This window comes from Triplophysa rosa, linkage group LG1 (genome assembly GCF_024868665.1).
Source record: "Triplophysa rosa linkage group LG1, Trosa_1v2, whole genome shotgun sequence".
Classification (NCBI taxonomy): Eukaryota; Metazoa; Chordata; class Actinopteri; order Cypriniformes; family Nemacheilidae; genus Triplophysa; species Triplophysa rosa.
Genome location: NC_079890.1, coordinates 2,263,226 through 2,407,404, shown reverse-complemented (window position 1 = coordinate 2,407,404; position 144,179 = coordinate 2,263,226). Strand labels below are relative to the sequence as shown.

The window sequence follows — 144,179 nt, the reverse complement described above, 5'->3', positions numbered from 1 at the left end:
TTAGATCTCAAGGCATTTTGAAATTTTGAATCTATCGATTCATGTTTATGGACACAAATTTCCATTTTTTTCGTGTCACTCAGCACGACTTTCAATACACAGACCTCGTGTGTATGTACATTTATATAACACCTGATATCAAAAGAAGTCGTACATATTTAAGGAGGTGGCAACCAACACCTTACCTCACCCCAGACCGTAAAATCACAGCCGCGAAGTTAATTTTGCTAAAATCGTGAGTTTCACAAGGTGGCAAAGCAATGAGAAATGCCTCCCCTAACTCCGCCCCTAAACCTAACGTTACGGGGGGCAAAGTCAAATCATAACAAAACATATGAATAAGATTGTAGGAAAAGGGATTTCACACGAATAAGCCACCTTGTGAAATGAGTATGAATTCCCATCAGATTGCTTTGATATATATTTATACATATGAAAGATACCGCATTAAAATAGGTTAGATTGAAAGTCGTGCTGAGTGACACGAAAAAAGCAGGAAATTCGTGTCCGTGAACGCGAATGATTAGAATACAGTTCGTGACAATGTCACAAATTCCCGTGAGACTGTTTTGGAGTGTGACGAAAAAATACGGAGAAAGATAAAGACTTAGATCATGACTACACACAAACCAATCCGAGCAGGAGGCGGAGCTTATTAAAAGATTATTGCAAAAGAATCACAAAGTATTACCGATTTCTCGTACCGTGAAACAGGTTTTTGGTCATCCCGCCCACCCCTAACACCTACTTTGACTTAATCGTCTTGTTGTTTGACTCTAATCCACTCAAAGTTCACCGGAGGTTTTGTGATTTATTTAATGTCATTACATTAACATTTGAGAAAGAGCTGCGGTGTTTCTTGACACTGCGAGCTAAAGAGATTTCTCTTCAACTTGCCCAAATGTATAATTTTCAATGCACAAGAAAGATGCCTTTTTCAAACGCTTCTTTTATTCTTGCATCTCCTTGTTTAATATTAAAGAATATTATATGCAATGCCTGCAGCCAGTGAAGAAACATCACAATCTTATTTTAGAATCTTAGAATTGATTCAGCACGTAAATAATTAAGAATAAGGATGTCAACTTCAAGTTTGTCCTTCACTGTTGAAGATAAAAGCATCTGCCTGAATGTAACTGACTTTTTCCGAAAGGAGCAAACACACTCTGAAAAGAAAAGAAAACAGCAAACACCTACGTCAGAGCTCTCACACAGGTCTCCTGAAAGGCGCCAGACATCAAGCTTCATCTTTTGGTATTTGTTATCTTTGTACTCTTTTTAACAGTAACACTCATAGGTAAAATTGATTCTCATGGATAAATACAGTACATTCAGATGTAGCCGTGTGTGTGTGTGTGTGTGTGTGTGCGTGCGTGTGTGTGTGTGTGCGCGCGTGTGTGTGTGTGTGCGCGCGAGCGCAAAAAACCACATCCCATATGGATTTAACGGGTTCAGTTAAATACAAGATGATTTCATAATGTTCATGACAGTTGGCAACTCTTTACAGTATAGTACAGTATCTGTTGCTGATTGTAAATCTAAAATAATTCTTTATTTTTGTTTTAAGAAAAAACAGCCATGCAGAAAGCAATAATGAATGTCCACAAATGCAAATCCACGCTGTGAAAACTGTCAGTGAAATTAACAGTGAAATTCTGTCGTTTTTACCTAAAAACCCTGCCACACATTGTAAAACTGTCAGTGAAATTAACAGTGAAATTCTGTAGTTTTCATGGGAAAAAAACTGTTGTCAGAAAACGTCCTTAAACATTTTGGAAAAGCACTGTACTGTAATTAACAGTGAAATTCGAAGTTTTCTGGCAACCATTTTTTTCAACTCCACAAACACTATTGCCTCCTTCACTTACAGACACCACTGCCACTTTATTTCTGTTGTACGTCTACAAAAGTTCTTATTGAGAATTAACACAAGTTTACATGTTGATGGTTTTTGTTGAGTCACCATAATGGTGATGAGCGTTTGCTTTAGTTGGGCTCTTTTTGTGTTAAGACTTTCCTTAGTTTTTATAAATATGTTTATATGTCATTTTTTGTTGGGAGCGTCATTGCCTGTCAGCCAGTTTTAGAGTTTAGGCACTGATTTAAAGTGATTTTGTCATTCTCACTTATACTGTATGAAATTAAGTTATATTCTTAAAGCATTCACAACACATCGTGCACAAGAAAAATGGACTAGCAGACATCAAGAATAAACCTGTTCGTTTCAACAATGGTGACAACCAAAACAATTCTCAAGATAAACGCAATGCATTCTGTGTTCCATCAAAGTACAAAACTCACCCATGACTCCCAGCATGCATTGCGGCATGAAGCTTTTCATTTGTTGGTCACCATGCACTGTTGAGATTCGTACACTGATTCTTGATGTCTGAGTCAAAAATCAAATGCAGGGTTTTTTTGACTGTTCAAAAACTCTTTATATGGATTGTTGCAGCAAATGTGAGTTTCCAACGTAAGCGTATTCTGACTGTTATAACAAAACCCAATGAGAAACTACGCAACATCAGATAAAATGTCTGAAAACCAAACAAAACATTCTTTGCTATAATAACTATGTTTTATAAAAACACATAATGCCACGGCAGCTTAAAGAAAATGCTGTTTAGCAAATGAAGGATGAAAGAGCCCAACTAAAGCAAACACTGGTGCCTTTAAACAACAATAAAACATCAAGTCACGGATGCTACGCTGCAGTCCCTGTGAAGCAGAAGTGGTGATCGTCTTCAGTATTCTGACAGATTTCCAAGATGATTAGTGTGTGTGGCTCATGTTTTCTGCTGTTAATTGATTGGACGAATAAAAACAGGATGTTCCTGTATTTTTACGGTAGTTTACTGGCAACCACAGCTGCCGGTATTTTTCTTTTCTTTTCTGACATTAAACGTTTTGTGGGTCACCACCACTATGCTGAAGAGTGGAGTCTGTGTTGAAGTCAAGCTCAGGCAATGATTTACTGACGTCATGCTGCATGTTGCTTGTTTAAAAGGGACTTTGATGTTCATTAATGATGAATTGCAAAGAAATAAAATAAGTGTAATGTTTTCACTTTTATGCATTAGGTCCATGTTTTCATTTTATGTAAAGTAATGCTCTTTATTTAAAAGACTCAAATGTAATAAGTTCATACACAGCTTGAAGTTTTTGCCCTGAAGTTTTATTCTGCAAAGCTGTTTACGTGCTTTTCCCGTATTTTTTACGGAATTTTGCTGGCAACCACAGCTGCCGGTATTTTTTCTTAAAAACTGCGAACGTTTTTCACAGTGAATATTTCTGCTGTTCATACAGGTTTCGGTTTATGTGCAGTGTTGAGTCGTGCACGAGAAGTGATGTAAACATTTATTTCATGTAAAGAATCATTCAAACCCTGTCTCTGTACTAACTTTAAATCTGATCTGCGTTATTATAAACAGACTCTGTCCAGTATGTTTGACAGTATGCTCATTTGCTATTTAAGTATATGATTTACAGTCCACGAGTTAGCAATTCCTTAATGACATATTGCGTGTCCTATTAATTATATCCATGTGATTCATTAATTTAATATTATCACTGTGTGGCTGTGATTCAAAGAGCAGCTCGCGGCATCAGAAAAGCGCAAAGAATATGACAGATGTCATAGAAGTTGCCCGGGCAACAGGGATTTTTCTTCCGTGATTGATTCGCTACAGTCACCAGCCAGACATTACAAATGAGTCACAGGAATCCAGGAATTATTAATACTGACAAATCTATTGACTGCTGCTCAACTGAGAGGAATGTAGATGAGAGACTGTATATAGTGCAGATGGACTGAAACAAACGGAACTGTCTTAATTCTGCCTGTTAAATATCATCATTGCTGAACACATTTTTACTATCGAATTGATTTATTTCATCGAAGTGCAGCTTGCACCAAAACATTTCATCAAGATCATTTCCTATCCGCTCTCTGGCCCTTAAAATGAAACACGTTATATCTAATACTGCACCTTGAAGTCATCTATATGTAAAAGACCACTGTTATGATTGACACACACCAAAATTCACATTTTCACACAAAACTATTTTGGTTAGGGCTGCGATCCATCACTTTTGCCTCTCTATCGCCATCTGTCTGTACAATGTAACATTGCAGGTTGCCTTATGTACCTATCAGTATGTGTATTCCAGTAAAATGGCATTAAACTGAGATTGAAATGGTACCTGGCAACTTTAATTTCAATCATTATTGGGTGATTCCCACGAAATCTTGGTTTTCAAGAAATCAAAATATTTTTTTTATTTCCCTATTAGGCATTCAAAACAATGTCTGACATGTTGAAAAACATTTATTTCAATACAAATTGTTTTTGATGCAAGACCCTAAACATCTCATTACCGTAACAATAAAAAAATGTCAATTCCATAGCACGTTTTGCTAAAAAAAGAGAAGCCATGATGCATAGGCAGGTTTATATTCATCATACATATTTAGACATTTATAAAGTATATATATTATGGAAAATGAAAAATGTACATTTTTAAATGTGAAAAAATCTACATGTTACGGTAATGATGCAATATGTACACAAGAGAATATTTAAGTTTTAACCTGGTAGTCACATGGAAGGTACTTGCAGATGTGTTAGTTCACAAAACAAAAATCAAATTTAATGTGAAGATCTCTGTGTGGGAACAGTCTTTTGAAAATGTTACGGAGGATTAGAACATTAGTCATGGACACTTCTTTTTTTAGACTATTTCTCCATTTTTATTATACATTGATATGTCCTTTGGGAACATCTAGTGAAACATCCGTCATTTTTCAGAATATTTCAATTCAACTCACATGATATGCATAGCTGGATGTGTTACGGTAATGAGATTTTCATCAGAAAATGCAATGAAATGCAACAATAATATATGTTAAACTTCTTCTTGTGTAAGGTAGAAAACACAATTTTTGTATTTATTTATTCATTGTTTAACTGAATTATGGCCCGGTTTCACAGACACAGTTTATCTTAAGTCAGGACTATGCCTTAGTTAAATTAAGTTATTTAGATCGCATATATAAAAATGCCTTAGAAGAATATGTGCATCTCGTGCAGAAGGTGTGCATCTTGAGACAAAACAATGGCACTGACATATTTTAGGATATTTCAGGGCAAGTTATATTCAGTTAAGACACATTCCTGTTAGTCTGGGACTAGCCTTAAGCCTTGTCTGTGAAACCGGGCCTAAATGTTTTCTTTTTAAAATCCTTACTGCCATGACGTTTCAATGGTTTCGTAAGAATGACTTTGTTATAAGCTTACAGAATCAGGGTAAGGTAAAGACACAAATAAGAGTTAGGCAAATTGATGAATACTGAATTGCTAAAAGACAAACGCTGAGTATCAGATGCATCATGGGATACCAACCTCTCGTTATATAATACCCCCAAACAAATTCTTAAAAGACGAATGAACATCATTCTGCTGTTTGCCGAGGCTTTCTGTCGAGACAGTCAAAGCAGTGTTGTGATAAATGGTTTGCATTGATCAAACAGAGAATAATCAGTTGCTCACGTAAACCAGTCTTTCTGTTAGACCGTAAACTCGATGAGCAACACAAGTCATCAATTTCGCTCCCAACACATGTCGACATACGATACATCTTCTTAGCCCCATAACAGAAATAAACTGAATTCCACTATTTAATGGGAAGTAAAGTGAAAGCTTTTTGTTGCCAGTGGGAAGCAGAGAAATTGAGTTTGGCGGTAATGAGAGACTTACTAAATGATTCAGCATACTGGCAGCGGAGGAAAAGATTTCATAGAGCTAAAAGTAGATTGAGTGAAATAGTTTCAGGACACTTTCACTTAATACGGTGTGCCGGGGTTCAGCCAAGACACGTACTTAACACTGCGTACATAAAAGTAATTGCTTGCTCAATTGGTTTAGTTACACTATTGTGCAAAGGTTTTGACAGGGTTGGTACAGCCCTGTAAACATCGTCGCATTTAAGGGAATGTTTCACCCCAAAAGTGGTTTATCCAAACCTGTGTGACTTTCTTTCCTGTGCAGAACACAAACGATGAAGAACGCTGGTAACCAAGCAACATTGGACCTCATTGACTTTCATTGTATGGACACATACCACATTTCTTTAAATATCTTCTAAACATCGCTTATCCATGTAAGAGAGTGCAAACATGACGTGATGACATCGTGAATATGCTAATCACTATGATATGATCATATAGCATAGCATATACTTACCACCTAACACGAATTCTTCTTTTTACTGTTTTCCATTGGAAATAGTGGGGACGTCTTTAGTTTCTACTAAATGACAAGCTTACAACCACATGTACAGAAAAATGACTGCTGTGATCTACTGATAAAAAAGTTTGTGTCATCATAATCTTCATAGTAAGACATAAGACATATGCTCCATTAACCTGGGTCAAATACTACAAGAGCGCATGCATTGACTCCCTAGAGGGGATCACCAAAATGCTATATTAATATACCTTTTTCAGTACAAGGTCTACTACTATCTAATAACGTTTATATGACGTATGCTGATGAATATGCACATCGGTTTAACGTAACAGCGTGCAGTTACTTCATCATGGTGACCCAGATTCCCTCGTTCCTCCATATCTAATGCGGAAAGTGATGGAAACCATCACAGGAATGTCCTACAGTATACCATGTGAGCGTTGTATGGCACATATTGTTGAGTCATTTTTGCCTTCCAAGTCCAAGTTAAGGTCATACATATAGAGAATAAGAGCATGACTTGAATTTTGAGGAACGCTTAAACTCTTCCCACCCACTGCGAAGTCAATTAAATCACGCTTTTGTTTATGCAGATAAGACCTGGAAAGTTGTAATAAATGCAGGTTGGTGCGAGCGACGTTGCCCCAAGGACACTTGTGTAAAGGCCACAAAGGAGGAGAGATGCATCCGCAATTCATTCAAGTACACCCCACTGTATTAAGAAAATATATATGTTCATCATACCGTAAACTGTGTTTTAATAAAGCAACCGGAATGAAAAAATCGGTTTGTTGTGTAAGAAATGAAACGAGTGTAGCGAGCAGGGCATGTACAGTATTTATTAAGAAACGAAATGGGAACGTTTCAGCCTTATGATTTGTGTTTATTTTTTTATTCTTGCCGTAACTGAATCACGGGGGAAATATAGTTTCACTAATGATAAACAAATGACTTTCTGAGAAGGAACAGAATCCATTTAGACTTCTCAAGTCCAGCTCTGCTTTTATCTCATTACGATATTATCTGCGTACTGATATGATCAATATCTCCGAATCCAATTTGACCGCTTTAGGTCATGTTTACTGTCAGCTGGGCGAAGAGAAAAGTTTTCCGTACGCCGAAATGTGGAGATGAATCTGCGTTATTATTTGTGTTTTAGAGAAGATGGTTTCCTGATGTGTAATAGACCACATCCCGTACGGTCAGATAAAAGACCCAAAGAAAATCTTTCCTATCTGTGATGTAATATTCATATTACAGGAAATGTGGCTTGCAAACATGTATTCAATTAACTACAAATGGGATTCTCCTCTTTTTGGCTCAGGGTTAGTATCCCACATAATCTAAAGTGTAACATTTTTGAGAAATCTTTTAAAAATTCTTCTAAATGGGACAGCAACAAAGTCTAAGCAATTTTCTAATACTTTAGATGTCAGATACACTCCAAAAAGTGTATTTGATACCCGCACAGTTTTGTGCTCAAGTTGTAAAGTAAAGATGAATAAAAATAGAAATATGAAAGTGTAAAGTGCGAAAACAGAAGAATGGAATCAATGTTTGGTGTGATCATTTGTTGCCTTCAGCATCTTTGCCAAAACAGCATTGATTCTCCAAAGACCCGGCACACAGCACCTTGCGAATACAAGTAGGTTCTTCTCAACGATCTCGAAAAACTAACAACAGTTTTATGATATTGAGATCGGGGCTCTCTGGAGGCCACACAATCTCTTATTCTGATTTGTATGACTGCACGTTAATACGACTTTCGCTGTGAATCATACACAAACGTATTAGAAAAAGCAATACCGAAGCCCCTCCCCTAAACCTAACGTCACTGGCGCGAGAGCAAATCCGAACGAATGACATTGCACAAATTCAATGGAATTAGCCACCTCGTTGTTTCTGTTGGGTTTATTATATTCTTGATCATAAGCACCTGTTTGGTATAATTGTAATATAATTATATGTTATTATATAATTGTGCACTGGAGTATACAACATCTTTGACTGTGAGAACTGATGCTGTTTCAGGCAAATGGTGTTCAAAACAAATGTTTATTTGACTCGGTTTTCACACACATTGTATTGATAAATACATAAAATCTTTCCAATATAGCCTACATGTTTGAACGCATGCTCACTTTACACTACTAGTATGTATGGATAAACTCTAAACCAAACGTATGTATGTATATTCAACCTACATTACAAGTACACTCACAAGTTTACCGTATTTCAAAAATATGTTAAAAACAGTAAAACTACAGGTTTATTTTTTACAGTGTACAGTATACACTAAAGAGTATATTTAAGATCACCCAACGTATGTTCATATAGATTCAACGTAAATTGTGTTATATTTACATTAAATCACAGTAAGATTTCACGACTGACCGTAGGTCAACCATTAAATGAACTCTCCACAGAAATGCAGACGCAAAGGCAAACAAAAGATGAAAAGAAATATGTTTGGAAAAGATGACCTGAACTTGTTTACTGTAAAACATCATTGATAATAATAAAAGAAGTAAAACATATCTATGACCTTTTATAAACAGTTATTGAAATGCTTAGAAAAGAATGAATATTATTCATTGTATTTGGAACGGATAATTGTAAGTTCATTGTCTTTAAGTATCCACCTGTAGAACGAATAATATACACCTACAAATTAAAGCTCAAAGGCATTTGTGAGGTTATCTGCTCCTCTCCTGTCACTGAACACCAGGTCACACTTCTTTACCAGACTGTGGCGTGTTTGTTCAACTTTAACTCCTCTTTGTTACGTCCTGCACTACACATTTGTTCAAAACTTACAAAAGCCTCCCGCTGCCTCAAGCTGATCTGAAGCAATCTGAGCGAAATAAATTACTCGAACCCCGACTGAGCCAATTGCATAAATACAGAAAAGCCAGTTTCCTTACAACCAACTCGTGTTATAGCACACAGACGAGCACCACTCATTCAACAATCGTTCTCATAATATGTAATGATCCCCGCAAGCGCGCGCTCTCTCCCTGCAGTCTACTTGGCCTGTTACCTTAGCAACAGGTTTCACGGCATCGCAACCAACAGTTGGCAACCAGCATCACTGCCATAGCTAATGGCTGGAGAGAAAGCGACGAGGGGCTGGTGGAGTCACATCCACTTGGAATGTGCAATTGATCCGAAGTTTCTCTAAGTGCTCTGCACGAGGACAGATAAAAAAATTTTTTTTTTTTTTTTTTTTATTTTTTTTATTTTTTTTATTTTAATTTATTTCTTTTTTTGTAATTTTGTTTTTATTTTTTTTTTTTATGTTTGGTCATATAACTGAATCCTTTCATGTTGGGACAACATAAAGGAGTTGTGTTGTGTTAACATAAAATAGTTACAATTGGCCAGAGGACTTATATTTCCCAGCATGCTTTGCGTATAACTGCATTTTTAGAGTTATTTTCTTAAATAAGTGTTATTTTATGCCTTTTTCAGTAAAAAGAAACACTTGTTAGTGTTTAATGTTCATTTATTTTGAAGGTTTTGAAGAGTTTGTTATATTTTTTTGCGTTGCCTTTGGTTAGGTATAGTGGGCGGTTACATTTCTAAATTTGACTTCCTGTCGAGTTCTCTTAAAGGGGTCATATGACACGGCTAAAACGAATATTATGGTTTGTTTTAGATGTAATGCAAGGTGCATACACGATTTAAGGATCAAAGACGCAGTATTTTCCACATACCGCGCATGTTTGCCCCGCCTCTCTGAAACGCGATGATTTGTAACAAAGCTCATCGCTCTGAAAAGCTATGATTAGCCAGTTAACCAGTGCGTAGTGATTGGTCATGCTGTGTGCTTCAAGTGTTTTCGGAAATGTAACGCCTCTCTTGCCATATTTGGAACATCAGGTTCCAAAGCAATTGTGCTGACAGGTACGCCCACTTTACTTGCGTATACATTTGGGCGGTTTTAGTAAACTCTTACCACGAACTGACGTAGATTTGTGGGGGTGTGGTTACACGAGGCGTTTCAGGCAGGTCTAGGTGAGCATTCGCCTTTAGATAGAATGCATCGTTTGTTCCGACGCTTTCATTTTACGTGTCTAGCACGCATGGGCAACTTATAACACACCAAAGACACAGAAAAACACGTTCGCGGCATTTGACCCCTTTAACTCAATATCTTCTTATTGAAGGAGTTATGTCTGATTAATGTTAAAAATGTATACAATTTAAAAAAATCGTGAGTGCCTTAATTAAATAACCTAATCGATAAAATTGTTTTTTATATTGGTTTTATGTAAAATATACATGTCAGCATAACTGAATTTCATCAAGTTAATGATATAAAAAATAAGACTCTTAATCTGATTCAACATTGCATTAACTTGATGTAAGTATCTTAAGTTTACGGAAATAGATAACGTTACTTAAATTCAACGTAATCCAGTTATGTGGAACCTGTTGACATAAAAGGTTAATGAAATTGAGCATATTTTTTTGAGTGATGTGTGTCTTCAAGTATTTATACAGCGGCGACTTCTTAAAATAATCTCAGCGGCTTTAATCTTTGTCCAGAATGCAGATCCCGCTGAATGAAACCTGCCGGGCGATGAAGAAATAATAGATGATTAAAAAAACAAGAGGAAGAGAAAATATGAGGCAAAAACTTGCAACAGCTTTTAATGTGAGGAAAATATTGTGTGCCTTAAGACATTAATGATAAATAAAGCGGTACTTCTCACAAAACACATCTTACAAAATTAACGTTCATAGTTTTACATTAAACATGTTACACAAACATTATTTACATACAATTAGAAGTGGTTTATTTAGCAAGAAAACACATGTTCCTTAATGTACAAATGAAACCTTACTTTCAAAACAAAGATGAATAAAATTTTACTCCTGAGAAAATGCCGGCTGATATTTTAGTGCATTTTAACGTTTCCTTAAGGCTAAGCAACTTTTCTGAACTTTTCTGTATGCGTCCTGCTTTTTCCTGAGGACTAAAGTGATACTGAGAGTTCTGTAAGGCCGTAGGCTTCCCTGAACGAGAAATTCCCTTTTACACACGTGAGGAAATAATCATTCTTGCACGTCATCGCTCGTGTGCCCCTCTTTGACGCCCTCACTTTGATGTTACGCAAATCCACAGGGTCTGCGAAATTCTCCGATCTCTGCTGCCCCCTCTTGGCAGAGTCGAGTCAGTGCAGGTTGCAATGCAAAACCGCAAGAGAGGGTTTTAAAAGCACGCATTGCTTTAAAAAATAAATGAAACAAAAAAATGGCTAAACAAACGAAAAACAAGTCAACCGACATTCTGTTTGCACAAAAGACTTGAAAAACACCAGCAGGACAAATGTTTATAGACGATGAAATAGGTGGACACTTCGAGTGAAAAGAATATTTGAGAACAGCGTGGTTAATGTATTATAAATTCGCATTTATAAGAGTGAGATGTACAGTATTCCGTGCGGATGTATCTGCTTTACCTGTCCAGCAGGTAGTTTGAAATATCCTCCCAATTGCATGCAGTATATCTTATCCTTTCCACCAAAGTCATTAAACAATGGATTCGAAAATGTCAAACTAACTTGAAATGTGTGGATAAGAAATACAATGGCACAAAAATCTTTTCACAAGCCGTCCGTAACGGCGTTGGAATGCTAACGGAAAACAGATTGTCGTTTTTGGGTAGAAGTAACATTTGAGCAGTGTTAAAGTGCTAAGTGGCATTTCAAAGCGAACGTCCTTTGACAACCTAAAGTAGAAAACACAGGGAAAAGGGTACGCCACCTATCTCCCCTACTCTGTTAACCCTTCATTTCATTTGAATCAGCTTTGTCCGCACACGCAGACGGTCAATAGGGGGCGCAGCGACGCCCATTTGTGCATCTTCTGAACCTTCTGTCTGCACAAAGGGGCATAATAGAAATCCATTCGTTTTTTCCTTCGAATTTAAATGCACGAATCGTTTTGTAAAAATCTTACAAAAACATATCCAGATTCCTAAATCAAAAGTAAAAAAGATATTCTCAACGTCAATGGTGATTTTCATTGCTACAAAACTATATTTTACCGTAAAATACATACACTGTTGTGTACAGAAACATGCTTCGCAGGTCTAAGATATATCGTTTTTGTATTACAGTAACGAGAAACACTTCTGTATGACTAAAATAACCATTTTGGAAGTTTAAGGGGGCTTCATTACTATTAGAAATGAGATCTGGATGGTTGTTAAAGTCATCTACGCTTTGGGGACTTGCAAAACAAATGTTTGTTCTGAAATATTTGTGATTGTAAAAAATGACTATTCGTGGAATTTCCGGGCAGTTTATTTTTAAATGAGGTTGGATTCAAATACATTCACACTAAATGAATGCGTTAAACCGAAAGCCCTACGCCTTGTTTTATTTATGCTTTTGACTTTGAGGTGGAACCTCAAATTCTGTCAAATTCACCGTTTATATCTTCGGCAGATCACAGGGCCAGCGTCCAGGGTTTGGCTATGAAGAGGCCGCTTCGGACCACTTCCAGCGTGATCTGATATGACACCCATGAGAGAGAAGGAATGATGGGTAAATCAGCAGAAAAATATCTCTCCGTCCATTGAAGGCTCGGTCAGGGGCAACAGGTGTGATTCTGTGGAAAGAAGGACAACATTGAGTCACTTTTTAAAACGTTCGTTTTGATTACTTTGTTTTTAAAGTAATAGTTATTCTCAGTTTGAACGTGGCTCTTGGTCGGGCCTTAATAGACGTTTTTACAATTTAAATGGAACTGTGGCACAGAGCGTCTGGTTTCATTCGGAGCACATATGTGCCTTCGTGGTTCACTTGCTCATTGAATAAATTCCAAGCATCATCTTTGATCCGCATTGAATGAGCGTGCGGGAGCCGTCGTTCCTCACCTGCTTCCTGAGGTGCCTGATTCTTGCTCTTCTTCTTCTTCTTGTCTTTCTTGTCCTTGGACGTGGCCAGCTGGAGCAGTCGGGAGGGAATCTGGTTCTGGCTGTCTGTGCTCTGAGTTTTGCCGCCCAGCGAGAAAAGGCTGCGACCCTTCTGTTTGGAGTCCATCCTGGAGAGGGAGTTTTTCCTGGGGCTGCAGGACAGCTCGCCCTCCCACATCTCTTTCTCCATGGAGCCGCTGCTCTGGAACTTTAAGGAGTCCTCGGAGGTGCTGGATGAGGTGCGCTGAATCCGTGCCTGCGGGTTGTATGAATTTGAGTTTTTCTAACAAAACTCAATCGAAAGAAAATGATTTCAGACTTAAATATTCGCTCTCACCTCCACCTGCCGCAGATGCTCCACTCTCTCCGCCTCCCTCTGCATATGCTCCTTCTCCCTCTCCAGCCTCCTCTGAGCGTCTCTCAGTCTCTCCAGATCCTTCTGATAATCCTCCTTTCTCCCCTGCAGCTCCCGCTGCACCTCCTCCAGCTCGGTGTGCCTCCTCCGCGCCTCCTCCTCACTCACGTGGAGCAGCACCTCCCGGTCGGTGAGCTCCCGCTCCCTTGCGTCCCATTCCCTCTCCCTGCGGCGTTTCTCCTCGACGTGGGCGGCCTGCTGGCGCTGCAGGGCGGTGGCCTCCTGCCGGTGGCGCTCCAGGCTGCGCTGTTTCTCCTGCTCCACCAGCGAGGGGGGGCGTGAGGAGGGACGGGAGGGGGCGCGCTCGTTCAGAGCCTGACGCTGGTCCTCGATGAAGGTGTCCTGCTGAAGGACCACAGCCTGCACGACAAACCCATATATGGAACATTCAGCATAGCACAACGTAGACTATATCACATCTGAATGTATATCACAAAAATATTCTTTTAAATGTATTACATTTATATTCATTTACATTTATGTACAAGACGTTTATTTTCTGATCTGTAGTTATATTATAGGGTTAATGTTAATGAGTTGTTTTTACAAATGTATTTTCTGGTTGGGTTATATATTTTTATTGTCAATGGATGGAAACCATTTATCTCCATATTTCATCATTTGTGTTTTTTATTCATCTTTACACGTGGTCAAGCGTTACGTCTGTCTGTGGGTTTTGCAAATATTTAACAAAAAAAAGTAATAAAAAGAGCTTAAAAATATAAACTTGTACTACTATAGATTCCAATCGAAACTATTAGTATGGAATAGTTTTGTATTCACATATATGTTGCATACTGTATATACTTTTTTATTTTTTATTTTGCGCAGCTGGTGGTGGGGGGATATGAACATGTAGCATATACTATATCATTTAAATATACATGATGTAACATTTAAATAAATACTATAGAATCATTTCAATATTTATTCAGATGTTTGTGTATAATTATTTCTATGTATTTACCAAAACAACATTGATGCTATAACACTGTGAAACTAATGAAACTCACCTGCAGTGAGGACAGGAGGTCGTGCAGGTGGGTGACACTTGACAGGACCTGCTGCCGAGAAACAGAGAACAGGATGTTAAGACCCAAAACAAATGAAAAAACATCAGCAAGTTTTCTTTCATATACCTAATACTGTACATACTATTGAAGGTATTGCATATATAATATAAATGATAAATAACATGAATACACAGTATTGTTCAAAAGTTTAGGGTCACTTACTATTTATACACATTTATAATAATTGGATAATATTCGATTTAATTGAATAATAGGCAATTCAACAAAAATATACAATAACATGCAGCTATAGGAATTATATTGTTACCAAATAAATCAAAGCGGTTACATTTGAGCATTTAGCATGTCAGTTCAGTGACCCTAAACGGTTCTGTCCTGTACATAAAAAAAGAAATGATTGACACTGAAGAGAGAGAATGCTCAAAAACCTATTACATAACAGAGGTAACCGATAAGATTATGCACACCCAAAGTATGCCGAGTCTTTCTTATCAGTTCAACCTAAGGTCTGTTGATGCATAAGACAGTGAGAACCCCCAGCCGTGTCTTACCTCACTGTTTCTCTTCAGCAGGAGGAGCAGGTTGGCATTTCCTCCCTGCGGAGAAGGCAAGCAGAGTGTTTAATCAGCCCAGCAGTTACCAGCGCCCAGCACACCAGCGTTCATTACACACATTACAGAGTCAGGCAACGCTGGGTACTGCTAATGGACCCTTATTCAGCCCCCGCTCCACTAATGACTCCCGTTAGCTATCCAACCTGACAGGAAATATTCAACACTAACTGTGTGTAATGAAGGCCGGCGGATGATAGGGGGCAGTGTGGGTTCGATTAGTTTTATGTTTTGCTATAAATCATTATTATAACTCACTCTTTATGTATGTCACTGGGTTTTGCAAATATCTTAAGTATTAAAAAGTGCTTGACAACACATCATTTCATCATTTAAAAAGTACAGTGTTTTTTATTCTATTTTTCGTAAAAAACTGTGAATTTGGACATCCGAGGTTTCAGAAGGACAGCGACGATATATGACATTTCAAAGAGGTAGATTGCCACAAAGTAGTTTGTTTTGTCAAATTTGCCTGTGTTCTGTAGCGAGCTGTTGAAAGCGGTACTTTAGTTAGTAAAAATAAACAAAACGCGTTGACCAAAATCCACTCCAATAGGCTAGTTCACATCAAGGTTAATGATAACTATGATAAGGATACCGTTTTAAATATTACTTTAAATAAAATAAAAAAACATCAGAAGTTATTATTTTAATAATATTTAGAATTAGCCTTTTTTATATTTAAAGTTTTCATGTTAATTTTAGTTTAGTTTTAGCTGTTTTTCTTATGTGCATTTGTCATTGTATTATTGTTTTATACAATGCTATACATGTTAAATTTATTCCGGTTTATTTTAGTTTAATACATTTTCAGTTTGAGTTGAGTTTTTTCCTTATTTCAGTTTATTGCAATGGAAACATTTCTTCTTATTATTTTTTTTAAAATATAACCACACAAAAGGTCATAAGTAGACCTCATACAACAGTATACAACAATAAACAAGCCCAGTTCAGGACACCTTTAATGAATTTATGTCAGAATTCACCTATTTCACAAAATGGCGACAGAGACCGGAAGTAGGGAAAAACTTTTTCCAGCCCTACTGCTGTCATACCCATTCATTCATTCATTCATTCATTCATTCATTCATTCATTCATTCATTCATTCATTCATTCAATCAGCTTGTTTTCTCACAGGCATTCATTTCATTTACCAAAAACAAAAGTAGCATATGTTGTCCGATTTATTCATGGTTTACTGGGAGATGTAAAAATAGGGCAAACGAACATTACAAAAACATTGTTTTTTGAGCGATTTATTTATTATCAAGGTCTGACATACAGTATGTTAGACCAATCAGCATAAAGGGAGCGCTATAGCCTAACTTCTTCTGGTCTCCGCAACTGTTCTGTGTAGTGAACGGAGCCAGAGCATTGACCGGACAAGCGTTTACCCTACTTCCGGTTAGTACACGTCACGCTGTGAAATAGGTCTATTGTGTTGAATTAAGAGGCTACAGTACCTTCTTCAAAACACTGTCAGATTCTGTTCTCCTCAGATCTTCACACTCTTCTTTTTCACTCTCTACAGACACGAAATAAAAAAGCTATTTAATAATTACACTCAATATATTTAAGATTAACAACGCTAACACACAATTGATCGCATTTAGATCAACTGTGGACCGCTGCCCCCGGTGGGCTATAGCTGTATTGCAGGTGGGCCGGGGCTTAGGCTCAATCGAAAATTAAAAAATGTTGCATTAAAAATATAGTTCTCACGTTAAGACATAAAATATATGTCTCACGTTTGCACGTGCTCATCTGGTGGCTATCAAATCCTCCGAAGGTCTCGGCTCTGCGCGGCAGACACACAGGCCCCACGATCCCCTGGGCACAGGCCACCTGCTGACCCACCGCCCCTCCCAGACTGCTGTTCACCAGCGCCTGCAACATCTCCACTGCCACACAAACACACACACACACGCACATCACTAACCGCATTACATAAAGTGAGTTACTAAAGACTCTGGAAATGACCCGTTGCCACAGCTGCCGCAAAACATAAATAACAGCTGGATTACTTGAGCTCAGATGAAGATGTCGGTGGCGTTTCTGACCTTCTTTAAGAGCGTCCATCATGATGGGTTCCCCTTTGGGCACTTCCTCATTGTTAGCCCTGAAAAGCATCTTAACAGGGTCGTCGGGCGAGCCGCACATGTCACGGAAAAGCTTCATCTTCTCCAGGAGGAGCGAGACGATCTGTTCGTCTTTCCTCTGCACCATATCTGAGAGAAACCTCGCTGTTTACATACAGTCTAGCGTAATGTTGTCTGATACAGTAAACGTCGTTTTCACTCAAGAAATTCAGATCGTTACATTTGCGACATCATTTTATGACTATAAAGTACATGACCTCACCAAATTCTCACTGCTGTCATAAACGAAATTAAACCAAAATATGGAATTTGTGCAGTTATTTATAACGGTAGTAATCGAGTACTGAGATTTGAGGGGCTAATTGTCTGTTTTGATCTAATTGTCTAGTTTTTGTGGCATGATTTGAGCCAAACTTGTTTTCCATATAAAAATAGATATTATTATAAATCCACATACATATATAATAGGGGTATTTTGCTCACCTCTCATTTCTTTGGTTTTGATTTCGAGCAGTTTCTTGTCTTCCTCCGTTTCGCTCGGGATGCCCTCATCCTCATCTTTTTCTCTGCGGAAAAAACACACACGTTCTTTCATTCCCTACACACATTTTTCATATATACATATACACCCGCCTTTACTTTTACACCCTTACAATAACACTTTTCATTATATTTTATATATATTTTTAATTCATTTACAACCTACAATCAAATTATATTCAATTATAAAACATATTCATATTAAATGATTATAGTGTAATATCACATTCGTTTAAATGATTCAATTATAATACAATACAATCATATTAAATATTTAAATATTTGATTTAACAGTCCAAGATCTTTTTTACATGATACTATTATATCTCTCGAGTTTGAGTTGCATTTTCAGAAACTTCCAATTCACTTCGAATGTACTGTGTGTGTATTTCTAAAGCACTTCTGCACTGTTGCAAAGCAGGTTTACTATAAATACAAACTAGTACAAAGATCAAATCTATATAATACGTCGTATTATTGGATTTTCTCCATAAACAAAAATCATACAATTACAATAACATTAACCTAAAATGTACAACAGCTTCACTAATTAAAGCATAAAATCTTACTGTATGTTAGTCTAATGTCAGCGGCCAATGAGACACTAGTGTGTGTGATGAAGACTCACATGGAGTGCATGGCGTCCTGTATGAGCCGCATCCAGGTGTTGCGCTCCTCACGGGAGCTGGTGCGCACCTCCACCATCTCCGGCTTCTCGATGCCGGCGGTGATGAGGAAGAGACCTCGCTCCTCGTGAGCCACCTCACGCACGATCAGCTTCTGCAGCGAGATCACGGTGGCTCGCTGGTCCTGATGAGGAGACGAGGGCGAGACAGAAACAGGAGGAGGAGTAAATGAGTGAGTGAGAGAGAGAGAGAGAGAGAAAGGCTGTTACTACGTGTTGACTTGAATCTTTCACTCTATCACCGTAAATAATATACCTACCAGAGAAGCAAAGACATATTTCTGGTCTTTTTCCTGGAGGAACACCAAGACGTCAGCCAGAAGAAGTGCGTGGACATCTAGAGGTGAAAACAACGAACTTTCAACTCTTATGATGCAATACTGATATTATGTAATACTGATTCTTATGCAGAAACATTCAAGCTTACAGTAAGATGGAGATCAAATATGATATTTACCCTTTAGTCGGCCAGCAGTGTTCTTCAGCTGTAACGGACCATCGTGGAGAAGCTTTCCACTGCGCTGTAGATCTTCTCGAGCGAACATCTGACCGCTCTTCATGCGTGTGATGGATTTGCTGTCCGTACGGCCGTAGATATCCTTCAGCCGTCTCTTCTTGTCATGTTCGTGGACTTTACTGTCAACTGAGGCTATAATGTCTTTCACCAGCTGTAACGCCCGGGTCAGGTCCTCAAAATCTCCCTCGTTCTCTGCAAGCACACATACAGAAAACCAAATATCAGGTTGCCCAAGTGATGCGTTTTGATTCTGAATTAGACTAAGGGGATAAAAGGCCAGTTAACATCAATAACGGCAAAGATAACTATGAAGTAAAAGTTGTTGATACTGCGAGTGCTTTTACCTCTCGTGTGCTGCAGGATCCTCTGTAACAGCACCGGGTACTTTGTTATCCGCTGAGTGACCAGTAAAATACACTCGGGGATGCCCAGACGCCGGACCACGCTGCTGCTCATTTTTTTCTATAAACCGGACCACATAACTGTGAGATGTTTTCATACACGGGGAAGAATGGCTCAGATACTGATGTAAATATTTACCCTGATAAAAGCCTGGAAGCGTTTGTCTCTGGCGTGCATCTCTTTGTAGACGTTCACTGCTTCGTTGTGTCGACTGCAAAATGTGCCATAGACTTTCCTCATGCTTTCTGTGTTAGACTCTGAGAACTAAAGAACATTGATGGGAATCATTTCGTGAGAAATGTGAGACATTTTTATCAGAATCAGAATCAGAAGAGCTTTATTGCCAAGTGTGCTTGCACACACAAGGAATTTTCTTTGGTGTTGGAAGCTTCTAGTACAGACATTCAACACAATGACAATACAATATAATACGATTTACAGTCTAAAAGATTCTAAATTGTGCATATATAAAATAAAGACTATTGTACAGAAAATGGGGGATAATAACATATAAGAGACATTGTACAGGGTAGTATATAGTAGAATAAACATATNTAGCCACCTCGTTGTTTCTGTTGGGTTTATTATATTCTTGATCATAAGCACCTGTTTGGTATAATTGTAATATAATTATATGTTATTATATAATTGTGCACTGGAGTATACAACATCTTTGACTGTGAGAACTGATGCTGTTTCAGTCAAATGGTGTTCAAAACAAATGTTTATTTGACTCGGTTTTCACACACATTGTATTGATAAATACATAAAATCTTTCCAATATAGCCTACATGTTTGAACGCATGCTCACTTTACACTACTAGTATGTATGGATAAACTCTAAACCAAACGTATGTATGTATATTCAACCTACATTACAAGTACACTCACAAGTTTACCGTATTTCAAAAATATGTTAAAAACAGTAAAACTACAGGTTTATTTTTTACAGTGTACAGTATACACTAAAGAGTATATTTAAGATCACCCAACGTATGTTCATATAGATTCAACGTAAATTGTGTTATATTTACATTAAATCACAGTAAGATTTCACGACTGACCGTAGGTCAACCATTAAATGAACTCTCCACAGAAATGCAGACGCAAAGGCAAACAAAAGATGAAAAGAAATATGTTTGGAAAAGATTACCTGAACTTGTTTACTGTAAAACATTATTGATAATAATAAAAGAAGTAAAACATATCTATGACCTTTTATAAACAGTTATTGAAATGCTTAGAAAAGAATGAATATTATTCATTGTATTTGGAACGGATAATTGTAAGTTCATTGTCTTTAAGTATCCACCTGTAGAACGAATAATATACACCTACAAATTAAAGCTCAAAGGCATTTGTGAGGTTATCTGCTCCTCTCCTGTCACTGAACACCAGGTCACACTTCTTTACCAGACTGTGGCGTGTTTGTTCAACTTTAACTCCTCTTTGTTACGTCCTGCACTACACATTTGTTCAAAACTTACAAAAGCCTCCCGCTGCCTCAAGCTGATCTGAAGCAATCTGAGCGAAATAAATTACTCGAACCCCGACTGAGCCAATTGCATAAATACAGAAAAGCCAGTTTCCTTACAACCAACTCGTGTTATAGCACACAGACGAGCACCACTCATTCAACAATCGTTCTCATAATATGTAATGATCCCCGCAAGCGCGCGCTCTCTCCCTGCAGTCTACTTGGCCTGTTACCTTAGCAACAGGTTTCACGGCATCGCAACCAACAGTTGGCAACCAGCATCACTGCCATAGCTAATGGCTGGAGAGAAAGCGACGAGGGGCTGGTGGAGTCACATCCACTTGGAATGTGCGATTGATCCGAAGTTTTCTCTGAGTGCTCTGCACGAGGACAGATAAAAAAACGATTTTTGCTGCTTGTTCAATTTACTTAACTTGCTTAAGTTAAATCAACACCACTTTTGGAAATTTGGTGACAACATGATTTTTTATGTTTGGTCATATAACTGAATCCTTTCATGTTGGGACAACATAAAGGAGTTGTGTTGTGTTAACATAAAATAGTTACAATTGGCCAGAGGACTTATATTTCCCAGCATGCTTTGCGTATAACTGCATTTTTAGAGTTATTTTCTTAAATAAGTGTTATTTTATGCCTTTTTCAGTAAAAAGAAACACTTGTTAGTGTTTAATGTTCATTTATTTTGAAGGTTTTGAAGAGTTTGTTATATTTTTTTGCGTTGCCTTTGGTTAGGTATAGTGGGCGGTTACATTTCTAAATTTGACTTCCTGTCGAGTTCTCTTAAAGGGGTCATATGACACGGCTAAAACGAATATTATGGTTTGTTTTAGATGTAATGCAAGGTGCATACACGATTTAAGGATCAAAGACGCAGTATTTTCCACATACCGCGCATGTTTGCCCCGCCTCTCTGAAACGCGATGATTTGTAACAAAGCTCATCGCTCTGAAAAGCTATGATTAGCCAGTTAACCAGTGCGTAGTGATTGGTCATGCTGTGTGCTTCAAGTGTTTTCGGAAATGTAACGCCTCTCTTGCCATATTTGGAACATCAGGTTCCAAAGCAATTGTGCTGACAGGTACGCCCACTTTACTTGCGTATACATTTGGGCGGTTTTAGTAAACTCTTACCACGAACTGACGTAGATTTGTGGGGGTGTGGTTACACGAGGCGTTTCAGGCAGGTCTAGGTGAGCATTCGCCTTTAGATAGAATGCATCGTTTGTTCCGACGCTTTCATTTTACGTGTCTAGCACGCATGGGCAACTTATAACACACCAAAGACACAGAAAAACACGTTCGCGGCATTTGACCCCTTTAACTCAATATCTTCTTATTGAAGGAGTTATGTCTGATTAATGTTAAAAATGTATACAATTTAAAAAAATCGTGAGTGCCTTAAATAACCTAATCGATAAAATTGTTTTTTATATTGGTTTTATGTAAAATATACATGTCAGCATAACTGAATTTCATCAAGTTAATGATATAAAAAATAAGACTCTTAATCTGATTCAACATTGCATTAACTTGATGTAAGTATCTTAAGTTTACGGAAATAGATAACGTTACTTAAATTCAACGTAATCCAGTTATGTGGAACCTGTTGACATAAAAGGTTAATGAAATTTAGCATATTTTTTTGAGTGATGTGTGTCTTCAAGTATTTATACAGCGGCGACTTCTTAAAATAATCTCAGCGGCTTTAATCTTTGTCCAGAATGCAGATCCCGCTGAATGAAACCTGCCGGGCTATGAAGAAATAATAGATTATTAAAAAAACAAGAGGAAGAGAAAATATGAGGCAAAAACTTGCAACAGCTTTTAATGTGAGGAAAATATTGTGTGCCTTAAGACATTAATGATAAATAAAGCGGTACTTCTCACAAAACACATCTTACAAAATTAACGTTCATAGTTTTACATTAAACATGTTACACAAACATTATTTACATACAATTAGAAGTGGTTTATTTAGCAAGAAAACACATGTTCCTTAATGTACAAATGAAACCTTACTTTCAAAACAAAGATGAATAAAATTTTACTCCTGAGAAAATGCCGGCTGATATTTTAGTGCATTTTAACGTTTCCTTAAGGCTAAGCAACTTTTCTGAACTTTTCTGTATGCGTCCTGCTTTTTCCTGAGGACTAAAGTGATACTGAGAGTTCTGTAAGGCCTTAGGCTTCCCTGAACGAGAAATTCCCTTTTACACACGTGAGGAAATAATCATTCTTGCACGTCATCGCTCGTGTGCCCCTCTTTGACGCCCTCACTTTGATGTTACGCAAATCCACAGGGTCTGCGAAATTCTCCGATCTCTGCTGCCCCCTCTTGGCAGAGTCGAGTCAGTGCAGGTTGCAATGCAAAACCGCAAGAGAGGGGTTTTAAAAGCACCCACTGCTTTAAAAAATAAATGAAACAAAAAAATGGCTAAACAAACGAAAAACAAGTCAACCGACATTCTGTTTGCACAAAAGACTTGAAAAACACCAGCAGGACAAATGTTTATAGACGATGAAATAGGTGGACACTTCGAGTGAAAAGAATATTTGAGAACAGCGTGGTTAATGTATTATAAATTCGCATTTATAAGAGTGAGATGTACAGTATTCCGTGCGGATGTATCTGCTTTACCTGTCCAGCAGGTAGTTTGAAATATCCTTCCAATTGCATTCAGTATATCTTATCCTTTCCACCAAAGTCATTAAACAATGGATTCGAAAATGTCAAACTAACTTGAAATGTGTGGATAAGAAATACAATGGCACAAAAATCTTTTCACAAGCCGTCCGTAACGGCGTTGGAATGCTAACGGAAAACAGATTGTCGTTTTTGGGTAGAAGTAACATTTGAGCAGTGTTAAAGTGCTAAGTGGCATTTCAAAGCGAACGTCCTTTGACAACCTAAAGTAGAAAACACAGGGAAAAGGGTACGCCACCTATCTCCCCTACTCTGTTAACCCTTCATTTCATTTGAATCAGCTTTGTCCGCACACGCAGACGGTCAATAGGGGGCGCAGCGACGCCCATTTGTGCATCTTCTGAACCTTCTGTCTGCACAAAGGGGCTTTATAGAAATCCATTCGTTTTTTCCTTCGAATTTAAATGCACGAATCGTTTTGTAAAAATCTTACAAAAACATATCCAGATTCCTAAATCAAAAGTAAAAAAGATATTCTCAACGTCAATGGTGATTTTCATTGCTACAAAACTATATTTTACCGTAAAATACATACACTGTTGTGTACAGAAACATGCTTCGCAGGTCTAAGATATATCGTTTTTGTATTACAGTAACGAGAAACACTTCTGTATGACTAAAATAACCATTTTGGAAGTTTAAGGGGGCTTCATTACTATTAGAAATGAGATCTGGATGGTTGTTAAAGTCATCTACGCTTTGGGGACTTGCAAAACAAATGTTTGTTCTGAAATATTTGTGATTGTAAAAAATGACTATTCGTGGAATTTCCGGGCAGTTTATTTTTAAATGAGGTTGGATTCAAATACATTCACACTAAATGAATGCGTTAAACCGAAAGCCCTACGCCTTGTTTTATTTATGCTTTTGACTTTGAGGTGGAACCTCAAATTCTGTCAAATTCACCGTTTATATCTTCGGCAGATCACAGGGCCAGCGTCCAGGGTTTGGCTATGAAGAGGCCGCTTCGGACCACTTCCAGCGTGATCTGATATGACACCCATGAGAGAGAAGGAATGATGGGTAAATCAGCAGAAAAATATCTCTCCGTCCATTGAAGGCTCGGTCAGGGGCAACAGGTGTGATTCTGTGGAAAGAAGGACAACATTGAGTCACTTTTTAAAACGTTCGTTTTGATTACTTTGTTTTTAAAGTAATAGTTATTCTCAGTTTGAACGTGGCTCTTGGTCGGGCCTTAATAGACGTTTTTACAATTTAAATGGAACTGTGGCACAGAGCGTCTGGTTTCATTCGGAGCACATATGTGCCTTCGTGGTTCACTTGCTCATTGAATAAATTCCAAGCATCATCTTTGATCCGCATTGAATGAGCGTGCGGGAGCCGTCGTTCCTCACCTGCTTCCTGAGGTGCCTGATTCTTGCTCTTCTTCTTCTTCTTGTCTTTCTTGTCCTTGGACGTGGCCAGCTGGAGCAGTCGGGAGGGAATCTGGTTCTGGCTGTCTGTGCTCTGAGTTTTGCCGCCCAGCGAGAAAAGGCTGCGACCCTTCTGTTTGGAGTCCATCCTGGAGAGGGAGTTTTTCCTGGGGCTGCAGGACAGCTCGCCCTCCCACATCTCTTTCTCCATGGAGCCGCTGCTCTGGAACTTTAAGGAGTCCTCGGAGGTGCTGGATGAGGTGCGCTGAATCCGTGCCTGCGGGTTGTATGAATTTGAGTTTTTCTAACAAAACTCAATCGAAAGAAAATGATTTCAGACTTAAATATTCGCTCTCACCTCCACCTGCCGCAGATGCTCCACTCTCTCCGCCTCCCTCTGCATATGCTCCTTCTCCCTCTCCAGCCTCCTCTGAGCGTCTCTCAGTCTCTCCAGATCCTTCTGATAATCCTCCTTTCTCCCCTGCAGCTCCCGCTGCACCTCCTCCAGCTCGGTGTGCCTCCTCCGCGCCTCCTCCTCACTCACGTGGAGCAGCACCTCCCGGTCGGTGAGCTCCCGCTCCCTTGCGTCCCATTCCCTCTCCCTGCGGCGTTTCTCCTCGACGTGGGCGGCCTGCTGGCGCTGCAGGGCGGTGGCCTCCTGCCGGTGGCGCTCCAGGCTGCGCTGTTTCTCCTGCTCCACCAGCGAGGGGGGGCGTGAGGAGGGACGGGAGGGGGCGCGCTCGTTCAGAGCCTGACGCTGGTCCTCGATGAAGGTGTCCTGCTGAAGGACCACAGCCTGCACGACAAACCCATATATGGAACATTCAGCATAGCACAACGTAGACTATATCACATCTGAATGTATATCACAAAAATATTCTTTTAAATGTATTACATTTATATTCATTTACATTTATGTACAAGACGTTTATTTTCTGATCTGTAGTTATATTATAGGGTTAATGTTAATGAGTTGTTTTTACAAATGTATTTTCTGGTTGGGTTATATATTTTTATTGTCAATGGATGGAAACCATTTATCTCCATATTTCATCATTTGTGTTTTTTATTCATCTTTACACGTGGTCAAGCGTTACGTCTGTCTGTGGGTTTTGCAAATATTTAACAAAAAAAAGTAATAAAAAGAGCTTAAAAATATAAACTTGTACTACTATAGATTCCAATCGAAACTATTAGTATGGAATAGTTTTGTATTCACATATATGTTGCATACTGTATATACTTTTTTATTTTTTATTTTGCGCAGCTGGTGGTGGGGGGATATGAACATGTAGCATATACTATATCATTTAAATATACATGATGTAACATTTAAATAAATACTATAGAATCATTTCAATATTTATTCAGATGTTTGTGTATAATTATTTCTATGTATTTACCAAAACAACATTGATGCTATAACACTGTGAAACTAATGAAACTCACCTGCAGTGAGGACAGGAGGTCGTGCAGGTGGGTGACACTTGACAGGACCTGCTGCCGAGAAACAGAGAACAGGATGTTAAGACCCAAAACAAATGAAAAAACATCAGCAAGTTTTCTTTCATATACCTAATACTGTACATACTATTGAAGGTATTGCATATATAATATAAATGATAAATAACATGAATACACAGTATTGTTCAAAAGTTTAGGGTCACTTACTATTTATACACATTTATAATAATTGGATAATATTCGATTTAATTGAATAATAGGCAATTCAACAAAAATATACAATAACATGCAGCTATAGGAATTATATTGTTACCAAATAAATCAAAGCGGTTACATTTGAGCATTTAGCATGTCAGTTCAGTGACCCTAAACGGTTCTGTCCTGTACATAAAAAAAGAAATGATTGACACTGAAGAGAGAGAATGCTCAAAAACCTATTACATAACAGAGGTAACCGATAAGATTATGCACACCCAAAGTATGCCGAGTCTTTCTTATCAGTTCAACCTAAGGTCTGTTGATGCATAAGACAGTGAGAACCCCCAGCCGTGTCTTACCTCACTGTTTCTCTTCAGCAGGAGGAGCAGGTTGGCATTTCCTCCCTGCGGAGAAGGCAAGCAGAGTGTTTAATCAGCCCAGCAGTTACCAGCGCCCAGCACACCAGCGTTCATTACACACATTACAGAGTCAGGCAACGCTGGGTACTGCTAATGGACCCTTATTCAGCCCCCGCTCCACTAATGACTCCCGTTAGCTATCCAACCTGACAGGAAATATTCAACACTAACTGTGTGTAATGAAGGCCGGCGGATGATAGGGGGCAGTGTGGGTTCGATTAGTTTTATGTTTTGCTATAAATCATTATTATAACTCACTCTTTATGTATGTCACTGGGTTTTGCAAATATCTTAAGTATTAAAAAGTGCTTGACAACACATCATTTCATCATTTAAAAAGTACAGTGTTTTTTATTCTATTTTTCGTAAAAAACTGTGAATTTGGACATCCGAGGTTTCAGAAGGACAGCGACGATATATGACATTTCAAAGAGGTAGATTGCCACAAAGTAGTTTGTTTTGTCAAATTTGCCTGTGTTCTGTAGCGAGCTGTTGAAAGCGGTACTTTAGTTAGTAAAAATAAACAAAACGCGTTGACCAAAATCCACTCCAATAGGCTAGTTCACATCAAGGTTAATGATAACTATGATAAGGATACCGTTTTAAATATTACTTTAAATAAAATAAAAAAACATCAGAAGTTATTATTTTAATAATATTTAGAATTAGCCTTTTTTATATTTAAAGTTTTCATGTTAATTTTAGTTTAGTTTTAGCTGTTTTTCTTATGTGCATTTGTCATTGTATTATTGTTTTATACAATGCTATACATGTTAAATTTATTCCGGTTTATTTTAGTTTAATACATTTTCAGTTTGAGTTGAGTTTTTTCCTTATTTCAGTTTATTGCAATGGAAACATTTCTTCTTATTATTTTTTTTAAAATATAACCACACAAAAGGTCATAAGTAGACCTCATACAACAGTATACAACAATAAACAAGCCCAGTTCAGGACACCTTTAATGAATTTATGTCAGAATTCACCTATTTCACAAAATGGCGACAGAGACCGGAAGTAGGGAAAAACTTTTTCCAGCCCTACTGCTGTCATACCCATTCATTCATTCATTCATTCATTCATTCATTCATTCATTCATTCATTCATTCATTCATTCAATCAGCTTGTTTTCTCACAGGCATTCATTTCATTTACCAAAAACAAAAGTAGCATATGTTGTCCGATTTATTCATGGTTTACTGGGAGATGTAAAAATAGGGCAAACGAACATTACAAAAACATTGTTTTTTGAGCGATTTATTTATTATCAAGGTCTGACATACAGTATGTTAGACCAATCAGCATAAAGGGAGCGCTATAGCCTAACTTCTTCTGGTCTCCGCAACTGTTCTGTGTAGTGAACGGAGCCAGAGCATTGACCGGACAAGCGTTTACCCTACTTCCGGTTAGTACACGTCACGCTGTGAAATAGGTCTATTGTGTTGAATTAAGAGGCTACAGTACCTTCTTCAAAACACTGTCAGATTCTGTTCTCCTCAGATCTTCACACTCTTCTTTTTCACTCTCTACAGACACGAAATAAAAAAGCTATTTAATAATTACACTCAATATATTTAAGATTAACAACGCTAACACACAATTGATCGCATTTAGATCAACTGTGGACCGCTGCCCCCGGTGGGCTATAGCTGTATTGCAGGTGGGCCGGGGCTTAGGCTCAATCGAAAATTAAAAAATGTTGCATTAAAAATATAGTTCTCACGTTAAGACATAAAATATATGTCTCACGTTTGCACGTGCTCATCTGGTGGCTATCAAATCCTCCGAAGGTCTCGGCTCTGCGCGGCAGACACACAGGCCCCACGATCCCCTGGGCACAGGCCACCTGCTGACCCACCGCCCCTCCCAGACTGCTGTTCACCAGCGCCTGCAACATCTCCACTGCCACACAAACACACACACACACGCACATCACTAACCGCATTACATAAAGTGAGTTACTAAAGACTCTGGAAATGACCCGTTGCCACAGCTGCCGCAAAACATAAATAACAGCTGGATTACTTGAGCTCAGATGAAGATGTCGGTGGCGTTTCTGACCTTCTTTAAGAGCGTCCATCATGATGGGTTCCCCTTTGGGCACTTCCTCATTGTTAGCCCTGAAAAGCATCTTAACAGGGTCGTCGGGCGAGCCGCACATGTCACGGAAAAGCTTCATCTTCTCCAGGAGGAGCGAGACGATCTGTTCGTCTTTCCTCTGCACCATATCTGAGAGAAACCTCGCTGTTTACATACAGTCTAGCGTAATGTTGTCTGATACAGTAAACGTCGTTTTCACTCAAGAAATTCAGATCGTTACATTTGCGACATCATTTTATGACTATAAAGTACATGACCTCACCAAATTCTCACTGCTGTCATAAACGAAATTAAACCAAAATATGGAATTTGTGCAGTTATTTATAACGGTAGTAATCGAGTACTGAGATTTGAGGGGCTAATTGTCTGTTTTGATCTAATTGTCTAGTTTTTGTGGCATGATTTGAGCCAAACTTGTTTTCCATATAAAAATAGATATTATTATAAATCCACATACATATATAATAGGGGTATTTTGCTCACCTCTCATTTCTTTGGTTTTGATTTCGAGCAGTTTCTTGTCTTCCTCCGTTTCGCTCGGGATGCCCTCATCCTCATCTTTTTCTCTGCGGAAAAAACACACACGTTCTTTCATTCCCTACACACATTTTTCATATATACATATACACCCGCCTTTACTTTTACACCCTTACAATAACACTTTTCATTATATTTTATATATATTTTTAATTCATTTACAACCTACAATCAAATTATATTCAATTATAAAACATATTCATATTAAATGATTATAGTGTAATATCACATTCGTTTAAATGATTCAATTATAATACAATACAATCATATTAAATATTTAAATATTTGATTTAACAGTCCAAGATCTTTTTTACATGATACTATTATATCTCTCGAGTTTGAGTTGCATTTTCAGAAACTTCCAATTCACTTCGAATGTACTGTGTGTGTATTTCTAAAGCACTTCTGCACTGTTGCAAAGCAGGTTTACTATAAATACAAACTAGTACAAAGATCAAATCTATATAATACGTCGTATTATTGGATTTTCTCCATAAACAAAAATCATACAATTACAATAACATTAACCTAAAATGTACAACAGCTTCACTAATTAAAGCATAAAATCTTACTGTATGTTAGTCTAATGTCAGCGGCCAATGAGACACTAGTGTGTGTGATGAAGACTCACATGGAGTGCATGGCGTCCTGTATGAGCCGCATCCAGGTGTTGCGCTCCTCACGGGAGCTGGTGCGCACCTCCACCATCTCCGGCTTCTCGATGCCGGCGGTGATGAGGAAGAGACCTCGCTCCTCGTGAGCCACCTCACGCACGATCAGCTTCTGCAGCGAGATCACGGTGGCTCGCTGGTCCTGATGAGGAGACGAGGGCGAGACAGAAACAGGAGGAGGAGTAAATGAGTGAGTGAGAGAGAGAGAGAGAGAGAAAGGCTGTTACTACGTGTTGACTTGAATCTTTCACTCTATCACCGTAAATAATATACCTACCAGAGAAGCAAAGACATATTTCTGGTCTTTTTCCTGGAGGAACACCAAGACGTCAGCCAGAAGAAGTGCGTGGACATCTAGAGGTGAAAACAACGAACTTTCAACTCTTATGATGCAATACTGATATTATGTAATACTGATTCTTATGCAGAAACATTCAAGCTTACAGTAAGATGGAGATCAAATATGATATTTACCCTTTAGTCGGCCAGCAGTGTTCTTCAGCTGTAACGGACCATCGTGGAGAAGCTTTCCACTGCGCTGTAGATCTTCTCGAGCGAACATCTGACCGCTCTTCATGCGTGTGATGGATTTGCTGTCCGTACGGCCGTAGATATCCTTCAGCCGTCTCTTCTTGTCATGTTCGTGGACTTTACTGTCAACTGAGGCTATAATGTCTTTCACCAGCTGTAACGCCCGGGTCAGGTCCTCAAAATCTCCCTCGTTCTCTGCAAGCACACATACAGAAAACCAAATATCAGGTTGCCCAAGTGATGCGTTTTGATTCTGAATTAGACTAAGGGGATAAAAGGCCAGTTAACATCAATAACGGCAAAGATAACTATGAAGTAAAAGTTGTTGATACTGCGAGTGCTTTTACCTCTCGTGTGCTGCAGGATCCTCTGTAACAGCACCGGGTACTTTGTTATCCGCTGAGTGACCAGTAAAATACACTCGGGGATGCCCAGACGCCGGACCACGCTGCTGCTCATTTTTTTCTATAAACCGGACCACATAACTGTGAGATGTTTTCATACACGGGGAAGAATGGCTCAGATACTGATGTAAATATTTACCCTGATAAAAGCCTGGAAGCGTTTGTCTCTGGCGTGCATCTCTTTGTAGACGTTCACTGCTTCGTTGTGTCGACTGCAAAATGTGCCATAGACTTTCCTCATGCTTTCTGTGTTAGACTCTGAGAACTAAAGAACATTGATGGGAATCATTTCGTGAGAAATGTGAGACATTTTTATTATGCAATACCTTTAAAAAATCCCAAAGAGGAGTGTGACGAGGGAGGCGTGGGAGGAGGAAGCGGGGCCGGTGGCGCGAGCGATAATGAGTGTCAGCTGGGCGCCACACCGGCCTCGTATCTCTCCTCCCACGGCTCTCGTCACGCCTCCCTCGTCACAAGGAGGAACTATAAAGAGCATAGGAACTACATTTTCTACCAGAAGGATTGTAATAAAAAAAGGTATTTATTTAATTACATTAAAGTGCATATTAATTTTTCAAAATGTATAATATATATAATAATATGTAATAATAAAGTAATATATATATTAATTATAATAAATTAATTATATATAATATAATAATACACACACATATACTGTATATATATATATATATATATAATTACAATAAATATAATTTCTTTTCTTTTCATTAGTTTGTGGTTATATTCATTTCATTATAATCTTTATTTATTTGATTTACATATATTCATTGCAATATTGTTTTTACTACTATTACTATTTCAGGCATTTATATCTGTTAATGCAATATGCATACATATTTGTGCATTTTTAGAGATTAATGCATACAGTGCTTATTCATTTTTCAAAATGTATAATATATATAATAATTATAATAATATGTAATAATAAAGTAATATATATATATATATTAATTATAATAAAATAATAATACATATATATATATATATAATAATTACAATAAATATAATTTCTTTTCTTTTCATTAGTTTGTGGTTATATTCATTTCATTAATTTGTTTTTTAAATATAATCGTTATTTGTTTGATTTACATACATTCATTGCAATATTGTTTTTACTACTATTACTATTTCAGGCATTTATATCTGTTAATGCAACATGCATACATATTTGTGTATTTTTAGAGATTAAAGCATACAGTGCTTATTAATTTTTCGAAGTGTATAATATATAACCATATTATATAATATCAATTATATAATCAATTCTTTTCTGCCTTTTAATTGAGATTGGTGGTTGTAATTATTTTCGTTAGTTTGTAGTTATATTCATTTTATTAATTTGTAGTTTGTAGTTTATATTAATTCCATTTTTTAAGCTTTTGTGTAAAGTTAAAAACAGTTGATTAGGTGGAGGTTTTCAATTTGACTCTTCCAACATTGTATATACTGTAAATTATATATTTTATTAGTTGAATTCATTTGAAACGGTGTTAAATAAAATAAAATACAATAATTCAAATATGCAACCCTTTATAAAGTCCATTTCGAGGCCATGCAATAGTGCAGAACACTAAAGCGCATAACGTTTCAGTATAGAATAATATTCAATATAATTCTAATAGAAAGTATACAGTGTCCTTACCTGGCTGACCAACACGTCCCCTATCCTGTTGATCACAATCCCCCCGTCCAAACCCTCCAGCCGGGACTCTCTCCTCCTCTCCAGCAGTGAGCTGAGGAACATCGTGTGCAGATCCAACAGATCGTCCAACACGGGGAACATCTTCTCTAAAATCTGAACATCCAGCTGCAGGTCAGTCAGGATACCCTTACTGTAGACATCAGACATGATCCGCAACGTCCGAACGTGATGAATCTCTGTCTGGATCAGCTCTGAAAGGACAAAGGATGTTAGCATGCAAACATCAACAAAACACATTAGATGTGTTTGTTGGCCTTAATTCATCCTACCATAGATGACATCTTGTCTTTTAATGATGTCCTTCTTGAGTTGCCTCAAACATGTTTTATCCACAGTGAGACTCCAGGAGTCTGCCTCGAATTCTTTAACGTCCGCCTCGAACTCTCCCATCAGATGCCCGTCAATGATCTCGGTTCCTATACAGACATACGGTACAAATGGTTATTTATATCGTCTACAAAAGATAAACAAAATTCAGCAGCTGTAGGAATACACATTTTTTATCATTACATGACCACCAGGTTGAAAGTACTGTAACAAATTTTGCCAAACAATTACATTTTTTGCATTTAGTTTAATTGTGCCGCTCACCTTCATCTAGAGACTCTGTAGATTCTGTGACTTTATTGGGTTTGTGCAGAGAGTCTGTGGATTGAGACAGATACCGCAAGCCTTTTAGAGGCATTTCATCAAACCTGCAGACAATAAAGGATAAAGTTGTGAGATCATCTCACCGCGTCTTACAGGAAGATGCAAAGCCTATGCACACTTGACCTTTCCGTTTTATTAGTAATAAACATGGTGAACAGTTACAAACGACATTTAGCTCTTGACTGGTTATTTGTGCGCTAAAATCTCAATTTGCACATTACCTGGATAATAATTCAATATGGATAAATACATTTAAATTATAGTGGATGTGATGTAGCGACTCAACGTAAAAATTGTAAAAAAAAAAAAAAATTAAAGGTTCTAGTTGTTGCATCTAATTTTTTCCGTTGGCTCAATTAAGTTTTCATAAATCTATCACCTCCGCAGAAAAAAGTCAATTTGAACAGCTTGTTCATTTTTCCAGAATTTCATTTTTTTCTGGATATACTATTTATATGTACGTCTTTAAGTAAAATGTTCATTTTTGTTTCATTCTGTGAACTAGTAACATTTCTTTCAAATTCGAAATAAAAATATTTGTTTTGTTTTCATACATTTGCAGCAAATTTAGGCTATGTTCACATTTGACTTCTTTTTTGATAAGAAAAAGTCGACAATGGCGCTTTTTTAGTTACAAAAAAAAGTGCGCAGCGTTGTGGTTACAAAAAGCACCCGGAAATGTATAGAGACAGAATTCGTGCACAGAGGCTTCATAGGCAGCGTAACTGAATTCTATTTGAATTATAAACAGAGAGCGTCTTTGCTAAAGCCAATCACATATTTAAAAACTACAATACTGATTTCTCAAAAGAAATGCAATCAAAAGTTAATGAAAGTGAAAATTACATTTATAAAAAACTATGCTCCAACTGGCGTTTTGGCCGCCATTCTATTTTTTCGAGCTTGATCCTGCCAATTACCTTCCTTGCATGTTGTTATGAAAACTACAGGTCGCGCTACTCGCTTGTCATTGGTTAGCTGTGAAAAAGGTGCTTGACGTAGGCCGTTTTTTTCCAGAAAAGTTGAACTTTTTTGTGCTGCAGAAAAAGCCGCCGGTGCTAGCGTTAAAAAAAGCGTTCAGGACTTTTTTGAAAACACTGTTTACTCCAAGGGATTATAATGTATAACAGACGCTAGCAGCTTCAAAAAAGAAGTCAAATGTGAACGTAGCCTTAATCGGGACAAACTGGCCAAAATAACAAAAAACATGCATTGTTTGCAGATCTTGGATAGTGCAAATCAAACAAGTTCATATTCATGTTTACAACGGAATACTAATGTTTTTACATGTATATTAGGATCAGTTCAAAAATGAATAAATGATGGAATAAGCCTGAATTTTTTTCACAACTTTCATGCGTCTTTGCATTCTGTCAGTCTTTCGCATTTCTGTTGGATTTCTTTTTCACTCCTAAGGTTTTTTTTTTAATTTAAAGATGCACATTTATTTTGATGCCAAGTGTTCTCCGCCGCTGGTGGAGCTGTATGTACTTACATGGCTATATTGTTAATGGACATGCTTTTGGACAGGTTGCTGCTGTGGAATGGCATAATACTGGTGGGTCTTCTGGATGGTGTGTTAAAATAGTGCTCTTCAGGAGACAAGATGGCAGACCAGGGCCGTTCCCGCATTGTCGACGCTACACGAAAAATCACAACATTAATGTCGGGTTGAGACTATCAGATTTTGCGCTATTAGAAGCAAACTTACATTTTGTTCGTAGGGTGACAACAGGCATAGTGGTCGACTCTGGTATTGCGAACTGCTGTTTCTGAAACTGAAAAGAGGGAAGAAAGTTGATTTTGAACAGAACGCAATGGAAACATTTTGGCCGATCTGTAACGCAGAATATGACGCATTTGAAATCGAAAGCAAACCTTCATTTTCCCTTTTGAACAAATGGGGAGATTTTCTCTGCAGCTCTTGTGGACTCTTACATTGCAAACTGCAACAACAAAAACGTGTTGAAATTTCAAACATGTTACATTAATGCTACATTAAGAAAGATTTCACAACAGCTAAACATAAGGGTTTGATACTGTATGTTAAAAACTGAGGTCGTTGATCAAACTTTTTTGCAATTTTGGCTGGTGGTCAAAGTGGTAAAGAAAGTTGACGTTGGGGTTAGAAATTCCTTCCAATGCGAGTCAGGAAACTCCACCAAGCACACAAATGAAAGCTCAGATTTAGACACGCAGCACGTGTCTGAGCACAACAACCATCGCTTCAGATTGTGACCACAGTATTATCAAACCTTAACGCTCGAGACAGCTCATATAAAGACTTCTCTCTGAATGAATAAGAGTTTCTCTTTAGCAGCTCTGTGAGGAAGTGAATGATGTTACCAGAAAAACTTCCCATTTTTGAGCAACGACTCTGTCTTTTGAAATACGTGACACAAGTTTGTCATTGACTTCACACTGTGTTTGTCTATTCTTTGGTGACACAATAACATGCAAGTTTTCATTGAAAGTTTTCGATTTGATGTTTTCTTCCGTCTGTACATCATGTGATGAGACAATGGCAGGTTCTGATTGGATGGTCTTACTTGTGCAGTTAACAGCATCTTTAGTGTTGAGCGTTTTGTTGCATTGCTGACATAAAGCCGGATGCAGCGTGTTCGATGTGCAGAACTGATGTCCGTTCACCGTTCTCTTATCTTTGGCTTCTTTCTCCCGACTTTTGTCTTTTTCCTGTGCCGGAAACGACAAACAATGACAACAACTATTAACATCGAAAGCATTCAAACGACCCGTTACACTTTTTAGATCTATTCTCCTCACTTTCTTCCAGACATTTGTACCAACAACAAAAACCTCGCCACAGACCCCTACTCACACCTGAAGATGTTCCCGAGATATTTTTTGAAAAACTACAAGTCATTTTCAAACCGGTTTCGGTGAACAAACATCCTCCCAATTGTTGTCAAGTTCTCCTGCAACAAAGTTCAGCTTCCCGCTCGTAAAAATAGATTTCAAGTTAAGCAACTGCATGGAAATTGCAACAGTTTTTGGTCATACGTTACAAGGGCGAGGAACACATACGGTACATGTTATAATGCTCAATAACATTAAAGCAAACAAACCAAAATATAAACAAAAGATGCTGCCGACATGCAAGACAGCCGGACAGAAATGAATCGACAAGAAAATCGATATAAATAAAGCAATCGAAGTGTTGAACCATACGCAGATTTCTCTCAAATTTTGAACGAACGACAACAAATCGTTAAGAGAAAAAAATCCTCGCTTTCGTAAAGCCTACCTCTTCTCCCTTCCAAGTCTTTATCTTCTGATATCGGCCCTGTACCTCGCAAAACTTTCTGTATAACATCACTGCGGGAGGCAGAGTCTCAGCGAGTCCCTCTGGATCCAGACGAGACGTTCAGCATCCCCTCTCGTTCAGGAGGAAGTGATGAACTCATGCTGGGAGGTGCTGGGCCATTTATTTCCTCTTTTTATTGTCCTGCCTTACTGGTCTCAGAACAGCGAAGTACTGGTCGAATGTAAACGTTCCGGTCAACCGTAAAACCACGATCTATAGGGTGACTGGTTACTAGCCGTATACATAGAGATTACAGTGCATTAAAGTCACATTAAAGAGGTCTTTTGTATGAGTTTTAGTTTTTCTGAGAGCATGAAATAAAATACATGTGAAACTAGGACCAGAACACCACGGAATCGGTTTCGAACGCCCCAAACGAAGTATTCATAAACCGGTTACACATATGTACAGTGGTAAGTATTTACAAGCCACAGGTAAAACCGGATAGAAATGTTAAATATGATATCAAACCAAGTCAAACACATAGATTTTTCTCAGAACTTTCCAAATATTTTCAAAAATGTCCTATCGTAGTCACGCCATGGGTGCAGTGTATTAAATGAACTACACAAAAAAATGATAAGGTCATTTTTCCTCCTGTGGGAGTCAATGGGGGGCACGATCTGTTTGGTTACAAACATTCTTCCAAATATATTTCTCGGTGTTCATCAGAACAAAGAAATGTATACAGATTTGGAAGGTGAGTAAATGATGACAGAATTTTCATTTTTGGGTGAACTGTTCCTTTAAGTACTCTATGTCACGCCTTTATTTCACTGACTGCGTGTACTTGAGCTGTTTTGTGCAAAAACCTGATGATCTGAGATCTGTTTAAAAGAGCATGTTGTGTGTTCTAACAGAAGCAAGAAAACCTTGCATTTTGTACAAATGAGTTCATATGGTCACATGGTCAAGCTCGCAGATTTGCTTACATTTGATTGGTGAGCTAGAAATGCCTGAGAGTCGTAAATATTTCTTCTTGATTTCAGCTTTCAGTTCATTTCCAGGGATACCAGATTTTGTGTTGTCAGATGTTGGACTCCACAGTGCATTATGTCTTTTCGGCATGTAAATAAAGCGCTGGCCCTTTAAGAGGGAAAAATGCTGAGCTAACAGTACAAGATGAAACGGCTTCCTGTTTAATTTCCTCTTGCATTCAGCAAGACCCAACCAACCTCTGACACGTTTTACTTCTTCATTCACTTAATAGTAAAATAGTACATTCCTGTGTTCAATTGAATTTTCAAGCATGAATATGAACCAATCTGAATTAGGAAATGTAATGTGAACCCATATGTTGACTCACTCTGGTTTTCTTGTACATTTTACTCTTCAGGTAGCTGAACGTACGGCTCACTTTGGTGGTGCTTTTTTCGAAATCCCCTCTTAAAGGTCCAGGTTCCTCTTCTGTGATGCTAAAATAAAGCCCAAAATTCCATTACTATGCTAAAAGACAAACGTTATGGCTGGAGTATTTACTGTAATATACTGTACTATAATGTACTATGTAATATAATGTCTTGGCACAATATAACACGATAGCAACAAATACTATATGAATTTTTCAATGTTATGTCTGTTTAATGCTATTGGTTGAGCTGGCAACACATATAAAACGATTTCTTTTTGTTTTTGTTTTGTGCTTTTACTGCTTTAAGAAGTTCGTTCTTAGTCTTTAGCTTTCATAATTCCTTTTAACAATTTATGTGTTGTGTTAAAATTCAGTTTTATTTTTGTGACAGACCTATTCATTTTTTATTAATTTACATACAGAGGGTTCAATTAACTGTTGAATGTTGTCAATTCTAAGTACAACCATTTTTTTTATTTCAGTTAATGTTTTTATCACGTTTATTAAAAATATTGTGATAATATTGTACTATGATTTCAGTATTGTGTTTTGTAATTTGCACCAGTATGTCCAAAATGTACAAGGTTCACACCATAATAAAATTATTTAAACCAGTGGTTCTTAAACTGGGGGCCGTGGACCCCTAGGGGACCCCAAGATGGATCCAGGGGGGGCACAGATTTTGTGGCATTTTATGCTATCAAACATCAGAAAAATGAGACCACCAACCAAAAGAATTGATGTTCCAGCACTGTATAACTGAATGTGTTTTGAGTTTAATTAAAATTCTAAGTTGAAGATTAAAAGTCTTTATTTGGGGGGCCACAAAGCCATGCACTCTACACAAAGGGGGCCTTACAACGAAAACGTTTGAGAACCACCGACCTAGACGATTAATACACTAACAATTTATATGTTCGTATTACTGTAGCTGTTCATTAAATATGGCTAGCTTGCAGACGGGGGTCTTACCTGTATCCCATTGACCTGGTTGTGCTGGTGAATGACCTCATACCTACAGAGATGGAGTCAAGTTAGAAATACCAACAACAAACAGCCTCCACGGCCTCATGTTAGAGCCTTATTTACACATGCAAAACGAGTGTGTGTGGTTGATAAATCCTTCCTGTTTACAGACTCATCATGCCATGGATGTGCTATTTGTAAGATTGTTTCACTTATATTATCAATACGGAAAAATGCGTCATCATACATTTCTCTTACAACGAACAGAATAAACACAGCGATGCGTTGCAATGCAAAGACTGACACTACTACAGGACAGGGACCAATAGAAAGAAACATGCCAGACATCAAGATGAAATGGAGAGCAAATGGAAACTTAAGATCCAAGAAACAAGCACACTATATATTTCTAAAATACGAGGTTGAGGTTTTAAAGGGTGACGAGCATCTTCTCTACACCTAATGTACGTAAATCACAGCGTGTCGTCTGGGGACGGCTACTGGAACGCACTACGCAGATGTTACTTCAACTTACTGATGCTGTCCTCCTCATCACTTGATGAAGAGCTTACAGTAATGACGCTTTTAGATTTAGGAATTATAGGTGAGAGGTTGAAGGAAAACGAGATCCGTCTCCTTCGCCGAATCCTTCCTACTCCTGGACGGTTGCATTACGAACAGAAAAGTCAAAGGAAGTGCTTATTAAAGCAGATCGTTTAGGTGCTGTGCTAGGCCTGAGAAACGTTAGGAGGGTGACTAACACAAACCAGATGAAATCATGACCTATCACCCTTTGAATGCTAAATTCAGTTGAAATGCTAAAAAAGAAATGCTCAAAAGTTGTTTCGAAGAATCGAGTAAAAGTCAAGAAGAATATCAGTACAGAAGAATCAATGATGGCATGGTGACCAAAAACACCATAAGTGAGCTTATAAACCAACTTACCATCTATATCTCTCTGGCTGATGGAAAACATAGAGATGGATTTGGTTAGGGGAAGAGCCACGGACGGACTGTTGTGCCTCAATGGATGATACCTCCTTGATTTCTGAAAGGGATCACAACCGTGATATTAGTACTATTGTAGAGTTTTATAGCACGCAATAAAGCTAAAAGGACCAAAGTGCATTATTTCTGTATATCATCGCTCTCGAATGGAAACCTCATATCTCCAAAACCGCTTCTTTTCTGGAAAAAAAAACACTGTGTGGTCAAAGTTGACAAGTTGTTTAACTACTTTTTGTTGGCTAATTATTTCTAAAACCCACAGAAGTGAAGGATGACCAATAGTGATCGTTTACGAAACGATTTCTCGAGTGCAGTGACGTCACCATCGATAGTCCGAATAGTAATTAAAAATGCTGTGGGAAATCGTTCAAAAGCTGTATTTTTATATCTCTTATGTTTGCAGTACCTGCTAATTCAACAATAGTTTTTCATTTTGCTGTTTCTACGGCTAACTGCATGATTCTAGAGCGGACTTTTATGCGTTATTTTACTGTTACTTTCGTTTGGTACTTTTACTATTACTGCGTCAGGCATGCGCACATACTTTAAACAAAACTGAGAGAAAACCGGTAAAAGCGTTTACATGCGATACGAAATCGGGGTAATGGGCAAAAAACTACCTCTGCCGAGCGTTTTTTGCTTTCGCCGTTGTATAATGAGTATACAACAAAATGTTAATATAAGTTAAATATAAAATAAATTATTATATTATAACCAAACACAGACAAGAAGTTAACTTCGAGCCAGGCGCGTGCATCACACCACACAAGTACCGCAATAGTACGTTTTTCGAACGCACGGGGAGCACCTAGTATCTAAGATAGTAAGTACACAGTATGTACAAAAAGAACATAAAGTGCTAGCGATATCTGACCACAATGTAGCAACAAAGTTTACTTTGACAAAAGTAAACCAGGCCTCACCTGACCCCTTGGACTGCTGTAGTCTCCCAGATCTGACTGTGGACCCTCCTCTGTGAGGGACACCAGCGAGCCCCTCTCTTCACTATCATGTCTCTGGACCCCTCGCTGATCCTTAGACGGACCTCCAGACTGCGGCATCCAGCGCTTTCCATCCTCCACCTCAGCTGACAGCCCCTCTAAACTATAACTAGAGCAAAACACAACACAGAGACCTCAGCGAATGAGCTACAGCCTGTTATTCATGACAAATTAAAAATAGTGTTAACATTTACTCTTTTTTTTTTTTACAATTCGTGTTACTAGACGAGACACTGGTTTCCTTTTCAGGCTGAAAACGTGTGCTGTGCACTACTGACCCACCTGATGCAAAGCATGCAAAGTGGATGTTCATATTACCATACACCCACATGTAAAAAAATAACATTTGCTCAAATAAGAACATTTGTATTTAATGTTTTAATAAACATATTAATAAATAATTTGGAAATAATAAAAAGCAACTAAAGATAAAGTGCCAAATAAAGCTGACTTTACACAAAGCAAAAGCGGTGCTATTTTTTAGGTTTCAAGGTCAATAGCTGTTTACACATTGAGTTTACACTTAAAAGCAGGCAAACTGTAAAAGATAAAAGCAGCATATTAGATGTCACAACGACAAACCTGACGTGTTCTACATTAAAAATGAATAAAAGCCGGTAAAATGAATTAAACTTAGGAAATAAATTAGACAACACAGATGAAGCTTCATTGTCCAAATATGATGTTTTTGCTTTTCTATTTATAACATGAATTCAAAATCACTTTTGGTTTTGTTACCTAATGTAGTCAAGTGAATTGGTTAAATCAGCGAATATTTTTGACATAAATAAACAGGTGATTTGAGCTGTTACTACATGAGGCAAATTTGTAGGTGACCCCATTTTGGTGCCACAATTTGAACAAGCTTCGTCTTACCTTACATTCGGCTCAGATGAGAGAATATCAATATTAGCCATCATGAAAGTAAAACAAACAAAACACTACATTGAGAAAATCTGACGCTACACTAACTTACTTCAAACATTATTTATTGAAGATGTGAGGCTGAATCAGCATCAAATAAAGCTAAACTGTCTCTCTGTCTCTCTGAGCTTCACTGTGCTCTCAGACAAACAGGCAATGCAAATGATGATGATGCAAAAGCTCTTTGTGCTAGTTAAAGGGGGCGGGCTCTTTGGCTGGGTTTGCAGGAAGCTTGCAGGTGGCGCGGCCACACACTTTCAGTACCTGATGAGCGCTCTAATGTCTTCCAGGTCTGGACGGATGGGGGGGTCACAGTGGCACCAACTCAAACTGGGTGGAATACAGGGGGCACCAATGGGCACAAACCAGTTAGAGGGGCAGTATAGTGGAAAAGTAGCATTTATTGAACAAAAATAAATATTTATATATAGGGCTACATATTCTGTGTAACCATGGACTTTTCAAAATAAAGGTTTTATTGCAGCGATTCCACAAAAGAACCATTTTTTCAAAATTTTCTTAAAGCGGCCGTGCAACAGTGTTTCATGCATTCTGACTTATTTACAAACGTGCGGTCTTCTCATGACTGACATGGTCAACTTGTCAAAAAACGAGTTGGACGTATTATGTATTATTTCTGTGCTCGATACACTCCCCCAAGGTTCGAAACTTTTTCCAACATGAATTAATAAATGTTTGTATATCATTTAAATTATATAAATATTATTATATACATTTGCATTTATAATTATTATATTTACATAATACATCAAATTAATATGCACAGTACACAAACAAATATTATGTAAACACAAAGTTTTATTCTGGATGCGATTAATCGTTGAACAGTCCTTTTCTCCAAGTAGAAATTGAGCAGATGATTCTATTTAAAACACTAACTAAACACTAACTCTAAAGTGAAAAAAGAAAAAATCCCCTACACTTCCACACTACTCATAAATAAGAAGCTTGTGCAAAATATTAAAACTATTTGTTCTCATAATGAAGTAAAAATGAATAAAGAAAATCCGGTGGTCGTTGTTACGCTCGATGGGGAAGTATGATACAAACTAAAAACACTTGAATTTGTCAGAATACAAAAGAAAACTAGATACCTTCTTCTGTAAAATACAGGCTTTTCCTCTCCCGAACGTCGTGCTGAGCTGGAAATGGACAGATGAGATGAAAAGAGATGAGAAACATGGAAACACAAAAAGTGAAAGAGAAGCGCCTCTAAGGGGGTTCAAATGAAACTTCTAATGTATGAAAGTCCTTCTAATGTTAGATCTGATACCTAAACATTGAAATGAAAAGAGCATGCAAAAGCTTGAGGGTGTCACACGTTCCTCGAGCATGTCATGTTGGTTAAGGTGCTAATACATTAGCATTCGGTGTGACTGACTAGGTGTGAATCTGAAGTACCCCAAATGCTTTTTAAAAAACAGAGCAAGTTCACATGAAAGCACTTGCTCAATACCAAACGTCCTAAATTATGCTGTATTTTCAGTTCTGTAATGGATCTTCAAAAGCATAAAAATGAATAGAAAAGAAATGCAGTGTAACTATGTTATAGAATTTTTTACTCTACGAGTAGATTATTCTGGAATGTTAAAAAATGAAGGAGAAAAGATCATGATCCTGTTTACCTGCGCCGGTTCATCTCGCCTCCCCCTCCCTGGTTCTTCCCCGGACCCCAGCTGTGTCTGCGGAAGGGAGAGAGCGAGCGTACGGTGGATCGGAGGAGAGAGGAGCGCAGAGGCACCTCCGTCAGCCTGTCTTTGGCCTCCTCCGCCGCCTCCCCTCTGTGCCGCACCTCCTCCGAACTCTCGGCCGATGAGCTGGGGTGTCCCACGCTGGCCGTGTCGTCTGTGGAGGAACAGGAGACGGAGACCTCGCTGGTGCTGTCGCCTCCACCTACTGCCTCCTGCGCAACAAACGCCGGACAAACCGCAATTCTTAAACACTTCCTCGAAGTATTATGACAACACCCTGTCAGTGATATACCGAATGGCAATGTAAAATATGACATGAAACTACATTTTGACAAAGAAAGTTTCAAAACATTTTCATTTTGGGTGAACTATCCCTTCAAGCAAGCCAAATATTTGAAGAAATCATTGGGTGTCACTTTAAGAAAACAAACCGTATGAATCACACCCACGATCGAATGAGTCTGCCGAGCCAGCTGACGCAGACACATCTACATTCAAACCCGACACACACTGTATTTTTATCGGTGTGAAGTACATCTGCTTTCATACCCACCCTACACCCCCAAGACTCCCTCACCCACCCGAACACCTTGTGAACACACTAACAGAGCTCACACACATCAGCTTCAAGTTTTGATGGGTCTATTGTGCTGGGTGTTGGCGCTGAGAGAGAAGAGGTGAAGAGGATTGGTTGGGATTGAATTGTGAGGGTAAACCCCTCTTTTAATGGGCCTTAGAGAGAGTTTTCATTGAGCATGTGCGTGAGGAATAACAGGGGGTGGTTCATAAGCGTCTGTGAGCGTATGTGGTTTGAATGAGTTCTAGGGAACTTCTAACCATCATGGCCACAGGATCTGTGGGGGGAAACCCATCAGGGTGCTTTAATACACAGGTGCCCTAAAAACGAATGAAACAGAATTGAGGTTACATGAAACGACATATTCTGAGATCAATAACGTTTAGTATTTCTTCTTAGTATCTGCTTCCCTCCTTATGGTTTATGGCAAGGATCAATTTTATTACTATAAGTAGTAAACTTCTTTGTGAACCTGACTAGAGACCACAATATCATACAGATTCTGATTCTGAATTTATTCTGATTTTTTGCTTATTGAAGTTTTAAAGTATTCATGTTAAAGTATTACATTGTTTTGGTCATGTGGCCATATCTAGAGACCAGAATAACATGAAAATATTACTCGGGTCAGTGAGCAGCTAGCTAGAAACCAATACACCCTAGCAACGCCCTCGCAACCACTCAGAACACCTTAGCAACAGCATAGCAATGCCCTAGCAACTACTCAGAACACCCTAACAACCACATAGAAACACCATAACAACCACCTAGAACACCCTAGCATTGTGTCAGCAGGTTGTACAACAACACTTGTAAACAACTCTTTTTCCTAGAAAAATGTGAATGAAATGCTATTATTAGGGTTACAAGATATATTTAAAGCAACACTGTGTAAGTTTTTCAACAATAAAATAATGTCTCTAAAATTAATTGAGTATTTGAACAACTGTTAACCGGACGAATTCTACTGACGCTGCTGCCTGAACAGCCTCCTAGCGGCTAAAACCACACTCTGTAAGATTTGTGTTTCTGGTCGGTACACAAAGTCCCGCTCATCCCCTGCCTGTGGAAGAGTGCGAAATGGTTTCCAAATGACGTTTCTGCATTCGCCGGTTCCATCAGCTTACTAAACAAATTCACGTGTATTGCGCTGCCCACAGGGAAGCTTATACATTGACATTATTTACAACACTGGTAACAGACAATTGCGCCTATCAACCTCATGGGGGAACCGTATAGCAAAAGTTGTCTAGTGTTGCTTTAAATGACATATCGCTAATATCGCGAATGTGCATATCGCAATGGTTTGCAATAACTTGACTGTAATCAGGGGTTAAATTGGGATCTGTTATGTGGCGGGGCTCTGTGGGGGATTTTGAGGGGTGCGTATACAAAGCTTATAATATTATCTCATTAACAGACAAACTGCATAATATAAGTTGAGAGAGCCCCCTGCTATGAACAATACAATTCTAATCAAATTCATTCTAGATGCCAGCAGTGTACAAGAAGCGCACCGCACAACACGTCTACAATAGGCAGTGTGCGGCTGGGCACTTCAGAAAGTAAACACAAACGCACGTAGAGTTAATGTGCGACTGCGAATTGGGTTAATACATGGCATATAGATCAATTTTTCCGCAATATCAATGTAAGTGTATACACTGACCAAAAAAAAGTCAATTGTTACTCAAACTAGAGATTTATACAGGGGCACGATAGAGTGCTGCTCCATAACACGAGAAAAGCCACATGCTGGCGGTGAGCAGAGTGAGACCACCAGCCAAATGCTGGCCCAATTTAACTCCCGACTGTAATATTTTAATACTTAAGGTGGATGCAGATAAGAGACTGGCACACCAGAGAGAGATGCTTTCTTTTCCCAGAAAGAATGCGATTGTGGTGTTGGTTGTATAATTTTCAGTTTGTAAATGTGTTTTAATGCAATTTAAATAGATTTTCAAGCATTCTTGTATCACATATTGTAAATGGCATTGTTTAGCAAGTTTTTCAAAATTGTAGAGCCCTAGTAGTTATTTTTCTCTCTCTCTCACCTTTCTGAAGACGTTGTCCTCACCAGCGTCTGGACTGAGAAATCCATCCGTGTCGCTGCTGGAGTCTCGAAATGTGAGCGATTCTGAAGTGCCGTGACAGTCTGGAAACTTCTCTGTGACAAATATACACAAGGACACGTTTATAAAAAGTCGCTTATCTGGTGAACCCGTTAACATTTACCAAAAAGTCTAGAAAAAAATATATACTCTTGATATGTCTTTTTTATCTCAAAACGTACGATTCCGCCTTCAGAAAAGATCCTTGTACACTGGCGTGTGCATTCACAAGAGTAATGCGTGTTAGACCTCAAGCTACCCGTTTGAAGCATCCTCCAACACCGCACCATCGCGTGGGTGACAAAACCACATCACGTCACGTGGGTGACAAAACTCTCATGTCAAACCTCAACAGGTTCCATCACTTACAAAAAGTACCGTCTCTCTTGCTTTCACTTAAACTCAAACACTACAAACTCATTCTGTGTGAGAGGTAGGAGAAGACTTCAGGACTGGAAATGTGTCACAAGAGTGCGAGCTTCGTCAGCTGTCACACACACCCCACAGGTGGCTTCATGGCTCGGGAAGAAAAGGAGGGGTCTCGCCTGGGTCACTACAGCTGCCCTTTCTCTTTGTGACCATATGTGTGTGTGTTTGTGTCAATGACTGAAAGCTGTAGTGAAAGTAAACATCATTATTTCAGCTGTAGGCAAGTGACAACATAACTGAGGACAGGGGTCATGACAGGGCTTTGAAAAGTCGAGCATGCATCACAAAATATAATAATCACGTACTATAGACAAAAAACAAGTCTCTTCACATCCGGACAGCAATCAATATGTAGTCTAAATACATATATTTTATAAAAACATATCTTCTGAGGAAGTCTGAGAAACATAAAATGTTTTCATTTGAAATCATTTCATTTGTTTACGCATAACTTTGAGAATCCTGTTCGCGCTTAAACCACGAACTTATAAAACCGCTATAAGTTTTTAAAAATAACCGCGAATAAGATTACTATTATTGTAATCTTATGTGCTTTGTACTTTTGTCTTCGAAATAAGTAGGCGTGGCTTTGGAGAAAGCTCTGAAGTGTAGGATCTTTTCCTTTAATGCTATCAAAGCTAGCTTGCTACTGCTATTCGTTACAAAACTGCCTACCCCATAGATATCGACGACTAGATGCCGCATTAGCGTTGTTTTGATTTCCTCCATTTTGGAACGGTCTAAGCCGGTTTGTAAAACAGGGGCGCCAAGCGTCATTTTCCCACACATCAGTAAATTTAACAATACCGGACAAGTAACCAAACTAAGAAGAGAACATAAATAATACAGATAACTAGGGGTAGACAGATGATGGGGATTAACTAATAATGTCCAAATGATAGGGATCAGGTGAGACGGGTGCAAAGGATTATGGGGGGTGTAGTCCGGTGGTGAAAGAGGGCAGACAGTGGATTGTGACACTTAGTTGATAACTTAATATACTTTATTTTTGACAAAACATCCCATATTTCGGTAGTGACACACACATTTTCGGTAGTGATGGTAATGTTTTGGTAGTGATCACAATATTTAATTTGCACAGCTGAATCAGACTTTCAACATTTTATGTAAATACAAATAATGAACTATGTTGCACATATAGCAGACACACATCTGACGGTAAATATCTAACAGAAAACCTACAGCTCACATACTATATCACTAACATAACATACTAAAATACTAATGGTTTGCAGAACTGTACGGAGTTTTGTTTATTTCCCCAAATAAAGGATTAATTTTTCCTTTTTGTCACTACCAAAACAATTTTTGTCACTACCGAAACAATGCTACCCAGTGATTCGTTTCGGTCGTGACTGTTTTGGTAGTGAATTTTTGAATACTTTTGAGCCTAGCTCAAAGATGCTAATCAGCACACTGTTAGCAAGCACAGTTCTGAACAGATGTACACACATAAAAATAAAATTATATGGAATAACCCAAAAAAGTTTGCTTAATTGCAAAAAAAAGATGTTTGGTAGTGACGTTCCCTAAAGTTACACACAGATTTTCAGACTTTTGGACACATTTACTTCAAAATGATAAGACCGATCCACTCACCATGTAGCTACTAGAGAGAGGGACACAGTAATGATTCTTGATCAAAAATGTAGGGGTGTGGCTAAAATCAGTCTCAGCCAATGGACTAAAACATACACCGTTTCGGTAGTGACATGAAAATCCGGGACACATTTTTTACATACGTTTAAATATTTAAGTTTAAATATTTTTGGAACTTCACTCTTTTAAAAATATCAACAATATATTTTTAAAAAACAACAATGGAAAAAATGCAAAAAAGTTGAAATTTAGGGGTTTGGTACCAACTGAAAACGTTTTTGTTGGATCCGCATAAAACAGGATATGTAAATATAAACTTATGAGCGCTTTAAATAACTGCATGCACGTATCACATGAGCTTACATTAGGATTACACCCTACAAAATAAATATACGTATTAAAAATGTGATGATATCATGCATAAGGGTCTTACCTGGGGATGCTATGCTGTGTCTCTTCTGGGGAACACTGGAACACAGCGCGTCTTTGTCTCTATGAATCTGCAGATAGAAAGAGGAAAATGTGGTCTCATACTTATGCATGTGACTCTGTCTAAATGGAAAGAATGAATTGACAAGCCAACAAGACATATAAAGGTCACATTACACATCATATTAAGACCTATCTGTGTGAAGCTCTAGATGTTTGACATTTTCTTTCTTTACAAGTCGAGGCCAATAAATTTGAAGGCCATTTATCAGTAAAACTTCACATTAATTTCGCTCAAGGACTGCAGCATGTGCGCTTTCAGTTCAGTCTGTGGTTTGTGGACCCTCGTAACAGCTGCATCTCACTCATCGCAGACCACACACCAGCCTGGAGGGACAACAGCGGCGACAGCAGTCCGGACTTAATGCTCAAATGATCCACCCAAGCCAGAGATCAAATTAAATACTTAAAACGTTGGAAATGCGTATACTAAACTCACATTATTACATCGGACTGGATAAGCACATTCAAAGAAAAATACAGCAATAAACCAAGAGTGGCCATGTGTTACAACGATTTGACCCCCTACTATAAAGTACAATAGAGCACACAAGGCTGTCACTGGAATGCTTTAAGTATTCTGGTGATGGAAAGTTTGCACATTGTCCATCGACCATTTAAAATATGGAGATGTTGTACTTTGTTGAACTAAACATTGAATATTAGATATTATTTACATTTATTCATTATCAACATCAAATTTAGTTAAAACCAAGGCTAATGGTCCAAATATGGCACCAAAAGGCAATTTAGCTTCTCCTTTACGCCCAACCGGATCTCCAGGGAATTCGTAACTATTTTATAAGGTCACTAATTAGCATGAAATCGTACATTGTGAATCGTACAAAAACATACGATTACTAGAAAAAAAGCAACACTGAAGTCCCACCCCTAACCCCACCCCTAAACCTAATGTTCCTGGCACGAAAGCAAATCGTACTAAAATGTACAAATGAGACATCGTAAAACAGTTACGTTTTTGCTGTGAGATTGTGTTGTTTAAGGCTCAAAAGCAGCGCCAAAACGTAACTTGTCATGATGAAAAATATTAATACTCATGTTAAAAGAGACACGCAAGAGAATGATGAATTCATACAAAAAAAGATGGGGACTAATTTGAGGATGGTTTGGTTTTCAGGAAACAGATACTAAACAAAATTCTCAACACAATCTTTAACTTTACGACTGCAAGCACCAGTGTTTGTTCGTTTAGGGTTACATACCATGTTCGTTTTATTAAGGCAAAAGAAAATTACCTTCTTTTTTTGCTAAAGCAAAAGCAAAATAGTATGTATTTTAGTATACAGTAGGGATGTAACGATTCACTCAGCTCACGATGCGATGCGACTCGCGATGCGACTTGATTTTTTTTATTTTAAGAAATATCAACATATCCATGTTTCCAAGTTTGCAGAAAACACAGCGGCCCCTGCTGTTCAAAACATGAATTGCGATTCATTTAACATCTCAACAAGCTTGAATCGTCACATACTATAATCGATTTTTAACCGGCTCACAGTGAATAATCCCTAATATACAGCATCAAGTACTGTCAAAATTTGGAATGATATTGCAATATCACATTTTAGATATATCGTCTAGACCTTATTCCAAGTCAGGGCTGGACTGGGAAGAAAAATCGGCCCTGGCAAATCGGCCCTCCATCATTTCTGTCGACGGGTGGGGGAGGGGGGTTTGAGCGCGCATGGGGGAGGGATGCATTGTTAAGTCTGTCGACGGGGGAGGGGAGGCATACATACGTGTCTATTGCTTTCGCGTTGCGTGCATTCGCATTTATAATATGTCCGTATGAGCGGGCAAAGCATCCGTTCCGGCCCCAAACAATAGCAGAAAATGGAAAATGTAAGTAGTTTTAACAAACATGCCTTACTAAAAACATTACTTATGTTAATTTTGAGACAACACAAAGGCACCGGTGAATAATGCTCTGAATATGTTACAGTTGGTTTGATACCTTTATCTGTAACGGTGTCAGAGTTTAATGCATTTAAATAGGTACAGTGTGTTAAACATATCAAAAATAAGGAATCAGTATACCGTATATAAAAATATCAGCTTAAAAACAGAAAAACAAGCCTTGTGCATCATAGGGAATAATGCTCTGAATATGTTATAGTTGGTTTGATACCTTTATCTCAAATGCTGTTGTCGTTTAATGGATTTATGTAATTACATACATTAAAAGTTGTACAATTATTATAAAATACATAAAATGCTAATTCCAAAAAACGGAGCCTTGTGCAATAACTGGCATGTTTTTCTGAACATTTTAGTACTGGTTTTATAGATGAATGTCACGTAGTTAAATTGTTTAATCAATTTTCGTGGTTAATTTATATTTCGTTTTTTTCTAGAAATTAAGCCTCTGAGTTAGTTTGGGCTCAAAACATAACAGGCGCAAAGACCTTAATTGGTATGAAACCGAATGTCTAATGAATGTCCAATATCAAACTAACTTCACCACGGTTGGCGAACGATGATAGATAGCGCGATGACATTCCACCAGATGCCGCTGATCGGACAGGACAGAGTAACTGCGGATAACGCTCATAAAAATATATATATTTTTTTCTACTTCGGCTAGTTAAGGAGGCAGGCGTGTGTTGCTTAGGCGGCCACTGTAAAGTGCTGTGGGAAACCCTGCAGTAAGATATTCCAGGTGAAACAGAAGCCAAATCTAACATTAACTTTGTGAATGTAACGTCTAACCTGACGTTAGCTAGCTAGCTGGCGTTAGCTAACAAGAAAAAAAGCTCCAAACTAACTAACATCGTTAACTGTGTTGTTATCACTCTGTCCAGAGATTCCGCCTTTGGTGACATATCAAAAGTATTCCTGACTCTTGACTAACCTTCAGTGCTACTTCTTGCCCTCTTAAAGTCCCTCAGGTCAAGCTGTCCATGTCGCTTGATGCTGAAATCACCAGCACCTGCGCTGCTATGTCGCTGACTGACGTGACGTCAATTTAAAACAAATCGTCGTGTCATTATGTGCACGTTCCCCTCGTTCACAGTATTTTAGCCTATTCAATATTCGCAAAAACTAAATGTTGAAGTAGTGGTAAATTACCACTGGTAATATTTACACATTCATTGATCAAATAACAGGGGATGGGAAGGGGGGATGGCCGTTTTAGAAGGGGGATGATTTTGATCATCTTTAATTCAAAGGGGGATGCCATCCTCCCTCAACTCGAGTACTGCTTACTAATCCAACATTCTCTCCCTTATAAAGTTCAATTTCACTCTGAATAATTGTGGTAATGATATTACCAAATAAACAAACAATGTCTGGCTTACCTGCTCACTATATGTCAGCTTTTGATGCGTGGTAGTGAAAGGGTGAATACATGCCCTCTATTGGAAATGTTTACACAGATCTCATGTTACGGGCAGCCCTGCTACTGAACAGCAACCGGCACAAAACACCCACAATAGAAAGCCTGTATTGAAGTGACCTGCGGCCCTGATGGGTATTCACCCAGCTGGAGAGCTCGCTGAAAAACTCCTTCGCCTTTGTTATAACTCGGCTAAACTTTGTCACGGGGTCACACAGGTGATTCAGGATTGGACAAGAGGAAAGACGGTCAACAAAGGACACAGGTGAGGGAGGGAAAGATGTAGAAGTATTCAAAAGTATGTCAAAAGTATTGGAACTCCTACTCACTAAAAAAAAAAAACAGTAAAAGTTTATCAAAATCAAAACGTCTTTTAAAAAAAACTAAAAAAATAAACTTGTTTTATTTGATCAGAATTTGCAGAAATGTTCTCTTGGCATTTTATCAAGCAGCTTCTTGAGGTTTAACCCGAGATGCTTTTTAAACATTATTGAAGTAGTTCCCATCTATTCAATGTGCTAGTATCGGCTGCTCTTTTCTTATTATTAAGTCGTACATTTAAAAAAAATCAAATCAAATTTTAGTTTGTAATGAAAAAAGTTTTTATTTGAACAATTGTATTTTTGTCAACAAACTTTTATTTCAGACATTTAAGCATCCACATTCGGTTCAAAATAATGAGAAACATTTTACTCAAGAGTCCTATAACTTTTGACCGGTAGTTAATATGATGAATTTTTTTTTTTGAAATTCAACAACCAAATGAATTGTTTATGACATAACGCCGTAATAATGCTTGTTTTTTAATATTTGCACTGTGTGCAAAATTTTTAAGGTTTAGAGAACTAAAGAAAGGCCAGTGTGTCCTCATGTGAGAAACAAGAAAAAAAGAAACATTTAAAGTGACAGTTCACCCAAAAATGTTCATCATTTACTCACCCTCAGGGTTGTTCCAAATCGGTATAAATTTATTTTTCTGCTAAACACGAAGTAAGATATTTGGAAGAATGTCAGTAACCAAACAGATCTCATCCCCCATCGACTCCCATAGTACTTATTTTCCCTACTTTGACAGTAAATGGGGGATGAGATCTGTTTGGTTACTGACATTCTTCCAAATATCTTTCTTTGTGTTCAGATGACAGAATTTTCATTTTTGGGTGAACTATCCCTTTAAAATTGAAAATGCATTTTGTTTTGCAAAGCCACATTCTTGGCACTACAGTACAATAATATTTTTGAGGAAAATTCAAGCATCTGTTAGTCGTCTTTGCATGTTTTACCTTATCTAGTTACTGTCCCATGCTACTAAATCGCTTGATTCAAAATAATCAGATTCACATTTCCATCCTGGCCGGGGACTAATTATGTTTACACCCACTGAAAATCAAGTGGCCACGCACAGTTTAAAAGCAATACACAATACACAACGCTCTATTGATGAGCTGGATACAGGAGCACTGAGCGGCCACTGTGTGCTTCTGAAGGCAGTGCGCCGGAGAACACTGATGCCTGTTGTACTGCCTACAGACGGGCACATTGGGTTATTCCCAGCGGTTCCCACCAGACTGTGTGACCGTATCACAAATCTGCTGCCTCGGAAAAACAAATAATGTCATGATAAAGCGATTAAGCCGGTGAGAGATGGTGAAAACTAGCACGTAGCTGTAAAGAGCAGTATTGTTTTAGCGAGCGGCGCTGCTGTAAATCTGGAGAACAGCTGTGATGTTATGACTGGTCCACGGGTTTGTTTCATTAGTGTACAGGTTGTTTTCAATGGATGTCTGGATTCCTTTTTTATTTGTTCACACTGCAGCATATTCTGAACTGATTTGCAATTTCTAAGATTGACTCATTTTGCAAAAGATGAAATCACATCTGTAAGTGTGGCATTAATTGCATTAAAAAAAAAGCTCACAAGAAAGAAAAGTAAACATTGCCCACAGCTGTTATGAATATTTTGTTGAATCTCTCATTTTTGACTACAGTTGACTCCTGGCTCTTGACTAAATAAGCTTTGCTCACGTGTTGCGTGTCATCTCGTTGCCAATCCTCCCTAAATTCCTCTCAAAGCTGAGCTTCTGTTTGAATACCAAGCACAACTACACAACAAGCATTCAAAATTTGTAAAACATCTTCAATAATATACTTGAATAAATTAATTGTGATTAATCGGTTCTAATATGAATGTTTATACTTATACAGTATTATATGTCTGTGTGTCGTGTTTATTTATGTCTATATAAATATAAATTGTATATACACACATATTACACATAATTATGCGCGGCACACACACACACACATATTATATAAACACAAACATTTTTTTGTAATCGATTAATCGCAATTAATTGATTCGACTGCCATAGTTTTAATACGTACCATTCAGGTACATATACGTATATGTTTGGTACTGATATGCACTCTCTGGAACCATTATGTAACTTTTAAGGTACTAATATGCAAAGATGAAAATTTGAAAAATACTTTTTGAAAGGGTACAAAAAAAACCTTTTCAGAGCTTTTTGTGCCCTTTTTCTGACAGTGTATGACTCACTAAAATTCTCATTTCTAAAAATAAACACATTTCTAAAATGTATCAGTGTGATCATTTTAAAAGCCTACAACAGCAGGAAGTAAAAACTGGGCTGGCATGGATTAGTAGTTATTATTTGCATCATTAACTGACAAAGAGCTGACTGTAAACAAAGCTCATTTCAATAGATAAGATAAAGAGTGTCCGTTGGACTAATGTGGACTAACGACAGTGTTGTAATGTAACAAAGTAAAAATACTTAAGTACAGTACTTAAGTATTTTTTGGGAGTATCTGTACTTTACTTGAGTCTTCATATTTCTGCAGACTTTTTTTCCACTACATTTCCTGAACAAAATGTATACTTTTACTGATACATTTCCCCGTTCGTTACTACAAAATAAAAGCATAGAAACCGAAATAAACAAGTCGGCGATCGGGTCACCATGACAATGCTGAACCAATCATTGGTTAAAGCTCAACGTGCAAGTGCAAAAAGGTGCTCTCCGCAGTTCATTTCAACACAAGGTTTTAATGTGCTGCTTCCTTTAAAGATAAACAGCAAATTTTTCAGTTTCAATGAATTATCAATGACTGGGTTGTTACTGTAAGGGAATTGCAAGGAAAGAAAGAAGTAAGGGCCAGACGGATTTGTTCTGATTTTGTTCCAAGTTGAGGGATAATATTGGGGGTGGGAGGGAACTATCCTTTTATAAAGTTATAAGTTAAGTTATAAAGATGTGGTTTCTGAACTTGTATTTTTATAGTTTAGCAATGTGGCAACATGTTGTTCCTGAGAAAACTACTGAGCTTGAGACAGAGCTTTTTCAAAGTTGTACATTACTATGTAAGCACCATTTTTATCTTTATGCTAAAATTGTTTACATTTTTATTAACAACGTTTGCTTCAACTTTACTTTAAATACTTAAGTAGATTTAATATAAAAAGTACTTTGGATACTTAAGTACAATATTTATCTGATACTTTAAGACTTTTACTCAAGTCATATTCTAAAAGGTTACTTTCACTTCAACCAAAGTAATTTTCTGGCAAGGTATTTGTACTTTTACTCAAGTATTGCTTTTAGGTACGTTATACATATATATAACTGACTAACGATAACAAAGACAAATGACTGGTGAAGCAAGTCATGCACATGTCCTTATTATTCTCCCCGATTCCCTGGCCTTCCTTGATCTTGTCGATCTAATCATCAAGGAAAACGTACACGTGAACATGTCAATCCTAAAACGACATCTTAACACATAACGCTGTCTTAACGTAACCAACCTTTTAACAATGTTAAACGTAACAATCTACAGTATCCTTTATTGTTGCGCTTAAATAATAAAGTTGAATTACAGTATATAACACTGTATTGCATCGTATTAATAATAAACTATAAGAAGTAACATGACTTTTTATATTTTGTGCCTTTGTGTGTTTAAAATACATTAAAACACATAATCAAGGATTGACGAAAGTGGTCTGAACGTTGTCTAGTTGTAGAACGTTGCATACCAACGTTGCTACAGCCCTGTAGCGTCTTACATTTCTACACTGTCACAATGGTGCAAGTACGTATAGAGCAACGCTGGCAGAAGAGAAACTGAACGTGGCACCAACGTTGCCACAACGTAAATATGTTTGTTGGGATGCTAACATGCCAACATCCTATTTTGCATTCACATCAAGTCCCTGTACCTTCCTCAGCTCCCCGTAACACTCGAATACAGAGCCCAACCCTCAAGTCTGCTCCAGAGCCAAACATGGTCCAATCTTGCTCTCCAGATTCTGGCACTGTTGCTGTGCTCACTGCATATTTGTGGAGTCAGGGGAGAAACCAAAAAGGCGATGCCAGCAGGCTCTGTCGAACGCAGGGTATTCAAATGTGTACCCAATAAAAACACATCTGGTTTGAAAACACACAGGCTGAGCCATAGTTTGTGATACTTGACAAGAAAAGGTCTTCAAGATAAAATGTTTGGCACAATACATTGGTGTTAATGGGATCTGATTGATCTGATTGTTGCTATGCTCCTAGAGGAACATTCATTGGCTGTTTCCAAGCGCTGCCTTGGGAAACTGTGCAAAGCTCCAGAATCTCGTTCTGTCCTGATTGTAAAATGGTAATCTTGTGTTGCTGTACACCGCTATGAAGTCACTTGGCCAAGGGCCCATTTCCATCATTCTCTCCAGGCTCAGGGCCAAAGGAAACCGTTAGGATTTGAGCAGCGGCTCCCAGACTGTCACCAAATTCATTCGCCCATTCGACTCGCCCGGTTCTCGACCTTCACAGATGACTCCATTTACACTCAAAACATTGTATGCGAGCCGTCCTGGAGGCACTGGTCTGAGCCAACAGCCATCTAGTCTTTAAGAGTCATTAAGAAAAGAAGACTCGCAAAGCCAGCTAAAGTAATGTACTGGCGATTTGAGATTCGAGTCGAGAAACAACATTCGAAACCAAGTCAAAAACATGACGCAGGACATTTATTTATTATATTATTATTATTCATTAAGTTTATTTATTTGGAATTTACTGGATCGTAAAAACAGGTCTGGTCGGAGGGAAGGGGGTAAAAAATTAGAGGCCTTGATGATGTCAACCGACAAAGAAAGTTGTTGAAGAGGCGGAGCAAGTTATTACGTTCCGATACAAATTCTACGACAACTAATATTAATTTATTTATGTGCACTGATTATTCATTCACAACTCACGTTAAATAACTTTAATAAATAATTTGATCGATAATATACTAAATCAAATGACTCATTGATTATAGCCAACTATTTTAATTACAACGAGGAAAATGAGTCATGAATTGCAACGTGAGAAAGCACATTTTAGACACGGAAAAATGAACAGCTCGTAAGGATTCACTACACATCCAGATAAAAATCTTTCAGGTTTGCATGCGGCTTGGAAAGCGGTGACATCTGGGCTAACGACTAAAGACCAATCACGCCTGTATTTTCATGGCATGATAAAACTGGCAGAATAGTGCTCCAGGGTATCTGTCGGTTAAACCACATGAAACATCTGAAAACAAACCCCACCTTGTGCACATACACGCGTACACACACTCATTCAGATGCACTGACATGATGTGTGCATGTCGTTTAGCTGTCTCCACCCAACACAAAACTATGAATCATATTTTAATCCAGAAGACAATAACATCTGATGCTCGGAAAGAACAGCTGACTGCAGTAAGTCCATCAAGTTTTGCAGGAAATTATTTTCGCTATTGCGCTTTAAGTTGTCAGGAAAAGACAACTTCCAATTTATGTAAAAACACACGTGTATGACACAACCATAGAAGAAAATATTTGTTAAATGTTTTTTTTCTGTAAAGCAATGAGATTTAATGGAGATCAAACGTGTTCAATATGAACTTAAACAGAGCTACAACATCCATGTCAATTTTATAGCACACTTTTACAATATGTCTCCATAACGACACAAAGTTGATATGTAAATGAAGATACCCTTAAAACTTTCTTGAATAAAAGCGTTAATACGCTATGTTTATATTGCGCAGTAAAGCAGAAAATACATACATATTGATTCGTAGCGTTAAATGTACAACTACTGATCTACTGAGCAATACATAACATTTTACTCAACTTTTTAAGTAAGAGAAGTATTCCCAGAAAGTTTACTAGAAGTTTCCTAACACGCAAGGTCACGATTCAATGCCACTGAATGTCAACACATCATTCTTACCTTGATCAAAACTACGTCCACAGTTCTCTCTCCCTTGGTACACAAACTGTACCGCCGCTTGTGTCGCTCGTACATCTTCCCAACACGCGTACGCAGAAACCGTGACACCGAACGTCGCTTATTTCCCACATGAGGTCCTGACAGACACAATCTCCATGGCTGAAGCGTTTGGAAAAATGAGAAGCTCCTAATCTTTCACATCTGTGTGAAGGGCCAGCCCCTTTCCCTCGCTCATGCCCCACACCCCTCTCTCTCTCTCTCTCTCTCACTCACACACACACACACACACACACACACACACACGCTCTTTCACATGTGCAAACAGTCTCTTTTCCTCTTTCGTGTCTGCAGGCCAATCCCAGCCTCCCAAACTCTCCTGTTCACATCTGCACATGGGCCAATCCTACAATACAGAGAATTGTCCTATCCAATTAAATGATTGAGTTTATATTAGTTCATGTTATCACAATAACATACTTAAAGGTAAAGTCACCCAAAAATGAAAACTTGTTGTATAAATGTCTTTGTTCTGTTGAACACAAAGAAAGATATTTAGAAGAATGTTAGCAACTGAGATTTCTGGGGCACCAATGACTACTATTAAAATGGTTGTCAAAGGTGCCCCAGAACTGCTTGTTTTCCTAAATTCTTCAAAAAAAATGTGTGTTCAATAGAACAAAAAATGACAGAATAATTCTTTCTACTATGGTATTAAAAAGGTTCTTCGATGACATAGAAGAACCTTTAACATCTGAAGAACCTGTCTGTTTCACAAAAGGTTCTTTGAGGCGAAAAAGGGTTATTTAGATTAAATAAGTAAGAAAGAGATGATCCTTTAAAGAACCTTTGACAGAATGGTTCTATGTGGAACCAAAAACGGTTCGTCTACAGCATCGCTGTGAAGAACCTTATAAGCACCTTTATCTTTAAGAGTGTAGTCAATGGTGCCCCAGAAATCTCAGTTGCTAACATTCTTCCAAATATCTTTCTTTGTGTTCAACCAAACAAAGAAATTTATAAAGATTTGGAATATGGCTGTCAAACGATTAATCATGATTAATTACACCCAGAATAAAAAATACATATATCAAACATAATATATGACTGTGCATAATAATTTTGCATACACATACATGTGTACATATTTAGGAAATACTTACATGTATATATTTATATTTATTGATAATTTGAATTATATATAAATGTAAAAAAATTTATTCTATTTTACATTTTTCTTAAATATATGCATGTATTTGTATGTGTTCATGAACACAAAATCATTATGCACAGTACACAGGAATACAGTACATTATCACAAACACAATGTTTTATTCTGGATGCGGTTAATCATTTGACAGCCCTAGTTTGGAACGACTCGAGGGTGAGTAATTCGTGACAGAACTTTCATTTTTGTGTGAACTATCCCTTATAGCTGCTAACAAAACGAAAAACATTTATTGAGCAAGTACATAAAAAGTCAGAATTCAGAAATGTCTCATTACCTTACCAATGGTTAACTTATAGTAATAGTTTGACGTCACGTGACTTCAACATAAATAAAGATACGAAAAGCAACCTGCAATGTCATGTTTCAAACAGAGATGGCGATAGAGAGGCAAAATCACAATCTCTGTGTTTCTCGAATCAGACTCACCCTAACACGTTGCTAAAGCTCTTCACTGTTTAGCATATAAACACAGATACACAAAAAACACACCTTCTGCCTCAAGGAAACATCGCAGAGAGGCACCTAATAAGTGTTCTCCACAGGAGAAACGGGCAGGACTCGTGGCTTTATATTGTCTGCAGGGTGCTGGACATAACTTGCAGGAAAAGACCCTCAAAACTCATGCTTCACTTAAAAGGGAAACCCCAACCCCCATTCCCAACAGTTGTAAAGAAAACTGTGGACGAACAGCTGGCCCAGGGGTCACGGCACGACACTGTCAACGTCCAGCAAGAGAACGCCTGATCAATCCAAACAAAACAACAATCTTTCACCTCACAAAAAGTTTTATGCTAAAACATGACCAGTCGAACAGAGCCCACCTCTTGTCGGCCCATGTGATCTACTAACTTTTTTGCTTCCGTTTCTATGGGAACTGAGACAGCTGATTGGATTTATGGGTAATATAGTTCTTAACCGTTTGGTTTATGGTTCTGAACTTACTCATGAACCTTTTTTAACCAGCTGTTCAAATCTTTCCTGATGTGTCGCAACATTATCTTTTCATAAGTCTTCCAAGATAAAAAACAACACATCGCCCAAAACACACACACACACAAAAACACGAAATAAACACACAAACACAAGACCACATCGTGTCCAGCAACAGTATCTGCACTTTTTCCTCCAGTCCTCTCAGAAAGTGAGCAACTCCACAGGACTTCACAGATCAACTCCACCACATCTAGTGTTTCTGTGACCTCACAGACTCAACAGCGACTGATTTACATCGAATAACACAAGAGCAATCATATTGTGTGTGTGAAGCACTTTACAATAAACCAGCAGAACTTGAAAACAAGGCTAGGGAGTCTGAAGAACACAAGGCTTCGCATATCACAACATAAAATTGTATATTATTGAGACAGAAATAAAAAGGTCAGTGCTTACGACTATTTCAATGTTTATCAAATGTGTATCTTCATACCATTACGTAACAAGCGGCCTGAAGATGAAAGCAATAAATACATCTGTTAGCGGTTAAACCAAGGGCTTAAACTACAGGGTTCCACTAAAATACAAAGTGACAGGAGGTTTTTCTAGGAAATATCGCCCCCATTTGGAGTCTAGTGCTTTAAATGATTTACTTCAAAACATCGGTTGACTTTGTGCCGAATGTTGGGCCATAATGTATAATTTAACAGTTTTGTTTGTGACATATTTGAAATACTTAGGCCTATAATAAATGATGCAAAGCCTCTAACATAATAAAAAGTAAATATTTGAAATGCACCCAAACTGTTGTTCAGACTTAAATGGTGGCCGCTGTAACTTGCACACAGAAAATACAGTTACTGTATGTATGTTTATGTTATAGTATTAACATACAAAAGTGAGTGTAGCGGTAAAGCTTTAATAAGTCGAGATTTACTATGACAGGTCAGATTTTAGTCGTTTACGTTATGTCATAACATACACCCACAATCTATTTCATAAGCGAAGCAAAATTTTGTACATTAAATATCTATATTAAATATAGAACTAACCATTGGTGCGTTTCTGTCAATGTCCACATCAGTCCATGTCGTCTTCTGAGTGTCCACTTGATCCTCCGAACAGCCATACGCCCCTGTGATGGGACAATTAGCATTTCATATAGTAATAAAGAAATATATTGTACTAAAATATATAATATTATTTAAAACATATGAAAGGAATAGTTCACCCAAAAATGGTCCCTAAGTGTCAAGTGTTTGTTCACTCAAGACTGGAAAATATCAGTCATATTTTTATTAAGGGATAAATTAACAGAATTTCCTGCACTACAAATCCGTCAACCAAACAGGGATATTTCTGGCCTTGCATCTCGGCAAAGATAACAACACGCTTGAAAAAACATGGGTGTATCAGCAATCTTTTTCGGTCACTGTGAGAACAGAGAGAGAAGTTCAGGAAATGGACGATGACCTCGTCTTGTAACATTACTTCCCTGGTCAACCCATGACATCACCTGTTGCTAAGATACAGTCTGTTGTGTACATAAGTCATGATGTACTATACACACTGTTCTCTCTGGCATGAGCGTGATGAAGATTCACGGGCCATATTCAATTATACTTTTGGATGCAAAAGGTATAATTACTGAATTTTGGTTGATCATGGAAGGCGTAGTGCTTTTGGAAAATCCTCTTACGCAATCACACTGTAATATGCTATTATTGTTGAGATAAAACATGGACTAAGGCAATGGATTTTAGCCTTCACTCTTAAAAAATGCCGGTGCTTAGAAGGCTGCCATAGAAGAACCATTTTTGGTTCCACAAAGAACCATTCGGTCAAAGGTTCTTAAAAGAACCATTTCTTTCTTACCTTTTTATAATCTGAAGAACCTTTTTTTGTGAAACAGAAAGGATCTTCAGATGTTAAAGGTTCTTTAGTGAACCATTTAGACAAAAAAGGTTTTTCTATTTTACAAGAGTGTTGCAGGAAACCCAGGCATTTTTTAAAAAGTACAATTTCTAGTTCTTGCAAAAGTTCAGCAGTGCATTCAAATATACAGGCTTTGCGTAAATGTGTCAGTGCGTGTTAAAAAACGTTTAACTTTGGTCAAAACGCTGCACTCACAGTGCATGAGGGGCAGGACAAACAGCACACCAATCAACCGGCATATCTAACTTGTACAACTAAAATATAACGCAGAAGTAAATATTTTTGTCTCAGAGAATCCATGTCTGTACCAAATGATATCCCCGGGCTATATTAAAGGGGTCATATGGCGTGAATACGTGTTGTTCTGTGTCTTTGGTGTGTTATAAGTTGCCCATGCATGTATTAGACACGTAAAATTGCAGAAATGAAAGTGTGGGAACAAAAGATGCATTCTATGTAAAAGCGAATGCTCACCCAGACCTGCCTGAAACGCCTCGTGTAGCCACACCCCCACAAATCTACGTCAGTTGGTGGTCTGATTTGACTAAGACCGCCCAAATGTATACGCAAGTAAGGTGGGCGTACCTGTCAGTACAATTGAAGAGGAACCTGATGTTCCAAATATGGTAAGAGGCGTTACATTTCTGTCACACGCTTGCAGTATTCGACCAATCACTACGCACTGGTTAACTGGCCAATCATAGCGCACCTCGCTTTTCAGAGCCATGAGCTTTGTAAAAAATCTGTGCTTTTCAGAGAGGCGGGGCAAAGAGGAGATACAAACATGCACGGTATGTGGAAAATACAGCGTTTTTGAACCTTAAATCGTGTATACACATTACATTACATCTAAAACAAACCATAATATTCGCCCGTCAAATAAATGCCCGTCAAGACCAAGGTTATTTTAGTTTACTAAAATTAAAACTTAGAAAATGTTTCCTTTCATTGAAATCAGATAAAATACGGAGCAAACATTTTTTGGAAAAACTTAACTAAAGGAAAATTTGAAATGTTGGCTTAAAAATAAACTGAAATAAAATTAAAGCACTAAAATTATAATATTAAACAAAATAAAAAACATAAAACTAAAATAAAAATTAATTAATTGAATTTAGCAATATAGAAAAATAAACAAATTAATTATAAAATGATAAATGAAAAATCTAAAAATAAAATCTTATTAAAAAACTAAATAATACTAAAATCAAAACTATAATAACTCTGGTCAAGACCACGGCTGGCAGCCACTTTAAAAATCCTTTAGCGAAGAGGGTTTTTCATTTGATAGTTCTTTATATTTACAATACAGTGTGTTTTTCACATCTATAAAATTTATCCTATAAAGGGTATAGACCACTTTGGAAAACGTAAGCAGCGCTGAGCAGCAGGTGATGTTTCATTTTTTAACATCACAAAAACGTTAACAAAATACGTTAACAAAATACAAAAATCAACAGAACTTAAAAGAACAGAATTTTTTGTGACTAAATATTGTTTTATATATATACAGTATATGAAGAGATTGGTTCCAAAATAAGATAAAGATTTTCATGAAATCAAAGAAATCATGTTTTTATTGTGTTTTATTGTGTTAGTTATGGCTGGAATACACAACAAGACTTTAAAAATCTGAACAGACTTAAACTAGACATCATACACTTGCAGACTTTATACTGATAAAAACTGATCAAATCTGCAGACTGGCACAGACTTTCTGAAAATCTTGGCAAAATCTGAGCAAAAGTCTTGTAGTGTATTTTAGCCTTTAGCTGTATTTTCTGGGTTATTGTGGCTTAAATCAAAACAAACCAACGGCAGTTTGATTGATATTAATTGGAATGCACAATAAAAAAACATGTTTTTTTTTTTAATTAAAACGAAGTTATCTCAATTTGGAACCAAACTCTTCATATGCTGTTGATTAACAAAATAAAAAAAACACGTTGTGTTGTTTGTTTGTTAATTCATAGTTCTTTATTTGTACAATACAACGTGTTTTTTATTTATTTGTATGTTCTTTTTATTTTGCATTATTATTATTTTATATAGCGCATGTATAAGATATACTCGTCATGGGCATAAAAAGAGATCTGTATATTTGATGTGACTAAATATTGTTATGCAAGTAATCAATAATTCTATTTTTGTAATTATTTTAGTATATATTTTGCTGTATTTGCCCTATATGTTTTTACCATATATGCATTTACCTTATTTGCCGTTTATTAAAAAAATAAAATATGTAAAAATATGGTCACACTTTATTTTAAGGTCCAATTCTCAGTATTAATAAACCATTAACTAGGACTTTTGCCTCCGTAAACTCCTAATTTGTTGCTTATTAATAGTTAGTAAGGTAGTTGTTAGGGTTAGGTATTGGGTAGGATTAAGGAGGTAAATTATGGTCATGTTGAATATGTGCTTTATAAGTACTAATAAACAGCCAATATGCTAATAATAAGCATGCTAATAAGCAACTAGTTAATAGTGAGAATTGGTCCCTATACTAAAGTGTTTCCAAATATATATATATAAATTGCACATTTACCATTAATGGTAAAGAAAACGGATTATGCACACTTTGTCTACAAATATAACTTATTCTAATTCTTTAACTCACCTTTCAGCAGGTCTTCTTCATTCACTGGTTGTGCAACCTCGTGTACGTCAACCTCTGACTCTTGGATGTCTTTAGGATATAATCCTGCCGTGTCCTCCTTAGAATCTTCGATATGTAAGGCACCACCTACATGGTCATTGTGGACCAAAGAACTTGACGGATCTTCTGTGTCTCTTGGGTCTTTTTCAGAGATCCCCGTGTTCTCCGACTCATCCAGTTTGTCTAAAAGAGCAGGTAGGATGCCATGATCCCCAGATTGATCTGTATGCATAAACACTCCACCTGCTTCCCTTTCTGAAAAGTCTGTTTGTGATGTGGCCTGCGTGACCTCATGGTTTGAGGTCATATCCTGCATCTGATCCCGAGGACAGTCATCTGGGAGATTCACAATCTCCATATCTTCAGGCATGGATGACTCAACAGCTTCCTCCGGTGTCGCTTGAGCTTCGCAAAGGAATTTGTTCATCTGAAGGTAACTACCATGCAGATTCTTGCAACTTATTCGAAATCTGTCGGAGGACCAGAGCTCAACATCATCGGGTTCTAAGGTGTCCTCGCTGGTGGGTTTGTGAGGTTCTGATTCAGTTTGTAATGTGTCAATACATCTCTCTTCGTCCTTCTCACCTTCTTCTACCATTGGATCAAGAAATGTTTTTTCTACAGGAAACAGTTCTTGGTTTATTTTACACAGTTGAAGTGAAAATTCCTCATAATTGTTAACCATCCGTGAGGTCGTTTCGCTAAGCTTGCATACTGTGTCATCCTTCTCCTGGCCTCCATTTGTCTCGGAGAGGGACGATTCTTGTAACTCCTCTAACTTTTCATGAGCATCCTCAAACAATTTGTTGTCATCCTGGTCAACAGCTTTGAACAAATGACCTCGACTGTCTTCCACATTACAGAAGATACCACAAACACCTTCCTTCTCTCCACCCTCGGATCCTTCCAACTCATGGGTTCCTGGTTCATCACGAAAGTCTTGACAAGCGTGCATTTCACTCTCGGCCAAACTTTGTTCTGAGCAGTCCGCATCTACATCTTGCTTCGGGTTCATCAATGAATCGTTTCTATCTTGTTCATCCTCTATAAATGAATCTTCCAAGACCGAGTGTAAATCCGGCGGCTCTTCCTTGACCTTCTCTGGTCCTAACGCATCTACAAACCCATCCTCCCCCTCATCGTCGGTCTCAGCTCCCTGAGAACAAGATTCAACATCCGAGCTTTCCGGTGTGTCTAAAGACTGCGTGATTCCCATATCTCCTGCCTCTTCTGTGTGACCAAACTCAGATTGTTGCTTCTCCTTTGAATTTGGTCCGTCTTGCTGATTCTCCCCCTCAGCCCGACCCGATGTTTCACAGATGAAGTCCTCAGCTTTATCAGTTCCCTCTTGCTGTCGTCTACAGGAAGGCGCTTTGCAGTCTATACTCTCACTCTCGGATCTGCTCTGTAAACCATCACTACTATGTCCCGCGTCCCCGGCACTAACCACACCTACATCTAAACTCTCCTCTCGCTCTGTGTAATCTCTCTGACTGTTTTCACAAGCATACACCCGCTGATTTTCACTGTTACCATTGTGTAAGGGAGACGCCGTAGTTTCGCAGCCGAGCGAGGAACCTCCGTCACCCTCCCTGTTATGTAACAGATCCAGCCGGTCATTACATGCTTTGTTTTCTTTTGTGCTGAAAGGAGTGAACCCCAGCTCTCTTATATCAAGGGAGTCGCGCTGCGTCTCTTCCAAACAGGGATCTCTGGTCTCCAGGCTGTCGACACATAGTTGGGAAGTGTGCGGAGACTCGGAGCTCTGTTGAAACGCAACTCCTCCCTGATCATGAACACAGAACAACAGCTTTAGTGTTTCTCTCCTTCAACAAGCTCACTGTCTGCTGTCAACATTGGACTTGTATTGTAAATGCTATCTGGATAGTTGGAGAGTAGTTAGGGTGGAGGTCTTCCAAGAGATTTCTTGGCTCTGTGTTGGCCTCTACGTATTAAGTGGTCATTTAGTCCAACCAAAAATACAAATTCTGACATCATTTATTCACCCCCACGTTGTTCAAAATCTGTTTATGACTCTTTATTCTGTGAAACACAAAAGAAGATATTTTGATAAAATTTGGATTTTGTGTCCATACAATGGAAGTCAATGGGACCAGTGTTGTTTGGTTACCAACATTCTTCAAAATAACTTTTTGTGTTCTGCAGAAGAAAGAAACCCATAAAGGTTTGGAATGAAATGAGGGTACATGAAAAAATTCCTTTGAGGAATTGTATGAACTGAAGAGGCGGAGTTAAACTGACTCGACTCACCTTGCCCTTTTGATGGCAGGCGATCAATCTGCGCATTTGCCGGATGTCAGCCTGCAGGTTGGGTGGAGCGCCGCCCGCTTCGCTGCTTACAGAGAGGGTGTAAGTGTTCAGAGAGGGGTGGTGCTGTACAGCCGGTGTCCAGGAGGAGATCTGTCTGAGTGTCTCGATACCGATTCCTGCGTCTGAATCCCCCCTACATCAAAACATTGATTAACACAATGTGTCGACATCATCTACAAGCACAACAACATGCTGCTTTTATCAAGATATCATTTAGTTGCATATACTTTTGTTGAAGAGACAGCAGAGAATGACTCAGATGCAAATGTAATACTCATTTACCAAAGTGTTCATAATAAGAGTAATGGCTGAAATTTGGGCCAAGTGTATTGACTAATTCTGGGTGGAGTGATCTTTTACAGTGAGGTCACATGGAAGAAACATCCAAGTATTTACAAAATGATCTGTGTGCAGGAAGCAATCACCTTGAAATAGTTTGGCTATTAATAATGCACGCAGAAAGAATAATGTCCTTTAAAGTCCCAGTGAAATTAAAAATGACAATGCCTATTTTTTCATGAAATATTGCAGCATTTATTGTAAACAATTTATCAATGTGGGTCATTCTCTTTTTAAAATTGGTGTGCCCTCATAATCTTCACTTAAAGTCTGAAAATGCACTTCCGTCTGTCTATCCATTCTTAAATGACGTATGTTAGACGGCGTGGGCGGAGCATCCGTTAACTCCTCCCCTTCAACTTTCAATCTGCTGCCAGTTCCATTTCAAAATGCAATGGCTGTTTTTATACATCCAATCAAATCGCAGAGAAAGACGAAAGCCACGCCCACAATTTTTCTCATTCGAAATTCCATTTCACTTGTAAATGCTTGAAAATACGGAAGTGAAAACGATCGTAACTTTCGTTTCATGGGGATTTTGAAGGGATAAATTATCTACCCGCTCTTATAGATTATTAATTTATTTATAGATTTTTAAATTTAGTATTCTTTTTAAATTAATATGCAAGCAGTTTTATAACCATTTGAATGCATCAAATATTTGTATGATGTAGGAAAAATGTACATAAGCAAAAAAAACGATTTCATACAGTTATATATTTTAAATGGTGACCAAAGTAGATAACAATTACATTTTAATGTTAAATCCTGATTTGATTTTGCTGATTTTTCAAGGTTAATGGATTATGAGTCAACCCATTGGAGCTCTTGCATACAGGGCGATGACGTACTTCCGCTAAAATCTCAGCCAGCTAAGCCACTTCCGCTCTCATTCCGCTGAAGTAATTTTTCATCAAGCGATGACGATGTGTTTAGTAAGAAAACATTCAAATTTCAGCGAACCGACAACACTACGGCGGAACATTGCTACGTACATATATGCCTTTGTCATCATGCCTTGAGCAAGTGCAAAAGTTTACTTAGCTTTTTTTCATATTTGTGAATGTAGCTTGAAACGGATAGCCTAAAGCGCTTCTCCTTTTTGGTTGTCAATGTATGACGTAGTGTTTGGATAAATTGACTCACGTCGTTGACCGTAATCCTATGTGCATCTTGAAGCGACCGAGTGAAAAACGCAATTGTTTCCAATGGACACTACGTGCACCGGATGTAACAGAGCTGGCGGAGATTTTAGCGGACGTACATCATTAGTAAAACAGGCAATTTTTTACAAATAAATCAATATTTTATTAAATAGGATACATCATAAGCAGTATTGGAGAGTGGTTATAATCCATCTTTATGCTCCCATGAGATAATCCTTACATAACCTGTGTGATAATCTGTCAGGGGGTCAATCATTTAAATTTGGGCTCACTGTCTGAAGAGCTCCAGCAGTGCCGTGTGTCCTCGGCTCTGGGCGATGAGTGCCGGTGTGGCCCCCTCTTTATTGCACAGGTTGAGGGCCTCTCGGGCCCCCGGCTGCTTCAGGAGAAAACTGGCCACTTTGAAAAGTCCTCGTCGAGCTGCGAAGTGCAGGAGGGTCTCTTGAGGTTCCAGCCCTGAAATGAGAGAAGAGGGTGTTCGTGAAGACAAATAAATGGATGTTAGTTACAATTGAGTTAAGTGAAAATACAGCATGCGTAATTGCACATAAACAAACGCATAACGCAAACACACCTTTATTCTCCATCACAGCTGACCTGCTTGTCAGACATAACAAAGCCTAAATGCTCAATCACTCAACAAGCACACAATGTTTTATTTAGAAGCCACAAGAGCTGAAGTTAATTAAAGTATTTGATTATATAAAGGACAGTACAAGCTCTTGGCAAGACTTGCGATGAACGAGGCTAATGTACAATGAGTTGAGCCTATAACGTGTTGAATGAGCTGCTTGAATCCCTCACACCTGTCCTTAACACACCCCGAACTCTCCCGTAAAGGCTCAGCGAAATAATCATAAATTCTCAATGTTTTTAATACACTCCAAAGTGTGTAGCATGATTATATGCATTTATTCATCAATATGCATCTTTTTTTATTTAAATTATGTGTTAGTGTTTATCAGAGGTGGACAGTACTTAAGTATTTTTACTCTCAAGTACATTATAAAGACCTTAGATAATAAAGCGTTATGTTTTTATGACCTTAGAATGAGCTATTTCTATCTACATACACCGCGGGTCCCCTTGCATGGAATTCACCATGTTGTTTCTACAGTAGCCCCAAAGGGACAAACTGCTCTACAGAGTGCGTTTTGTATGTTATCTCCTTTGGCAAAGAAGTGAAAACGTGACGACATCTTTGTCCTGTGTCAGCCACCGTAGTGCTTCGAAAGGGAGGGGTGGAGTGAGCCTTTGGTTGCAACCTGACCACTAGTGGTCTAAATTTCATACACTGGACTTTTAAGTAATGTCACCTCTGGTGTTTATTTGTATTATGCTACTACATTTGTTCATAAACAATAATATCTAATACAGAGTATGAGCCGGGAAAAATAATTGGCATTAACATTTGTATTATTTAACTCTTTGAGTCTTTTAAATAACAACATAATGTTACATACAGAGATCAAATGAGAAGGATTTTATTTTCCTTTGTGATAATAATTTATGCATTAGAGGGTTAAATAGGCAACTGTTATTTATTGTTGCGCTATTAACCGCTGTGAACCCAGAATAACTTCTGACAAACCTGATTTGGAGTCATTTATGGATGTTTATAGCTGGCTGAAAATACTTGCACTATCATACAGAACATTCTGTTCCAAATCTGTAATCTTGACTAAAAAAGAATGAACATTTTTTAAATAAAAGTCAAGCAACAAAAAATAAGCCAAGAATAACTTCTAATGTTTCCACAGACTCTTGCAAAAAAAACGAGTGTTATAAGGACCATGTACACAGTACAGGGCTATAAAGTCTTCATAATTGTCATAACTCTGCAGAATAATAAAAATAAAATATCACCAGAAGAATAAATGTTTTGTCTCAAAATTTTATCATTTAGTTCAGGTTTATTTTAATCAACCTTCAGTACTCTCAATATAAGATCCAGGGGTAAAGTGCGCTGCTCAATGTCACTTCACGTAAATTGCACAATGGATCGTCCATTTTACGGTTGAAGCTTCAACATTTTGTTTACGAGAACAAATGTCACACCGAACAGCACTCACTTGTGTTATCTCCCAGCAGGCTCCAGCCAGGGGGCAGTGTGAGATGTCTGAGGGCCAGGGCCAGACTCTGGTCCATTCTCTCGCACTCCTGCAGGGGGATCTGATGTTCATCCAGCAGCAGAGACTCCTCCAGCACGTCTGTCCGGCCCACCGCGCTCACCAGGAGCTGGGCCATGTCGAAGGCCAGGTCCTGCATGAAGAGCAGGTGTCTGCTGGCCAGAGTCTGAAGGAAACCATCAGGTCCCGCTGAACACAGGGTCACCGGCACAGACTCACAGCAGTCATGAGCTGCACAGAGAGCGGTGACGCACTTTCATAACAACTCATGCTCAGAACTTATAAGGAAATGAATAACAAGCATATTGAGGTTATTCGTTATTTGGCAGATGTTATGAAAGAATATATTAGGTTACAATAATATATAACAACACGTCAAAATGAATCATTTCTGTCTATGACAGAGCATCTATGAAGTGCTGTGGAAAAAAATAATCTGAATTTACTATTTATAGGTGTGTGTTCAGGTATAATGATCATTTTTGTTTCATTCTGTGAACTACTGACAATATTTCTACCAAATTTTAAATAAAACTGTTTCTATTTTGCATTTATTTGCAGAAAATGAAAACTGGAGAAACAGGTCAAATGAACAGTAAAGATGTTCAGTATTTTTCAGACCTCAAATACAGCAAAGAAAACAAGTTCACATTCACTTTTAAGCAATAGAACGGTAATAGTTCTATATGTATTTAGGAAAAGTTCAAACATTCTTTTTTCTATGTAATAATTTAAAGTTTCAATGTGTCTTGTCATGCTGTCAGTCTCACGTTGCTGTTGTATTTCACCATGTCTTCTTTGTAGACTCAGTATCATTTATAAACACTCAAGCTAGGTCAAACACAGGTCCATCCAGAAAGAGGAAACACTTTCTCTATAATCCGACATCAGCAGAATTACACCTGACACTGATACAATATAACAACAAACACACAAGATTGAGAGCTGATGTACCGGACCTCATTCATTCAGACTGGAAGACAGTCAGGAGACCAAAGAGACAGAAATGAAAATAAAACTGCATTCAAAAATGACACTTGGGTCTTAACAATGAGATAAGAACAAGCTAATGCAGACAGATATGAACAGATACACTTACTACACTGGACCGTCTCTAGTCAGATTCTACGAGTCTCTATGGGACTAAGCTACAGCGTGTTCTGTTTGACTCAATCCCGTAACAGGATCACGAGGCAAACATGTTTTGTTGACAGGGTCTAAGACGAGTGTGCAGCCCCAAGCCTGTACACATATTTAAGATAATATAGACAAACACTGACCTTTGACTGCAAACAACAGCTGAGAAAAAAGGTCTAGAGGTGTTTTCACACCTAGTTCTTTAAAATAGACATAAAATAATAAAGTCAAGAAAAATAAAATAAAAGCTTTTTTTTAAACCCTGCTGTCGGTTGTGAACATTGTCCCAACCAACTTGCCAATGACACTTCAAACAAAGCCAGGAAAAGCCAGGAAATGAAACTTGTCTTTGTCATTCTGTATTTTCAGATATTTGACTTCTCCCCGTTTTGGGCTAAGGGGTCTCCGACCTTTTTGTAAGCGAGGGCTGCCTGAAGAGATAAAATCATCCAGAGGGCTACTTGTTGGATATAATAAGAAATACTTTCAAACTTTAATGAGCTTTGCATTATTTTTTCGTTTTACTTAACCTTTAGGGTCAAGTTATAATTAATCCCTTTGTTTCAGTCAATTTCACCCTTAGTTATAGCCTACCACCATAACCATTCACAAAATAAATGATTATTTTTATTTGTTAGAAACAGTTTTCCTACAGAAATTTAATCAAATAATCAAATGTAAAATAACACTGCATAAACTCGACTTTACATTGCATGTACATTGCATCCTACCTTCACTTTTAGAGCTAATACATGGATCCAGCATACTGTTACACACGCATTTTATTTTGAACTGTTTACATTTGTCAACGCAGGGCCAACAGGGCCATTTTTTGACATCCTTTGGAATTGTCATCACGTTATGACGCCATTACTTATTCGAAACAGAAATTGTCTGCCAAAATCCCACTCAAGGCAGTGGATTCTGTGCGAATCTGGACCTGTCTCGCCAGAGCGCCATTCACATTGTTTAACAAATATTACATATGATATTTGTTAAAAATCTTTATTAATGTAAATACCGACTTCACCCTGGACTGCAAGATGCATTTATCTGTTTAGTAATAAAGCGGAATCAGTTTGTTTCTTCAACTGTTATATGGACAAAGAAATGATAATATAGTCAATGGGCATAAATTGTTTTTTAATAGATACGAATATGTTAAATAATTTCTGGTTAACGTTTTCAGTCGGGCTGGTAACGTTACAAGAGTAAACTTTTTTTAACTTGAATTCGCGCATGCAGAATTACTACATTGCTATGAGCGTACGTACCTTCTTTATAATCTGGCGTCCAATATAACTAAGGAAAATTGAGGTTTCTGCAATAGAATAACTGTTGGTTGTCTTATTTCATAAATAGGCTATATATAATAAATGATTTGCTGCTCAGAACGCACAATAAACAAGCGGCTTTCAGGGTTGAATGCCTGCTCTTTAGGAACGCAGTTGTATAAGACTGTTATGGGAGGTAATACCGAACCACTTTCATGTCAGACTACTGTTTCTATCATATTTAATTGCGCATATCTTTTTAAATTAAAATGTTGCCAACATTGCCGGATGAAAATTAATGTTGCCAACATTGATCTCTCTACAAAGGACAAAGGGCAGCATGTGTTTGATTTCAGAAGCACTTCTTGTTCTGTAGAACCCTAACTACACCCCCCCACTGAGTAAACATAAAGATCATTCTAAATAAACACGGGGAAGAACATGGACAAAAGTTAAACATTCACTTGCAACCAGTGTAATATTTCTTTGAAAAACTTCTTTACCTCTTAAAAGTGAAGTAATTCTTGGATCACTAGTGTCATCAAATGCGATCTAAAAATATAGCTGCAAGCAGCAATTACGGGCTCAGGCCCAACAATAGCGCAATGGGAAATATTTTGGACACGACAGTTTAAAATCATAGGGGAAAAGCACTTAAAACACAAAAAATGTATAAGAAATATTTTTTATATCTTTAATAAGAAGAAAACTGAAACAATGTATGTTTTCAAACCGGTTTCCCGGACACGTCCTCGTCTTCTATTGTTTCAACAAACAGACGGTCCCAGCCACACTCACTCTTGAATGTTTTTAATAGATTTTAATGCAGTTCATTATGGCACTGCAGATCTAAAGGTCCAACTGACCTGGACACACAGCCTGAAGGGTGGTGTGGTCGACCCTCAGTGTGCTGGTGAGATGTCTCTGAGAGGAGCCCGTGAACAACAGGAAGAGCTTCACCTCGCCCTGTTCTCCCTCGCGGAGCACCTCATCGTCAAGATGAACTGTTAACACACAATTGCCCTGACACAAAAAAGAGAAAGGGGTTAAATACACAAAGCTTAACAATTTTAGTTATTTTTTTTACATAAAAAAGCCTTTCTAGGTATTAGTATTGCACATTTGCTTTATCTAAAAGCACAGTGATACTTGCATTGTGTTTCAGTGTTATTTATGTTTATTGTATTTGTCCCTATCTAACTAAATGAAATAAATATAATTTGTAAGATAACAGATGAAAATATTACTGGCTTCAACAAATGTTCCCATTAAATTACAGTCAGAAGGACGCAATGATTTATTAGGTTATAAATCTGAACAGTTTGCCACTAGGAAGGTATTTTCATTTTGCTGTACAGGCTGTCATATGTTGAAAACAATGAACAAATGCAAAGAGGTAAACGAGGTTAGAAATAACTGAAGTTGTGGTTTTAACAGGATATGGGGCTGGTCTGCTGAGATTAACACAGATAGCAGTTGCATTAAACCTCTAATTTAACGGCACACACCCTCACGTTCTAGAGAGAAGCTTCAACCCGACAGCAATTGATTAAAACAGCAAGTCAATGTGTCGAACTAACTTTAAAATGACCCTGTACAGATCCAAGGTGAGTATTAAACCGCTACTGCATACATTCTATTATTGCAACAGAGAGTATTTGGGTTTCGATGGGGCTACGTAATGGCTTGAACATGATCTAGAATTTCAGAAACCTGAGCCGTACGATTCTGCAAATGATTTCAGGAGAAAAATGTTTCCTATGGGAATAAATAGACAATAATGGATGGAACAACCAAAACTAGCCTAATCCATCTTTGTGCTTTGGATAATCTAATATCGTTGTACCAGTTCATTACAACACATGAACACAAAGATGGTTGTTCTTTTGAACCTTCATCATATTTCACAGAAAATCCCCTCTCATTGTTGACTGTGCGTGAGCTGGGCTTCTACTGATAGTAACATAATACTAATCACATTATGTTTTTCCTGTAAGGTGCTAAAAATCACGTCGCCCACTGGGATCCAGAAGCCATATTCCCTGGGAAGCAGTCAAGAATGGGAATTGTACTGAATCTTCATGATGCGTGTTGAAGATTTTAGACTGATACTAAAGATGATACTAAAACTGCAGGTTACAATATGCACTTATCTTAACTTTAGTTAAAGTTAAATGACATCAAACTGATATTACCCTCTACATTACACACGACAGCACCATTTGTAAATCTTTATTACAAGCAGTCGTGAATCAGAGTGACATAAGAAGACAGGTTTAAACACCTCAAATTTACTGTATGTGCTCGCTCAGTAAGTAATTTGTGTTCATTTTTAACCCAAAAAGTACCACAAGAAAGCTGTATGTCAATTTTTTGGCTTTATGGCTTATCAAAACATTGCTCTGTGTTTGAGGTTTAAGACCAGGACCACAGATCAACACTGGCTAAAGCCTGGGACACACCAAGCAGATGTCTTGCAATGTCAGGTGGTTTTTAAGCATCGGTCAGCTTTAGTTTTGTTGGTGTGTTCTGCACCGTCACATCTACTCAGACAGTTCAGCGAATGAGCACACAAGAAAAAAACTGACCTAACGAATCCAAACGCAGCATTATCCTGGACCTCACCCATTTAGTGCGGTTTCTCCTTATGTGTTTCTTTCCCTTTTTGACGAGAACAAGACCGATGTCCAATAATTAGGCATGTCCCAAGCCAATCACAAGCCGATCAAGGAATTTTTTAACCTGATCGGGATCGGCTATATTTTGCCCCATCGTTTAACTCTACCGGAGTTTTACCTCAAACTTAATGACACAGATGAGAAGTGTTAGCGGCTGTCCGCTAACGCGACAGAGATGCTGTTTTCTCTTTATTTCAAAAGTGGAAGTTTCAAAGTGAGAGTTCAAGAGATTTACGGGAGTACCACAGAGTGAACTTGCATTATTCAAAGGCAGAAGTCCAGAAAAAAATTGTGTCACCCTGGTTGGAAATCTCTTTATATCCTGTTAGCAATCCATAAGTAAAGTGGTCCAATGATATTTTTATAATTATATATCGTCTGTGAAAGGTGTAGGACCAAACTAACGTTCGCCCAATCATTACATTCGGTCCTAACGCAATGATAGGTCTTGTGTACATTTTCAGTCAACGTATTTTGCATCCCACTGTGCACGCTGTTCACGCAGACACCATACGCCATCAGATCTCCATCTGTTCGTGTTTGTGTTCTGGAGGTTTCAACAGGAGATGGGTGTGAAAAATGTGCGGCTAGTGTAAACAATGGGGAACGCTGCTTGCTTGTAAATAACATAACTTTTCACAGTGATCCAGGGGCGGACTGGCCATCTGGCGTACTGGGCGTTTTCCCGGTGGGCCGCTAACGTATGGGGCCGTAACGGACGCGTTTGCCGCTAACGTATGGGGCCGTAACGGAGGCGGTGGCCGCTTAGACGGACGTATTATAAATGCGAATGCACGCAACGCGAATGCAAAAGATACGTATGCATGCACCACCCCCATCCCCCGTCGACAGATTCGGTGGAGGGCCGATGCGAGCCTAAAAATGCCAGGGCCGATTTTTCTTCCCAGTCCAGCGCTGCAGTGATCCAATATTCCAATGAACAGATGATTAGTATCAAAGACTATAGATGATGGAGAAAAGTGTAAATATGATATTGGCGCTTGATCGACTAAAGTCCTGCCTTTTAGTAAAAAGAGCCAATCGTCAATTGTTAATGATGGATTATTCTCTGTGTGAGGGGAGTGTTGTGAACAACGTGCCAAACTTTGGGCATTAGCGCTGTAGCTAGAGCACACTGGAAAATTGACTTTTAAAACACAAGGTGGGTTTAAGAAACAATTTATAGTACAGTTGATGTAAAGATTAGTTAGAAAAAAAGCTGTTTTGACCAGCAAATAGCTAAAAATAATAGCGTCGTAAATATGGGCATCCTGATCACCCCATGAGGGCTTACTCATACCAACTAGATGACTATACGTTACCACTTATATGTCACATCTCCTCCTCATGTACTTGAAAGCAAAACCATTAACAGTAGCTGTCATGTGAAAGTGTATTTGACTGTGTAAATAATGAGGGATACTTACATATACTGGAGCTTGACAGGGACTCAGTTTCATGACTCTAAAAACAACAACAACAAGAGGAAGATGCTGAAAATTACTCAACAGTCAAAAGCTGCTCACAACACTGACAGTACAACAACGAATACCGATATTTCGTTTCTGTAGTTGCTTTAACTACAGTAATAAAAGAGCTTTATGACTCAATGAGTTTACACATGAAAATACCTCTGGCAAATGTGGAACATGTTAAAATACAGCCCTGACTCTCCGCCGTCTCATATGAGTGAGATAACGTGTTTAGCGGTTTATAAAAATGTCTAAAAGTGATAGTTCACCCAGAAGTGAAAATTCTGTCGTTATTTACTCACCCTCTTGTCATTTCAAACCTTTGTGACTTTCTTTCTTCCGCAGAACACAAAAGAAGATATTTTGAAGAAAGTTTGTAAACGAACAGCACTAGACCCCATTCACTTCTACTGTATGGACACAAAACCAATGCAAGTGAATGGGGTCCAGTTAACAACATTTTTCAAAATATCTTATTTGTGTTCTGTGGAAGAAAGAAAGTCATACAGGTTTGAAATGACAAAGGATGACAGAATTTTTTATTTTGGGGTGAAGTATCAAATTCCAGGTCATACTTCACCCACACAAGTAATATATTGTAATATTAATATTATAACATAATAATAATCTATTTCTCTCTTAAACACACCCATTTTCTGCATACATGTGACAAATCCTTAACAATCTTTAACTCGCCATGATGAACCCATGATGACCTTTGCCCCGTCAACGCAACACTCTACCAACTGAGCTAAGGGAACGTTTACACATCATGAAATATTTCTTACATATCTGAGCAAAGGACTATCAAAGAGTATGACAATAATGCATTTTCTGGGCACGCTTGTAAATAATAAAGCAGTGCTGTTAGATTTAAGGAGGATCAGGTGAAGGATAATCAAGCCGCACTAATAATACACTCTTCTAATCCTCTTCCCCGCTCTCAGTCTGCACCACCTTTTCTTCATACAACCAAAAGTAAGAGTGAAGCCAAGTTCCTTCTTCTGCAATTGATTTTTCTTGTATTAAGCAAAACTTGAACTAAATGTTGTTATTTTTATCCAAAAGGGAATAAAAAAACCTACTGTTCGACATAATATCTTACATAATGTACATAATAGTTCATTTACATTTTTTGATTTTGGTAAAAACCTTTAACAGTTGTGGTGCAGTGTATGACAACGTAACATCTGGACAATTCTAGCATTATGGATGTGACACTTTGCGTCAGGGGCGGACTGGCCATCTGGCGTACCGGGCGTTTTCCCGGTGGGCCGCTAACGTATGGGGCCGTAACGGATGCGTTTGCCACTTAGATGGACGTATTATAAATGTGAATGCACGCAACGCGAATGCAAAAGACACGTGTACATGCACCCCCAACCCCCCCGTCGACAGATTCGGTGGAGGGCCTAAAAGTGCCAGGGCCGATTTTTCTTCCCAGTCCAGCCCTACTTTGCGTTATGTCCAAACATCAAAGGAGAAACAGGGTGCCACACCTTCAGGCGAGGCACATCTGTTATGGGTTCTTTTCATTGTGTTCAACTGCATAAACAGAAGCACAAAGGCAATGCAAGTAGCAATTTATAAAAAAAGAGAAGTTGTTACATCACATTTCATTAAAATAACCATTGGCACATCACCTTGCATGTGACACGTACAGATGGATCTAATCCAGATTTCCTACCAGATGATGAAATTGTTATAAAAACCTTTTCTCTGACACCTGCTCATTCATAGTAATAAACAATAGCCTACATGACAGATTTTGTAGGGACGGAAGGAAGCAAGCGGCGTGTACGCCTGCAAATCTGTCAAACTGCCATTTCCCCTGCAGAATGTGTGTTTCTGAAAGGTTTATGAACTGGATGAGGCACAGCTGGACTGTATGACCGAATATATCGTTACAAACTCTGCGGTACACATATTGTGTAGTAGACTTAGTGTGGCTATCAGCAGGCTGAATGGCTTCACAAAATGTATGCAAACATACACAGTGGAACTTAATTGGCAAAATGAGTTCAGGCAAAACACAAAACTGTGAAACTGTTAGCTTCTAGGGTCGTGAACCCCCAAGCAAGGCATTAAACACCAGGCTGACCCATGAGGACCGTCTTGATGGTCGTTTTAAAAGATCCTCTGCTACTTGACAAATGATTATTTATTTATTACACCGTGTCTACACCGGACGAGACCGGCACACGGCTTGGTCTAATGGGATTGTCGTGTTTCACCGCGCCGCACCGAGTGTGGACAAATCTTACATTTATAACGCATTCTAATGCGTTCTATTGTCTTTTGTCGCATCGCGCCGCGTCCGGTGTAGACACGGTGTTACGATATGATACCCGCTGTGAATTTTAGTAATTGACTATACATCCTATAGTCTCAAAAAAGTTTATACTGTTTTTGTAGATTACAATCTTCAACCATAGGGGACTATAAAGTTTGCAATAATGTCATGTATTCGATTCTCAATGCAAGCTATATATAACATATATTTTTTGTTTTTTTATTTAGTTTTTGTGATTTCTTTATTTCTTTTTCTTGTAAAGCTACAACAATGCAACATTTTGAAAATACTGACCTAAAAAAGTTGGTTGACAGTTTAATATCATTTTAAATTCAATTGAACGTACCTTCAAAATTTAATTGAAGTAAAATGGACATTTTTTGCAGTACGTGTCGGGACTATGAATGGGAAGCCTAAGAGGATTATGGGTAAATCGGTGCGATTTGCTCTGGACGTTTATGTTGCACATAAACTTCAGTCAGAGTTTAAATGGGCGTTCATGGTAGAGCCGATACAATCTGAAACCGGGCGGCTCTTTTAAAGTGTAAGTGATACAGGCAGTGATTTAAGACATTTTTTTCCTTCAAATGAAAAATATAAAAATATCTTATTTTGTGTTCTGCGGAAGAAAGTCATGCAGGTTTAAAATAACGAGGGTGAGTAAATGATGACCGAATTTTCATTTTTGGGTGAACTATCACTTTAAGGTTAAACTGTACTTCTTTAACAACGCCTGAATAAATTATTTTAGTGGCTGTTGCTAATACATCATAAGACAACAAACATAATGCTTACCTGACAATGCAGAGCTGATGTAGTATTCATACAGTTACTGCACTCACACATACTGTATACCGATTTACAGACAAAAGGTTTTGTAGGTACTAATTAAAAAATGCACACTCGGATAGGGTTATTTCATACTAAAATGGATCGCAGGTTTATCCAGACAGGGTCTCGGACAAGAAAAACAAACAACACTGGCATGAGTCTGAGTAACTGTAGTTGTTGTTGTGGCGTGCTCAAGCACATGGAACAGACACTGAATGGTGAAATATAATCCTGGTTGCTTTACCGACATCTGATCGTGACAGTACAGGTGGAAAAGGCAAAGCCTGTGTCATTTACAAGTCATGTGGAAAACCTGGCAGAATCAGTCAGTTTACGCACATTTTGAAAAAAGCTAGAGTGAATTCATCTCTGTTTTTTTGTAGATGATTCTCCAGAGAGTTGTGTTACTCATGCCTGAATGAGTGACTGTTTATATGACTGTTTGGGGGAGTGTGGGCCGGCTGGAGCTTGATGTTTAACTACACGGTCTGTTGAATGAATTGTCCTCTCCATAGCAACAATAAAAGGGAAATGGGTGTTCCGATCGTTATATCCAAAGCGATAAAGACAGGTGTTACAGCAGGAAATATTTATATATAAACGATCAAATTATAAATCATTATTATAAGCTATAAACAATTTGGAAGATATTTGGAAGAATGCTTATAACCAAACAGATCTTGCCCCCATTGACTCCCATAGTAGGAAAATTACTTTGTCACTTTTTTGTTCTGTTGAACACAAAAGACATTTTGAAGAATGTAGGACAGCAAACAGTTCTGACTCCCATTGTATTTTTTCCTACTACGGGAGTCAATTGAGGGCAAAATCTGTCTGGTTATAAGCATTCGTCCAAATATCTTTCTCTGTGTTCATCAGAACAAAGAAATGTATACAGATTTGGAACAACTTGAAGGTGAGTAAATGATGACAGAATTTTCATTTTTGGGTGAAGTATCCCATTAAGCATTGAAAATTGTCCCCAGTGTTGTGTGTCCTCCTCACCTCACATTCTTTGCACATTCTTTAATTTATTCTTCACTCACTTTCCAAAATTTGATGTAATCCAAAGAGCGTATTATTCATGCCGAGACAGGTAAAAGCCAAAAGAAATATTTCCATTTTATTGTAGTTTATTATTATTTAAAACGTTTATATTTTCCTTTTTTATGTTGAATTTACTCTAATTTTTGCAATTTATTATGAGCTTTTGACATTTTATTTATTTATTCCTTAATTTTATACGATAATAGTATATTATTATATTAATATAGTATATTATGAGTTTAATTTATTTGTAATTAATTTTCTTTTTTTGCCAGTTAATTTTAACGCTAAAGCATGCTAGTGAATGGCCAAGGCAATTTTTTTGTTTAATTTAGTTTTTTTTCTTGTGCTTCTTTTAAAGGGATACGTCACCCAAAAATGAAAATTCTGTCATCATTTACTCACCTTCGAGTTGTTCCAAATCTGTATAAATTTCTTTGTTCTGATGAACACAGAGAAGGATATTTGGAAGAACGCTTGTAACCAAACAGATTTTGCCCCCCATTGACTCCCATAGTAGAAAAAAAACGTTATCTTTTTTTGTTTTGTTCTGTTGAACACAAAAGAAGACATTTTGATGAATGTAGGACAGCAACCAATTCTGGGGCACTTTTGACTTCCATTGTATTTTTTTCCTACTATGGGAGTCAATGGGGGGCAAAATCTGTCTGATTCTAAGCATTCTTCCAAATATCTTTCTCTGTGTTCATCAGAACAAAGAAATTTATACAGATTTGGAACAACACGAAGGTGAGTAAATGATGACAGAATTTCCATTTTTGGGTGAAGTATCCCTTTCAAGTTTTTAGACTTTTTATATTCTGTGTAAGTTCCATTCAGAATGCCCTCTTTATAAGCAAAAAAGACCCTTTAAAATACTTGAATACTTTAAACTGTTCATTTTTTAAATTTGCCACAATTTCACGGTTTAGCGTCACACTACTACAATATCTTGTATTTCATTCATATTTGACAACATGACATTAATTCAAAGAACTAAAACAGTTTGCTGCTTCATCATAATGTTAATAACCAAGAAACATAAATTTCCAATCACGTTTACTACGAGAACTGGCCTATTTGTTTTTTCACTAGCTCAACAACCACATTTCTCTTTCAATCCTCCCCATCCGAACAAACTCTCTTGATCATGCGAGCTTACCTTAGCTCTTGACAACTCAAAATTATGTCCAGCCGAGCTCATACCTCCATTATATCAGCATATTGCAAGAAGAAAGACCCCAAAAGAGCACACCTCAATCCTCACGCATCTCCGGTGCATGACAGGTTAGGTCACGGCGATGGTTAATACAAGCTAAATACGGCTTTGTGTTTGGCAGCAGATAAGAGGCGTGTGATGTCACGGGTGGGGGAGGTAGGAGACCGTGGCTCAGGTGTCCGTTTCCAAGTGCGCTTGAGTAACACAGACCCGCCGTCTGTTTGGTTAATGTTCTCCTATCTGCTGCTTTGAAAAACCTGCCGTTATTGCTGCGATAACTGTTTTATTCCCTGCAGGAACAATCAGCTTTTTATGGGACATTATTTACTTGTATTGCAATTACTGACGTCATGTAAACTGGGTAACAAACCCAGTTGAGTAACACTGCAAACAACAAACATAGGGAATCACTACAAATGAGCGACTGGCCAATCCAGCACCTCAGTGATGACGTATTTTCGTAGGCTAACCCAGAAGTAAGCGCCTCTCCGGTTCCCTCGACCGAACGCCTATGCATTTTTCCCATAGACTTTTGGAAGATGGCAAAAAATAAGCTTTGTGATTAACAAAGGTTTATGATGATGTTTACAAAATCTTTACAAATTAACACAGTATGTGTTACCTTTGCAGCCGAAATACAATCGGCAGAAGTAAAAAGCTATAAACAGACTACACTTAAGGTCGCTCGATATCAACGTCACTACCACCAAGCCTCCGACAACTCTTTCAAACTTTATTAAAAATGTGTTCCCTGGTCAGTAATTACTCCGTGAATGATTCCGTATCTACGTTTTAAGAGATCTGTGCCCATGTTGCATTATTTGTGAGTTTTATACGCGCGATGACGTCTAACGTCGCCACCAAAGGAAGTAGTCGCTTTTAGCAACTTGTTAGCAACCGCCATTTTTAAGACACAATAAGGCTTTTAAAAAATCACAAGCGGGTTATAATTGGTCATAGAATAAAACAGGTTTTGTTTACCACAGACCATATTTCAGGCGATTTACCAAAAACCCATTCAAAAAACCCATAGACTTTGAGGCGATGGAACCGGAAGGCCTAAAATGCTAACTCGCTTCCGGGGTTTGCATACAAAAATACGTCATCTCTGAGGTACTCAATTGCACCACTAAACAAATATTTTCCTCAGGAGATTGAGAAACCACTTTGATGTATCCTTCAATGTTTTCAGATATTAAAACATGCCAAAATCCACGTGTTTGTCTTTGAATTATAATCTGGGGTAGGAGAAAGTACTCTTAATACCATTAAATATTGAAGGCCATTTCTGATGTCAATTGTTTAAATTGCAAATAGGATTGCTTTACACCCATGAGCGACAGACACATCATCAGACCATCAGTAGAAATGGTGAGGTAGGTTTGCCAGGTAGAAACTAGTATGCTATCATATAAAACAATGCTGCCAGACAGACATGACTTTGACTTACAAAATTCCCTTTTCAATTTCATGGGGTCTTTAACAGTTACTGGCCCGGTTTCACAGACAAGGCTTAAGACAAGACTATGCCTTATTTAAATTAGGATATTTAAATCGCTTTTATTAAAATGCCTTAGATAAAAATAGTACTGTGTGCATATTGAGACAAAACAATGGCAATTACATATTTTAAGATATGTCAGGGCAATTTATTTTCAGTTTAGACAGCTCAAACTTTCATTTTAGTCTGGGACTAGTCTTAAGCCTCGTCTGTGAAACCGGGCAATGGTGTTTAAATACTGGAGTCAGGTTGTGCACCTGTTAAGTATTAAACAAAGTAAATCGATATAATCACATTTACCTCCCTTTAACCTAAGTAAAATAAAAACTATTAATTGTTTATGTTGTATTACAAAGTCCACAATATCGTAACACATGCCCGGTGTTTTCACAATGGCATTTAAACTTTATAAAGAAAAGCTATTAAACACTCACTTTAACACGACGGTGTGTTTCTCAACGTGTACCTGTATTATGAATTAAACTCTTACCTGTTAACTGGACACTTCTGAAGTTAGACACACCGGTCTCAGGTCAGATGAAATCCATGTTTCATGATACTGTTCGAGGAAACTAACTGTGGCGTTGAACATTTGAGAGATGAATGCCGTTGCACGTGATGCTGTAGACCTGTGTCCTCTAGAGGGCGCTCGGCGGCTCACAATCTAAGTAACAAACATCGAATTCTTCTGTGCTTCTTAAAAGAAATGTGTACATTATAAAGTATAACCGTTACATTCTGTTTTTTCTAAATACTGTTAGTTGATATATTCACTGAGATCCAGCTAAACTAAAACTAAAGTATTTATTACATGACATACATCGTTTGATAATCACTATTGGGCCATTCTCGTCAGCCTTTGAACAGCGAATCTGCTGCTGCAGTCCCGACCGTATGGCAACAATTTACCGTATGAACAATTTGTTCGAGTTGACCCATACTAGCCTGCCACTGACTGGCGAGATTAGCCGGTTGCAGGCGGGGGAGGAGTGAAAAGACGGCCGTCAGGTCGGACACTTCGTGCTTCCCGTAAGGATATGAACCTACAGCCGACCACGGGATATTCATTTCTATATCACGGATTAAGCGAATATGATAGGAATGCCTGTTTTTTGCATTAAGATCAGTACAATAAACATAAAATGTGATATAAAAATCAAATTTGTGAGTATAATCGTAACCTTGTGCGTCAGAATAAACACGCAACACATACAGTACACGTGAACATTCTGGCCTATCTTTAAATGTTTGTTTATATTTTAAGAAGTCTCTCTTCTGCTTTTCTTTAACCTGTTTTATGTAGGTGTGTAAATACATAATGAAATTGTTGTTTGCAAGAGGCAGACTCAATTAATAAAAATCATTCTAAAGGCCTCTAATTGTGTCACTTTATGAATTTGTTTTGTTGTAGCTTTTAAAAAACATAAATGTCATTTGAATGTACTGTTTTATGAGGTGTACTTTCTGTGAATGTAAAGAAAGGGGTATAATACTGTACATTCACCATGAGTTTAAAAAGAATGATACAGTACTTGACTTAAAAGTGGACTTAATTCTTTAAAAGGAGACTGTTTGCAAGAGCGACATCGTCATCCTCCTCCTCAGCTGGACACAAGTCACCCTCAGGTACATTTATGTAACCGAGATAATAAAATCGCTAAAAGTTTCTCTGTACAGTAACTATGCAGCAATGTTTTCATTTAGCAGGTTAATTTCTCACAACCCAATAATCTGTAACGTGTCTTTATTGGATGTTATAATGCAAGTTGTTCGTTCCTTTTTAAGAAAATAATCTTAATAGTCCATAAAATAATACCTGACAAAAAATATAAAGCACACAATGAACGAGCTTAGTAAAGACAGAATTGCTACTGTACAGGAATAAAACTTTTAGCGATTTTCTTTATTATCTGAATTACATTCAATTATCTGAGGCTGAGGAGGACGACGATGAGGAAGACGCTTGGATCCACACCGCGCATGACTTACCTACTTCAAATACCAATTACTAATATACTAACTAAATAAGAAAGTAGTTTTAAGTACAAACAATAAAGATAACAGCATGCAGATCGTTCTCTAAGATTCGTTGCACTGTACCGTCTTCAGTATCGACTTCCTTGTCAGGGAGCTGTCAATCAAAAACTCACTAGCCAATCAGCGTAAAGTGGCCATAAGTCCCGCCCACACGTGAGTTTGTGCCAGAAAGGCGAACGAAAACTTGAGAAGCGTAAACGAAAACTCGGAAAGCACAAATGAAAAATCTAGAAGCGAATTCAAAACTATTATTTGCAAAAACGAAACTTAGAAAATTGTTAAGAAAAACAGCAGTTTTTTTTAAAACCATGTCACATTCTTGCAATTGAGTTTATTGTTTTCATTATCAAAGTGTTTTTTTTCTTTCTCATTGTATATTTTGTTCGTTTTTTAAAAGTTTGCGTTAATTTTCATTGACACAAAAGTAATCCCATACATAGTGATGTACACGGTAAAAGATAAATGATAAAATTATTATTTAGAGCGTGCGCACCTGACAACTTAAAGACAACTTCTATACTGAATATATAAATACAACTGCTATATGAAGACGTCAATTATAATTATATTACCATTTCGTATTACGCACAATCTAACTTTAGGGTTTGTATAAAAAAACTTTCTATAAGATTTGTTGTCAACTAGTTTGTTATAGTACGCCCTCTATCGGTAAATAATCAGATTGCAATCTCAAACTAAAGGCGAAATCTAGAAGGATCACTGGTTCAGCATTTCTATGATGCTTGCAGAAGTTGAAGAAGCAACTGCCTTTAGATATCGTAGATACAAAATATACAATAAAATAAACAATAAAAAACCCTGCATGTGTAACTAACTAATATGTTACCTGTAAAAAAATGAACCCGGGTTAAAAGTGTAGTAGGCTACCCATGTGGCAGATTAAACCCATTGTTTTTCTCAGAAACATGTTTACTGTCTGAAAGAAAGATCACCCTGAGAAAACACTGTGTATTCTCTGTGGATGGCCTATAATATGTTGAAATGGAAGTTGAAGGCTCTCTGAATAATGAGCTTCATGGTGTTCAATGAACTTTCCCCAGTCTTCAGAAAAGCCCAAGACCACCCTTCTCGCCCAGTAGAGCTCTGGTGTTAGATAAATAAGGAAACAGTCAAAGAAAAGACTGCCTTTATATGTCACGCTGAGCTGCACTTCAACACATTTGTGATAGCTGGAGAAAGGAAAGCGTGGGTTGAATTTCAATACCTCGTCGCTTCAGACAGCCACCAAAGAGAGACGGGAGACAAGCATGGTACAATGAAGAACATCGCCAGCTTTGTCCAATCACAGAAGCTGTTTTGTACGTGGAAGGACGTGCTGGAGGAGTTATGGTAACTGGGTGGGCTGTCAAACTGTGGCCTGCTATGTCAAAGTTCATTCGTGCAGAGATGAATTTGGTGTGAAGAAAAAACAATGTGGTGCTTTTGTTGGAATTGAATCCCTATATTGTACATTATTAACGTGATTATAGAATGATAGTTGCTGTAGGGCAGTTGATATTTGATTGGATATATACAGTATATAATACAGAAAAAACACATATAGGCTAATACAGATTCAATTTGATTAAAACTCATTTTTATTGTATTTTATTTAAAAATAATAATTTTCTAAAAATAAATATGTAATACAAGTATAGGAACATCAGTTAAAGCACATTTAATATACCGTATGTACATTGTGATCTAGTAATGCAGGGGTTCTCAACCTTTTTCACTCTAAGGTCCCCCACTGTATTTAACTATTTTCAAAGGCCCCCCTCCTGCTCACAAAAACTCACCAATAAAAGAATATGTTTGATAATAAAAAGTGCTTATTCAATATAAAAATTGATATATAATAAGAAATACCTTGGTTTTTAGTTGTTTTAAAATATTTCACTGCATATTTTCTCTAAATTTAAATGATTCGTCATCCTGAGGCCCCCTTGGAAGTCAATTTTGATGTCCATTACAGATAATGAACCATCAGCTGTTTGTCTAAACCAAATGTCCTTTTTGTAGAGTGTTTGCCCTTTATTCCAGTAGAATTTAATGGCGTTTCATTGGATCCCATCTGCCACATAACAAAAACCATTACCAGAACCATAGATACCATTATTGTTTCTATTAAAACCAACACAATTCCCATCAATGTGATAAAAATGGCTGATTCCATTATTTGTTTCAGCAGGAATATAATACAAAAACATATTTAATATGCAATTATTCCTATTTAAGAATGATTTGATTTATAAAAATACTGTACAGACACAAACCTGAGACCGCTTAAATAATTTGCACATTAAAAGATTATTAACAGATTATAGAGTTACTGTTTATCATGCTAAATATTTCAGAGAAATTTGTGAGGAGCTTCATGGCAACTTGAAAAATATAATGTTGAATAAAAAAATCTGAATTTTATAATGATAGACTATAGCAGTGGTTCTCAAACTTCTTCATTGTAAGGCCCCCTTTGTGTAGGGTGTGCATCGCTTTGTGCCCCCCCAAATAAAGACTTGTAATCTTAAATTTACAATAAAAAACATATTCAACTTATGTTTCTGATGTTTGATCACATAAAATTTATGATACATTTCTATATTTCATAAAATATCACAAAATCTGTGGCCCCCTGGATCCATCTTCGGGCCCCCCGGGGGACCATGGCCCCCAGTTTGAGAACCACTGGACTATTGTTCCGCTATAGTCCAACCAAAGATTCAGTCCAGGTACAAATTCTGCCTGTTTGTCAAATTTAGCCGAATTAATGGGAGAGGAGAGAAAAGGGGCGGGGCAAAAACGGGGAATCTATGTGATCTAAATATAGCCAATGGTTCTGCTGGGGTGGAGCTAATCCTCTTTGCAGTAGAATTACTGGCTGTGGGATTAGGCAGCTTTACTCTGTGCAAAACATCCACCCTCTCTCTCTAATACTGTCCCGCTGCATGCAATCTTTATTAAAGATATTTGAAGCTGAATGAGCAACTTTCTGCATTTGATGTTGTTCGGAAGGAACGCATTTATGTATTTATTTGTGTACTAACTCTGTCAGTAATACAGAAAGATATGTCTGTTGTTGACCACGAGCAATTTATCATTTTCTATCAATGGTACATATAACCTTTAGTATGGCATCACTAGAAACCCTCCATCCCCACATGCACCCCCCAAGACATACTCTATAACATCAGGTATGTTTAGACGGAATGTGGACTCTACCATTTGGCCTGCAGCACGAAGCGTAGGGAGATTCCATCAGGATGAACAGTACTCATGGGGTCGACCCATAATCCCCTGCTCTGTGCAACAGCATCCTGTTAAGGTGACATGGACGGTTTCTGAAACTCTCTGCCAGGGTTCTCCTTTGGATTGTTTTCTTTCTTTTACGCTTTCTTTAACATTATAAAAAGAGGAATTTCGATTCTGGTAAGTTACTGCAAGTTCACTTTAAATGTATTTCGAAATTGCATTCAATGTCTTTGCTTTGAAATTATGCCTAATAAACATTGCACTTGTTTTTTATGTTATAAAGTCCAATTTTGTCATCCTCAAAAATATATATATTTAATGAACTATTTATTTCAAAACGTTAAAAAATCGCAATTTACACAGATTAGATAGTAAAGATTAGTAGTAACTTTTAAATGACACAACTGCACAAGTAAATGTAATGGATCTATACTGGTTCGAAATGTCCCAAGCCATGACATGTTCCATTTTAGGATGACCAACACAGATTGTTTGCTGATTTGTATAGCCATTGACATTTTGGCTCTGTCTGGTCTCCAGAGAGATTACAAGCAATGAAAGAGAAACAAACCTGAGAATTTTTATATGTGAATATAACAATGAGAATTTTGCAAATGTTGTATTAATAACAAAATAAAACAATTTAAGTTAAGGGTATCACTGGTGCTTACATATCAAAATGCTACAGCACAATACAACAAATAGGAAAGAAAATTAAACTAAATTAAATCCAATTTATTACGCTAACAAAAGGTAACACGAGTCTTCAGAAAAAAGAATATATTTTTTGTTCCAAAAGTAAATAATTATTATTGCCTCCATGCTGTGACACTTCATGTGAGAGAATTGAATGAAGTATAATTTGACATCACATAGGTTTAAAAGGTGATATGCTCTCTGTAACAGACAGCAGGCTTCGTGGTGGTTTACAGGTGACATGCTTAAGCAAACGTGCCCTTCAGAGTTGCCCTCCATTAGGTGTCATCTCCTCCCAGTGACATCACAAAAGACACGCCCACACCATGTGTACTTTCGGCCGACATATGGACATGTCACCTGACTAGGAGTCACTTCTTATTAGACCTTTCTAATCATTCGTGTTGGCGGGGCATCTTGATAATAATGTGATAATGTTGTGTTTGACATAATTGTGTAGTTGATATTGTCAAGACTGAACTTATATATTTGCCTATATGGCAATTCAAAAATATTTTGTAAATGCATACATATCAATCCAGTCCAGTAAGAGTCTGCGTGAAGGCTTTTGGTTACAGTTTGTCTTTTGGATTTATTGCCACAGTCAGTCTAAAGTTACATAATGGCCATCTGGGAGCATCATGATGACCAGGTTTAGATAGGACATTGAGTGAACATAGAGCTCTGTAATCTCTTTTCAACCGCATTTAATATTCGGGCAAAGCAGAATTGTTTGTATTTAATGCTGAAACGCCTTTTATGCATTGACACGCTCTATGAAATTATGGAGTAATATCTGTATCTATACTGTATTTGACAAACTAGAAGCTATTGATTGATTTGTGGATTTGTGCTTTATCCAAAGCAACTTACAGTGCATTCAAGGTTCTGAATCTTATTGATCTTAGCTGCATGCTTTACAGATAAAGCGACAGGCAAATTACTTTTATTTTTCATATTGAGACATTTATCACACACCAAATTAAATCCGGTCATCTGGGAGTCATCACGCAGAATACAATTCAGATGGTTTTAAAATGGATTAAATCGCAGCTTTCATTTGTAATGTCATGTCATTATGCATGACGATATTTTTCTGTATAGTAGTGTATTATTAGTGTATCATAGATACAGACAAACATTGCTGCTAAACATACATTTATTGAGTTTACAATAAAAGAATAAGATGCAAGGTCTCTGATATTTTATAATCACCTTGTTTCAAAGTATCAGACTCTTGTTTACCTGCATGTCCCTAAAGTAATATTAACCCACCCACATGAAAAAAATACTGAAACATAACATATTTACTAATATAGTAAAACATGCTGTAGCATATTAGAGTAATTATACTATAGTATACTATTGTCACGGTTTCCCTCTTTTTCTCCCCGTGTTTCCCCCTTGGACTACATCCCCCATCATCCTCCACGTTCCTCACCTGCCAGTCATCAGTCTCATCATCAGAACTGTGTATATTCACTCATGTGCTCCCTGTACCTTTGTCTAGTCTTAAGTGTAAACGTATGTTATCGGTCAATGGGATTTACTCCAGTTTATTCCTTTTCTGTTTATTAAAGTGTTTTTAAGTTCAATCCTCGTCCGTGTTCCTGTTGCCCGTTCTGTTACAACTATAGTCCTCTGTAGAATTAAATCAGGGGTCCTCGGGTTCGGTCCTGGAGGGCCGGTGTCCTGCAGAGTTTAGCTTCGACCCTAATCAAACACACCTAAACCAGCTGATCAGGTGTGTTGAGGCAGGATGGAGCTAAACTCTGCAGGACAACGACGTTTGGGGACCCCTGCAGAAAATTAATGAACTAGTCAAAATCCGTAAAAAAAAAAAACTGTAATTTTCCGGCAGCTGGGGCTCCAGTAAAATACAATAAAATCACAGTTTTGTCATGTAAAATCAATAGTTTCTCATATTTTTCTTGTCAGTTTGCAGTCTTTTTCTGTAGTTTGATGGTTTTGAAATTTAAAAAATACGTAAAACTACAGTTCTTACAGTTTACATGAAAAATCTGTATAAAAATAACAGTGTGAAAATTGTATTTTTTTTACAGTGTGCTTTATTATTTTAATATCTTAAAGAAGACTGTAAAGACCATAATTTGTAAATGATATAATAACAAAATGGAATTTTCATTTTTTAGTTTACAGAATTTTCATGTTTTGTGAAATGCGGTTAAAAAAACAAATTACAGAAATATCCTGCAACTTTACAAGTCAAGTGTACAATAACATGAAAAACGTTAATTTTACTTTACAAAAAATGATTTTGTTTCTTTCTGACACTCCAGCTGCTGGAATATTACCGTTTTTTACAAGATTTTTTATACAGAATTTTCTGCAGTGTACAATAGTAAGTAATATAATATACTACCCTACTTTTTCATGTGTGGTTTTATTAAAGTAAAAATTAAGTAACTGCAAACGCTAAATTTGTCTTTGCATTTACAGTTATTAGGACTAAACATTACGTGTAGTGTTTTGTTTTAAAAAATATATATATATTTCAATTAAACCAAACAAATCCAGGAAAACATAATTTCACAACACTCAAAAGTTTTAGTATAAAATGCCATGAGTAATACCCATAATCCCTTGCGTCTAAATAGTATTGATCCTTTAAGGTCAAAGAATAAGAACTGATGGGGTCTGTTCAACATGTTGTGGAGAGAATAATTAATCTCTAAATGAGAGTTTGATGTGTATTTATGTGCAGAATCACGTCATAATTCAGTCATGGTTTCCATTTAATACTCTAATTTTTTCTACGATTGAGTACCATAAGGTCAGTGTAGAGAAGAAATGTTTGATGTGAACTAATGATTTTGAGTGAAGCTGGTTTCTCTATGCATCAAGATTTCATGTTAATACCACTTAACCCAATTAGTTTCACTTTGTGCAAAAACGGCAACGGGTGTACACACAAATTTCTGGTCAAGTCAACTAATTTGGCTTTAGAGTGTTTTGTTGTATTGCATTCATATAACCACAGTTTAACCATGGTCAAACTATAGACCAGGGTACGTTTGTGGGTCCTTTGGTTTATTAAGGTGTAAAACATTTGCACTTTAAATATCCCTCACTGTTCTTGCAGGTGCATCATGTGATCTTGTGTAGAACCAACTACAAGGAAACTCAATGTCAACATAAATATTGAGGCTTTATCCTAAAAAAGGGCAATTGAGAGTTTTAAATATTCATCTTTTGCTTGGGATCTGTACGTTTCGCCAACAACGAAAAAGCTACTGTGGATTATGCAAATTTAGCTTGTTTCATCTGCCAGAACATAACATATCCCCAAAATGGACGACCCTTACCAGAACAACATAAACCAGCAGAGAGAAACCTACCCCACATATGGAGAGGGAGGAGATGATGGCTACCCCTATCAGACTGACTACCCTCCTCAGGAGGAAGATGCTGCCAGTGATGTCACCGAGGGCAACGATGAAGACGATCAAATGTACGAGGGTGAATACCAGGGCGTCCCGCACCCGGATGAGATCAAGGAGGCCCGGAGAGCCGCGCGGAGGGAGGCGAGAATGAAGGCCAGGATGGCTGCAGAGGCCGAAGAGGAGACGTTGGCGGAGCAATACGAGACCATCATGGAAGACTGCGGTCACGGGCGTTTCCAGTGGACCCTCTTCACGGTGCTAGGTTTGGCCCTTATGGCTGATGGGGTGGAGTGCTTCGTAGTGGGCTTCGTGCTGCCCAGCGCTGAGAAGGATATGTGCCTCTCCAATGCTGATAAGGGCATGCTGGGTGAGTGATGTAGAGAGTGTCAGTGCTTACGGGTATGATACAAGATCTTATTTTTATCTCTATTTGTTACGTTGCATGTAAGGAGTACATTAAATAAATGGGAATCTTTCTCTCAATACCACATTGCTCTCCCCCTTATACAAATCTAAGACCATGTTACTATATATTTGAACACCCCGCAGGTGCCAGAAGAATGAATGACACCACAAGGTAAATCTGAACAGCTTGTGTTGCGTGCCGTAGTGAGAGAGAAGCAGGAAAAGTTTCAATTAGGGATGAAAAGTACCTGCTGTCTGGCACTGTGTGTAATCCACGGGGGGTTTACAATCCCTGCCACGTGCTTGATAATCTCTCATCCCATTCTCTAATAAATTGTTTGTGAGAGAGTGTGTGTTTGTGTGAGTGTCAGAACTGTGAGGGAAGGCAAGAGAGACTGAAAGAGAGTTAGGAGGGAGTTACCGGGGCATGTTGTCACAAGAGCTATGACTGTCAATGGAAACCTGTTGTGTTGTTATTTCACGGTTCAGGTTTAATTGTGTACGTGGGCATGATGGTTGGCGCTGTGGTGTGGGGCGGTCTGGCTGATAAACTGGGTCGACGGCAGTGTTTACTCTACGCTCTGGCCATCAACAGCATCTTCTCCTTCCTGTCCTGCTTCGCCCAGGGCTACGGCTTCTTCATCTTCTTCAGACTCTGTTCAGGAATCGGGTAAGACGTTCAAAGCATGACCAAGCACACCAATGTACACTTCATGCGTTTATGGACATCAGAGCACTCTCACGATCTCCCGCAGAATCGGAGGGTCCATCCCCGTCGTGTACACATACTTCTCCGAGTTCCTGCAGATGGATAAGAGAGGAGAACATCTCAGCTGGCTCTGTCTCTTCTGGATGCTGGGAGGCCTGTACGCTTCCTTCACCGCCTGGGGAATCATCCCACATTATGGTAGTGATCCTTCGACAGTGCTCGTAGTGAGATTGTGTGTTGTCAGGGTGAGGAATGCTGAATGTTCTGTGTTGTAGGTTGGGGCTTCAGTATGGGGACAGAGTTTCAGTTCCACAGCTGGAGGGTGTTCGTGCTGGTTTGCTTCCTCCCGTCTGCGGCTGCTCTCGCTGGGCTTGTGTTTATGCCAGAAAGTCCCCGATTTCTCCTGGAGGTAATACAGGTGATAGCCTTCTGTGCTGGGTGTTGATCACTGAACGACTTTGAAAGTTTAGATGTTATGAAGTTAGTCATATAGAAAGCATGTCTTGCATTGACCTTTGCCCATTACTGCCTATTACGAGGATGCTTTTATTCAAAGCAATTTTGTCTTTTTTAGAACGCGAGACACGATGAGGCCTGGATGATCCTCAGAAAGGTCCATGACACCAACTGGAGGGCAAAAGGAGAACCAGAGAGAGTTTTTCAAGTATTTGTTTAAACTCCTAAAGCCTCTGTACTACCAGGGAAAAGTTTTGGATTTAGTCTGCCATGGTTTTTCTGAATATGGGTTTCTTTTTAGTCATTGAATGTATCTGATAAAGTCAAATGCTTCTCTTTCAGGTCTCTCAAATTAAAACACCTCTAACCCAGGATGATGAGTTCATAGAGATTCAGAGTGAAACTGGCACTGCGTTCCAGAGATTCATGGTCAGACATATGACTCTGGTCAAACAGGTATTTTACACCGATTTTACATTATTGGCTCTATTTTTTTCCCGATATGTTTAAAGGCGCGAAAGCAAATCTTACTAAAACCAAGCGGCAACCTTCCGGTCTCTCTTGTGAAGACAACACGGAAGTTACTTTAACTGCAATTCATCAACTGGCCGCTAGAGACTGGCTCCAAAAGAAAGCAGAATCTCATTCAGCCCCATGTTAGGGCGTACTCACATATATCCCGGTTGCTCTCAACTGTGCCCGAGTGCGATTGTCCCCCTCCCCACTACCCCGCTGGCCTTCGCTCACATTGTTCTTTTTTTATTTTTTATAAATTATTATTTTTTTAATAGCAAATAAACAAGTGTACATACAAAAAAAGTGCCGGCTGGGGAAATGTCGGCTAGACTGCCGACCGGGATGCCTGCCGGTTAGCCGGCTGCTGAACCGGATTGGACGCCGGCTGGAATTCCGGCTGGGCTGGACTGGACGCCGGCTGGAATGCCGGCTGGACTGGACTGGACGCCGGCTGCTGGACCGGACTGGACACCGGCTGCTGGACTGGACTGAACACCGGCTGCATTGGACTGGAAGACGGCTGGACTACCGACTGGGACGCTTGAATCGCCGGGCTGAGTGCAGACACACTCCGGCGTGATTTGCACTCACACTGCCCCCTTTTCAAACCAAACCGCGCTCCAGCCTACCTCTTCCAACCAGGCCAGGGCACAGAAAGTGAACCGCGCCCGATAGTGGTTACGAGCACTCACACTAGTCAATCACACCAGTCTTTAGGGGTTAAACGCTCCCCTGAGCGGTTCGATTGGGACAATGTGAGTAGGCCCTTAAACTGCCCAACTTTACAAGATAAAAAAAACTTGTTTACAGCCTGGTACAAAAAATGATTTTGGCCTATATAGCTAATTTGCCTGTGAGGGGGGTGAATTTTTTTATAACTCATCCGTTAAAATTATATTAAGCCTTCAAATTCTGCATAATTAAGGGCGTGGCCACTTGAGTGACAGGTGGTTTCAGCAACCAGGCACCTCAGCTCCAACCACGTCCCACCTGTTTGCCCATTTTCAATTATTCGGGAGTGACACGAAGTGATGCGCTGCTAAGATGGCGACGACGGCCGGCTCCGCCCACTTTAGGCTTCAAAAAAGCTCTTCAGAAACCTATGGGTGACATCACGGACACATCCATGTTTTATATAGTCTATGACTAAAACGAATGAATAAGATTGTAGGAATTCTTATGAATTAGCTACCTTGTAAAATACGTACGAATTCCCATTATTTCGTTATTTTACGCTGGAATACTACCGATTTTGGTATAGTGCAAAAAACCCTAAAACTACCTTGCTACACCCTCGCAGTACTTCCTCAAAATCCTGGACTAGAAAAAGTCCAATTTTCTCCCCAAAAATATACAGTTATTGTTGCAATAAAGCAGCTTTTCATTGTGTTGTGTTCCGGAAGGTCATGAAGAACATGATGTCTCTGGCTTCACCAGATCTCAGACTCCACGGCTTGTTCATTGCGATTGTTTGGTTCACTATGGCCTTCAGGTGAGAAACTCATGCATTACCATGGGTGACATCTCAAGGGTGACACCAAATGACACAGTTCTGAATCACAAATGAGTTCTGTAATGACTTTACACATACATATGCTTATAATTCATTGATCTTCCATTGTGCAGCTATTATGGGCTGGGAGTTTGGTTTCCTGACCAAATCAAGTACCTTCAGTATGAGGAATATGAGTCTAATGTCAAGATCTTCCATCGCGAGAAAGTGGAGCGATTTCATTTCAACTTCACTCTGCAGAATCAGGTTCACAAAGAGGGCTAGTATATTCACGACAGGTACGCGATCAGATTATCAACTTAATTTTTAACTTTCTCTTTCTTTAATAATATAGGATGTTTATAAAATGAATGACTAATGGAGAAATGTTCATCCCATGCAGGTTTGTCAACATCGAAATAAAAAATGTAAAGTTTGAGGACTCGCTCTTTGAGAACTGTTATTTTGAAGACATCAAATCGACAGAAACCTTTTTTGAAAACTGCACGCTTAAAAACACAGTCTTCTACAATACAGGTGCTCAATTCATGCAATTCCAACCATTTTAATATCATTGTGTGTTTGAATTATTATTTGTATTGTTCTTTGTCGTTTATATATATTTTATTTCTTTATTTTACAGATCTGTGGGAAGATTCAAAGTTCATTGACTGTAAACTGGAAAATGCAACGTTTTTACACCCCAAAAAAGGTTGCCATCTAAACTTCCAGGAGGAAAATGACATCTTGATCTATCTAGTCAGTTTCCTCGGCAGTTTGTCCGTGTTACCAGGCAACATCCTAGCTGGTCTATTGATGGATAAAATAGGGAGAATTAAAATTATAGGTGAGTGATGCATAACATTATATTAACTTACAGTATATTAATTGTTTAAAATAACTTTAATAATACGTTTTTATAAAAACATCAAACACTTTCATTATCAATTAACATACCAAAATGCATTTTAAATTTAACAATTAAAATGTGAAAAATTTTGGTTTATTACTATAAAAGGGATCCTGCCCTTAATTTAAATAAATTGATGAAATTGAAATAATTTCATTTTATTTTCCATTTTGGCACATATTGTCAGCACAGTTAATGAAATCATCAATCTGGTTTTCATTTTCATCATTTCATTTATTTATTTATTAAAATTTGTAAGGAAATCCTTTCCATATTCTTTATTCACGTTTTTATATTGAGTCGGCACATTTAACTTCACTCAGAAGTCAGAAATTAATTTATCGCAACATACAACCAGACCTATTTTTCTATAAAGGACTGCAAGTAAAGAACTGTGATTGGCATCTGAATAAAAACAAAATGCTATTTTAGTTTTTCTTGTCAAAAAGCCAGTTTGAAAATATGGATAACAACAATAATTCTACTTTAGTATTAGAAATACTACTGTAAATAAAGAGCTTACACACACTGATGGATTTACCAGAGAAACATAAAAATGATTTTATGAATCACCAATACTGTTAGTTTAGGGCATCTGTGACACAAGCCTTAAGCCCATTGCACATTGAGTCCGAAATTTGCGTCCGAAATTTCCGCACGTTAAAAAATAAATACGACCTCACGTTGTGTCAATCACATTTACACACTGCCTCCGATATTTTCGTCCGTCATAAAAAAATTCGGACCGGGTTCGATTTTCTGCGTTTTCGCATCCGTATCAAGCGTTTTGAGAGGCGTTTTATAACAATTTAGAGACACCGTACAAACCAGAGGCAAATACGAAAAAACGCATACGAAAATTTCGGACTGTATGTGCAAAGGCCTTTACACGGGGTGCCAGTCTAATAAATGTGTTAAGCACGTTAAATTGAAATGACTATCCGTGTTACTTTTTACCTGGTTAAATTTGTAAATTTGTGTATGTGTGTGTTGGTGTTTTCAGGGGTCTCTATGATGGTCTCTGCTGGCTGTACGTTCTCTCTGTTCCTGTGCTTCAATCAAGGCTCTATCATCATGTTCCAGTGTCTCTTCTTCGCATCCTGCGCAGCCGCATGGAACGGCATTGAGGTGATCACAGTGGAGCTCTATCCCGCCTCCAAAAGGTAAAACCACTGAAAGACATCTCATGCAATTGATTCATTTCTCGGTAGTTGTCTTCTAGCATTATATTTGTTAGATATTGTATTAGATCATTTCTTATTTAAAACACTTTTCTTATTCTGGTGTGCTCACTTCTGTCCTCAGGGCGACAGCGTTCGGCGTGCTGAACGGCACCTGTAAACTGGCAGCCATCATCAGCAGTTTTATCTTCGGCAAGTTTGTCAGCATCACCAAGATCATCCCCATCATCATGTCCTTCTCAGCGCTGGTTTGCGGAGGACTGCTGGCGTTTAAACTGCCCGAGACCCGGGAGCTCGTCCTTCAATGAAGAAGCCAAACTGAACACGCGTCGGGATGTCCTTTTGCTTGGGTCTCTGAACACTAAAGGACCGAGATGATGTCATGTTTCAACGATGTTATCGTAGAATTAGTTTCATTTCATCTTTTTTCTGAATCACTTTCGTAAAATGTCTACATGTGGGATCTAAAATTGTGTTGGGAAATGCTTGGAACATATTCTTACATCTTTCAGATTTCTGAATTTATTACTTTTTTCAACTAGTTTTTGTTGTGCTTTATTTATTTAGTTCTTTCACAATAGGTAGACTACTTCATTTTCACTGTGTTTTTGAATTCCCATCAACTGTTTCTCGTCAATGCCTTTTCATTAGATCGTACTGTAAGAGTGATGTTGTTTGTAAAGATACACATTTTTAAAATGGACTTAAGTTTAATGTGTTTTAAAATGTTATTTCTCAAGAATAATGTTTTATTCCTGCGAAAAACAACGTTTAGATTGTATGATCAGATTTTTGTTCATTAAAATGTGTGAATAGAAAACATTGATTGAATTCTACAAAATATGTTTTAAATGGCATTGTAGGTTTTAATAGATTTAAGGGGAGGAGAATCTATCATTCGTTAAAAAAACATCCAACTCACTTTTTATTTTATGTTCAATTATTTTTTGTTTATTCTGGGATTAAATAAAAAAAACATTATAATATAATTTGCAGTTTGTGCTTGTTATTTCCCAGTTCCCGGGTTCTTTGGCCGAGGGTTCCCATGATTCTCAGTGAGCTTCAGGGATGGACAGGCACTTGTGAAAACATGGCACACGTGTGAATCAGTCACACCTCAAGTTCTGCTCATTTATTTATGGAAAGGTGTGAAAGAGAAATCTAGAAAATGCCTTTACCAGAAATCACTGCATATGTTTTAAAAGTGAAATAGTGAATGTTACTAAAAACGGACAACGAATGAAGCTACTGTTATGAATTCTTTCATTTACGTAATTTATTTCAAGTACAGTTCTGTAAATGCATTTATTTATTAACATGACACACGCAGTGAATTTGTATTTGAAGCGACGCCTTCATTCATATCACAATGTTCATTCTTGGTACTTTGTGATTAAGTTACTTGTTACGTTTTGCACCAAACGTGTGAACGTCATCACTCCGACGGCTCGCGCAAGGGCGCGATAAAACTTCTACTCTTCCCACTCGCAGACACGCAGCTACCGAAATAAGTTCCAACAGTAACATGCATAACATCAAATACAAAATGTAAAGATGCGCTTTAGATTATCATTCTGTTTGAGATGGGTGAGAGATGAAGACGGTTCAGAGTTTTTGTGGGATTGCAGATGAGAAACACACACACACACACACACACACACACACGCACGCACACACACACACACACACACACGCACACGCACAGGTGCCAACTTTAGTCAAGTCTCTGCGTTACAGAGGTGCCAAATGTAACACAACACTTTATCACACTCACAAACAGAAGCCGTGGAGGTCACAGAGCATCGGTCACAGAGTTCAACAGAGCATCAATACATTATGGTATAGGTACGTAACTTTGAATGGTGCAAGTCAAAACCATTATTATAAAAATGATCTCTTGTAGTCAGGGTGAAACAAGACCCCTCTGCTGCTTGGGGATAAGGTTTGTTTTGCTCAAATGGCCGGCTAACTGTCTGCTATCCTTTAAATATTTTTAAAATGTTAACATACAACCTGATCACGAAACACATTAAACGTAACCGAGAATCCTTTTTAGGAAAAAACACTCTGTGCTACATGGTTTCATCGGACGCACGTGCCTTTTGGTTATAATATAACAATTGACATTAATATTGATATATATTAATTGTATGAAATGAAATTAAAACTACTCAACAGTTATTGATTCTTTGCAGAGGTTCACCGGAAGTTAAGTTTGGGCCACATAACGTTTGTTTATGTTGTTGCCGCTAAAACCGAGTCGTCAAACACACTCCTACTCATTATAGGGTCATACTCATTCTTTTCACACATAAAATAACACAAATGTAACTATGGGAGTTATACTGTGACTACTTAAAAATAAAAAAATATATCAATAATAATAGTAAAATGTTGTTTAATTGTAACTCTTTTTAGCATATTTAATTTAGCCTAAATAATTTTTCAAAAATTACAATTTTTTACATTTAAGTTCACATCTATTGTGTTAAGCACCTTTTTCTTTTTTTCTTCCAAGTCATCCATTTCCAAAACATTTTATTTATTTTCATTAAATAATAATAGTTTTGTAGTGAAATAAACTAATTTGCGCAATTGTATTTTTGCATACACAACTTTATTTTCTTACTATTTTCATGTAAGCATGTGCCTTCGGATCAAAAAGTTTCTAAAGTCAAGAGAATTATTATGCAAGTTTCTAACATTTATTTTAGTCTAGGACTAGTATTAATCCCTGTCTGGGAAACCGCCCGTAATGTTTAAAATATGCATTTTATAATGTTACACAATTTCTATTTTGTGATCAATCATTCAAGCTGTTCTTAGTGAACTTACTCTCACTTTTAGCCTCTAAATGAGACACACTGAAGCCCAAAACTGCAGCGGTGTGTGTGAATGTCACACCTGAAGTGTAATCTGCTAATGCAGTTTATTAAGCATCATTAAACATCATTAGGCTGCTTAGCTCTTTGACTTACAACCACCATACAGACAGACACTGCAATAAATGATGGAATTTCAAGTAATTTCCCTGTTTTTTTATTATTATTTATTTATTTGAAAAATAAACAAAAATCTGTTATGGAAGTGCATCAATAAACGATTGGGCTATATATTAATTGAAATACTTCAACTAAATGAAAATTAGAAACTGAAATATGGTTATGTTGAGGCACTAAAATGATTTAATCAAAAACGAAACTAAACATAAAATAGCAAAAATTTCACCCATAAACAATAAAAGCACGTAAGAAAACAGCTCAAATAAATTAAATTAACATAAAAATCGAAGTTTATTAAACAAAAAAACTTTACAAAACTAGCAACAAAACTAAAACAACTTCAGTTCACTTTAGTGGCACTCTTTATTATTGCCTATTTAGTTTAGAACAGTTTATACAAAATTTGGTATCATTTCTTAAATTTCAGAATGCCACGTTAAAATAAATGCATTTTTCTGTCTTTTTTATTTTCAAACGGCCCTTAAATGCACATCTTGTACAAAACAGATCCAACAGAACACATTGTTTGGTCAGATGTAGTGCAAACTCAGATGTTGTTTGAAGAGGAGTAAAAATTCACACCTCAGATCCTGTGGCTTCTCTGAGCCTTTCCCAGCCAGATCCAGAGGCGAGTCCTGGGGTCCGAGAGACAGCCATGGCTTTCGTAAGCCTGCAGAGGTGTCACCTCACACCTCTGAGTCCAGCATAAAAACCTTCAACCTTCAGTCCACCTACATTCAGACTCAGTATGGACAGATCAGGCAGCAACCGGTGGAGCTGTCCCAGCTCAGACTCCGAGTTCTACAGCGTTTCCTCGCCAGAGACGGTCTCGTCGGACCCATCCGTGGACCGGAGCTTCTCCCCAACCGACCGGGTCGCATGCTCCCAATCTGACAACCCGCCTGCGGTCCTCCAAGGTGCGATCAAGAGGAAACGCCGACCAAGGCTGAAGAACCCAAGCGAGCAACGGCAGAACGCCAGCGAGAAAGAGAAGTTGAGGATGAGGGATCTGACCAAAGCTCTTCATCATCTCAGGACCTACCTGCCTCCGTCGGTGGCTCCCGTGGGCCAGACGCTGACCAAGATTGAGACGCTGCGACTCACCATCCGCTACATCTCCTTTCTGTCCGCTCAGTTGGGTCTCAGCGAAGAAGAGCTGACCCACAGGAAACAAAGCCCATGTTCTCCGGAGATTTTGGGATACTTTCAGTGCAGCTCCAGGGCTGGACAATGGAGCGAGAGGGGGCAGGGTCACTGTGATGGACAGAATCAGGGAGGTGACGGCTCCACAGGACAATGTGTTGAGACGAATGTGGAGCAGTACAACGCAGAGCAAAACTTCTCAGCAAATATAGAAAGCTTCCTTCAATCACAACAAAGTGTTCAAACCACACAGTCCTATCAGGTATGATGAGAAATCTCCCGAATTTATTCGTGTATAAATAATTCATAAAAGTATACATAAAAAAATATTGAAAAGAAAGAAAAATAAGTTCCTTCATCTTCATGTGGAACACAAAAGAAGATATTCTGAGAAATGTTGTGTTGGTACAATGGAAGTCAATGGGGCACAATGTTGTTCGGTTATCAACATTCTTAAAAATGTCTTCTTTTGTCCTCTGCAGAAGAAAGAAAGTCATACAGGATTGAAATGTGAATGAATCTCCATCATGACATGTATTTATTTGGGTGAATTGTTTCTTTAAGTTCAAGAAAGTTAACTTTTCTATGCTCTATTTCAGGTGTACGGCAGAAACTTTGGTTATCAGCTTGTTCCTCAGGCTTACTGGAGCTGACCCAAACACAAACACACACATCTACACTGACGCGCGCTACTGTGTTGTGATGTGGACTTACGGCTTCTCTTCTTATGAAGCAATACATGCAAACCAAAGTTATTCCTGATATTGCAAAAATTTAAGTTATATATGTTACTCATGTCTGTCCCTTTGTAAATACGAAACTATTTTAATATGTATTTATAATAAAAAACATTTGATTAAACATGAAGTTTCTCGTTTGTTGTTCTTTACTGAAATTCTGAGAACTTTAAAAGAGCTATAAAACTCTTGCCAAACTTTTAAGCCATATCAATTAATATTGGTATTTACTATAGGTCCACTGTATTTTTCATTTCAAAATACATAAACTCACCGTTTTACATTTTGACCAGTGGAGAAAAGTCAAATTTTTAAGTATATTAAACAATTTAAACATTTAATGCAGCATTTATTTATGTATTTATGTCATGGATGTTAGAAGGTTGCGGTGCCCCGTTTCAAGTATTGGGCGAAAGGAATATAAGCGCCCTCTATCGGTCACCTTCAGCGTTCACCCAAAACAATGACATCCCTAAAACTCAGATGTACACAGACAGTCTTAAGTGAATGTATTACACAGGATGACAGGATTCATCAGGAAACCGTTAAATCGTATGTTCGATATCATATGACTACTACATCTACCATGTTTTTATTGTCATGTAACCGCATGTTCGGTCACCTAACAACCTCAAACATCATTGACTCAGGCAAAACACGTACAGTTTAACCACAAGGGCAACATATATTGGCCTGTATCACTTACATTTGAGTTCAAGGTGTGTGTTAATTATTTAACAGCTCCCCAGCTCCAGTGACTTTATGAGATTGAAAAGCGTCCATAAAAAAGTGAGGCATAAAATCTGGCAGGTATCAGTGAGTGGACCGAGGAGACTGTAAAACTTCAACCTGCCACTAGATGTCAGTGACCGCTGAGTTTGTTGAAGAATGTCGTGACGTGAACGCATTGACAAGACATGACACGCAACGTTGTGTTGGTTTGTTTTTACCGAGCACCAAGTAACAATACAGAAATGAAAGTATATGGATTAAAGACACAAAGATTTGTCCTGTCAATGGTACCAACTACAAGCGTGAATTTTGTGCAAGTGAGCAAGTGATAGCGACACATCTCCACACTTCAGAAGGGGGTTCACCCATGACAGGGCTATTGCAGCAGACTGGGGGGAAAAAACCTATTTATTGAATTTAGAAATATCTAATAATTATAATACCTTAATATACATGTTGATTGCGGAAAAATCTGAACAGATGCTATCTTAGAATTGCAATCAATGGACAAACTTGTTTTTGCCTCCAGAGTAAGTGCAGTTACCATATCTGCCAGTAGGGGCTCCAATGTGACCAATGAAATTAGGACGCGTTTATAACCTCCTAAAAAGGTTTTAAAAGTCCTTTATTATCACACTGGTGTTTTAATTACACGTGTTAATTAAACTTTTAATGCGTTTGTAATTAGTAGTAATTTTAGTCGTTTCTTTTTTCTAAGGGCTCTTAAATTATATACAAAGAAATGTCACTATTTTCAATCATTTTAAGGATAAGTTATCCACACAGGCCTTTACATACTGTAGTGGACAAAAAGCACTAAAAACAAAAACACAAATTATATTTCATCATTATCTATAAGTAATAGTTTAACCTTCTGTTGATTTGAAACTGTGTTATTAAAATGTGGTTCTGTAAATCTAAAACATATGCGCTTTTGTTCTTCTTGTTCAAGCTACTATATAGTATAACAACTATGGGGCAAATAACACAAAAAATAATCTTACTAGTTGTTTTTTACAGTACACATTAGAAAGCATTAAGAGTTCAAACACACTTTTGAAAAAAACAATTTGAGTTTGTTTGTGAAATTCATGAATTTGATGTAATTATGCGATGTTGGTCTCAATTTTCTTTAAAGCAGAACCTTGTTCATATGTTGTATTGTGCAAATTAGGGTTGTCACCATACACCGGTATGGACAATAACCGTGATATTAATAACCATTGTTGAGACAACAGTATCTGGTTGACACTCCAACAGGTGGCGATTTTGCCCTTATTTCATATTTTGCCTAAAACGCCATAATGGTTACAAACTCTCTCTTCGTTATATTTTGAGTGTTGATTTACTAGCCAAAAAAAAGAGAGAATACAAAATAAACAGAATTAAAGATGAATTTCCTGATAAAATTATTATTATTTTTCCTTTGATAGATATCGCGATACTCTCGTGATCATGAATTCTTTTATTCACTTTAATCAAAAAGTAGAAATCTGATATTAGTGCCAATGTTGTATTGTGACTTGTTAGTCATAAAATAACTATTTTTACTTTTCTTTGTCTGTCTACAATAATGATTTATCAACAGGACACTTTTCATCATAATGAAAGGTCGATGTATCGTTCGGTTGATTTAACTACAACGATAACCAAAAATATGAGTAGCAAGAGAGTTCATGTGTATTCTGCTGGTGACAAGTGAAGCTTGTGGCCGCTAATGAACTTCAACTCGATGTGAAATGCTTGTTCGCACCACTAAGTCTAGCCACAAACAAGCTTTCAGATGCTTTGAGATGTGTGACAGCCGCATTTCAAATGCATAGAACAGTTGTGTGTGAATTATAGTATGTTGTGGAATTAGGCCCCAAAGTTTATTTTACCGGCTTTCAAGAGACATCTGATGTGCAAATCTCAATCTGGAATACACACATTCAACCTTTCATCCTGCAAGGCAAATACACAATTAAAACGTGCGAATGTGTAACGATCACGTGTTAATCGACTCATAATCACATGAGTGTTAAACAAAATTAGAGGAAATCCCCAAATTAAGACACACTTGTCACCTCCGTATTCAGGATTCTCTTATAAAACCATCAGAAGGTTTCCTTTTTCTGGTTTCAGATTGATTCGTTTTTATTCTCTGGAATGTGTGGTCAAATGTGAAAAAAGAGAGCATTCCAAATGTTCATTTAATCACTATTTCTAGATGTATTGTGGTCATTCCAGTCCAGTGTCTGTTGAAGTTCAGCCAAATCAAACCTCAGGAGTGACATAAAGTCATCCAACAGCGATGTGAAAGACAAGAAACATGAAAACTGTTATAAAAAAAGAATGTTTGAACTTTTCCTAAATGCATGTAGAAATATGACTCTTGTATTGCTTAAAAGGGAATATGAACTGAAAACATACAGAGCATCTTTTTGGTTATTTTCAGCAGTTTCTACACGTTTTATTTTCTGCAATGCAAATAGAAACAATATTTTTATTTGAAATTTGGTAGAAATATTGTTACTAATTCAAAGAATGAAACAAAATGTTTTACCTAAACACATTCAGAAAAACTGAAAATCATTTTGAAATGCTCTCTTCATTTTTCTGTGGATGTATATATCCGTAGAAAAGAAAGTTTGGTGAAGTCCATGAGGAGGTTTTGAACCAACACACACAAACATTCCTGAGGTGTGACGTCACACCTACAATACAGTTGAGAAACTACACAACCATTGCATTTCAATATGAACATTAAATTAAACGAATACATAACATGTGATTATATCCATGCATTGCCCAAGGCTTTTTTTTCAAAGTTACAAAGTTTTAAGTTTAGAGTTAATCCCCTGCAGGAGTAAAATGTCACACTTGTTTGTGGGAACTGCAGTCGGCGATGTAGTCCACCACCATCTTCTGGATCAGCACCACAGGGACCCTTAGAAGGCGTCCCATTCAGACCCCTGAGGTCAGAACTTCATGTCTAGCTAAGATCGTGATGGAGGTGGTGTTAATCGTGTTAATGTGAACTTTGACAGAGGTCAGATTTCCCGATAAACCAACTTGAATATGTCGGTTGAGCTGCTGTGTTGTTTTTTTAGGGAAGGATTCTCGGCCCTGATGACATCATCTATAAATTAGCATTGACCTTGAAAGCTACAGAGACAAAATGCATATGATAAAATCTTATAACTCACCCTCGAGTCGTTTCAAATCTATATAAATGTCGTCGTTCTGGTGAACACGGGAGATATTTGGATTGGATGAATGCTTGTAACCAAACCGTTCTTGGCCACCATTGACTACCAGAGTAGGAAAAAAGACAATGATAGTCAATAGTGCCCCAGAACTGTCTGCTTTCCTACATTCTTCAACAAAGAAATGTATAAAGCGATTTTTCATTTGACACGTTTAATCGGTACTTCAGCTTATAAAATGAAAACTGGCAGTGATTGTTTGATCAAGGCTGTCTCTTCTGGATCTCACACCTCACACCTGAGTCTGGAGTAGCTGCTCTTTCCCACAGACCCCCTGCATCCAGCGTCACTTCTCCTCTCAAGTACTGACTGGAATCCTCCGAGGTGCCAACTCGCACCTCACCGAGGATATATACCAGAGCCCCGGTCCACCAGCGACCACAACACTCAACCCTCCAGCCATGGACATCTCCAGCTCGTCTCTTCAGGTCCAAGACGGCACTGCCTTCCTGTTTAACTGCCAGAGTCTTCTGGATCAGAGCAACCTCGTGTCGGACGCCGGCTACTACAGCGCCAGCCTGTCTCCAACCTCCTCCATCGGTTCCTGTGGCTTCTCTCCTCCGACGTACTCATGCGGAGCACAGATCTACCCGCACAACACCACACAGGTGACGAAGTCCCAGCCGCCCAAGAGAACCGGACGGCCCAGGTCGAAATTCCCCGGGGTGAAACGGGAGACTGCAAGCGAACGAGAGAAGTTGAGGATGAGGGATCAGACCAAAGCTCTTAATCACCTGAGGACCTACTTGCCTCCGTCCGTGGCTCCGGCTGGAAAGACCTTGACGAAGATCGAGACGCTGAGACTCGCTATTCAGTACATCTCCTGTCTGTCTGAGCAGCTTGGGTTTGGGGAAGAGGAGGCGAATGGGGTTTCTTCCGAACAGATTGAGATCGAAGCTTCGCCGAGCATGTTGGGCAACTTTAGTGGAGAGTCTTCAGTCGCTCAAAGTTTACCAGATCAGCAGTTTCAGCCGTGTTATCAGGTATGTATATGTTACATCTCCAACTTTGACTATTTACACTTGGTTTACGTACTTAATATTATACAATTTACAAATATTGCTAATACATAGACATACATGTCAACCGTAAAAGTCGTAAACAACTATTTACTATTTACACATTTATTTATATTTCCCCGTGACAAAGTAGTTTTATGTTTTATGAATTGGATAATATTATATATTAATATTATATAAAAAAATGTTGGAAACTAGAGGTGAAAACTAATAAAATTGACACGCTATTCGTTGATATTAATCTTTATTTTGTGTCGTTCTACAGAACGCAGATGAAGGCCATTTCCTTACATCCCAAGCTCAAGACTTTGGGATGCACCAGCTACACAGTTTCTTCCCTGGACAGTGTTGATAGAAACAAATTTGTATGCAAAGACTATTTCTTGAAAAATGGATGTCACTTTTATCTTTTTGTAAATATGTTTATACAGCTATTTATGCATATTCTATGTTTTAAAAAGATCTATATATTTATGAATTATAAATAAAGCCTTGAAAACCTGCTGTTGTTCTTACTTGATCAATGACAGTTCTGGGGCACCACCGACTATCATAGTAGGAAAAAACATTGTATTTTTTGGTTCTTTTGAACACAAAAGACGATATTCTCAAGAATTTAGAAAAGCAAACAGTTCTGGGGCACTTTCAACTACCATTTTAATATTTCCTACAATGGTAGTCAATCATGGCCAAGAGCTGTTTGGTTTCAAGCATTCTTCCAAATATCTTTCTTTGTGTTCAACAGAAGAAGGAAATGTATAAAGGTTTGGGACAACTCGGGGGCGAGTAATTCATGAAGGAATTTTCATTTCCTTTAAGCCCTTCAAACAAGAAGAAAAGTTGTTTCATGAGTACTCAGCCAACATCCTAATGAGAGACAGCTGGGTGATGGTCCTAACACGCACTCATTCACACTTTTAAGGAAAACCCCCTGCAGAGCAGCATTAATGTGGGCCGGACAGTAAACTAATACTAACAGTTGACGGCCTTTAATACCCCGTGTGTGTCAACACAGAGCGACGTTAAACCCTGCAGGACTCTTCCTCTGAAATGAGTCTGAAACTTGACCTGAAGGGATAGTCCACCCCAAAATTACAATTCTTTCATCATTTATGTCATTCCAAACCTGTCTGACTTACTATCTTCTGGAGAACACAAAAGAAGATATTTTGAAGAATGTTGGTAACCAAACAACATTGACCCCCATTGACTTACACGGACACAAAACCACATTTCTCAAAACATCTTCTAAGAAAGAGTCATATAGAGGTTTTGACAACATGGGGGTGATTAAATGATGTCAGAATGCTTATTTTGAAGCATAAGAACACGAGAACAGACTCTTGTGTAGCCCTAAAATAGACACAACTTCATATGAAGTCTATGAACATTTCGAAAAATATGCTTTTGCATCCTTCTGGTTGAGAAACTTGAAAAAGGCGGTCACAGTCCATCCTCATTGCCAACAACACCTAAAAATCTGTTTTAGGATGTTTAAAAAAATAAGGAACTTCACTCACGTTCAACATTTCACTACTAAGGCTATTAACCTGAAAGAATATTTTTTTAATAAACCAAAAAAATCACTGCTGTGACTTTGTTCAGATGATGGTACCGGTCCAGCTGTCAGTCACAGCTGTTGTGTGTGTCCATGACTGTATACGTCAGGAGAGTCGTGAAGAGGAAGTTGACAGCTCTGCAGCTGCTGGTGTAGAGCCCATATTAACTGATCCTTTCCTCCCATCTGTGCTGTCTTGTCTACTTCCTCTATTGAGCCCCTAATGACAGGAATGAACCACTGTCGCAACTCAAGTGACCATATACAGATTCAAGATTGGCAGTATGTTTGGTTATACATTTGCTTTGTCAGTGGTTTTGGATTAGACACAGTATGCTTTTGTGAAAAAAACAATGCTACTATTATATTTGAATGATTTTATTTAATAACCCAATGCGTGAAACTACAAATCATCTTAGAATATGAATTTATACTGTGAATATTCATGCTATTTGAAATATATAATTCTAAGCTTTTTATCGTATTTCTAAAAAATAAAATACATTACATCAGTTAACAATAAACAATACTTCTAGCGCATTAATTTCAATGTTTACTAATACATATTTAAATTCAGCGCCCTGGAATACTTGATTCTGATTGGTCGATGGTGACTTTCTATCACATTTCAATAATTTCGCGATAACAGCCGGCTGCTTGTACATTATCCCGCTTATTACACGGCTACTTGCCACATGAGAAAAAAATAGACATGAAATGTGAATTTGAAATATTTTATTAGCTCATTTTTACTTCGGAGGAAAAGTCGTTTACTTTCGGTTTTAAGTTAAGAAACGACGTTCGAATGTCACGAACAGGCAATTTGGTTTAATCATTTGTAAATATAAGCTGTTTATATTTAATTTGTCAAAAAAAAACTGTCAAAATAATGCTGCATCCGGGTTACTGTGTGTTATTAGTTTTGAGAGGTTGTTATCTGGGAATAACGGACCTGCAAATGTCGCGACTGGCCAATCAGAATCAAGCATTCCAACGAACCGTGTAATATTTCAATTTAAAATATATTTGTTTAACATTTTAAATCGGTTTGAAATATTTTGTTGGTTGTATTTTGTTCAAACGATTGTGTAACTGAAACAGGAAATTCTTCTCGACCAGGGTTATCGTCCGAAGAGGTTTATATAAAAAAATGCTCCTTGTTAGTTTATAGTAGATATTCACAATGAAAACGCTTTCAGGCTGAATGTTTAATCATCCAGTCCATCACTTGTTTTTTGTTTTCAGACACCCATTTAATGTTGGCTTTTGTGGTCTCAATGGCCTGGTCCATCGCTTGCGTGCCAGAGCCGAAACCCTTCGCTGCATAGTCCTCTTTAAACCGCTCTAACTGTAATTGTCAAAGAGAAAAATGAAGAGAGAGATGAAATATGAAAATCATTTCTAGATTTGCAACAGCAAATGTCTGAACATCACATCAAAATATATACAAAGTCGGCACACCAAAGCTCCGAAAACATCAAGTTTTAATCGACTTTCACAAAACGTGCGACGTCTTGAGCACACATGCTCTTCATCAGACGATGAAGAGTTAAAATGGAGCACAAATTTTAAGTTGATGTGCGTGCTTTTGCAGTGTTTTGCTACTAAACATCACAAAAAAAATTTGGCCACGTATCCACCGGGGTGTTTTTGTCCTGCTACCAACGTAAGCGTCACGATTTTAACAAAATGCTAAGCGCTGCCTTTTTTTGCCCACGCTTAGCGCCGATGCGTGCCAAAAGTTGGGAAAAACGCTTAGCACTTTTTACTCAGCTGTCCAATCACAGTGCAGGAGGAGCAGGACAAATACCCCACCAATCAGCACATTGGAATGTACAGCCGCATGTCTGTACACAACGACTGAAAAATAATGCTGAGTTAAAAGTTATGTCTTCGAGGATTTATTTCTGTACCAGATGTCTCCGGTCTTCCAAAATAGTCAAATTAGTTGGTTAAATGAACTAAAATGACGAAATTAAGAACGTATAATGCTTTACTTGCAGACGTACCGTATCATAACAACCAAAGCGCTTCGGCTAAAAAATTCTGTCTGGTGGACACAGCGCATTAAAGCTGCGATCCGTGACTTTTGCCTGCCTTTACAAACGTATTCTTATGTGACTAAGAAGTGAAATGACGTCAATCACATTTCCCACGAAATCGTACCTGACGGCTAAACTTATAAAGTTAATTATCAATTATTATAAGCCTACTGTAGTAAAGTCATGACGTTAAAGTTAAAAAGTTATGGCGTGCAGCTTTAACTATTATAACAGTGAATTGTTCGGATAAAATTCGTCCAAACCTGTTGAAGTTCAAATTGAGTAGAAAACCTCTCTGCGATACCCTGGATCAGACTTTCAAACAAGAACGATCCACCACCAAAACTACAGAGATCATGCAAAGGGTTTTATACAGTATGTTAAGTAAAACACTGCTCACAAAAAAAAGCATAATTACTTACTTTTTAAATACATATTCCCAGTTGCCTCTAAAAAACTCCCAAACTAAAGGTTGTCCTATTACATTGCCTGCAACATAGGAAATGACGAAACTAGCATCTTGCTTCTTGATCGCGCTTGAATTAAGCGTGTATTCCAGGAACCTTTATAAAACAGAAAGAATAGAATTTCATCAGTTTATAAACGAAATCAGCCGTATTAAATTATAGTTAATTATAAGTGTATATAGGCATCACCTGTTCAACAGCCAGGGCTCTGTAGTGCACGACAGAGCAAATAAAAGCTTCATTGCCTCTGCTGCAATGCTAGCGTTCTTAAACATTTTCCAGCCAAAATCCCATTCCTCGACTCCCCCTGAGGCGATTGCATTACAGTACACTGTCATCTTCAGATCTGGGTGAATTCTGCAACAACAACGATAAAATGGACGAGATCTTAACACCACAGATCTTCCAACTGACCTCGAACAGAACTATAAGGAGCGGAACTGAATTTGGAGTTTAATTAAAGAGATAAAACATCTTTCATTGTTTACACGCCCTCGTGTCATTCCAAACCAATATGACTGGCATTGCGATAGATATTTTGAAGAACGATGGTAACCAAACAACACTGACCCCCATTGACTTCCCATTGAGACATTTCTCAACACATCTTCTTTTGTGTTCCTCGTAAGATTCATACAGTCATAAACTTAACCACAGTGGCTTGAATTGAATTCAGTTTGATGAAACGTTTGGCATACGGGTTACTGTCAGGGTTGTCCATCCACCATCTGTACCACGCTCTAGTGAGCTCTGAGCATCCATCCACCCCTGTTTTGCAGGCCAGTGAGATCGCATTCACTTGATTGTATCTACACCCAGAAGTTACAAATAATTGTCAATAAATCATCAAACATTTCATTAATAAGAGAAAAATAATCCTTTATTTACCGGTCCATGTGTCCTGAGGGCATCTGAGTCCAGTTTGATGTGATAACTCTGAAGTGATCGAAAAGAGGTTGAACTTTCCCTCGCAGGTACATCTAAAACGTTTCAAAGAAATTGTTCGATTTTAAAATATGTAAGCGTCAGACACATCTGGGACACATTGTTAAGTTTCAAAGTGTGTTTATTTACTGTTAATGCAGATTGTGTTTGATTTGAGATTACAGTACCTTTAGTGGTCCAAAGACTTCTGATTGCTCAAACATGAGGAAGAAATAACGTACATTTTTTATGGCGGATTCCCACGGTATGTATTCCCTCTCCTCTGAGAGATACATAGTCATGCTCAAGGCAAGAGTTGTGTGGATAATGTTTGCCCTTACGGAGTATAAGACAATTCTGTATCATTAAAGCAAAATAATCCATATATTCCCTTCTGCAGTGTGGTGTAATGCAACAGAGAGCTTAGTTTACCTCGCCAAATTAAATGCATCATCGATAATTTGACCCCTGTTTAGAACTGGAATAGCCTATACGAAGATAATATATTGCATTAATATAACTGAAAACATTTGATATATTGCAAAAGTCATTTGATAAACTAAAAAACAAATTCGTTGTTATAAACCGCTAAACCGATGGTCTGATTTTACTTAAAGTTGTAATACGTAACTTTTGAATGAAAAATAAAAGAATCAGTACATGAGCAAGTACATAAAAAGAATGTATCATTTTTAGCCGTGGAATATGATTAAATGTCACTTTGATGTCATTTAACTTGCATAAAGAAAGTAACCTGCAATTTTATGTTTCAAACAGAGATGGCGACATAGAGTCACGGATTGCAGTTTTAAGTGCAATATTTTGAAAATAGTGAATGGTTTGTTGTTCAGTTGACATACTCACTTTATGATCTAAACTCAGTTGTGCGAGGAGACGCTCCCAGTTCTGCGGATCGTAGTTTACTCTGAAATATCCCGTGACATTCACATTGGCCAATACCCACTCCGAATTTGTTCTCATGGGCTCGTGTGTTGCTGTTTTTGAAAGTAACCAGTGCTGTCCCATGTTAACTCCTTTCTTCATCCACGTAATGGGCACAAACCATTCGTAACTGCGACATTGCAAAAAACATACTGTATATTTGTGATGGCGCAAACAGGACTGTTTTTACAACGCTAACTTGCGTGTAAACATACTTGTATTGAGAAGGACTGTCCACTTCGGCTTCAGAGTCTATTAGGAAGTGCTGTTGAGAGATACCTCCCGTGTGGGTGTTAACAGTCACTACGGGGTAACCCATCTGAAGAATCCAGCGATTCATTATTTCATTTATCGACGCTGGGAGATGCACGTTTGAGTCTGCGTCCACCACCTAAAATAGATCAAACTATGCTTTATAATAGACACACAACAACCGTAAACCAAAGCAAAACTGTTATTTACTGTACAATAAAATAAAGAACAAATTTACGGTATTGTATTGTTATCGCAACTTACTTCCTGCAATTTTTGCCAAAGGTCTGTATACACCGAGGTGTCGTATGCATACTGCTGCAAATAGTTCTGTGGGAAAAATGTTTGGGTGTTAATATGTCAAAAACAAACTCATGAATTCATAGTAAAATCTCAAACTTAAAAACCCATCAGACGTACAGAAAGTCCTTTAGCAAAGACGGGCTCTGACAGAAACTCGGACAACATTCTCAGTACCATAGCTCCCTGGAACAACAAAGAGTTATCGTAAACGGGAAAATATCGCATTTGTGATACGGCACATCTTAAAGGAGTAGTATACCCGAAAATTAAAATTAAAATGCAGTCGTGTTATCATCTTATATGATACTAAAGTGGTCAAGCTATGAATGTTGCACACGTCGTCGTTGTCAAGATCTTTTTGAGTAGCGTATAACAAGATATCATGACCCCATTTTACTATGAAGTGATTAGTTTGGATCCAGCCAATAAAGTCACATGCATCTAGTATAAGACAATTATGCTAAAAAAGTGTCATTTTTGGGTGAACTAGTCCTTTATCAGCGTCACTTTATGTTATGTTGATGAACACGATGAATGTAATAACTGTAAAACCTTGCTATAGGTGATTGTATCAAACAGTTCATTGATCTGATCAGGTGTGGCGATTTCGTCCTCTCGTGATGACAGCGGGTGGGAGGAAACCAGAGCATCGACTTCAAAAACCGCCTGAAGCTCATGCAACACCATCAGGTCTTTCTGCAGGACAGCAAGAGTTGCTGGTTAGCGCATTTACAAGCGTTTTTTGTGTAATTTTGCGCAAGTTTTGCACTCAGTTTTTAAAAGTACATTTTACTTAAAAAACATGTGTAACGTTTTTGTCAATTTTACTTATTTTTTCTTGTGTCAAGTTTTTGCACACAGTTTTTTTTAGGTAAAATGTACTTTAAAAAAACTGTGTGCAAAATTTAAACTTAAGTAAATCTTACTAGTTTACAGTGTGTCCAAGCCCCCATGATCACATCATTCTAAGGGCTTAGTTAGGACCATTTCAAAATAGCTGTGTGTTGTATTTACTGACGCTTTACAGGCCTTACAATATTCCAGGTAGGCTCGGCATAATCAGCTCCAAGATATGAAACGTATGTTGCAAATCCTTCATTGAGCCACAGGTTGTTCCACCATCTCATAGTCACGAGGTTTCCAAACCACTGTGAACGATTACAAGTCATTGGTACTCGCTTCAACTTGTGAGAGAAATGACACGTGAGAGGAACTAACACAATACAACGCCACGTACCATGTGTGCAAGCTCATGTGAGATGACAACTGCCACCCACTGTTTGTTGGCACTGGAGGACACTTTGGGATTGTAGAGGAGGGATGTTTCTCTGTAAGTGACGAGACCCCAGTTTTCCATGGCACCAGCACTGAAATCAGGCAGTGCGATTTGGTCTGCGGAGTGAAAAGGATTCCATTTGTACTCTCTCATTCGTAAGTTTTCTTACAATGTGCTGTCACCACTGTGACTTTAGGTTACGGGGTGATACTTCAGTCTTGCTTTTTTCATATTATTTTACATATTTGTATGATTCACATTGTACAAGCACATAAGCAAAGAAAAATATAGTCCCTTTATGTTAACTGCCAATATATGAAATCATTTACTATATTATTTAAAGCATACATCATATTACACTGTTAATATATAACATTAGTAACATTATTATTTCATCGCTGTCCGTCCGAAACCTCGGATATCCAAATTCGCTGTTTTTCAGAAAATTGAATACTTGTTCAATGATTAAATATTGTGTTGTCAAAATTAACAAGCACTTTTCAATAATGTATATTGGCTAGATTTTTGCAAAACCCAGTGACAGGTGACTAATAATAATGATTTATGACAAAAAAGAAAAATCAAAGAATAAGGAGGTACGAGGTTTCAGAAGGACAGAAGCAATAAATGAACAAATGTAAAGCACGTGGTCATGTTTACGTTACTAAATACGTTTAATTCTACTTAATCAAGATGTTACTTCCTGGTTTGAGGTGGGAAATATCCTAAATCCGAGGTGTCTGACATGCTACATGAAACAATATTTGCATAAGGCTGAATAAAACTCTCTCACCTGATTTTGATAAGGGGTATGTGGTGTTGTAATACTTTTCAAAGAACTTTAAAATTGGGAATGTCAGTTTCAGGGCGTAATCTCCCTGTCCGGTTTCAATGGCTTCTCTCCGTGCCCAGATTCTGATCTAGAAAAACACACAGCTTTAATCAAATTTATGAACATTTTTAAAGGGATAGTTCGCCCAAAAAATTCTAAAATTTTGTCATCATTTACTAACCCTCAGGTTGTTCCAAACCTATGTACACTGACCAAAATGATAAACGCAACACTTTTGTTTTTGCCCTCATTTTTCATGAGCTGAACTCAAAGATCTAAGACTTTTTCTATGTACACAAAAGGCCTATTTCTCTCAAATATTGTTCACAAATCTGTCTAAATCTTTGTCAGTGAGCACTTCTCCTTTGCCGAGATAATCCATCCACCTCACAGGTGTGGCATATCAAGATGCTGATTAGACTGTGCCTTAGGCTGGCCACAATAAAAGGCCACTCTAAAATGTGCAGTTTTATCACACAGCACAATTGGTTTGCTGATGTCAACGTTGTGGATCGAGTGGCCCATGGTGGCGGTGGGGTTATGGTATGGGCAGGCGTATGTTATGGACAATGAACACAGGAGCATTTTATTGATGGCATTTTGAATGCACAGAGATACCGTGATGAGATCCTGTGGCCCATTGTTGTGCCATTCATCCACGACCATCACCTCATGTTGCAGCATGATAATGCACGGCCCCATGTTGCAAGGATCTGTACACAATTCCTGGAAGCTGAAAACATCCCAGTTCTTGCATGGCCAGCATACTCACCGGACATGTCACCCATTGAGCATGTTTGGGATGCTCTGGATCGGCGTATACGACATCGTGTTCCAGTTCCTGCCAATATCCAGCAACTTCGCACAGCCATTGAAGAGGAGTGGACCAACATTCCACAGGCCACAATCAACAACCTGATCAACTCTATGCGAAGGAGATGTGTTGCACTGTGTGAGGCAAATGGTGGTCACACCAGATACTGACTGGTTTTCGGACCACCCCGGATCCCCCCAATACAGTAAAACTGCACATTTTAGAGTGGCCTTTTATTGTGGCCAGCCTAAGGCACACCTGTGCAATAATCATGCTGTCTAATCAGCATCTTGATATGCCTCACCTTTGAGGTGGATGGATTATCTGGGCAAAGGAGAAGTGCAGATTTAGACAGATTTGTGAACAATATTTGAGAGAAATAGGCCTTTTGTGTACATAGAAAAAGTCTCATGAAAACATTGAAAAGTTCAGCTCATGAAAAATGGGGGCAAAAACAAAAGTGTTGCTTTTATAATTTTGGTCAGTGTATATTTCTTTGTTCTGCACACAAAGGAAGATATTTGGAGGAATGTCAGTAACCAAACAGATCTCATCCCCCATTGACTCAAAGTATTTATTTTCCCCATGGCAGTAAAGGGGGGATGAGATCTGTTCAGTTACTGACATTCTTCCAAACATCTTCTTTTGTGTTCAGCAGAACAAAGATATTTACTCTCCTGAGGGCGAGTAAATGATGACAGAATTTTCGTTTTTGGGTGAACTATCCCTTCAAGTTGTTACCTTTAAAAGACACAGGGCGGGTTGGGGTTAGTTGCCTCAAAAGCTATACATTTTATTTATACATAGTTTTCTCTAACAGTGCTCTTGTTGGTTTTAACCCTGTCTTTACAGTTTACATTTACATTCATTCACTAAGCAGACGCATCTCTCCAATGTGACTTGATAAAAAGAGAGTGCATTTAACATTTTGTAAATGACAAAATGGTTTTGAATTCTATGACCTAAACTAAAATATTTCTATAATTATAGCTATTGGGTAAGAAGAAAACGGCTACATTGTTGTCACAAAAGGTGTGTGAAATTAAATATTTCCCTGGGAAATAAGTGTGAAAGCTTCAGTATTTTAATAAAGAAATTTACTTTCAAAAACGAATTCACAGAGTAAAAAGTCAGACAACTAGACCCTTTCACCCCTCCATAACAGATGAAAAATAGGGGTTTAAAGGAATAACTAAGAGAATCATGGCTGCTTACCAAAATATCCGCCTCTGGTGATGATTGTATGTTTGTAAATTCGCTGACGACAAAAGCCAACAGATATGTCGACATTTTTGCTGTTGGCTCAAATCTGGTTCGTAAAACTTCTTGATTATTTATGGTGATGCTTTCTGTGCCTGAAAACGGAAAATTGAAGAGAAAATGAATAATGTGTCTAAAAAATTCTATGTATGCCTTCATGAGCAACAACAACCAAGCAAAACTGCTAAACATAATGAAGAAAAAAGTTACACTTAAACATTAAAAGTATTTTAATACCTTACTACTGTATGCCTCAACAATCTAACAATTTAAGGGATCTAATCCCTTGATAGTATAATTATTCATTTATAATAAGTGATCAAAATATCATATACTTTATAACCTGTGTAAACATGTGGAGATATTTCTATTACTTTGGTGTGCTAAGAAAAAATGAAATGACAATATTGCATTTCGCTGCATTTTGCAGGGTGACTGTTGTGAAGGCAAGAGCACTAACCCAGCTCTATGCCGTTAGACAGGGCGACGGTTTCAGGAGGGTGAAGGAGAGTTACATGGAAGACAGCCTTCATTGCTGGCTCATCAAAGCAGGGGAAAGCTTTCCTGGCATCTGTGGGCTGCATTTGTGTTGTCGCAAGAACTCTACCGACATTAAACATTTTTTTCCTTTTAGTAAAAATGAGTGAATCATTGCAGTCTAGTGAATCATTGCGAGAGAAAAGAGTGGGTAATTTCAATAAATAAAATAACATAACTTGTTATTCATTCATGCGCCCAATGTCACGTGAACCGGAAGTGGAAGCCATCTTTACTTCAGTGTTCCGACGTACTTTTGAGGCAAACGAATATCATATAAGAAGAAAATAATTGAGTTTTTCACTGCTAACTGACTGAATGAATGTAGACTCACAGTGGAGAGAAGAATATGTTGATTAAACTCACAATTTTGGTTTCTTTTGCACACATCAGTGTTGGGTAAGTTACTCTGAAAAAGTAATTAATTACTAGTTACTAATTACATATTCAATAGTGTAATTAGATTACTGTACAAATTACTCTCTCCAAAAAGTATTTAGTTACTTATTACTAATTACTTTCTATATCCTACATCAACCTTGATGAGTTAAGTGATTGAAGGACAGGAAACGGCTTATTTTATTCATTCAAATAAATAATATTAAACTAAATAAAGTACTCTTGTGAACTGACCAAAGTATTACAAATGTGAGAATTATACATTAATGCACAGATTTTAAAGTTAGACTTTGAATTTTGATGTCAATTCCACTATTGCACACACATATATTACACAAAGTATTTAGTTTAATTACATCAGAAGTAATTGTAATTAAATTACAGAAAAAATAAGAGTAATCCCTTACTTTACCTTTTCAAGAGAAAAGTAATTAAATTACAGTAACTAATTACTTAGTAACTAGTTACACCCAACACTGGCACACATAAAGTACTCTCGTCGCTTCATAAAAATTCAATTGAGCCACAATGATCACGATGTCTTTAGTACTTTTCTGGATCTTGACAGAAACGTTTACCATGATGTCTATGAGGAGGCCTGGAAACCTCTCGGATGTTATTCAAAATATCTTTATTTGTGTTCCGAATACGCTGGGAGGTCTTAAAACATGTAGAACGTCATGTGGGTGAGTAAAAAATGATGGTTGCACTTTATTTTACAGTCCTGTTTCCAATGTACATACTGTGTACTTATTACAGTAAATTACAGTAAAACTAGGTACTAACCCTGAACCTACCCCTAAACCTAAACTTATACCATGTAGTTACCTTATACTATCCAGTACTTTCTTAGGTAAGTAAACTGTAAGTACACTATAGGTACACGTACTGTAAAATAAAGTGCAACCAAAATGACTTGAATTTTGATCTGTGGAAGCCTAAATGACATCATAAGTGCATTTGAAGATTTTAAATAGATTTTGGCGACACATGAATGTTAATTTTAATAAACCGCATGCAATATTATGCAAAAATGTAATTGAATTAAAATTTAAAAAAGAATTTAGCGCTTTAGCGCTTCGCGAATTGTGTGTCAATGTTTGTGGCTCTTATATTTCCTCACTGGAGTTATTAGTCAACTGCCCTCTACACTTTGAAGCCAATTACATTAAAATGATTAATCTTTATCATTTTAAAATTACTATAAGTTAATCTCACTCAGATGCTTGTTCTTGCAAACTAATGACATCATCTTACTTTTTGACACCATTTTCAACAAACTCGCTTCTGTAAAATCCTTCCAGGTCATCCGACAGCTCTCCTCGGAATTCTGTGTGGAGCCAGTAGGATTTCCCAACCTTCAGTTTATCTTTCAGATGAATGACCATCAACTGGGTTTGCGTCTGAAGCCAGGTTTCCAGGATAACTGGAGCGGACGTCCCTCCCAAACCAGTCAGCATTGCGTGGTGTGTCTGCGGGGTCAATGTGTAGTTCAGTTCACTGGAATGAATCAGGATCAGGTCTGTCTCCTTGAGGCAGGTGAATGCCACTCCAGAGGTCCCAGTGAAGAAATACATGCCTCGCTCGTCCATCTCCAACCGAGGCCACAGGGTCACATTGTAGAACTGCGGAGACAGCGAATCAGGCAGTCTGTACTTGTCCCACGGTTTGTTCGATGGTGGCGACTTGCTGGAGGGCACTGCTGTCGACACCACCGTGGAGTTTTCCTTATTTTTGTGCTTCTCTTGAGAGTAGATCACCGACAAAGCAAGAATAGAAACCACAGCGCTGATTCCTAACACAAGAAAGACCAACCCTAGCCTCTTACTGATGTAAAATCCTTTCCCCATGACTCCAGAGTGAGAATGATGTCTCTGAAGATGTTAGGCTACAGGAAGAACAATATAGAAGTTAGCGAGTGACCGTCTGTCAGATCAAGTCTCCTCGAACAGTCATAAAGCGTGCGATTAAATAGTGTTGAGTTTGATGAATCATGCTGTGGTTGTAACACCGCCACTTCTGTGGAAAAAGGAGTTTCCCAAGCTCTAAATGTCATCACGGTTTCATCTCGTTCACTAAACAATGTAAAATATGGCTTCGTTCCTATGAGCATAGGACTACTAAGATAACCATAGAAAAAGTCTGTTCAATATCGCAAACATTTCTCCTGGACATCAATGAGATTACAATGAGAGCAAATGGAAATGTTTGCTTCCAAAAATGAAACTTTTGGAAATGTTTTACTTGTCATTTCAAACCTGTTTGGCTTTCTTTCTTCTGCAGAACACAAATAAAAATGTTTCATAAGTTTTGATAATAGAACTACAGCATTGGTGTTGTGTCCATACAATAAAAGTAAATGGGTACCGCTGTTGTTCGGTTGCCAACTTTCTTCAAAACATCTTTTTTTTTCATACAGTCGAAATGACAAGAGGGTGGGTCAATGATGACAGAATTTTTATTTTTGGTGGAACTATCCCTTTAAGTATCTCAGATATTTCTCCTGAAAAAAACAGATATAGATCTCACAAATGTCTCCATTAGTTTCAGAAACTGAGCTCAGATTTGTCAAGTCGATATTATTGAAGATCTCATCAAACATTTTTCATCAAATTTACACCTATCCAGGTTATTTTACCTCTGCAATCTACATTCATTTTACACTTCCATGCTCTTCTTCCAAACAATATTCGAGAAACATCTGAGATGGTTGATACTTCAATGAAACACACCTAAACACTACAGTTTTCCTCTGGGCAGTTACTGCTTGCTTGTGTTCTTATTCTCTTGATAATTAAAGTTACAATTCAACATTTCAGATCTTTTTTGTGTAAACGGTCCTCCTTTTTGCCACTTTTCCATATATGATAACAGTAGAAGACGACTTGCAAGAACAACACAGCTGATGCAGGCACTGTATATGAGGGACGTAGATTTGGGGGCGATGACTTTCAAAATGTCATCATGATGTGGCATGAATCAGCTTCAACAAAAAAGCAACCTGAAAAAATATACCAACCTCGATCAAAATGATGACCGGGATTAAATTGATATTCTATATTTATTCAACATAAACAGGTGTAAAAATACATGTATCAAAATATGTAATTGTTGTAACAGTGGCATATAAACAAATGAAATGTTCAGTCATAGCACCGACATCATGATAAGACCACAATTTTACATACATTTATACAGTACAGTTATGAAATAGTTTCCAGCCCTCAGACAGTCATGCGTAGTGTTTGTAAGTAAATTCCTCTTTTCTTGTGTCAGGGTGATGTGGCTTAGTGGGCCGGTAACCAAGAGGTTGAACGTTCATAAACAACTTTGTGTTTCTTGAGAAAGGCACAGGTTCCTCCAAAATGTTTGTCCTTGTGATGCACGTCTTTCCAATTGCCTTGGATAAAAATATTGTTATAAGCATCAATTGTCATCCTCAAGTTCAGGATGAAATCTTGTCGTAATACACATGAAGATTCTCCAGAACGTATCTTATAATCCCAAACAATATAAGAGTAAGTAAATAAGGACAGGTTTGACTTGACAGTTGTTATGTCCCTTTGAATTCAAGTGCACGGAGCAGAAATCGCACTGAACAAGCTCTCGCCGCACAGACGCGACGTTTACGCAGATTCAGAGATGAACCACCGCAGCACCGGTTCCTTGTTCTCCGCCAGCCATTTAATCTTGGCCGTTGTCTTTTCGATAGCCTGCTGCAGCGTTTGAGTTCCCGAGCCGAACCCAGTCTCGGCGTTGTCCTTTTGGAACCGTTTCAGCTGAAGAACAGAAGATGACATTTAAGACTGAAGTCAGGTGTAGGTCAGTTCAAGAAATGTGGGACTATATGCACATGCGATAGATTTTTGGTCACAGGTCAAAGACGTTCACGTACCTGGCTGAGCTCAAATGATGTGCAGAATCTGTAAGTGATGTCACCAATCAGTCTGGAGAACGTGAACGATCCAGCGCCGTACCTGCCGAGTAAAAGACAACGTAAATATTTCCAATACCGTTTTCTCTACGAATATTTCCACACAGTATACTCACACTTTGAAGATATAGTCCCAGTTTGCTCGGACAAAGTCCCATGCTAACGGTTGACCGATAACGTTACTGGCAATGTACCCGATGGTGGAAGTCGCATCTTGCTTGCGAATCTTTTCGGGGTTTAGAGTGTATTCCAGATACCTTTAAACACAAAACAATAACCTTTGCGATTGATATCTAACGCTGTAAATGAATAAATGTGTTTGCTCTCTTAAGGGAACCTGTTGAGTAACCAGGGCACTTTGGTGCAGGCCAGAGCGGCTCTCAGTTTCACAGCTTCTGCTGCGACTGTGGCATTCTGGAACATCTTCCAGCCGAAGTCCCACTCCTCAGCGCCGCCCGCAGCAATGGCGTTACAGTACACCGTGGACCTCAGGTTGGGATGAATCCTGTTGGGTGCAGAAGAGGTTTTTACTTACTGGTTTCTGAAAACTAGAATGTGAATGTGTTTATTCAGAAATTCCAGAGTCAGCAGGAGTCTGGGATCTGGTATTTTTTGACACTTGGCATTCATGGATAGGCCTGTTTAGCAATCACTATGAGACTATACAGTATATTAACATATACATACTTGCTCAATAGCTATGAAGTGAATATAAATCTGATTACAAGCCTAAAAACAAGTTGGTATCGCTAATGTCGACTTAATAGTACCTAATGTATTTTTAATGCTATGTTTTCTGAATATTTATTGTACTTTGTATTTTGAATGCAAAATTATAAATGCCATATAAAAAGCTATAGAAATACATTAGAATATGTTTTGTTTATAGTTTTATTGTAACTTTATTAAAGACCCCCTGTGGTTAAAACCAAGTTTTTATGTTGTTTACATGATTATGTGGTGTTTTTAATGTGCTTTAAGACCAACCATGTGCAAATTTATCATTTCAAACCATTGCTGAGTAGTTTCTCCATAAAACCAAAAAGCTTTTAAGACAACTTAAAACTGGCTCTTTTTCCATCCAAATGTAATGCAAATCTTTTCAAAGTTCACAATAACAGGAGGAAAGACTAATGTGAAATTGGTGTGTTTCCATCAAGTTCCTCGAGCGGATCACTGTGGTATTGGTAACCTAGTAACCAACAGTAAATACGTGTTGTTCTGTGTCTTTGGTGTGTTATAAGTTGCCCATGCATGTATTAGACACGTAAAATTGCTAAAATGAAAGTGTGGGAACAAAAGATGCATTCTATCTAAAAGCGAATGCTCACCCAGACCTGCCTGAAACGCCTCGTGTAGCCACACCTCCACAAATCTACGTCAGTTCGTGGTATGATTTGACTAAGACCGCCCAAATGTATACGCAAGTAAGGTGGGCGTACCTGTCAGTACAATTGAAGAGGAACCTGATGTTCTAAATATGGTAAGAGGCGTTACATTTCCCTCACACGCTTGCAGTATTCGACCAATCACTACGCACTGGTTAACTGGCCAATCATAGCACACCTCGTTTTTCAGAGCCATGAGCTTTTCAGAGCCATGAGCTTTGTAAAGAATCTGCGCGTTTCAGAGAGGCGGAGCAAAGAGGAGATACAAAAATGCACCTATGTGGAAAATACAGCGTTTTTGAACCTTAAATCGTGTACACTGTACACATTACTGGTGTGCATCTTGAGACAAAACAATGGCCCGACATATTTTAAGACATGCCAGGGCAAGTAATTTACAGATAAGACAGCTCAAATATTAAGTTTAGTCTGGGAGTAGCCTTAAGCCTTGTCTATAAAACCACCCCTTAGTGCTTAAAACGTCATTTTCTATTGAGGCAACATTTCTCATTTTCATTCACTGTATTTCCTAAAACAATATTTACTGTAAGCTGATATTTCATTTCATTTCAATCACCCATAATTTTTACTGTAATAACGTTGCCAGGTTGCACATTTTAGGGGGCTTCGGGTTGATTTATGTTACCACAATAACAGCCTAAATGTGAATAGAGGGAATTGAATATTGAAAAAATGTGACAAGATAATATGTCAAAAGTTTACACATTTAATTTAAACAAACACGCATTCCATTTTTCACTGTAATTTCATGGTGACACACGCGACACGTCACCCCTGTTTATTTCACCATCTATAGGGTGCTCAACTTTAAAGCATAACTATAGGTCATAATAAGCTCCTCGCACAAACAATCTATGGGGTCATTTTTTTATTACTTAGTGATAAAATTCACACGAATCTTGATGGTCTTATAGGGTTCAACAAACTAAGATTGGCAAATACATGGATTGCAATTGCAGTGAAGAACTGCGCAATAGACATCTTCAGAAAATTGCACTTACGTGTTGGTATGAGGATTCTGCATCCACCTTCTAAACCAACTCTTTGTGAGATCTCTACAACCCTCCACACCAGTACTGCAGGCTAGAGACAACGCAATGATCTGCGTGAACCTGACGATGAAACAATTCTGTGTATTATCAACCACAACTTCATCTCATATAAATCCAATAAAACACGTGACTCAGAAAACGTCTTTACTGGTCTGTGTGGCCGGAAGGCACCGTCGTCCAGTTCGAAGTGAGAGTCCCGAAATACTTAAATAGAGGTTTGACTTGTTTCTTGACATATACCTAAAAAGAAATGCATACAACAGCACTGTATATTATCACTGTTTTACATTACAATGTTAAGATCAAGATGAGATTTGACCGACCTGCATGGCGCCATAAACCTCACTACGGTCAAACAGTTTGAAAAAGTAGTTCAGATTCCTCCAAGCCGCCTCCCATGGAATGTAGTCCCGCTCATGCAAGAGATATTTCGTTGTCCTCAGGGCGAGTGTTACGTTTATAACAGATGCTCTGGAAAAAAAACACCAACCTTTTTTTACATGTCACAGATGCAAACAAGCACTTACTGTCGTGCATCCTAAAACATCTCACCTTGCTACATTAAATGCATCGTCCAGAAGTTGAGCTCTGTTCACCACTGGTATTATCTATGTAAAAACCAATGAGATACATTTGTTTATGTGTGTTTTGTAGTTTCATGACTCTTCGTTAAATGGTTTTCTGATAGTACCTCGTGGTTTGACTCCAGCTGGCTGAGAAGACGCTCCCAGTTCTCAAGGTCATAGTTCACTCTGAAGTATCCGGACGCATGAAGGTTAGCCAGCACCCACTCCCCTTTACTGACTTTCATGGGTTTGTGTATGGCTTTAGATGCATAAAGAATGTCATAACTTATAACATTTAAGTTATAACTTCTGATTTTATAGGTTACAGTACTGCTGTTTAGATTAGCACTGCTAAGTCAAGACATGCACAGATGCTATAGCGTTTAGCATCTTAGTCGCTAATGTGTTTAGCAATTCAAGACAAGGCGTTGCACAAACTTTGCAGAATGGGGTAGATAGGTTAAGGGTTTGTCACCTTATCATGAAGTATTATACCAATCTTTTAGCTTTTAACCAATAAATATAATGATTTTATTACATCGTAAAAAAAACGGTGATTGTGACTTTTTTAAGATTAATTTACCACCAAGAAAACATTTTGAACAGGGTTTTCCCAAGCTAAAACAGTTTTGCAAGCTTTACTCCCCAGTTGTTCTAAAACTCAAATGTATTTTTCCAAAATCCATAATTTAAGTACAACCCCCTGTAGTATAAAGACTAATATTTGACTTTTTGCCTACTCCACACTGGCCGGGTGCCCTTGCGGTGGAGCACGGGGGCCCATAACTGAAGGAACTGAGATGTTATTGGTTGAGCTGCATCATCTTAAATCTGTAAAAAACATCTCGAAGAAGTTTGAAGACACCTTAGAGGGTTGAATGTACCTGATTTCTGTAGAAGCCACAGCTGATCCTGCACTTGGCCGTTTTTCATCCATTTGATTGGCACAAACCACTCGTAACTGAGATTTGACAATATGCAATTAGACTAATAACATAGTTGTTGTTTTTTGTCGCAAACACGGATGTTTCAGAACATACTTGAATTCAGATTTGCGTTCCACCACTGCCTGCGAGTCCAGCAGGAAGTGTTTTTGGCTGATGTTGCCGTTCCGGGTATCAATGGTGACGACGGGTAAACCCATCTGTAGTATCCAGCGATTCATGATGTCATGAACATTCCGTGGTAGTTTCACAACTGAAGTTTGGTCAGCTGCCTGGTTGAAACATTACATGCATGCATTAAGGCACAGTTCTAGCATACACAATGCATACTGTAAATTGCAACAACAGACCTTTTGAAGATGGTCCCACAGATCGGAATGCACAGTGCTTCCAAACGCAAACTGCTTGAGGTAATTCTTTAGGAAAGAAGCGATGCAAACTGTTTAAACTGATCAGAATATAAAGAGTGAACACTTGGATTTGTTGCGACATGAGAAAACAAGGAGACTTACACCGAGTCCCTTGGCAAACACACGCTCTGTCAGGAATTGGGAGAGCATTCGAAGAACCGCCGCCCCCTGTAATGCGAAACATATGTACAGATGATGTATGTTTGACTGGACAGAAACGACTCGACAGCTTCATGACTTTCTCTGTTTCATTACTTTCTCTAGAATCCAAATAGCAACAAGCACCTTAGAAACTGCAAAACCCGCTAAGATTTGTGGTAGCGACTTTTTGATGGGCAAGCACTACACATTTTCAGAAAATGTGACTTGTAATTGGTCTACAGCGGCAACCATCATGCACAATAAGACTTTTGTACCTTGCTGTAGGATATGGTGTTGAACATTTCGCTTATTTCTGAGGGCGTGTTGACCTCTTCCTCCTTCCGGGAGAGGGGATGAGAACTTGTCAGGCTATCCACAGCAAATGCTCTTTGCAGGTCATATAGAATGATCTGGTCTTTCTAGGAAGGAGTAGATCATGAGTTACAGGCTTGGGTGATGAACAAAACAGTCGTTTGAATCTGGCCAAGAACAAGTTGGATTTGATTTGTTGTCACAATAAAGTGAAAACCTTTTTTTTTACGTATAAGGAGCGTGGTTTTTTCCATGGACAAACATTCAGTTACACTGAAACATGCGACACTGTGATGTGTTATCTTAACTCTTTGTATGAACATAAAAGTTTGGAAAAATGTGTTTTCGCCATGCAAAGACTTCCTACAGATCGGATTTAGGAACGATGATCAAAACACAGAGCATTTGTTTGTTTTTGGATCTATTAATGTTGTACGTTTTCTGGAGATGCATCTCAGCGCCTCCTACCGTATAACAGTGAAAAAATGGAAAGCTGAAAAAACTCTTATCATAAATGACGGAAAATGTAGTTAATGTAGATTAATGTAATTTCCAAATATCCAACTATTGATGGTTCTTAATCGGCTTTCCTAAATAACTCCAATTTTCTATAGTTCAGACAAACATGTAGTCCTACTCCCAATCGTTGAACAAGCAGAAATGTTTTGTAGGCGCGTCAAAGTCACATTGTTTTTATTGAATGGAGTATCGCAGAGATGACCGCAGAGATTTGCATATTTTTGTACGCAAACCCAGAAGCGAGTTAGCATTTTAGCACTTCCGGTTCCATTGGCCTAAACTCAATGGGTTTTTTGAATGGGTTTTCGGGTAAATAAGGTCTATGGTTAAAAAACAATTTATTCTTCGACATAAAACATGCCAGTTATAACCCGTTAGTGACTTGATCATGTTTTAAAAACAGCGGTGGCTAACAAGTTGCTAAAAACGACTATATCCTTTGGGCTGGGACATTAAATGTCATCATGCATAAAAATCTTTCAAAAGATGGACACAAATCTCACAATGTTCCAGGTGGGCTCTGCGTGATCGGCGCCCAGATACTCCACGTACGATGCGAACCCTTCGTTCAACCAGAGGTCGTTCCACCATTTCAGCGTCACAAGATTTCCAAACCACTGGAAGACATAAATCGCGTGACAAGCTATGAATTGTGCTCTGACACATTTCAAAAACGTAGAGATGAGATGCATCTTGCGTAAAACATGTTTCAGCCATTAAAGTCGGCTCAACTGGGCCGTGACGTACCATGTGAGCCAGTTCATGAGAAACCACAGTCACAATCCTCTGTTTGTTGCCATTGGCAGACGTGTGGGCATCATAGAGAAGGGCCGTCTCTCTGTACGTGATAAGACCCCAGTTCTCCATGGCTCCAGCTTTAAAGTCAGGCAAAGCAATCTGGTCTAGGAGCGAAGAGGAAACATGTTTGTTCATTTTACACTACTTTTAAGTGTATAGTTCACAACTTATCGCCCAAATGATTGAACTCAACCATACCTGACTTGGAAAGTGGATAGCTGGTGTTGTAATACATCTCAAAGAACTCCAGTATTGGCTGCGTGATGCTAAGCGCGTAATTTCCTTGTCCCTCTTCAATGGCCTTTTTCCGCGCCCATATTCTAACCTTTGACAGTGCAAACAAAAATGTTACGAAAGGCTAATCATTTTTATCCGTATTATAAACGTAAATCAGTATGTTTGTGTGGAGGTACTACCAAAACACCCTTTTTGTCTTTAGCTTTGATGTACGTAAAATCACTGACGACGAATGCAACGAGATACGTTGACATCTTTTTCGTGGGTTCAAATGTCGTCCTGGTAACTGTAATTCCATCGATATTCAGATTTTCTGTCTCTTAAGATCGAAAAACAAGATAAAAGTATTGAAAACTAAACATCATTTGAATCAGCAGTACGAACTACTGTACATGTGCATATTACAAAACAGCCTGATCTCACAAGAATTCATAACTATTTCACAAGGTGGCTAATATGCGATGTATGAATTAGTATGATGTGAATCGTACAAAAATGCACGATTAGTAAAAAAAAGCAACACAACAGCTCCGCCCCTAATCAAACCCTTGAACAGATCCGTCACTGGCGCGAAAGCACAGCGTATTAAAACGTACAAATGACATAGTACGAATTCATACGAATTAGCCATAAAACAGTTACGAACTGCCGTAAGATTGTGTTAAAAACGGCATACATACATACCACATGTATACAACATACAATATTTTTAACATGGATATTTTTGGACGACTTTGTAGGTTTTTACCAAAGCAATACAACATTTGACACAGAAAGCATAAAGTTGGCCCGGTTTGCTTGTTCATATGATTCAAATTTGTTGATGACAAAACAAGCAGAGTTGAAGTGAGCAACATCATGAAGACAGATGCTTTGGCCTTAAAAAAAAGGAATTGCTACATGACATTTAACGAAAAGACAACTATGACTTAGAAACCACATGAAAAACTGCAAGCTCTGCAAGAGAAAATGCAAACTTGGCTCTTTAAAGAAGTCTTTGAGAATTCAATTCAGCCATTGTCAATGGCCCACATATGAAAACTTTGCTGTAGCATGTTTAGGCCTGTGCAGATTATATAAATCAGTGATCACAGATATGAGGATTGTCTTACTGATTTCCTGGCCGTTGGACAGTGCCATAGTTTCAGGGTCATGAATGAGAGTAATATGAAACACAGCCTTCATGGCAGGTTCGTCGAAACACGGGAAAGCTTTTCTAGCGTAGGTGGCCTGCATCTGAGTAATGGCAATGATTCTAGAAAACAGGAGAGCAATTTAATATGAAGTCATATATGCAATTTTTATATTATACTTTACTTTTTATACTATACTTTGACAATCAATGAAAATATGGCAACACTTTACAATGAGGTTGTATTTGTTAACATTAGTTTAGCATTTATTAAGCTTACTTCATGTTAATTTCCTCATTTACTAAAACATTTTTTAAATTAAATTTAACTGTAAACATTAGTTAATGCACATTGAACTAACATGAACAATCGTATTGGCATTAACTAACATTAACAAAAATACATGCTGAAAAATGGATTTACTAATGTAAAAAATACAAAGTCATTGTATTAAGTGTTACAGAAAATATTTTACTTATATAAAGTTGGCCTAATAGTATTTCGACACTTAAAACCTAAATTAAGTAATTAATTTTTCAAAATTTGTATTTGATAAATAAATAAATACATACATAAATAAAGTAATAACAAAATTATAATTAATAATAATTATTAATAGTAGTGATTAATAAACCAAGAGCACAAGCAACTATTACGGACATAAGTTGGATTCTTTATTAACTATGGTAAAATTACAAAGATAAGTTATATTTAAAGCTGCAATCCGTAACCTTTTCATTAAAAATAAACAAAAATCCTTTGTTCAGTAAGTATGTACAATGGTTTTCAAAACTATACATATAAAGATAAATATGTAAAGCAACCTGCATTTCTAACAAAGATGGCGATGAAAGGGCAAATCTTACGGATTGCAGCAAAATGTCTAGATTCGGTTGTTTAGATATGGCTTGATATATGTGCAATAAAATTCACTGAGTGACTTAAGTTTAACATATTCAGTGACCGCTATATACACCCTTCGTCCAAGGTCAACTTCTTACTTTTTTCTGCCGTCTTCCATATATTCACTCCTGTAGAAACCTTCCAGGTCATCGGCAAGCTCGCCTCTGAACTCCGTATACAGCCAGTATGACTTCCCAGGCTTCAAATTCCCATTCAGTTGAATCACCAAATAATGCATTTCTGTCTGAAACCATGTTGTCTTAATGGCTGGAGCTGTTACACCATCCAGTCCCATTAGCTTTGCATGGTGCCCATTGAATAGTGTCAAGTTCAGTTTGTTGGCGTGAATTAATATCAAGTCTGTCTTTTTCAGACAAGTAAATATCACACTAGAGTTCCCAGTAAAAACATACATCCCGTTGGCGTCCATTACCAAACGGGGCCAAAGAGTCACATTGTAGTGGTGCGGAACCAATGTATCAGGCAGTCTGTATTTGTCCCACAGTTCATTTGAAGTCTTCGGAGTGGGAGGTACCATCGATGTGGTAACGTTCATCGATTTTGCTGCGTTTTTCGACTTTTCTCGATTGTAAACGATGGATAATGCAATGATTGTCACTAAGGCTATTGCGGCCAATACCATGGCTGCAGTGGCCATATTTTTGCTGATGTAATATCCTTTCGCCATGGCCTGCTGGGATTCGGGACGTGAAGGGGTTTGTGGGATTGTTCAGTTTTCTCTTTGCCGTTGAGGTGATGCTAGCATAACATTGTTTTTAACAAACAGACGGCTTCCATCTTCTCTGATATAGTACATACCTAGAAGAAGCAATGCATCATTTTATTACTGTTTTTATGTGAGAGGTAAGAGTTTTTTTCCCTTTAAACATTTATTATTCTTTATTTCCTAAAACCATAATAAAGCAAATAAAAGGCTAAATAGTCATACTGTTAACCAGATAAACCAATGAAGTATATGTGCCATCCAAAAATGGTATACATTTCATGATTAAAAACTCTATTGTAAGATTTCATGAGTTACATTTGACTGTAAAAGTATAAAAACCATGTTTGTTTTGGTGAGTTGGTCAAAATTGGTATAACCACAGTTTGACTACAAATGCTATTGTTATACTATGGTTACCGTAGCAAATAGTAAACATACAGTATATACTGTATGGTTTTATTTGTAATTAAACTAATTTTCAGCAGGGCGGTCTGCCATGCATACATGTCAGATTGCAACCCTATATTTGTGTACATATTATTGAGTGGAAATCAAGCACTGTTAAAAAATTACGTTAAAAACAGTCTGGAGCAACAGAAAAATACCGTAAAATGACAAGATATAAGGATATACTGTATGTATAATTGTTTCCCCTTTTTATTGCAAATGTGCTTTCTGTAATTTTACAGTTTTTGACCGTATTTCAAAAACTATAAAAAATAAAATCTTGTTAAAAGAAATAGAAATTCATTTTTTTTCGGTTCATTTTTTGCTGTCTTTTTCAGTAATTTTACGTTTTTTATCTGATTTAAAATATACATAATCTGTAAAAAAAATCTGTCTTCTGACATTTTACGTGGAAAATCTGAAAAAAATTGCAAAATTTCTGTAAAATTAAGTTTTTTTTACAGTGAGCTTTATAACCATTACATGTGCCGCACACTGAGGTTTAGTACATAAAAGTCACATAAGTCACTTAAGGTCTAACCAGGTCTAACCATGCACATTCATTATCTGCTTTTCTTTTACAGGTGCTTCCTCTTTGTTTGCATGTGCAGCTGGTGCAGTTTACATCCGTCCTGTTATCATGGGAGTGAAAACCACTAAACACATGCACACAACTGAAAACATAGGGCCTACTGTAACAACTGCTATGCATGTAACAATCTGCTTGTCACGATTCGGGGTGAGAGACATGGATACATGGACAGAGGACCCAAATGCAGACAGCGAGTAAGGGGTTAACAAGACAGACTTTAATAATAACTAAAAATACAAAACAAAGACCCACGTGGGGGAACATAACAAACCATAGCAACACGGACAAGGACTAACTAGACTCGAAATAATAACAACACTTGACAAAACCACCATAAACTAAACTAAGTACAGAACGAAAACTCACCACGATGACAAACACGAAGCAACAGACCAATGATCCAGCAAAGGACAGAAAACACAGGGACCTTATAAAGGGGACAAATCAAGAGGGAGCAGGTGTGGGGCATGAACTATTTAACAAACAATAACGAGGAGACGAAAGGGCGGGAACAGAGACGCCACACCTGAGAGTGGAAGACCAACAGGGACAAAACGCCACTCTCCACATAAAACAAGAGGTTCTGTCATGGTTCTGCCACTAGGTCAAGAAAAGCAAGACAAGGTGGGGCAGAATCATGACACTGCTATTAGGCCTTTGACGTCAAGTCGGCTGTGTCATTTAATATGACATACAGTATGGCTCTCAGTGTCATATTGAGAATTTTAGAATCACAAATCATTTTGTTTCTTTTAAATAGTTTACAAAAGTTAGGCATATGTATGATTGTTGCACTCTCAGAAAAAGTACAAAACTAACACTGTAAAAAAATATCTGTAAAAAACGGTAATATTTCAGCAGCTGGGGAGCAAAAAAAGTAGAATAACATTTTTTGTCGAGTAAAATTACATGTTTTTCAACTTGTTAATGTTTAGTCTATTCTGTAAATTTACATGTTTTACTGCATTTCAAAATATGTGAAAATTCTGTAGAGTAAAACTTCTGTAAACATAAAGTTTTTTTGCAGTGTATACTTTTTAAGGTACAATAGCCGCCACTGTGGTGGTATCCTTAAAGGAATAGTTCACCTAAAAATGAAAATTCTTTCATCATTTACTCACTCTTTTGTCATTTTAAACCCGTGTGACTTTTTTCTTCTGCAAAACACAAAAGAATATGTTTTGAAGAACGTCGGTAAACAAAAACCAATGGTCCCCATTGACTTCTATTGTATGCACACAAAACCAATCCAGGTCAACGGGGATCAGCGCTTTTCTGATTTTTTTAAAGATTATCTTTTGTGTTCAGCAGAAGAAAGAAAGCCATACAGGTTTGAAATGACAGGAGGGTGTTCAAATAATGACAGAATTTACATTTTTGGGTGAACTATCACTTTAAGGCTTCCTTTTTGTACCTCTACAGGTACAGAACATAGAATGTTATACTTTTTGGGGTACAGGTAAATGTTTTGTTCCCCTAGGAACAAAAATGTACCTCACGGGTCTTTTTTCTGACAGGGTAGGAGAAATTTCAGAGAAGCTTGCAGTTGGCCATTTAGGTATTTGGGATTTACTCGTGTTCCATGAGAAGCCAGTCTTCGAGTAATTCTCTAATCTTTGCAAAAGATCTGTTCTCAAGTAAACTAATGTGTAATTTACTAGTGTTTTGAAAAAAGAAAGCTCTTTTTGTCTTTAGGTAGATGTGTGTGAAAGTTCAGCTTGCAGATGTTTCGGCTGTGATAAAAGAACTGCAGTGGACTCATAAGGGAGCAGTGAAAACAAATCATTACACGAACAAGCATAAAAAAACAAAAAATATATTTCATTACGCATGCACCACAAGTTTTAAAATGCCAATATATACCCATATATTGTATAGTCCCCATGAAGGCTAGTTTGTGTCCACACCAGGCTTTTTAACCAGCAAATCATCCTCAAAAACATATTCACCAGTTACATTTTAAACATCATGACAAAGATGGTCCACCAGACACAATATGAGCGCCAAACTACCCTGAAGAAGCAAATTCATGCTTGACCAACAGGCATGCCAAAATCTTGCCGTACTACTGTACCGTTCTAACATCACATGAATAAAAAAATGTTCTAAAGCACTCTCACCTATGGCAACAAAATGTTTTAACAGATGTCTGAGAGTTTTACATATTTGATTTTATTTTGGAGTTTGGAGTCTCCACCTGGAAGTCATTCAAGGAAAAAAATCCTCTGTTACCCTAAATATGAAACAGACACATTGTTGTCCAAACCTCTAAAATAGAAAGCTTTTCCTGATCTCATCCGTGGACCATAAGTCAAGAAGTTCCAGAAGTCCAAGCAGAAACTCAGAAGTCTCGCACCAATTTCTTTATGTTGTTACATCTCTGGTCTTAAATCTAAAACAAATGAAGGTAACACATGCTCAGCTAAGCTGAATTAATGAGAGTATACATGCATTTACCAGGTATCCGGAGGAATTCACAGCAGCAGATGAGTAGATGATGAAGCTGATGGGAAACTCTCTCTCTCTCTCTCTCTCTCTCTCTCTCTCTCTCTCTCTCTCTCTCTTTCTCTCTCTCTTTCTTTCCGTTGGGAGGAGGGGCGTGAGTTTTCTCTCACACATACACATAACAACCTTATCTTATTGGTGTTATTTTTCTTTTTTTCTGAGCATTTAAGTGTTTTTCGTTAGATATTTATGGTTTTAGAATCTTCTCTCTTTTAAAACATGATCACTAAAATGCCCAAACACTACCCAGTATACTATATATACTGGAAAATACAATGCATTGAATAATACAATTAAGTGCTTTTAAGTGGCAGTTTCAAAACAAAATTGTATTATACAATATATTGTAATATATTAACTTATAGTAATAAATATAATCATACACTATATTATTCATATTAACAAATATATTAATAAAGTATATTTTCTTTTTGTAGGAGCACCTGGGCAATAAAACACCTTTTTCACATAAAAATGAGAACGAAATCATGAATAGCTATGAATTATTTCACTAGATGATCTGAACCCGTTTTGATAACATCTCAGGACGAAAAAAATTTGTTTGAGGTTGTGTGAGTACAGAAGCAGCTCCCGAAAAAACCTTTTTTTAAACTGCTGATGGAATTGAGATCTGAAACTCTCCAGGGAGACGATTCTGTTTGTCTGAGGTACTTTTATCAATTCTTATTGCTTGCGATCACAACCAATGTCTTCTGTTTGAAGCAATTGCGATTATAGGTTGTGTCTACTTGCAAATGTTGTTCAATTCAAATCTTGTGCTTTTATTGATGAAATGTAGCGGCACCTAGCGGTAAGGTTGCGAATTGCAACCAACGGCTTACTCCACCCTTCTTTTTCGAAGCACTAAATGTTTACACACAACGCATCGGTCGTTTCGCCATCTGAACTGCCCTAAGTTGGTGTCTTATGTTTTATGTGTGTAAAAATTCAAAACAGTTGTGAATATTACACAAGAAATGTGCTGAATTTGATCAACTTTGGCAGTGTTGCTTGAGCGTGTTCTAGTCCCGCAAAAGGAATTTTACCACAGTCCGGAAAATGTAGAAGGTTTTTCGTCTCTGTGGCTCATGGTGGTTAAGTTCAAATACCTTGGCCTCAAAACACATGAATGTCATTTCCTGTGTGAAAATGAATGCAAGATGGTCATTTGGACCTCGGTAGACCTAACTCAACTCTTGTTTTCTCTTTCGAACCATCTCTCTTTAAATAGTCGGTTACACAAAGTTGGCACTTGGTCTGTAATCTTTATTATGTAACCTCTTACCAAGTGACTTTAGTGAGATATGGCTTCAAGCATCCCAGAAGTGTTTTTTGGCAGAGGTCGTGGTAGGTCAGAGAGGGATTTTGGAGGCCCATGAGAGGAAGGTTCTTACTTAATGGTTGTTAAAACCGTGAACCTACAGACCTGTCTAAATCAGGCCGTCAACATCTGGTCTTAATTCGCATTCGCATTGTTTTGCTCTCAATTTTGTGGTTTTGGGTTGTGTGTGCTGAATAAATAAGATTGGCTACAATTGATAAGCATTACTCTTTTTTTGCTTCTAAACATTAATGTCATGTAGTGGAATGAGGATCGCAGGGTTCATTGAGGGTGCAGTCCAGTATGTGTGCGAAAGGATGTGTGTTTTTGTCATAGCGAACAAACTTTTCCTTCTACTGTCATTGCTCAAATGAAGATTTATAGCCCTGCGAATGTAAACGTATCTATTCACAGTATATCTGCACATGCTGGATGCATTAATATGTGCTGTGAAATGTCATTTTTAATCTAAAGCTATATGACATTTGGTTGAACTGCGGGGGAAGCCTTTCCTCGGATTCATAACCCCATCGATATTACTGTAATGTTTAGAATACAAAAATGTGTTATAGTTGCTGTTTAATGTGCGAAGTTACAGTACAGCTGTGTATCTGATGGTTGTTGGACTTTAAAGGCAGTCCTGCATGTTCAAAAATTTGAAAGAGACTTTTCTCCAAATTATATAGAAGTTTTATTATCAGATGTAAAAAGTAACAAAGCTTTGGGTTGTCAGACAATCTCCTCACTCCACCACAAACCAACAACAACCCAAAATATTCAAAACACCCATATTTATAAAGTATGTGACGTCGCTCGTATCTTCTGACTCCTCCTCTGCTTTTTGCTCCCTTTCCACCAATCACCGTGAAGTCCTTTTTCTTAGTTCCTGTAAAATAACATTTCAAAACGTATATCCTGTGGTCAATCGCCAGTCCTGAGGAATGTTCTCCAGGACAGTTTCTTTTTGGGGAGTGGTCTCCTAGAAACAGTTCCCTGTGGCCGGACAACATACCAACATTCTTAACATTCTTTTAGTAAAAAGAAAACACTTAATCATCTAATACTTTTAATTATGTAGCGTTGTTTCTTAATCCTATGATTCATTAAAACACATCACAACTCATGATTATACTTAAAACATATGCAGTGGATTGATTCATAACATTTTATGTGAAAAACACTCTTTGTGTGTGTGTGTGTTGATCTAGATAATTTATGGCTCCAACCCCCATTTGCCACAGTAACTATTTTACTGAGTAAGATAGCAAACACATGACAAAATCACACAGCTTAATGATTTAATGAAAGAAAACACTTATTGATTATATTGATATTTAAATCATACTTTTATCTGAAAAATATTCCCACATGGTCAAATATTGATGTGACAGACCGCTTGCAGCATCCAATGTCTTCGTTAATAACGTATACAAGCTTCCTGAAATGTTTTATAAATTGTTTACACGTGATCTGTTTTAAAGACATATAGAATATTTATCATATACAGTTATAAAAAGTTTCAGAAGATGGAAGACACCACTCAGTTTTACTGTTATTCGTTTATATGAATCGTTTAAAATACATTCCTTTGTGTTCTACAGAAAAAAGTAGATGAGTTTAAATACAGCTTTTATATTTTTGGTTGAACTATTTCTCTAAGCAATGAGCAATTGTTGTGCTACACTTTATGTAAATATATATTTTAAGTTTTATAATATTAAGTTGAATATACATTATTCAAACCTATATCAACATGAATGTTAAATGCACATGTGCAAACAGCACATGCTGGTTTGGTATGTTTTGATGCTGGTTTGTGCTGGTTTAATCTGGGCCTAAGCTGGTCATGTGCTGGTCCATAGCTGGTTTAAGATGGTCAAACCAGCATCAAAACATACCTAACCCAGCATATGCTGTTTTTTTCAACAGAGAGCGAACTGAGAGTTCAGGAAGCAGACATGTGGCATTAAATGCGTCAAATATATTGTGACTCCCATGCAAGACTGAGGGTGATTGAAAACTCATAAAACCAAATTGAAATGTTAAAAAGTATTCCAGTAATTCCAACCCCAGAGCAGACTTTTATTTTCAGTACACACTGTGCTTTCCAGTTCATTTAGCTCCTTACAAACAGTCTGTGTTGTGAGTGGTGGATGATAGATCTTTGGCCAGCCTCTGCTGGAGCTCTGTGTGAGTTTTACAGGACCGGGTCTGTTGTAATCCAGCACTACATTATCTCAGTTTAGATCGATGAGTCAAATAAATGCACAGGCCTGCTGTCATCTGACCAGTGTTGGGTAAGTTACTCTGAAAAAGTAATTAATTACTAGTCACTAATTACATATTCAATAGTGTATTTAGATTACTGTAAAAATTACTCTCTCCGAAAAGTATTTAATTACTTATCACTAATTACTTTCTGTATCCTATATCAACCTTGATTAGTTAAGCGATTCAAGGATAGGCATGAAAGGGCTCTTTTAATTCATTCAAATAAATAATATTAAAGTACCTAAAGTACTCTTGTGAACTGACCAAAGTATTACAAATGTGAGAATTATACTGTACATTAAAGCACAGATTTTAAAGTTAGACTTTGAATTTTGATGTCAATTCCACTATTGCACACACATATTATTACACAAAGTATTTAGTTTGATTACATCAGAAGTAACTGTAATTAAATTACAGAAACAATAAGAGTAATCCCTTACTTTACTTTTTCAAGGGAAAAGTAATTAAATTACTGTAACTAATTACTTAGTAACTAGTTACACCCAACACTGCATCTGACTGTAGGGAAAAGGTCATCTGATTATTAATATTCACATTGACGTACATGGAAGAGCAGCTTGCTGCGATGGCTCCATCTGCTGGTCAGACTTTTTAATGGACCGTAAGATTTAGTCATGGCTCTGTTCATGAAAACAACGTGTTGTGGAATAAATCTCACAGGTTTCATAGTAGTGTCTTTTAGTCTTAAAGTACAATATTATGCCGATGAATCCATTCATTTGAGTTTTTTGTAAGCTAAGATTTGGCCCAGCTATTTTACTTTGCAAATATTGACAGGTGAAATCGGGGCTTGTTGTCATATTTTTACTCCAGGGAGGGCTTGTTGTTGAAGGATAATTAAGCACAATAAAGCAATTTAACATTTATGGTGTTATTTAAAGTGACAGTACACCCAAAATTAAAATTCTGTCATCATTTACTCACCCTCTTGTCATTTCAAACCTGTATGACTTTCTTTATTCCGCAGAACACAAAAGAAGATATTTTGAAAATGTTGTTAACTGGATCACTTACATTGGTTTTGTGTCCATACAATAGAAGTGAATGGGGTCCATGCTGTTCGGTTACCAACTTTCTTCCAAATATCTTCTTTTGTGTTCTGCAGAAGAAACGTCATAAGAAAGAAAGTCATAAAGGTTTGAAATGTCAAGAGGGTGAGTAAATAATGACAGAATTTCTACTTTTGGGTGAACTATCACGTTATCCCTTAACACTACACTCTTAAAGGGACAGTTCACACAAAAATGACAATTCTGTCATCTTTTATCATACAGTCATACAGGTTTAAGAATGAGTATAAATGATGACAGAATTTTAATTTTTGGATGAACATTTTCCTTTAAAAATGATGCTTAGAAAAACCATTTTTGACTGCATCTAGAACATTTAACACCTAAAACCTTCACAAAAGGTTGTATGTAAAAAATATATAAAACAAAAATAATTTGTTCTTTTGAGAATCTTTAAGTAAAAATGGCATCGCTATGAAAAACCTTTTGCAGCACCATTTTTACCGTGTATGCCTTTATAGTGGGGCAAGTTGTCACAGCGGAATTGGCCTTTTCAGATTATTTTTTTAGTAAAAAACATTTGCAACAAACACACACAAAAACATTAAGCAGTAAAATTGTAGCGTACATAATATCAAGGCGTATCTATTATCACGTGTATTAGGGAACAACGTGACAATTTGCCCCGACCTGACATTAATGAAAAAATGTCCTGATAACATAGTTTAACGTTTCGATTAAAACATACTTTAATCATATTGCTAATCCCTGTATCTGGACTTTTACCTCAAAGCTTTGTAGTAACTGAGACAGAGCTCTTGAGACAATTTGCCCCAATCTCTCCTAACCTTTAAAGGGATAGTTAAGCCAAAAACTACAGTTGTGTCATCATTTATTTACCCTCATGTCGTTCAAAACCTGTATATGACTCTTTTCTTCTGTGGAACACAAAAGAAGATATTTTGAGAAACATCTCATGGTTTAAAGCAACCTCTTAGCTGGTTAACAAATCAGTTTACAGATTATTAAATAGATGATTTCCTGGAAAATCCTCATAACCATATAAAAAAGATTTGTAATAGGCATTTCTTAAAGCGCTTCTATGCAGGTCAGCTAATATCCTTTCAGCCCGCTTCAATTTTGATAAGGATGTCTTTTGATTCCGGCCCTTGCTCATTTTTCACCCCTTTCCCATCTAATCCCGAATGCCATCCCTCCTGAAAAACAAACAGCCATTCATCAGCATGTGCGACCTGCTGCTGGTAAACACGTTTATTTCCCCTCGAGTGCAGTGAGAGAATGAAACCAA

General features: G+C 37.8%; 7 protein-coding genes across 16 annotated transcripts; 3 read left to right on the top strand and 4 right to left on the bottom strand.

Moving 5' to 3' along the window:
* Positions 1-10,884: 10,884 nt before the first annotated feature.
* Positions 10,885-19,761, bottom strand: LOC130561817 (A-kinase anchor protein 13-like). 2 transcript variants are annotated; one of them, XM_057346404.1, is made up of 14 exons: positions 19,619-19,761; positions 19,423-19,540; positions 19,019-19,270; positions 18,822-18,898; positions 18,505-18,686; positions 17,820-17,902; positions 17,298-17,465; positions 16,986-17,138; positions 16,701-16,762; positions 15,177-15,221; positions 14,605-14,655; positions 13,514-13,951; positions 13,138-13,432; positions 10,885-12,869 (listed from the first exon to the last, which is right to left on the bottom strand). In XM_057346404.1, exons 1-14 carry the CDS (start codon positions 19,718-19,720, stop codon positions 12,811-12,813), a joined length of 2,085 nt encoding a protein of 694 aa, XP_057202387.1. In that variant the 5' UTR covers positions 19,721-19,761; the 3' UTR covers positions 10,885-12,810. The 2 variants fall into 2 exon arrangements, with proteins under 2 accessions (XP_057202387.1, XP_057202396.1); XM_057346413.1 differs by having other exon boundaries at positions 14,605-14,652.
* Positions 19,762-22,782: 3,021 nt separating this feature from the next.
* LOC130553536 (A-kinase anchor protein 13) lies at positions 22,783-85,596 on the bottom strand. 6 transcript variants are annotated; one of them, XM_057332572.1, is made up of 38 exons: positions 85,561-85,596; positions 78,135-78,171; positions 74,896-75,052; positions 71,562-71,849; positions 69,762-69,945; positions 67,925-68,117; positions 65,615-67,439; positions 62,109-62,191; positions 49,213-49,279; positions 46,674-46,786; positions 43,977-44,254; positions 43,446-43,493; positions 42,595-42,660; positions 41,329-41,515; positions 40,343-40,445; positions 39,404-39,446; positions 38,387-38,495; positions 36,305-36,449; positions 35,634-35,701; positions 35,467-35,533; positions 35,251-35,395; positions 33,696-33,799; positions 33,374-33,520; positions 33,045-33,295; positions 31,518-31,643; positions 31,322-31,439; positions 30,918-31,169; positions 30,721-30,797; positions 30,404-30,585; positions 29,719-29,801; positions 29,197-29,364; positions 28,885-29,037; positions 28,600-28,661; positions 27,076-27,120; positions 26,504-26,554; positions 25,413-25,850; positions 25,037-25,331; positions 22,783-24,768 (listed from the first exon to the last, which is right to left on the bottom strand). In XM_057332572.1, exons 2-38 carry the CDS (start codon positions 78,165-78,167, stop codon positions 24,710-24,712), a joined length of 6,813 nt encoding a protein of 2,270 aa, XP_057188555.1. In that variant the 5' UTR covers positions 78,168-78,171; positions 85,561-85,596; the 3' UTR covers positions 22,783-24,709. The 6 variants fall into 6 exon arrangements, with proteins under 6 accessions (XP_057188555.1, XP_057188547.1, XP_057188570.1 ...); XM_057332564.1 differs by lacking the exon at positions 85,561-85,596 and adding an exon at positions 83,513-83,669; XM_057332587.1 differs by lacking the exon at positions 85,561-85,596 and adding an exon at positions 83,513-83,669 and having other exon boundaries at positions 26,504-26,551.
* A 4,834-nt stretch (positions 85,597-90,430) lies between these two features.
* sv2ba (synaptic vesicle glycoprotein 2Ba) lies at positions 90,431-101,107 on the top strand. The gene is given in 13 exon segments (XM_057337288.1): positions 90,431-90,536; positions 94,159-94,826; positions 95,354-95,534; positions 95,620-95,771; positions 95,849-95,982; positions 96,148-96,237; positions 96,372-96,485; positions 97,949-98,037; positions 98,172-98,336; positions 98,441-98,574; positions 98,681-98,884; positions 99,951-100,110; positions 100,253-101,107. Coding segments are annotated over 12 exon segments (2,067 nt in total). The 5' UTR covers positions 90,431-90,536; positions 94,159-94,366; the 3' UTR covers positions 100,437-101,107.
* Positions 101,108-103,878: 2,771 nt separating this feature from the next.
* On the top strand, positions 103,879-104,926 carry mespba (mesoderm posterior ba). The gene is made up of 2 exons (XM_057347363.1): positions 103,879-104,535; positions 104,873-104,926. Exons 1-2 carry the CDS (start codon positions 103,879-103,881, stop codon positions 104,924-104,926), a joined length of 711 nt encoding a protein of 236 aa, XP_057203346.1.
* Positions 104,927-109,391: 4,465 nt separating this feature from the next.
* On the top strand, positions 109,392-110,361 carry mespaa (mesoderm posterior aa). Its single transcript, XM_057347348.1, has 2 exons — positions 109,392-109,973; positions 110,275-110,361. Exons 1-2 carry the CDS (start codon positions 109,392-109,394, stop codon positions 110,359-110,361), a joined length of 669 nt encoding a protein of 222 aa, XP_057203331.1.
* Positions 110,362-111,962: 1,601 nt separating this feature from the next.
* On the bottom strand, positions 111,963-123,465 carry anpepla (alanyl (membrane) aminopeptidase-like a). 2 transcript variants are annotated; one of them, XM_057335945.1, is made up of 19 exons: positions 122,873-123,465; positions 121,140-121,282; positions 120,635-120,774; positions 118,567-118,693; positions 117,735-117,889; positions 117,532-117,645; positions 117,050-117,193; positions 116,615-116,680; positions 116,459-116,524; positions 116,158-116,333; positions 115,865-116,072; positions 115,433-115,488; positions 115,189-115,336; positions 114,965-115,056; positions 114,775-114,885; positions 114,266-114,433; positions 114,032-114,172; positions 113,873-113,954; positions 111,963-112,915 (listed from the first exon to the last, which is right to left on the bottom strand). In XM_057335945.1, exons 1-19 carry the CDS (start codon positions 123,463-123,465, stop codon positions 112,763-112,765), a joined length of 2,883 nt encoding a protein of 960 aa, XP_057191928.1. In that variant the 3' UTR covers positions 111,963-112,762. The 2 variants fall into 2 exon arrangements, with proteins under 2 accessions (XP_057191928.1, XP_057191939.1); XM_057335956.1 differs by lacking the exon at positions 113,873-113,954 and having other exon boundaries at positions 112,811-112,915.
* A 607-nt stretch (positions 123,466-124,072) lies between these two features.
* On the bottom strand, positions 124,073-138,297 carry anpepa (alanyl (membrane) aminopeptidase a). 3 transcript variants are annotated; one of them, XM_057330931.1, is made up of 21 exons: positions 138,197-138,297; positions 134,072-134,792; positions 133,050-133,192; positions 132,117-132,256; positions 131,899-132,025; positions 131,650-131,804; positions 131,406-131,519; positions 130,347-130,490; positions 130,033-130,098; positions 129,871-129,936; positions 129,617-129,792; positions 129,461-129,537; positions 128,702-128,835; positions 128,563-128,618; positions 128,334-128,481; positions 128,159-128,250; positions 127,960-128,070; positions 125,887-126,054; positions 125,666-125,806; positions 125,511-125,592; positions 124,073-125,394 (listed from the first exon to the last, which is right to left on the bottom strand). In XM_057330931.1, the coding sequence occupies exons 2-21, from the start codon at positions 134,659-134,661 to the stop codon at positions 125,242-125,244; spliced, it is 2,883 nt and encodes a 960-aa protein (XP_057186914.1). In that variant the 5' UTR covers positions 134,662-134,792; positions 138,197-138,297; the 3' UTR covers positions 124,073-125,241. The 3 variants fall into 3 exon arrangements, with proteins under 3 accessions (XP_057186914.1, XP_057186920.1, XP_057186928.1); XM_057330937.1 differs by lacking the exon at positions 138,197-138,297 and adding an exon at positions 138,006-138,157; XM_057330945.1 differs by lacking the exon at positions 138,197-138,297 and adding an exon at positions 136,106-136,187.
* Between the last annotated feature and the right edge of the window lie 5,882 nt (positions 138,298-144,179).

Bases quoted from the DNA above. Each gene is read 5' to 3' on its own strand.
- LOC130561817 (XM_057346404.1), bottom strand. From the start codon at position 19,720: ATGAGGAAAGTCTATGGCACATTTTGCAGTCGACACAACGAAGCAGTG. The intron at 17,139-17,297 runs GTCAGAAACGCC...TTTGTGTGGCAG, and splicing joins GATGGACGCTCTTAAAGAAG to TGGAGATGTTGCAGGCGCTG. The intron at 15,222-16,700 runs GTACTGTAGCCT...CCTTCTCCGCAG, and splicing joins CTGACAGTGTTTTGAAGAAG to GGAGGAAATGCCAACCTGCT.
- LOC130553536 (XM_057332572.1), bottom strand. From the start codon at position 78,167: ATGAAACTGAGTCCCTGTCAAGCTCCAGTATAT. The intron at 69,946-71,561 runs GTGAGTGCTGTT...CTCTCATTTCAG, and splicing joins CCTGCTGGGAGATAACACAA to GGCTGGAACCTCAAGAGACC. The intron at 28,662-28,884 runs GTGAGACATATA...TCGTGTCTGTAG, and splicing joins CCAGATGAGCACGTGCAAAC to AGAGTGAAAAAGAAGAGTGT.
- mespba (XM_057347363.1), top strand. From the start codon at position 103,879: ATGGACAGATCAGGCAGCAACCGGTGGAGCTGTCCCAGCTCAGACTCC. The intron at 104,536-104,872 runs GTATGATGAGAA...GCTCTATTTCAG, and splicing joins AAACCACACAGTCCTATCAG to GTGTACGGCAGAAACTTTGG.
- mespaa (XM_057347348.1), top strand. From the start codon at position 109,392: ATGGACATCTCCAGCTCGTCTCTTCAGGTCCAAGACGGCACTGCCTTC. The intron at 109,974-110,274 runs GTATGTATATGT...GTCGTTCTACAG, and splicing joins AGTTTCAGCCGTGTTATCAG to AACGCAGATGAAGGCCATTT.
- anpepla (XM_057335945.1), bottom strand. From the start codon at position 123,465: ATGGGGAAAGGATTTTACATCAGTAAGAGGCTAGGGTTGGTCTTTCTT. The intron at 121,283-122,872 runs GTAAGATGATGT...TAATGTCGGTAG, and splicing joins GTTGAAAATGGTGTCAAAAA to AGTTCTTGCGACAACACAAA. The intron at 114,173-114,265 runs GTGATGCCTATA...TGTTTTATAAAG, and splicing joins GAGCCCTGGCTGTTGAACAG to GTTCCTGGAATACACGCTTA.
- anpepa (XM_057330931.1), bottom strand. From the start codon at position 134,661: ATGGCGAAAGGATATTACATCAGCAAAAATATGGCCACTGCAGCCATG. The intron at 130,099-130,346 runs GTACAAAAGTCT...TTCGCATTACAG, and splicing joins ACACCATATCCTACAGCAAG to GGGGCGGCGGTTCTTCGAAT. The intron at 126,055-127,959 runs GTAAGTGCAATT...TGCACCCAACAG, and splicing joins CAGAATCCTCATACCAACAC to GATTCATCCCAACCTGAGGT.